General features: G+C 55.1%; 6 protein-coding genes and 1 long non-coding RNA gene across 20 annotated transcripts; all 7 read left to right on the top strand.

Moving 5' to 3' along the window:
• Nucleotides 1-6,925: 6,925 nt before the first annotated feature.
• Nucleotides 6,926-10,647, top strand: LOC135977671 (maestro heat-like repeat-containing protein family member 1). The gene is made up of 5 exons (XM_065578902.1): nucleotides 6,926-7,068; nucleotides 7,491-7,596; nucleotides 7,805-7,900; nucleotides 8,034-8,138; nucleotides 8,575-10,647. The coding sequence occupies exons 2-5, from the start codon at nucleotides 7,495-7,497 to the stop codon at nucleotides 8,800-8,802; spliced, it is 531 nt and encodes a 176-aa protein (XP_065434974.1). The 5' UTR covers nucleotides 6,926-7,068; nucleotides 7,491-7,494; the 3' UTR covers nucleotides 8,803-10,647.
• A 3,811-nt stretch (nucleotides 10,648-14,458) lies between these two features.
• On the top strand, nucleotides 14,459-36,061 carry LOC135977685 (fibrinogen-like protein 1-like protein). 7 transcript variants are annotated; one of them, XM_065578931.1, is made up of 3 exons: nucleotides 14,459-15,537; nucleotides 23,986-24,096; nucleotides 25,465-36,061. In XM_065578931.1, exons 2-3 carry the CDS (start codon nucleotides 24,027-24,029, stop codon nucleotides 26,160-26,162), a joined length of 768 nt encoding a protein of 255 aa, XP_065435003.1. In that variant the 5' UTR covers nucleotides 14,459-15,537; nucleotides 23,986-24,026; the 3' UTR covers nucleotides 26,163-36,061. The 7 variants fall into 7 exon arrangements, with proteins under 7 accessions (XP_065435003.1, XP_065435002.1, XP_065435001.1 ...); XM_065578930.1 differs by lacking the exon at nucleotides 14,459-15,537 and adding an exon at nucleotides 20,580-21,421; XM_065578929.1 differs by lacking the exon at nucleotides 14,459-15,537 and adding an exon at nucleotides 21,989-22,499.
• Nucleotides 36,062-41,968: 5,907 nt separating this feature from the next.
• On the top strand, nucleotides 41,969-47,668 carry LOC135977686 (maestro heat-like repeat-containing protein family member 1). Its single transcript, XM_065578934.1, has 6 exons — nucleotides 41,969-41,988; nucleotides 44,016-44,095; nucleotides 44,518-44,623; nucleotides 44,832-44,927; nucleotides 45,061-45,165; nucleotides 45,602-47,668. Exons 3-6 carry the CDS (start codon nucleotides 44,522-44,524, stop codon nucleotides 45,827-45,829), a joined length of 531 nt encoding a protein of 176 aa, XP_065435006.1. The 5' UTR covers nucleotides 41,969-41,988; nucleotides 44,016-44,095; nucleotides 44,518-44,521; the 3' UTR covers nucleotides 45,830-47,668.
• Nucleotides 47,669-58,091: 10,423 nt separating this feature from the next.
• Nucleotides 58,092-66,362, top strand: LOC135977675 (uncharacterized). Its single transcript, XR_010595107.1, has 2 exons — nucleotides 58,092-59,037; nucleotides 61,731-66,362. It is a non-coding gene; the product is annotated as an uncharacterized LOC135977675 (long non-coding RNA).
• A 7,891-nt stretch (nucleotides 66,363-74,253) lies between these two features.
• On the top strand, nucleotides 74,254-77,970 carry LOC135977674 (maestro heat-like repeat-containing protein family member 1). Its single transcript, XM_065578904.1, has 5 exons — nucleotides 74,254-74,396; nucleotides 74,819-74,924; nucleotides 75,133-75,228; nucleotides 75,362-75,466; nucleotides 75,903-77,970. The coding sequence occupies exons 2-5, from the start codon at nucleotides 74,823-74,825 to the stop codon at nucleotides 76,128-76,130; spliced, it is 531 nt and encodes a 176-aa protein (XP_065434976.1). The 5' UTR covers nucleotides 74,254-74,396; nucleotides 74,819-74,822; the 3' UTR covers nucleotides 76,131-77,970.
• A 3,801-nt stretch (nucleotides 77,971-81,771) lies between these two features.
• Nucleotides 81,772-104,656, top strand: LOC135977668 (fibrinogen-like protein 1-like protein). Of its 8 annotated transcripts, XR_010595103.1 has the most exons (6): nucleotides 81,772-83,446; nucleotides 91,902-92,012; nucleotides 93,381-96,084; nucleotides 100,471-100,566; nucleotides 101,737-101,850; nucleotides 103,378-104,656. XR_010595103.1 is itself a non-coding variant. In XM_065578889.1 (3 exons), exons 1-3 carry the CDS (start codon nucleotides 83,032-83,034, stop codon nucleotides 94,076-94,078), a joined length of 1,224 nt encoding a protein of 407 aa, XP_065434961.1. In that variant the 5' UTR covers nucleotides 81,772-83,031; the 3' UTR covers nucleotides 94,079-97,474. The 8 variants fall into 8 exon arrangements, 6 of the variants coding, with proteins under 6 accessions (XP_065434961.1, XP_065434964.1, XP_065434963.1 ...); XR_010595104.1 differs by lacking the exons at nucleotides 100,471-100,566; nucleotides 101,737-101,850; nucleotides 103,378-104,656 and adding an exon at nucleotides 97,162-97,474; XM_065578889.1 differs by lacking the exons at nucleotides 100,471-100,566; nucleotides 101,737-101,850; nucleotides 103,378-104,656 and having other exon boundaries at nucleotides 93,381-97,474.
• Nucleotides 104,657-105,367: 711 nt separating this feature from the next.
• On the top strand, nucleotides 105,368-109,092 carry LOC135977669 (maestro heat-like repeat-containing protein family member 1). Its single transcript, XM_065578895.1, has 5 exons — nucleotides 105,368-105,510; nucleotides 105,933-106,038; nucleotides 106,247-106,342; nucleotides 106,476-106,580; nucleotides 107,017-109,092. The coding sequence occupies exons 2-5, from the start codon at nucleotides 105,937-105,939 to the stop codon at nucleotides 107,242-107,244; spliced, it is 531 nt and encodes a 176-aa protein (XP_065434967.1). The 5' UTR covers nucleotides 105,368-105,510; nucleotides 105,933-105,936; the 3' UTR covers nucleotides 107,245-109,092.
• Nucleotides 109,093-120,664: the final 11,572 nt, after the last annotated feature.

The following is a 120,664-nucleotide window of genomic DNA, read 5'->3' as shown; positions in this document are numbered from 1 at the left end:
TAGCAGACAAAGGTGTAAGGAGAGCTGGCAAAGCTGATGTTAGAAACATTGACATTGGAAATCCATATAAGTGTAGAAGAGTGACGGAACCAATCGTGCGGGGACGTGGGAATTCACTCTCACCTGGCCTCTGGGGATGGAGGCAGCACGTGGCTGGCACTTCTCGCTCCTGCCGTACGAGGGGCAGGTGCTGCTACCGACTGCTCCCCCTAACCCCCGCCCTGCTGCGCTCTGGGGATGCTGCCCTGCTGTGGAGCTCTCAGGTGTCTTGAACTGGAATTTGTTTGGAGAGAAACTGCTAAGGAGCCTTATCAGCCCCGAGCAGAGAGTACCTGGGAGCCTGCCTGGGTCGGGCGGGTCTGGTACAGCCTCCCCCCAGATAAGGCTCTTCCCTGGACCTGCCACCCATTGGAATCTGGAACGATTCCCTCCGAGGTAACACCCGGGGCAGCCAGGGCAGGGCAGGGCACGGCCTGCTCCCCGGGAGCGTTAGGGCTTTCAGGAGTCAGAGGTGCCAGCAGAGCAGGTTGTACGTTAAAGCAGCGAAGGCAGTTGGGGGGCAGAGGAATTGGGTGCTTTGCCATTGCACTTGATCAGCTCAATTTGAAAATTCTTTCAAAGGAAATCCAGATGTATACATCTGACTGGGGTACATGTACACACGCACACTCACGTGCACACACTCGTGCACATACACGTACACACACATGTACACGTACACATATATATAGACGTACACATACACGCACACACGCTGTCCCTGGAGCGCCCCAGGATTCGACTGACGGGGTGGCTGGCTATTATGGAGGCACAAAGGGGTTGGGAGAAAATAATCAAGAAGAACTTTTGCTGAAAATGCAAACCTAAGCTGGAAATCTGTGCAGGGCTGGGCTCAGCGAAAATGATCTTTTGAGCTGCTCTTATTAACCGTGGTCCTGTACTTCCTGGTTTGCGTCGGACCCAGGCAGGAGACTGGGCTGCTCTCAGCTGTAGAAGCCATTGGAATGACCCAGGTCGGAATGAGCCAGGCCCTCAGAGCCTTCTGCCACCAATCGCCCCAGCAGTCACTGATCCACACCAAACCACGTCCTTCCAGTCAGGCAGTTTCATATGCACACGTCAAACCCTTGGTTTGCCACTCAGACACCACGGTGATGGGCACAGTAAGGACCGAGAGATGCTAAACAGGCAGGCAGACAGACAAGGAAATAGTGGCCCTGCCTACAGGTGTGTGTGTGGTGCAAACGGATGAACACCAGTTGCTGGCTGAAGGCACAACCTTAATTCCCGCATCTCCTGTCTGTCAGCTATCGTTCGCTTGGCAGCCTGAGCTCCGATTTCTAACGCAGCGTTTTGCTCTGGCCTATTGTGGTTCTCATGTCCGGGGGCGCCTTGGCCCCTGGTATCAGGAGCGGTGCTAAGGAGGCTGCTTTTCAAAGGTCCTTAAGTAGGGTTGTCAACTTTCTACTTGCACAAAACCAAACGCCCTTGACCCAACCCCTTTCATGCCCTTCCCCAAGGCCCCACCCCCACTCACTCCAGCCCAGCCCACCTCCCTCAGTCGCTTGCTCTCACACCCTCACTCACTTTCACTGGGCTGGGGCTGGGGGTTGGAGTGCAGGGAGGGGTGAGGGCTCCGGTGGGGATGCGGGCTCTGGGATTGGGCTGGAGATTAGGGGTTTGGGGTGCCAGAGGGGGATCCGGGCTGGGGCAGAGGGTTGGGGTGCGGACTCTGGGGGGAGCTTGGGTGCGGGAGGGGGCTCAGGGCTGGGGTAGGGGATTGGGGTGCGGGTGGGGGTGTGGGGTCTGGGAGGGATTAAGGTACAGGAGGGGGTTCTGACCTGGGGCAGGGGGTTGGGGTGCCAGGTGTGAGGTTTGGGAGGGAATTTGGGTGTGGGAGGGGGTTCCGACCTGGGGCAGGGTTTCTGGGTGCGAGCTCCGGCCAGGCGGCGCTTACCTCAGCCAGCTCCTGGTCAATGGCACACCGGTGCTAATGCAGGCTCCTGACCCCTGCTCTCCCTCCGCTGGCAGGCTCTGAGCAAGGCCTGCCCAGAGAACATGGATGACGAGCTCTCGATCCTGCTGACAGCACCCCCCAGCACAGACAAACTCCAGCACATCTTGGAGGTGAGCAGAATGGGGAGGGGCCGCAGGGGTTTTACCTTAGCCCTGGGGACTCCTAGAAAGAAGAGACTGGAAAATCCATGTTTCTATTGGATCCTTCCGAGTATGCATTCGTGATATAAACTCACTGGGTGACCTTGGGGTAACTCACTTCCCCCTTACGGCATCAGTCTTCTCCACTATCAAATCTACACTGGGGAAGAAGGACAGAAGCCCCGACAATCACCTTCACCTCTGGGTGTCTGGTCCTGGGAGCTGAAACCAACTGGACTATCTGCCCCATCTCCTAAAATGCCCTGTCTTTCCCTCCTAGGGCCTGGTCCTTAGTGCTCAGCCTGGCCCCTTCCCAGCTTGTCCCTGACCTTTAAAGGACTCTCCAAGCCCCTCCCATGCCTGCTTCCTTTGGGGTCTCTCTCCTGGCGGAGCACAGGCTGCCCTTCTATCTCTCAGCAGGCCGGGGTCCTAGTCACAGGCTGCGTCTTGTCACGTGACCCCCACACTTATTCCCTTCACCCTAGGGAGCTGCATCACCTGGGCCAGGTGCAGTTGAGCTCCAACCCCTTTCCTGGCCATCTCACCCAGGGACAGGTTGAAACTGGTAACCTGTGGGTAACAGTAACTGGTTGCTCGCAAAGGTGCTGAAGACACAATGGAAGAGGAAATCCTTTGGCCTGGATTGAAATTATTCCGACTGAAAGTGAATGAGAGAAAATAGGTCCAGAGTTCTCTTCCTAGCAGCAGAAAATGTAGCGATTGATAGAGGTTCAGGTCAGAAAGGACCATTATGTGCATCTAGTCACCCCTCCTGTATAACTCAGGGCCTAGAATGTGACCAAGTGGTTCCTTCAGCCAACCATAGCATGGGACTGAGCCAGAGCATGTCTTTTGGAACGACATCCACATGCAGGAGAGCCAGCTGGCTACCAGAAAATCTCTCTTCTGCAGTGACGTGGGGTTAAGGGACACGGGGGAAAAGACATGGAGGCTGTGACTAAATTTAGAGCAGCAAGGCCAGGAAAACCAGGGTTAGGTCCCAGGCCTGGCTATCAGATCTGCTGTTTTCTATTCCTGGCTTTGGGACCATGAGCGAGTCTCTGCACCGCTGGGTGCCTCGGTTTCCCCAGCTATCAAATGGAGCTAATCAAGGTTTTGTTTCTTCTCCCCATTTTACAGGGTGGGAAAGCGAGACACAGTTGGGACCTGTCTACACTACAGGTCTGTCGTGCGTTTGTAATCTGATGACCCCCACATGTTGTTCAGAGCCTATGGACAGCACAGCTCCTAAAGGTACGTTTGTTCTGTGTTTATCCCCTATGTACCAGCAGGGCTGGACAGCATTTCTCACTGTGATGTGGGGAGCAGGTCCTGGGTACTAAGGGTCTGAAGAAGCTCTCAAGGACTAATTTTTTAAAATAATTGTTATCAATGACTTGGGAGAAAACCATAAAATCACTGCGGATAAGATTGGGGGGTGACAAAATACAGGCAGAGTGGTAATTCCTGATGGGGAGAGGGCAGTGATACAGAGCGATCTGGCTCATTCGGCCAGCTGGACCCATTCAAAGAAAACAAGTTTGAGCAGAGCCCAATGCAAGGTCCTATACGTAGCCACAGGCACGCCGGCCACACCTCCAGAATGGGGACGTGGATCCAGGAAAGCCGTGAGTCTGAAAAGGATTTAGGGGCCAGAGTGGAGAAGCCACTCAACATGAGCTCCCAGTGTGATGCTGTGGTGAACAGGGCTAAAGCCATCATTAGACGTAGGAGCAGAGCCGTGAGCAGGATAGGGAGGTGACACAGCAGCAGTGAGACTGCTATTGGAATACTGCCTCCAGTCTTGGTGTCCTCCTTTGAAAAAGATGGTCCTAGAAATTGGAGTTGGGGCAGCAAAGAGCCACCAAATGTTCTGAGGGCTGGAGAAAAATGCCTTCTAGTGAGCTATTGAAAGAGCTCAACCTGTTTAGCTTATCAAAAGAAGATTGAAAGGGGACTTCACTGAAGTGTTGAAATGCCTTAATGGAGAGAAAATATTGGGTATTAAAGGGCTCTTTAATCGAGCAGAGAAAGGCAGAACAAGACCCAATGGCTGGAAGGTGAAAAGAGACAAATTCCTATGACAAATAAGTCACAAATATTCAACACCAAGGATGATTGAACACAGGAAGAAGCTACCAAGGAAAGTGGTGGATTCTCCATCTCTTGATGTCATTAATAAAGACTAGATGCCTTTCCGGAATGTGTTTGCCCCAAAAGTAGCTATTGTGGTAGACAGGAGGCCTGTGATATGCAGGGGGTTAGATTAGATGCTCTAACTGTCTCTTCTGGCCATAAAGTCTACTCATTTCTGAGAAACCGAGTGTAGCATTGGGAGCAACTCGTGATGTTTTACTGTCTAGCCGGCTTAGTTCCTAGAATGAACACTGAGTGTGGTACAGACTAACACGGCTGTTACTCTGAAAAAAGATCCACAGGGAGTAGCTCAAACCTCCAAAGTGTCTGCCCTGTGGCAGGACATTAGCACTGCAGGGGAGGGGTGGGTGTGGCAGTGACATCACAAAGGCCTTTTGCAGGACCTCCGCCTATTGGCCAAAGGTGCAGGGGAGGTGGTGACCTCACAGAGGGATGCTGACATCAGCCAGGCAGGACAGGGGCGCGGGGCCAGGGAAACCTCAGAGACCCCTGTAGCTTTGCTTCAGCAAGTCTCCTTCTCGAGATCTCTCTTTGAGGTCTGAGAGAGTATTTGGGTTCATGTATGTGAGCACCAGGAGGAACCTCTTTTGAGTTTTCTCCTTTCTTTTTCCTGATTTCACTAGAAAACTGACGTCCCTGTTGAGAAGGTAAGAGCCTCCGAGAGGTTTGGAACCTGTTCAGTCTGCTGCATCTGGCGCCAGCTGAATTTTAGGCATGGAAAACACTAGCTTAAGGTGGCCAAATTTTATTCCCCACCTGGGATTTTGTCCCTTAGACTCTCTGGGGACATTAAGGTTTGTCCTTTTTCTTTTACCTTTTCCTCCATCCCTCCCTCCTTTCTCTTCATCTCTTACTTCTTTTGTCCTTTCCCTCTTCCCCTCCCACCACCAGGAGGGGGGTGTGTGTGTCGTGGGGGGTGCTCTACAACTCCCATTGTGGGAGGTCCACCGAAAAATGTGGGGCTGAAATAGTGCTCAGACAGTGATCCCCAGCGGTGACCTGGGCCATCCTTTGACTCTCTGGTGAGAACCCTCATCCTCCCGCCCCTCGGTCTCTACCCTGATTGGCTGAGCAGGGGGTTATTGACAGGGAGGAGACTCAGGTCCCTGTTGTTTTCTTTTAAGACCAAGTAAATAGTCATAACCAGTCATATGTTCGACAAATTTTGCTGCTTCTCTGCAGTTCATTATTTTCTCTACCATTCCAGTTCTCCTAAAATACTTGCTGAATAATTACTATGAACTCTTGCTGGTCTGGAACTCACTTGAGAGCGCTTTATTCAGGTCATTCAATGTCTGAAATTCAAGATCCGATGGTTAGTTTGAAAATCAGGGCTCTTGGGTCCTATTCCTAACTCTGCCACGGACTGGCTGTGTGACCTAAGACAAGTCAATTCTCCTTTCTCAGCCTTAGCTTCTCCCTCTTTCAAGTAGGGATAACAATCCGCCTCTACCTACCTCCTGGCGGGTGGAGGATGGGGATCTATTGGAGAGTGTCACTAGGAGCAGTGCATAAGATGAGGTGTCCTATCATGTTTACTCAGATCAGATTATGACATAATAGAATGGCTGAAATAGTCTATTTTATTTGTATTTTATTATGTTGCAATTGTTAAGAGCAGCAACTACTTAGCTCAGACTGAAACATCTCATCTAATTTTTGAGATCTAAGTGTCTCTTCTTTGTGTAGCTCAAACCTCCAAAGTGTCTGCCCTGTGGCAGGACATTAGCACTGCAGGGGAGGAGTGGGTGTGGCAGTGACATCACAAAGGCCTTTTGCAGGACCTCCGCCTATTGGTCAAAGGTGCTGGGGAGGTGGTGACCTCACAGAGAGATGCTGACATCAGCCAGGCAGGACAGGGGCGCAGGGCCAGGGAAACCTCAGAGACCCCTGTAGCTTTGCTTCAGCAAGTCTCCTTCTCGAGGTCTCTCTTTGAGGACTGAGAGAGTATTTAGGTTCACGTACATGAGCGCCAGGAGGAACCTCTTTTGAGTTTTCTCTTTTCTTTTTCCTGATTTTACTAGAAAACAGACGTCCCTGTTTAGAAGGTAAGAGCCTCCGAGAGGTTTGGAACCTGTTCAGTCTGATGCATCTGGCGCCAGCTGAATTCTAGGCCTGGAAAACACTAGCTTAAGGTGGTCGAATTTTATTCCCCACCTGGGATTTTGTCCCTTAGAATCACTGGGGACATTAGGGTTTGTCCTTTTTGTTTTACCTTTTCCTCCATCCCTCCCTCCTTTCTCTTCATCTCTTACGTCTTCTGTCCTTTCCTCTGTTCCCCTCCCACCACCAGGAGGACTCTGTGTGTGTGTCGTGGGGGGTGCTCTGCAGTGGGAACAGGGACAATTCTCCAACTTTGGGCAGTCGAGAGCCTGGGTGAGATAAGGGGCGTTAAAACCCTTTGTGAAGGAGAAAGGGGAGTTTCACGGTGTTGAGCACCAAGGAATTCTAAACTTTGCTAAAACATCTAGTCTGCAGAAACCAGAAATGGTCGGGGCGAAGAGACGGGAGAAATTTGGAGAGTGGTCACTATTGGGCAGGAATCGGAGGAGCGGGAGGCAGGTGGGGGGGATCCTGCTGGCTGTGTGGGGCCCTGGCTGTGTAATCTCCTCACTGGGAAGTGTCAGTGAGGCCCGAATCTCACACGCTCCTTTGTCTCCTTTGGGTCTCACAGGAGCTCATTGAGGAGCTGCCTGATAACTCTCCACCCGGCGCCGTCCTCGCTAACTCCCTGATTGCTGTGGGCAACCTCAGGTACCGAGACCCTCCGACCCGGTTCCCCTAACCCCAGTGCTGCTCAGGCCCAGGGCTGGGAGTCACTGCCCCTCCCACTCCCAGGTCACCGCCCAAGGGTGGCTCCTCTGGCAGAGGTGCGGGGAAGGGTCACTCTCTCCTGGCTGGGCTGTTCTTTTCACTCCAGTAACATTGCAACGGCTTTGGGGAGAGGCTCACTCCCAGGATCAGATACAGGAGGGGCAGCAGGGTCCAGGGAACAGGTGCTATTCCTGCCCTGCCACTGTCTTTCTGAGAAACCTTGGCCTTGTCATTCCCTGGCTCGGTGCCTCTGTTTCCATTCTTGCCAGCCTGTGCCTATTTTGCTGCAGTTTCACCTGCGTGTTGGTGCCAGTCCCATCCCCGCACTGCACAGTCTAATATCGGCTCCTCTCTCTTGCCAGCACCATGACGCCTGCCCTGGAGCCAGAGCTGGAGACCCACCTCCTCCGAGCTGCCCTGCACGCCGTCTTCACCCTGGGCATGGAGAAGGACACCACCCAAGTGCAGGTAGATCATGCTAAAGTCATGGATTGAAGAGCCAGCTGTCATCCTGCCATGAATCCTTGCTAATTGCCTGCAGTGGGATGTGAATGAGAGAGGCCAGGATATGTGTTTGGGGTCTCACCAGTGCTTCCCAGAGACCCCACTTCCCATCCTGTGGCAGATGTAGCCCCAGTTTCCCTAACTCTGACCCATGGCTCTCCCTTGCTTTCAGGATCTGCCTAGGGTCTTGCCAGACCTCCTGGACGCCATGCTGGGGAACCTGCTGGCAGAGTCCCCAGACACCGACAGGCTCCAGTACATCTTGGAGGTGAGCCCGATGAGAGGGGTGGGGGCAATTTTACCTTCACTCTTAGATCCATTTTCCAGTCAGTCCTCCTAGCCGGGCCCCCAGTGGGCGTCCTTGGTCAGGGCAGTCAGTGCAATGCCTCCTTTCCCCACAGCACATTAACTACTGGATCGTGTCCAGGGTGCCGCGAGAGAGAGCCAGGGCCGTTAAGAGCAGCACGGCCCTGCTCAGATCCACCATCACCCTCCCTGAGTTTGACGTAAGTGACCTCTGACCCCAGCTTCCTGACTCCAGGGGTAGGTGGGCTGGCTCCGACGGGCTGTAGGATCTGCTGCTGCAGGGGCTGTGGGTTAGGAGTGTTCCTCTTGGGGAGGCAGAGTCAGAGCAGAGAGTGAGCCTGGCTTGAGTCAAGTTCTTCTTGTCCTAGTTAAGTGGTGACTCTGGGCTTTTAAGGGGACTGTGCTCCAGGTTCATGGCTCCCTGTCATCCTGGAGCAGCTGGGGAAGCAAGTTCTCATGGAGGGCCCTGCCCACAGCCCTGTGCTCCAGGCTTCCTTGGGGGCAGAGGAAATTAAGGGTCTGGCTCTAGCATCTCCTGCAGAGGGGCTGAGGGGAAGGAGAGTCCTGGCCCGGGGGGGGACTGGGAGCTGACATGAAAATGCTGATGGAGTCCCCTCTCCCTCTCCCGTCCATTAGAACTCAGCGGAATTCCCCAGGATGGGTCACCACATGGCACAGCTGGCTCTTTCCGTCAGTGACCCAGCCAAGGACATCAGCTGGCAGGCCAGGGAGGGGGTTTACCGGCTCTACCAGCTGCTGCTGCACCAGAGGGGTAAGGAACCCAGCTGGGAAATGGCACCCGCTAGAAGACTGAGACTGGGACCCCAGCCAATTTCTCTCAGACTGACGCCGGCTGGAGGATGAGTCTCTCTATCTCTTTCTGTGTTCCACACCATGCCCTGCAATTCTGTTGGGCCGGGCACGCAGCGAGGACTCTGCCCACTGTGCAGCCACCAATGGGATTGGAAGGACACAAGCCCTGCAACCAGAAGGACAAATGTGTGTGTGTCTCTCTCCCTGTCACCTACTCCCTCCTGGGGGAAACCCAGCAGCTGATGGGGGACAAGGTGAGCAGCTGCATTAGACTCAGGAGATTGGGGCGGGGCCCAGGCCTCATTCCCATCCTGTGGCCATTCGCTGGCCTGGCACAAGGAGCCTGGTGTCGAATGAAAGGGAGAGCAGGTGCTCCTGGGAAGGGAGATGAATTCACCTCCATGAGCAGGAGCGAGCCAGCTTGTCCGCGGAGCAGCTCCACCCAGCTCTTTAGCCAGGCTAATTAATGACAAGCTTTGCCTCATCCCAGACTTACGTTCTTAGGACAGGGTGCTATCGCTCTTGGGAAGGGCAGGAGAGTCCCCCAAGTGCCCCCTGCGAGACTCTCCTGTCCCACAGGGCCGCACCCAATTCCTAGTGGTCTGGTGTCTGTGTCACCCGAGCCACCACCCAGAGTTGCTCCCATCACTGGCAGCCTGGGAGGCCAAGGACTGATGGGTGATGGCGTCTGACCAGGCAGGGCTGAGGCACATGGGCAGGGGACGCTTGTCCTGCTGCTGGCAAGGCTGGACCCGTTCTGGAGAGAACAGGAGGATTCAGTCAGCAGTAGGGTTGCCATGTCTAATAAATAAAAAAAAGAGGACCCTCCACGGGCCCTGGCCCCGCCCATTTCCTCACCCCTAGCCCCGCCCCAACTCCGCTCCTTCCCCGCCCTAACTCCGCTCCCTCCCACTCCCAGCCATGGGGAAAGGGCTGCCCCAGCGCTACCGGCTTCACGGTTTGCCGGGCAGCCCCCAGACCCTGCGCCCCCGGCCGGCGCTTCCCCAGCGCAGCTAGAGCCTTAAAGTCTGAGAGGGGAGGAGCGGAGCAGCTCAGCTGGAGCCCGGGAAGGGAAGTGCCTGGCCCGTTGCTCGGGGTCCGGAGGCGGGGGGGCTGCCCGAAGCCGGTAGCGCTGGCTCGGGCAGCTCGGCTCTTAAAGTCTGAGAGGGAAGGAGCGGAGCAGAGCAGCTGCGGGAGGGGAAGTGCCTGGCCGGCATTTTGCCGGACATGTTTGGCTTTTCGGCAATTCCCCCCAGACGGGGGTTTGATTGCCGAAAAGCAGGACATGTCCGGGAAAAACGTGACGTATGGTAACCCTAGTCAGCAGGGGCTGCCGATCCGTCCCATTCACCAGGGCTGCCATCCTGCGGCTTCAGCATTAGTGGCTGGGGTGACTTGGGGAAAGGTCTCAACCTCCCCACATCCCACTTCACTGCTGCCAGAATCCCTCTTGCCCCCCCGCTCCAGTCCCCTCCCTACCCAACCTGGGTGGGGCTGGAGGAGAGGGGTCTGAGAACTTGAGCTGTGGATTGGAGGTGGAACAGCTGTCAGGGGCACTGAGGGGGAAGTGGCAGGAGCTCCCTGTACAAGGAGGGGGGTTGCCACTGGAGGTCCCTAGGAAGGACAACAAGACTCCATCCTGGGGGTCAGGAGGGGGAATCCATCCCTCAGAGGTGGGCAGGGGCTGGGTGGAAATGCTGCTGGTTCCAGGGGCCGTTAATCCCCCCTGATTCCTCGGAGGCGTCTGAGTCTCAGACAGGTTCTCGTTCCCTTGCAGCAGGAGGACGTCACGGCCAATGTGATGCGCCAGCTCCGTATCATGCGGCACTTGCGCCAGGTGACCGAGGCGCTGCAGGGCCTGTGCCTCTGAGGCCACCGGCAACTCCCGCTCTCTGCTGCAGGTACTGCTCTGGCTCTCTGTAAATGGGGAGCTAGTGGAAGGGGAAATGGAGCCCCCTGGCACTCACAGAAACTCTCTCCCCTCTCTGTGGAGCAGGGTCCTTTCCTCTGCCCCCAAATTCCTTCATCTGGGACAGGAGCTCTTTCCCTCTCACCCATTCCCCTCCCCGCTTTCCTTGATCTACCCCCATCCCATTCCCCCTGCGCCCAGGCAGAGCTCTGCCTGCCCCATATGGTGCAGAAAGGCCTGTGATATGCAGGGGGTTAGATTAGATGCTCTAACTGTCTCTTCTGCCCATAAAGTCTACTCATTTCTGAGAAACTGAGTGTAGCATTGGGAGCAGCGTCACAGCCCTCTTGCTGGGCTAGCGTCCCCCATCCATGGTCGCTCCAGCACCACGGCAGTTTCTCCCTGGTAACTCCGGCCAGGTCACCACCTTTAGTCCACCCTTCTGGGGCCCAGCTTGCCTCACACTAAAAGTCCAAAGGGATCTTTCCACAGACAGAAGTTCTTCTGCCATCGCTGGGGCACTTGCTCAGCCTGTAGCCCCCTTGCTGGGCTTGGGAACCCTCTCCAGGTGCGTGTACGCCGCCTCCTCTGGGGCCGGTAGGGGAACCCAGTCCCACCCTGACATTGATAGCAGCTCAGGGCCCTGGACCCAACAGCTAGGTCTGCACCTTTCTCTTTGCTGCACTTTTCCAACCTCTCTTCTCAAGTTCCCCTCCAGGCTTTCCTTGCTGCTCTGAACTTCCTACCTCGTTCTCAATCCTGTTGCTACCCCAGCTGGGGTGTATCACCACTGAAGTCTGGCTATTTAGGGGGGCGGATATGGTGCCTCTCACTTCGGGCTCATTCTGTAATCCGCTTTCTGTGAGTGCCAGGGGGCTCCATTTCTCCTTCCACTAGCTCCCCATTTACAGAGAGCCAGAGCAGTACCTGCAGCAGGGAGCGGGAGTTGCTGGTGGCCTCAGAGGCACAGGCCCTGCAGCACCTCGGGCACCTGGCGCAAGTGCCGCATGATACGGAGCTGGCGCATCACATTGGCCGTGACGTCCTCCTGCTGCAAGGGAACGAGAACCTGTCTGAGACTCAGACACCTCCGAGGAATCAGGGGGGATTAACGGCCCCTGGAACCAGCAGCATTTCCACCCAGCCCCTGCCCACCTCTGAGGGATGGATTACCCCTCCTGACCCCCAGGATGGAGTCTTGTTGTCCTTCCTAGTGACCTCCAGTGGCAACCCCCCTCCTTGTACGGGGAGCTCCTGCCACCTCCCCCTCAGTGCCCCTGACAGCTGTTCCACCTCCAATCCACAGCTCAAGTTCTCAGACCCCTCTCCTCCAGCCCCACCCAGGTTGGGTAGGGAGGGGACTGTAGCGGGGGGGCAGGAGGGATTCTGGCAGCAGTGAAGTGGGATGTGGGGAGGTTGAGACCTTTCCCCAAGTCACCCCAGCCACTAATGCTGAAGCCGCAGGATGGCAGCCCTGGTGAATGGGACGGATCGGCAGCCCCTGCTGACTGAATCCTCCTGTTCTCTCCAGCAGGGCCGGCTTTAGGAAGGGCGGGGCCCAATTCGAACATTTTTGGCGGGGCCCCAGCAGGGATGACTAACAAAAAAAATAATGTAAAAAAAAGCCTTTCATTTCTTCCATGTATTATTTACTTTTCATAACTATATAAATAATAAAATTATATATTATGTACATTGTATCATATATGCTGTTGATCGGTTATTAATGAGCTCCATTTCACGTGTGTGGGTCCCCGCCATTCCCTGGGGGTGTGCTAGGGTGACCAGATGTCCTGATTTTATAGGGACAGTCCCGATTTTGGGGTCTTTTTCTTATAGGATCCTATTATCCCCCACCCGCTGTCCCGATTTTTGACACTTGCTCTCTGGTCACCCTAGTGGTGTGCACATGTGTGGGTCCCAGCTGCTCCCTGCCCCCCTCATTGAAGCAGGTGTGCAGGGTTACTGCCCTGGGAACTGCAGGGCACCAGTGGACATGGGGCTGGCTGGAGGCAGGGCAGGGGCTCACTGGAGGTAGGGTCTGGCTGCAGGCAGGGCAAGGGGTGCGGGGCTGGCTGGAGACAGGGGTGTGTGGGACTGGCTGGCTTTGCGCAGGGCCGCAGGGGGGTGCGGCAGGAGTTGCCTGGAGACAGGGCAGGGGGTGCGGCAGAGGCTGGCTGTGGGCAGGAGGTGCAGGGCTGGCTGCAAGCAGGGCAGGGGGGCGGGGCTGGAGGTAGGGCAGGGGTGCAGCAGGGGCTGGCTGCGGACAGGGGGTGCAGGGCTGGCTGGAGACGGGGCTGGCTGCGGGCAGAGCAGGGGGTGCGGGGCTGGTGCGGGGACGGGGTGCAGCAGAGGCAGCTGGAGCCCCGGCCCTTTAAATAGCCCCCAAGTCCCCCGCTATCCCAGGGCTCTGGGGGCTATTTAAAGGGCCCAGGGCTCCCCTGCTTCTACCGCCCCTGCCCTTTAAATAGCCGCGGGAGCCCTGGGGAAGCAGCGGGGCTCCAGTGGCTATTTAAAGGGCCAGGGCGGTAGAGGCAACGGGAGCCCCGGACATTTTAAATAGCCCCCAGAGCCCCGCAGCCCTATCCCAGAGCTCCAGCAGTGGGGGTCTGGTGGCAATTTAAAGGGCCTGGGGCTCCGGCCCCTCCTGGGAGCCCTAGGTCCTTTAAATTGCCCCCTGGGGAAGCTGGGCCACCCTGGTACAGCGCACCGGCTCTTGCCGGTACACCGTACCCTGCTGTGACATACCGGGGGGGCGGGAACCCCTCGGGGATGGGGGGGCTGTCACACAGCTGGGCAATTTAACCCGGCTGGGCCGGGGTGACTGTCTCCCTGGAGCTGGGGTCTCAGCCCAGGTGACTCTCTGCCCTTCCCCCCAGTCGTCCCCGGGCGAGGTGGGAGCGCCCCACGTTGCGTTCCAGCCCCACATTCGCACCCACAAGTGCTGGTGGGTTCCAATCCCAGCTGAACATGCCCACTCAGCCCTAGTGCGGAGCAGAAGGGCCCAGCGCTGCCCCACAGACCCTCTGGCTCTCCGAGCCCGCTCTTACCCATCACCGCAGCACGTCTGGCCCAGGCTGAACACTGCTGCTCTGTGCAGAGAGGCTGGCACTTCTCGCTCCTGCCGTACGAGGGGCAGGTGCTGCTACCGACTGCTCCCCCTAACCCGCGCCCTGCTGCGCTCTGGGGATGCTGCCCTGCTGTGGAGCTCTCAGGTGTCTTGAACTGGAATTTGTTTGGAGAGAAACTGCTAAGGAGCCTTATCAGCCCCGAGCAGAGAGTACCTGGGAGCCTGCCTGGGTCGGGGGGGTCTGGTACAGCCTCCCCCCAGATAAGGCTCTTCCCTGGACCTGCCACTCATTGGAATCTAGAACGATTCCCTCCGAGGTAACACCCGGGGCAGCCAGGGCAGGGCAGGGCATGGCCTGCTCCCCAGGAGCATTAGGGCTTTCAGGAGTCAGAGGTGTCAGCGGAGCAGGTTGTGATTGTACGTTAAAGCAGCAAAGAAAGTTGCGGGGGCAGAGGAATTGGGTGCTGTGGCCCACCCATGCCTGGGGCCTATTTGAAAGGCAGCTGTCACACTGTCCCCTTTATCGGGAGTGCCCACTACACCCATCTCATGTAGTCCTCGGCACGAGAAGGGGGAGCATGTTCCCAGCTGAACGGCGTTCGTCCAGGACTCACCAACCTCTATTCCAGGATGGGGGAGTAACCTGAGAGAGAGGTCACCATGTAGCCTGCAATTATCAGTGGCTTCTGGATTCCTCTGGGAAAGGGTTAACCAGGGGCTTAGTTTAGTCCACACTTGGCTTTCTCGGCAGTGCTGGACTCCGGTGGCAGGGAGGGGTCCAGGTCACACCCTTTTACCTGGCAGGGAAAGTGACCTAAAGGTTAGGATGTTCTCACAGGCTATCGTAGTTACTGGGACCTTGGCAGGGAGGATTGGTGGCTTGTGGGGCATCGGATACCTCCCCTCCTCCTAGAGCTGTGCAGTAACCAGAACATTACCCCTGCAAGGAGAGGATTTCGGGGACCCTGGGATCTTGGGAGCCAGGGCCTTCTCTCTGCAGCCTGGAAGCCCAGGCCCCCCATCAGCCTGTCAAGCAGGTGGGCAGGCGGGCGAGCTGGCAGGGAGCCAAGCAGCTTTCCGTGCAAAACCTGCCTGCTTTCTGTCGGAAGGTTTGTCCAAATCGACGTGTTCCCATGAAACGTTTGGATTTTGACAAGCTGGCAATTTCTGATGGAAAAACAGTTCCACTGGCAAATTCTGACCAGCGCCTCTCCTGACCGCATAGCTCCCTGCATCTTTGCTGAGCATGGAAACAGAATGGACTTGACACAGGTGGTTGTGCCCTGGGATGCCATCTCAGGCCAGCTCCCCCAGTGCTCCGGCACTCACATTCTCCTAGTGGTGACGTCTGACCCTGGGGAGATGAAAGGCCTCTGCAGGTTGTTTCCTGCAGTGTGAGCTTTGGCTGCAGGCTTCTGTCCCCAGCCATGGCATTAAGGAATCTGTCTAGCCAGGCTGGGCGTCCTCCCTCATCTGTGGTCAGAGCTCACACGGGCCCTTCCAGTCACAAGGTGGCAGCATCTGGCCCTGGGAAAACAGACATCTGCTGTGTGCTCACCCCAGAGATTTCTTTCTTTCTGCAAACTGAAGAGGCCTCTGTCCTGTAGCCTCAGCAGAGCCCCGGGGCTCTCACACAGAGCTCTGCCCGCAGGCCCAGCCCTGAACATCACGGCGTCAGAGGAGCTTCTCCCACTATCACGGCAGCCCCTCCTGTTGGTGCCCAAAGCCCGGGACTCGCACTCAGCCCCTGAAAGCAGGGCCGGCTCCAGGCACCAGCCGACCAAGCACGTGCTTGGGGCGGCACCTGGTAAGGGGCGGCCAATCTTGGGGTGGTGGGGATTTTTTGGGGGGGGGAGGGAGTTTGGTCGCTGGGGGTGGGGTGGGTTGTTTTTGTTTCGTCGGCTGGGCGTGTAGGTGTCACTGGGGGGTGGGATTCGGCAGCAGTGCTCCGTGGGGGGGGTGGCGGCACGGCAGGGCGCTCCGCGGGGGCGGGGGCGCTGTTTGGCAGCACGGCTCGACGGTGGGGTGTTTGGTGGCGCGGCGCTCAGTGGGAGATATGTGTGGCGGTGGGAGGGTTCAGCAGCACGGCGCGGCGCTCCGCGGGGGGGTGTTCGGTGGCGCTCGGTGGGGGGGTTCGACGGCACGGCATTTGGCGGTGCTCCGTGAGGGGGGGTGTTCGGCTCCGCGGCGCTCCGCGGAGGTGGGGTGGCGTCGCGGTGCTGAGGGCGTGTGTTATGGTGGCGCTATGGAGGGCGGCACTCTTTTTTTTTGCTTGGGGCGGCAAAAAAATTAGAGCCAGCCCTGCCTGAGAGTTGGGAACTTTGCAGCACAGCCCAGCCCCGGCTGCTGGGAGAGGAAGGCCACCCCACCTCCCTGGCTGGGAGAGCTGCCATGATCCCCCCATCTGCCAGTCCCAGTTGTTCCCTATGAATTTAAAGATGCGTTAGGCTCCTTGATTTCCTCGGCAGGAACAATGTTTTCATGAGTGTGTGCGCACGTTCCCCTCCCTGACAAGCATGCAAAGCTGATCCGTCCACGGCCGAGTTCTCAGAACAGTAATGTTCTTCTCTCTCTATTGAGCCCTGATGTATTAGAAGGTAAAACTCCTGTGAAAGGTGCGCTAGTAATGTTCAAAGCCGGCCGGCAATGCAGGTACTGCCACCAGGCTGCACGGTGATTCATCTCAGAGACATCTCATTAATTTAGCAAATACTGCCTGAAAGGAAGAGAGCGCCGGCCACCCAAACTGTTCACACAAATAAAATCCATATCAGACGCCGCTCACCTTTCCGAGGCGGCTTTGCCTTCCCCTCCCCTTTCCTCTGAAATGTGCGTGGATATAGGTGAGTAAGCAAAGGTGCACTCACACACAAACACACAGTGACACATCTATAATCATACAGTGCATCACTCTGTTCCTAGGATCTCAACAAAGTTCACCTCCGCTCATTAAAGGTGACATGCTAAACAATTGGGTTTGAGCTCTTATTTTTTTCTACTTTATGGTGGATAAAGAAAGCATGAAAAGGCTTTTTTTTTTTTTTAATTGTTTCTTTCTTGTTTTTCACTTTAGACATACCCAGTCTTAGCTTCCCTGTTTCTGCTGGTGGGCTCCAGAGGGAGTTTTCTAATGCCTCAAACCAAAGGAGCATGACCACTGAATATTTAGCAAAGAGAGCTTTTCTCCCTACTGTGTGTTCGGCATTTGAGTGAAATGGGTGCCAACCAGAACAACCGACCTCCTCCCCATGCACCTGTTTCAAGCAGCCTGATCAAAACCCCCTTCCTTCCTCCCTTGATCACTCAGGTTTCATATCCTTGGTACTTGTGAGAAAGCTGTGCAAATCTGTGATCACACTGAGTGTACTGTGCACGTCTTAGTATACTTCTCTGTCACCCTGTTTGGACTGTAAGTTCTCTGGGGCACAGACTGTGGGTGATAGTTTTGCTTTTCTGGCACAGTAGGACGCTATAACAAGAGACAGGTTTCAGTGTGGTAGCCATGTTAGTCTGTATCAGCAAAAACAACGAGGCGTCCTTGTGGCACCTTAGAGATTAACAAATATATTTGGGCATAAGCTTTCGTGGGTGTGACGTTATTGATATAATCTGGGACCATATAGATCATTGTTGCAACCAAGGTCCTGTAGTGGCACGCAAATCTTGTATAAAGGGGGTCAAATGGGGTGTCTAAGACAAGGTTATGGTTTACTGGTTATGATTATGCTGTCTATATGTGTGTATCACTTTTGTAGTTGAAGTTATGAATATTGGCTCTATACTGTCTGTATTTCAAACTTATGCTATGCTGCTGGGTGACATCCCAGACAAACTGGTGTTAGCTCTGCCTAGCCTGCTTGATGGCCCATTAAGGACCATCAGCTATACAATGGACCCATTGAGAGAAGGCAGACACGCCTTGTAACTCAGCAAAGTATGCAGGGACTGGCCCATGTGACTCCAGACTCCATTTTGCTGTAATTTTCCACAGTAAGAACAAAGAGGTGTTCTTACACCTGGAAAAGACTATATAAGGCTGATGCCTCATCTCCATCTTGTCTTCAATCCTGCTTCATACCTCTTGAGGAACTTTGCTACAAGCTGAAGCTTTGAACAAAGGACTGAGGACCCATCCCAGCGGGGGATGTATTCCAGAGACTTGATTTGAACCTGCAGTTTATTCCATCGCTGCTGCAAGCCTGAACCAAGAACTTTGCCATTACTGTATGTAATTGATTCCATTTAACCAATTCTAACTCTCATCTCTATCTTTTTCCTTTTATGAATAAACCTTTAGATTTTAGATTCTAAAGGATTGGCAACAGCGTGATTTGTGGGTAAGATCTGATTTGTATATTGACCTGGGTCTGGGGCTTGGTCCTTTGGGATCAGGAGAACCTTTTTCTTTTACTGGGGTATTGTTTTTCATAACCATTTGTCCCCATAACGAGTGGTACTGGTGGTAATACTGGGAAACTGGAGTGTCTAAGGAGATTGCTTGTGAGACTTGCAGTTAGCCAGTGGGGTGAGACTGGAGTCCTCTTAGTCTGGCTGGTTTGGTTTGCCTTAGAGGTGGAGAAAACCCCAGCCTTGGGCTGTAACTGCCCTATTTGAGCAATTTGTCCTGAGTTGGCACTCTCAGTTGGGTTCCGCCAGAACCGCATTGTCACAGTGGGCTAGAACCCACTTCATCAGATGACTTCATTAGACTGACCTCCCACTTGGTAAGACAACTCCCATCTTTTCATGTGCTATGTATATACCTGTTAGTCTCTAAGGTGCCACTAAGGACCATCCCAAACCGCCCCACCATCCGCTCCAATGCAAGGCATTTCTTTACAGCGCCTTCTCTGATATATACACACACAGCAACGTGTGTGTGTGTATTATTAAAAAGCCCTCTTGATCGGGCACACTTCTCACCCTTGGGAGAGGACAAGGGAACAAATACGTGATGGGTGTTAGTCATGTAGCGTAATGCACCACTGGAAGGTGCTGTGATACTGTGGTGGTGAACGTGGTATAATGACCTGCACACAACAGAATAGCACGGGAGTGACACTTGAGGTATGTCTGTACAGCCCCAGCAAAAGTAGGGCCCAGCTGATAATGGTCTTTCAGCACTACCACGAGAGAAATGTTAAATAATAATAAACCGACCTCGTCAACCCAGTAGTTCTGTCGTCACCCATAGAGCCAGCCACGAAAAAAGAAGGGTGGACAAGATCTGCATTTCTAATGTAAAAGCAAATCAAACCCCACAGGGCTTTAAAAACAACTACCCTTTATTCATCAGAAAGAAGCCAAAAGGAACGTGCCCTGTATTTGGTTCCGAGCACAGGTCCCCGTTTGAAGGATGTGCTGACCTCAGGATAGCCGTATAGGTTTGGTTGAGGGCACAGGCCTGGGCGTCAGGACACCTGGGTTCTATTCCTGACCTGCTCTTTAGCTTTGGTCACTTCATTTCTCCGTGCCTCTGTTTCCCCACCCACTTTTTGTCTGTGTAGACTGTAGGCTCTCTGGGGTGGGGCCAATCTCTCATCATGTGTTTGGACAGCGCCTAGCACCAGGGGGCCCTGGTCTCGTTTGTGGCCCCTAAGCCCTACCGAAATGCATTACCTAGGGAGGTGGTGGAGTCTCCTTCCTTGGAGGTTTTTAAGTCCCGGCTTGACAAAGCCCTGGCTGGGATGATTTAGTTGGGAATTGGTCCTGCTTTGAGCAGGGGGTTGGACTAGATGACCTCCTGAGGTCTCTTCCAACCCTGATATTCTATGATTCTACGACTGTCCTCTGCGCACAAACCCTAGCCTCTCCCCTGCCCCCCACATCTCCCTGAGCCTCCCTCCTGCCTCCCTTAGCCTCCTTCCTGTCCCCATCCCCCTGTACCCCCCTCAGCCTCCCTCGGCTCCCCACACCCCGGCCCCCTTAACCTTCCCGCACATTCTTCTGCCCCCTGCCCCCACATGCCCTGCACCTCCCTCAGCCGCTCTTATATCCCACATGATCACCTCCAACCCCCACAGCCTCCCCTCTGCCCCATCCCCATGCCCCCCTCAGCCTTCCCCCTGCCCCCCACACTCCCTGGCCCCCTCAGCCTTCTTCCTGCCCTCCACACCTACTACCCCTGTCAGCGTTCCCCCTGCACACTCTGTCTCCCTTATGCCCATATCCCTCTGTCCCCCTCAGCCTGCCCCCTATCCCTGCCCCCACACCCCCCTGCAACCCGCTCAGCCTTCCCCCCACATCCCCTCACAGTCCCCATGCGCTGTCCAGGCCCTGAACCATGGCCTCAGCCAGTCTGCCTGTGGGCTCGGCTTCAGCCTCCTGGAGCCCAGCGGGAGGTGGCAGCCAGCGTCAGGAGGGCAGCCTGCCTGCCACATGCAGACAGAGCGTGGGGACGGGGCGGCCCTCGCGCAGGCCTCAGCCCCGCTGGCAGCAGTGGGAGATGGCGCCATTTTGATGAAGGGACAATTGGCGCCTTTGGCCACGTTTCCATGGGACAGGTGAGAAGCCCCCGCAATCCCGAGTCACAATCAGAGCGCGAGGGCGGCCGCGCTGCTGCCCCTGTTGTGCATGGGGTCGGCCCAGCACGCCCAGCTGATGGGGGTGATCCTGTCACGGAGTGTGGGGGGACTCAGGGTCCTGCACCCCCGGCTTCCTGCGATTCACCATGACTCTCAGCCAGCCAGTAAAGCAGAAGGTTTATTTAGACGACAGGAACACAGTTCAAGACAGGTCCCGCAGGCACAGAAAACAGGACCCCCTCAGTTAGGTCCATCTTGGGGTCCTCGGGCACCCCAGCCCCTTGGGAGTACAGAGCCCTGTCTGCCTCCCAGCCATTCCACCAGCCAGCTCCTGAAACTCTCCCTTTAGCGACCCCTCCCACAGCCTTTGTTCAGTTTCCCGGGCAAAGGTGTCACCTGGCCTCTAACCCCTTCCTGGGTTCTCATGTTACATGCTCAGGTATTCTCCGGTCAGTCTCCCATCCCCCAATGCAGACTATCCTAGCCACACTCCCCTGCCAGCATTCAAAGACCACAGTAAGAACAGTCCCAGTTCGTCACAGATGCATAGCCAGAATCAGCCAGAATCCACTGGAAGCTGCTTTACCAGGGCAGCCAGACTTATGGGGCCGGCTGCAGCTGGCATTCGGGGTGTGCGGGCGGGAGGGAGGAGGCAGCATGAATTGCATGTGGGAGATTCATTCGTTGTTTGTGTGACAGCACAAACTCCCCCTCATCCCAAAACCTGGTCCCCAAATGAGCAGACTGGAGCACATCACACTAAGCAAACTGGTGCCACGTTCAACAAAATAAACAGGTCCCATCTCGTGTCCTTTGTTGCACATTTCGATGGCCTGGGTGCTCTTTTCCAGAACTATACGGACGTGGAGCTGTTCCCTCTAATGCACCAGTTCCTGCCCCCTGTATCCCAGCCGGAGAGCTGGGACACAGAGAGCAGCTGCCTTGACAGTCGCTGAATGAATCCAGTTTGATCCTCTTCCCTGTGGGACAGATGCAGCAGCAGCGCAGTCTCGCTCCAGCCCATCCCACTCAGGTATCTCCTCACCCGGCCGTGACCTGTCGGGACAATGTCCATAAAGGCATGGAGCCCCGGCTCTGGTTTCTGATGTGGAAGTGGGGGACGCTTCAGGTTGCTAACTCGCCCGCTCAGCTGCAGCGTCGGGATGGGTGAGTTTTATTGAAATGCCCAGTATTTCACACAGCCTGGAGATGTAGGGCCAGAGCCTGGTGGTGGGCACCAGAGCCCCAGGCGGTGTGGGCACGTGGGGGAGGTGCAGTGGCAGGGCATGCTATGTGGCCCCTGTGGGACACCATGTGCCCTGAGTGCCCGGGCACAGGAAGGAACGTGCCCAGACAGATGCAGTAACTACCGCATAGAGAGGGGCAGCCTGCACTCCTCTCAGTGCCGCCCCTCAGCCCGGGCAGGTGCACAAGGGGGAGGGGAGCCCTGGTGCATCCTCTGCTTTCCCGACCCTGCCTGGCCGAGGCACAAGGGATGGGGGCGCAGTGAGGTACATGCTGCTTTTCCTTTGAAACGGAGCAGCATTTCCCCCAGCAAGTGCATGCTGCAGCATGAGCCTGGCTAGCTAGGAGTCTGGCAGTGCCTCCTGGTGGGTAAAGAGTGCCCCCGGGGCCATGGGGTACCAGGAGCCTGGCGGGGATCCCCTGCCCAGCGCTCTGCTGGACCCTAGGCAGGAATCCTCCCGCCCTGCCCCAGGTTCCTTTAGGCATTGGGGCCAAAGCACTTTAGAACACAAAGGAACTAGCATAAACCATGTTTTAAAAATGGGGAAACTGAGGTATGGTGCAGTGTAATGAGTTTTCCAAGGTCACAGGTCGAACTCAGGCCCTCTGTGTCTTAGACTATTAGAGTGTGTGAACGGCTGCTAGCTGGCAGCGTCCCCGCTCCTCTGGGGCGTCAGGAGAAGGGGAGGCGTGTTTTCAAGGATGAGTGACTCCAGATTGGTATTTCACTTCAGTTCCAAACATTGTAGTTCTGGCTTGTCAGACTCACTGAAATCCTTCTCCTTTAAAGCTTTAACCCTTTGCCTGCCATGGGGTTACGCCTCTCTCCTCTCTCTCACAAGGATACCTGAGATTGCTGGCAGCGTGTCACAGTTACTTGGGCTGTGACATTGTCTGAAGAATTTGGGGTCCAGGCAGCTCCAAAAAGAAGGTGTTTCCAATGAAATCTGTCTGGGGATGATGTCTGGGCAAAGTGTTTCCATTGCAACAGTGTGTTTCGGTGTGTCGTTTACACGGTGTTCTCTCTCGCTCTCTCTAATTCATTTGCACGTTTGTATCACGGTCACTTTTGGGGTTAGTTGTGGACTTTCTAACTTTGCAACACCATATGAATACAATGATGGCTGACAGAAAGCACGGTGCCGGACTCCAGTGCGGCTTTAGCCTGTTCTGGTTTGACACACACACACACACACCCTGCCTGCCCCACCCCGCCTCACCCCACAAAAAGCTGCCATTTTGCACCTGTCACGGGCCGGCAGCAGCTATAATCAAACTTGGGACCTCTGGAGCTTCACACGTGAGCCTCTGCTGTAGGGTTCTCAACCTATTTACCATTGGGGGCTGCATATGCCGTGCTCTGCGTTATGTGGGCTGTAGCTACACAAGATGTAATACCAGGGCCAGGATAGATATACCTGGGGGCGGGGCCGGGGGTGAATGAGCCGGTTTCTGTCCAAGAGTCTGGATTGCTCTGGGCTGCTGATCCCGGCAAGGTCATTGTGAATCCCTGCGCTGAGTGCTGAAGGTGGCCTGGGAAAAGCATGTGTGGGGCGGGGGAGGGGTGTCTATGTTAATCCCGGCTGAAATAAATGGCCATGCCCTTGCTAGGGCAGCGCTTACAGTGCACCCCTCAGGGACCCGGCTCCATTTTGAACTCTTTTTTGGCCAGGACTGTGGCCCCTGGCGACTCTGCCCACTTTAAGCCTGGCCTGAGCTGGGCCCACAGAACAGCTGCAGTGTCAGCAGCGTGTCCCCCTCTGGGCTGCTGGGCTGCAGTGCAGGGGGCAGCATGCCTGGCGTGGGGCACACAGCAGCTCTGTGCCCTGGGCCCCTCTCACCTGGCACTCATCTGAGGGGGGCAGAGCCCTGCCGGAGGCTGCCCAGCTGCTGTCTCTGTGTGGGTGAGCGGGCACTGCCCTCCGGCTGGTGGTAGTGACTGTGGACGGGGGGAGCTGGGACAGAGGGAGTTGCTCCGAGCAGCACTCCCCTTGCAGCGGTGCAGCGCGGGGAGAGAGGCGGCAGCTCCTTCCTCACCACAGGGAGCGCTCCAGCCGGCCCTGACCCGCCCGGGACCCGGGAGCCAGGCCATCGGAGCCGCAATCTTTGAATGGTTTTTACCATGCAGCTGGGTCCCAGCTGTGTGCTAATCGGGCCGGCTGCAGAGATGGAGACAGTGGCCGGGCCGGGGGAGAGGTGAATGGTGGGCTTCACCCCGTCTCCAGAGACTTGGGCCCACCCCGCCCATGCTGAGCCCCTTTGAACATGCAGCCATGTCCTGCGGTGCCTACCTGGGAGCTGAGCTCTTCTGAAAATCTGGCCCAGTAGTTGAGCCCTCTGAAAACTCTGGCCTTAGCGTCTAAGGGTAACATTTTCAAGAGTGGCTAAGTCACTTAAGTGCCTAAATCCCAGTGACGTCTAGTGGGATTTAGGCACTTGTGAAACTCTCTCCTGGTCTCATGTCCAGCGGTTTCTGTCCCCTGCAGGGTTCCAGTCCAGCTCTCTCCTGCTTCTGTCTGCGCTGTCCATGATGGTGCTCCTTTGCGTAGCCCCCGTGCAGGGCAACGGGACCCTGGCCCACAAGAAGGTCGAGAGGGGTGAGTAGGGAACCCGTCGGAGAGCTTCTATCATCTGCCATATCCGAGATCGTGGGCCTGATTCTGCTCCTCTCCCCCATGCCGGGGTCACCCCTAGATCCACTTATCCACTGAATGCACCTTCCAGCCCCCCCGCCAGCGCTGGGCCCAAAGAAACGCTGAGTTCTCCGAAGGGATCGCAAGGCCGGTCTGCGCTAGTGAGCCCACTACTCCCATTCGCAGGCCTCCAGCGCCTGGGAATGGGCCCGCCGGGGTGGGGGAGGTGCTGCTCGATTGCCTGTTTGCTTTACACAGCTTCGTTATCCCTTTCTCCGGTAACGGCTGCCAAGCCCCCGGCAGTGACTGAAGAGCGCTGGTGCCAACCGCAGGGCAGCGTGTGAGAACCAGGCACCCCCCCCAAATTGGCTGGGAGTTCTACCCTTCCATCTCACCAACTCCTATACTAGGGCTAGCCCCGGCTAACAGCTGGGGATCTCTCGCTCATGCCTAGAAGCCTTGCCCCCAGAGTCCAGGCAGCAGGGAGAGCCAGTTGCTCCTTGTCAGGGGTTTTCATTCCCTTCTCCCCACACCTCCAGCGGCTCTGGGAGCTGCTCAGGGGCTTGCCCAGGCAGGCCAGGGGCCGAGCCAGCTCCAGAGGTGGCCCTGAGCCCCTGCCCCCGCAGTGCTCAGCAGCTCCTCCCCCTCGGCTCAGCTATGGGGGAGGGGCACACAGGGGGATTGTCTGGGGGGTAGGGGAGCTGGGGGGCTCAGGCTCGAGGGAGGACCCTGGGGAGGGGAGGGGCAGTATAACCACAGTGCTCTCATTCTACCAGGATAGTTCGGGACAATTTCCGCTCCAAAGACAAGCCCCTCGATAGGATGTCTGCAATTTTCAAAGGCACCACAGGGAGTTGGGTGCCTAAATCCCACTGAATTCCAATCACAGTCGGGTGTCAAACTCCCTTAGGCTCTTTGAAAACTCCCATTTAAATTGTCACCGATGGGTTTCATAATTAACATTCGCTGAGATGGATCTGGCAGCGTCTCCCCCACCCTCGCCAAACGATTTCTTCAGCAGTACGGACTCAGGAAGGATACAGAGCCTTGGTTTACAGTTGATTCATCTCTTCAAGGTTTCTTCAAAACCAGCAGAGCAAGAAACTATTCTTATTTTATTTTATTGGTAAAATGAAAGTGTAAGATCTGGAGCGGGATTCTGTGGCCAGGAATGGCCGGGGCGGATTCTGTGGCTGTAGTATTGTGAAATACACAGGACCTGCCTCTAAAAACCCAGCCTCCAGTTACCCCAGGCTGATTTGATCGAGCTAGCTAGCGCTCTCTCCCCCCCTCCCCACCTGCCCCCTTAACCTGATGTTCGTGGCATTTCAGGGTTCCCCAAAGACTGCAGCAACATTCCCAGGGACAGCCCCAGCGGGGTCCAGGTCATCCAGCCAGCAGGCTCTCCCCCTCGAGTGGTGTGGTGTGACATGGACACCGAAGGCAAGGGCTGGACCGTTGTCCAGAGAAATTCTTACAACACAGAGATCACCTGGAAGGAGTCCTGGAGCACCTACAAGTACGGCTTTGGGAACGTGCAGCAGGATTACTGGCTGGGCAATGAGTACCTGTCCCTGCTCACGCGGCAGAACATCTACAAGGTCCGCTTTGTCGTGGAGGACAAATCCAACAACACCCGCTACGCAGAGTACGACATCTTCAGTGTCGAGGATGAGCCCAGCGGGTACCCTCTGAGGCTGGGCAGGTACTCTGGGGACGGCGAGGACTATCTCACCACCTACCACTCCGGCCTGGGGGGCATACACGACAACATGAAGTTCAGCACAAGTGACAAGGATCAGGACCAGACCAGTGGGAACTGCGCAAGTAGCTATGGAGGCTGGTGGTACGACAAGTGTCAGAACGTCCTGCTCAATAGGAAAGGCTACATCTACTGGGCAGGGTTCTGTAAGAGTGGGGAGTGCAAGTCTTCCCTCATCCTGGTTAAGCCAACAGACGTGTGCTGGGTCCGGCAGGAGGAGCCCATCCTCCTTGGGAGCAGCGCCGCTGAGAAGGGGAGACAATATTAGATCAGACACGGCGCGCCATCCCCCACCTAATCAGTGCAGTCCCTGCAATGCCTCCACTCTGCTCACCCCCTTCCCTGTTGGCTTCTGCACGGTAAATCCCCTGGAATAAATGCTGAGAGCTGACCCCGCCGGTGCGTTCGAATGACACAAAGAGTGTGATTGGTGTGTATAACTGGACCCCCACTTCCACTCTGCCTCGCTGGAAGCCATGTCACTCACTACGACTTTAGACCCACATTAACCTCTGCTTCTCCCAGCCCTGCCACTGCCCCTTGGCATTAGTGATCAATGAATCATGACACTGGATTTCTAGCAACTGTCATTGAGCATTTAAATGGGGGATGACTCAAAGCCAGGACTTTACATCTGAATCCTGCATGTATTAGCTGTGGTGAGTTTGGGTTCAAAAACCTGGCCTCTGTGTTTTTAATAAATATGGTTATTACATGAGAAAACATTGCAACAGTAATTAGTTGCTGATAAACCACTGAGATTAGATAGACGTGCAACGAAACCACACAATAAAGATATTGGTGTCCCTCTTCAACCCAAGGGGCTAGTCAAAGTTTGGGGCCCTGGGGATGTTCCAGTGGGGAGCAGAAATTGGCAGTGGAGTCTGGTAATTTTTTGATGTCTTGTTTATTTACAAGGAACATACAGAGTCCTGCTTCTCCAAACACAGCAGGAGCCAACAGCAGGGATTAGCCTCCCTGCTCTCAGCTCCAAGCCTCTTTAGCCAGCACCTGGCCCAAAAGCTCTCTATGCTCCTCCCAAGATGTAGTCCTGGCTGGTCCACTGGCAGGGGTGAAGATGGGGGGGAATGTGAAGGGGCGTTGCCCCCCCCCAAACTGCATCTTTCCATTCCCCTCCTGACCATGGCCCTTCAGTGCATCCCCAGGACACAAGGCCCTGTCCAATTGGCCTTCCTGACAGAACCTGCATGGAGAGCGTGCGTAGGGGGGAGTTTGGGGGGCAGGTTTGGAAAGAGGGATTTTTTCAGGGGGAGGGAAGCTGGGAGCCCTACTGGTGCTGAATTTCCATAGTGCAGAGGTTCAGCTGGGACAGGCGTCCAAACTGTTGGTACTTGTCTCAAGATAAGTAGGATGTGGGTGGTCTGGAAATCTTATCATAGAATATCAGGATTGGAAGGGACCTCAGGAGGTCATCTAGTCCCACCCCCTGCTCAAAGCAGGGCCAATCCCCAGACAGATTTTTGCCCCAGATCCCTAAATGGCTCCCTCAAGGATTCAACTCACAACCCTGGGTTTAGCAGGCCAATGTTCAAACCACTGAGCTATCCCTCTCCCCTTGTAAAGTCAGCCCTTCTCACCAATTACGGACGTATCTGGGTGTGACGTTATTGACATAAACTGGGACCGTATAGATCATTGTTGCAACCAAGGTCCTGTAGTGGCACCCAAATCTGGTATAAAGGGGGTCAAATGGGGTGTCTAGGACAAGGTTATGGTTTGCTGGTTATGATTATGCTGTCTATATGTGTGTATCAGTTTTGTGGTCGAAGTTATGAATATTGGCTCTATACTGTCTGTATGGCAAACTTATGCTATGCTTCTGGGTGACATCCCAGACAAGTTGGTGTTAGCTCTGCCTGGCCTGCTTGATGGCCCATTAAGGACCATCAGCTATACAACTGACCCATGGAGAGAAGGCAGATACGCCTTGTAACTCAGCAAAGTATGCAGGGACTGGCCCATGTGACTCCAGACTCCATTTTGCTGTAATTTTCCATGGTAAGAACAAAGAGGTATTCTGACACCTGGAAAAGACTATATAAGGCGGATGCCTCATCTCCATCTGGTCTTCAATCCTGCTTCATACCTCTGGAGGAACTTTGCTACAAACTGAAGCTCTGAACAAAGGACTGAGGACCCATCCCAGCGGGGGATGTATTCCAGAGACTTGATTTGAACCTGCAGTTTATTCCATCGCTGCTGCAAGCCTGAACCAAGAACTGTGCCATTACTGTATGTAATTGATTCCATTTAACCAATTCTAACTCTCATCTCTATCTTTTTCCTTTTATAAATAAACCTTTAGATTTTAGATTCTAAAGGATTGGCAACAGCGTGATTTGTGGGAAAGATCTGATTTGTATATTGACCTGGGTCTGGGGCTTGGTCCTTTGGGATCAGGAGAACCTTTTTCTTTTACTTGGGTACTGGTTTTCATAACCATTTGTCCCCGTACGAGTGGCACTGGTGGTTATACTGGGAAACTGGAGTGTCTAAGGAGATTGCTTGAGAGACTTGCGGTTAGCCAGTGGGGTGAGACCGAAGTTCCCTTAATCTGGCTGGTTTGGTTTGCCTTAGAGGTGGAAAATACCCCAGCCTTGGGCTGCAACTGCCCTGTTTAAGCAATTTGTCCTGAGTTGGCACTCTCAGTTGGGTTCCGCCAGAACCGCATTGTCACAGTGGCGTAGTCGGCAGGATCCACAGAACCAGGTCAATTAAGCTTTGGGTCAGAACCCCACGCTATCCAAATTTGAATTTTGGAATTGAGAGTTTTGTTGGTTAAAGAGCTGCTGCAATGGCTGAGCAAAGAGCATATGAGGGACTTGGCAAAAAAGCCCTGGAAAATTTGTGTTCAGAAAAGAGGATAAGTTTTAGAAAGAAAGCTACAAATCAAGAACTGAGAAATCTGTTAATAGCCAGTGATCAGGGGGCAAGAGCACAGCCCTTACCTGAGGCTGCAGAAGATGCAGAAAAAATTAGGATGCAAAGGGTGACAAGTAAACTGCAATTTGAGCATGAACAGAAGCTAGCAGATCTTCGATTGCTGGAGAAGCAAAAAATAGCAGAATTAGAGAAGGAGGCTGCTGAGAGAGAGAGAAAGAAGCCGATCAAAGAAAGAAGGAGGCTGATGAGAGAGAAGAGAGAGCGCGTAAGGGGCGTCTAGAGCTGCTCGCTGCTGAGCAGGAGACTCACAGGATGGAACAGGAGACTCACAAGATGGAACAGGAGACGGCCAGACTTCAGCTCCAAGTAATGGAAGAGCGGAGAAAGTCATCCCCACCTGGTACTCCACTTCCCCCCCGCCATGAGAAAAACTGGGAAAGGATGTGTCCCATTTACAATGATACTGAGGATATAGAGATGTTTTTGTCTACCTTTGAACGCCTCTGCAATCTGTACCAGATCCCCGAGGGTCAGCGAATGCCTGTCCTGCTGACCAGACTGACTGGAAAAGCCAGGGAGGTATTCAATGACTTGGGGGAACAAGAAGCCTTAGATTATGAGCGGTTTAAGGATTCTGTGTTAAGGCGGTTCAAGGTTACTCCTGAATCTTACAGAGTTAAGTTTAGAGAGTTTAAAATGTCTAAGGATTGTACTTTTGTAGAATGTGCTCATAAGCTGATGGGTTTTGTTAAAAAGTGGGTTATGGGAGCCAAGGCGCATGGGAGTTTTGAAAAACTGCTGGATTTAATAACTTTGGAACAGTTCTTAGATATTGTGCCTGACAATGTGAGAGCAGCTGTGTGTGACAGGGACCCTGAGTCAGTCCTACGGGCAGCAGAGATTGCGGATGCCCATACCCAAAACAGGGCTCGAGAAGGGTGTAAAACCCCGGGGAAAACTGATCACCATTCTCCCCAGTTCAAGAGGAGGGAAGGATTTAAAAATAAACCTGACTCTTCTAAAGGAGTTCAAGGGGGCCCGGAGGGTAGGAACTCACATCCCAGGACAGAACAGGTTACATGCTATCACTGTGGTATCCTGGGCCACATGAGACCAGACTGCCCGACACTGAAGGGCAGCCCAAAACCAGCAACCCCAAATGCCCTGGCCAATGCTAACCCTGTTGTTGTAAACTCACAGGCAAGCCACACAGAGCCCAGCATTGGTGCCCTGTGTGCAAATGCTGTTTCTGTGGTCTCGGAAGAATTTGACCTTAAAACTCACATTAAAGCTAAATATGGGGGAAATAATGCAGAGTTTATTAGCAGTGCAGAAGTGAATGGAGTGAGGTGTATGGCATGGAGGGACACCGCAGCAGATATTACTCTGGTTAAAGCAAGTCTTGTCAGGAAGGAAGATTATTTGCCAGGTGAAGATGTAACTGTTGTAGCCTTATCTAAGTATTTTGTCAGGGTGCCTTTGGCTAAAATCCACCTGAAATGGAAGGGATTGGAGGGCACCATGGTTGTGGGAGTAAAAGACATAATCCCTAAGGATATTATGATTGGAAATGATATTAAAGCTATGGTCAGTCAAGTTAATACAAACCAAGCACAAGAGAGGATTGATCCTAAGGTTGTGCCTAGGGAGGGTTTCTCCAAAAGTTTGTCTTTGGAAAGTAGCTGTTTGGCTGTGAATGAAGTTTCTGAATGTCTATCTAATGTCTCAGAAGTAAATCTGGAATTAGATCAAGCGAAGGGAGAGGAGAACAAGGAGATTTTGGATGAGCCTAGGCAGTCTTGTGAGCTGATGGCTTTATCTAGTCAGCAGTTTGGGGAGGCAAGGAGAGTGGAAGATGAGTGTCCCTATACCTTACCTGTTTCCTGTGTGGAGAATAGTGACAGTGAAGGAAATGTGCCTGTGTCTGTCAGGGGTATTGACTTGCCTATGGAGGAAGCTACCCCAGTCTCCAAGCAGTTGTCTGTGAACAGCCCGGTGTGCTGGGACAAGGGAAAGGAAATCCCAAGCTGTATGTCTAGTAAAGGGAAATGCGTCACCAACTCTTTTTTGTCTGTGGAGCAGACAGAAGGTGCCTTTTGGCCTGTGATGGTTGAGAGTAATTTAGTTGTCTCAGAGTTGGTTCTGGATTCAACTAAAGCCCAGGAAGGGAATGGTCCTAAGTTTGCATCTGCTGGGGAGAATGGCACCGTAACTAGGTTGCATCCAGTTAGTGTCTTAGCAAAATCCCAGAGATCAGAAGATTCTGGTGCTTGTATTTTGCCTGTTGCTCATGTGTGGTTGGAGAAGGGTGTAACAACTCTGTCTGATCAGGGTGATACCCTAGCCAGGGCACAAGGAGAGCAGAGAGGTAATTTGGTTGTGGTACCTACGGACAGTTTAACAACTTGTAGCAAAAAGGAAAAAATTCCTAAGCTTGTGTGTGGCAAAGAGAAGGGAACTATTTCTAACCTTTTATCTAGGAAGTCTATGGGTTCGCCTGAAAGGGGATTGTGTAGAAATCTGCCTGATGGGCCAAAGGTGATCCTGAATGTAAGTAAGACCCGGATAAAGTCTGTTGTTGCTCAGGAAAGTGTTCCTTTAGAGCAAGCCCTAGGTGAAGAGGGTAAGGGCAGAATTTCTGTGAGGGGTGAATTGCTGCTTAGAAAAGCTCCTGGAGAAAGGAATCCTCATGGTACTCGGTGCAAGCAGTTCCCTGCAACTGAAGGGTGTGAGAGTGATTTAATCAAGGAAGTTTCAGTTCCTAGCAGCAAACAATTGTCTGTTGTGAATGGATCCACTGACTTTCCTTTTAAAAGATCCAGTGTGGGTAGCTTTGAGAAGGTCTCAGAGGAAGTAAAAGTTGTTAAGGAATTGAGGCAGCCCTATAACCAAGTGGCTGGGTGGGGCCAACTTGTTGGGGAGACAATGGTGTTGGAACAGGAATGTCTCCTTTCTAATTCTTTAAATGAGCAGTTTGTGCTTCAGGGTTTGAGGACAGATTTGGTTACTGATGTGTCAGAGCAGAGCAGTTTTATGGCTAAATGCTTGAGGATGCGGGGGAGAGCAAGCAAACTCTCACCCGCAGACTCTTTGGATTTGTGTGGTATCTCTTTAAGACAGAGTCCAGCCTTGGAAATGATAGCAGTTACAAATGTGAAAACTGGTGGACTGGCTCTGGTCCGGGGTAGTGCAAATTACTTGTCTGGCTGGGAGGGGAAGGACTTGCTAATAGCTGTTAGCACAGAGGGCCCACCCCATCAGCCAGTGAATTCTGTTAAGCAAGAGAAATCAGGGTTTGATCCTGCAGGACAAGGAGGAAAGAGAAAACTGAATTTTGCAAAGGGAAGCCACAGGTTAACCCTAAAATGCCCAAACTCCGATGGTATTGAGCCAAAGGTGTGGCATGTCAAAAACGATTGTAGATGGACACTTGCAATAAACTTGTTGTTATTGCTAAATTTTGTAATGAATGTGTTGCTATTGCCACAAACTGTAAAAATGTACAATGTGCCTAATCTTTTGGAGAATCCCTTAAATGTGTTAAAAGGAATACATAAAAACACACGTTATGTTAAAAGGCCTTGCTATATTGATGTTTCACAGTTGATGCCTGTAAACAATATGGGAACTTTTCACAGGGGAAAAGACATTCCAGACCTAATGTGCTGTATGAAAAGGAAGACTGAGGCACACTACCATATTGCTTTCATGGCTAAATGCCAAGATTCCTGTACTATGAAGAACATTAATATCTGCATTTATTTAATGTTAATTGGGTTCCGAACATTTGCCCGAGCTTGTGTGGATAAAGTAACGGTTTCCTTTAGCTCTTGGAAAGATCACATGAGACATACAGGGACGATGCTGCCAGAGCAGATCCAATCCACTATTGTTCTAACTAAGTTTTACCTTGGGTTTGTAAAGAGGTTCAATCATGTGGTTGAACATAATTTTGATAAACCGTTTCTGTTATACACTGGTATGGCTTCTAACCCAATACTAGCTGTAGTGAGACAGAACCCAGGATGGGGAGCTCTTGGGATGCAGTCAGTGATGTTTGTGTCATCCCTTCCTGCATCAATTTTGCGTTGGGGGTGTGACGTTATTGACATAAACTGGGACCGTATAGATCATTGTTGCAACCAAGGTCCTGTAGTGGCACCCAAATCTGGTATAAAGGGGGTCAAATGGGGTGTCTAGGACAAGGTTATGGTTTGCTGGTTATGATTATGCTGTCTATATGTGTGTATCAGTTTTGTGGTCGAAGTTATGAATATTGGCTCTATACTGTCTGTATGGCAAACTTATGCTATGCTTCTGGGTGACATCCCAGACAAGCTGAGATTAGCTCTGCCTAGCCTGCTTGATGGCCCATTAAGGACCATCAGCTATACAATGGACCCATTGAGAGAAGGCAGATACGCCTTGTAACTCAGCAAAGTATGCAGGGACTGGCCCATGTGACTCCAGACTCCATTTTGCTGTAATTTTCCATGGTAAGAACAAAGAGGTATTCTGACACCTGGAAAAGACTATATAAGGCGGATGCCTCATCTCCATCTGGTCTTCAATCCTGCTTCATACCTCTGGAGGAACTTTGCTACAAACTGAAGCTCTGAACAAAGGACTGAGGACCCATCCCAGCGGGGGATGTATTCCAGAGACTTGATTTGAACCTGCAGTTTATTCCATCGCTGCTGCAAGCCTGAACCAAGAACTGTGCCATTACTGTATGTAATTGATTCCATTTAACCAATTCTAACTCTCATCTCTATCTTTTTCCTTTTATAAATAAACCTTTAGATTTTAGATTCTAAAGGATTGGCAACAGCGTGATTTGTGGGAAAGATCTGATTTGTATATTGACCTGGGTCTGGGGCTTGGTCCTTTGGGATCAGGAGAACCTTTTTCTGTTACTTGGGTACTGGTTTTCATAACCATTTGTCCCCGTACGAGTGGCACTGGTGGTTATACTGGGAAACTGGAGTGTCTAAGGAGATTGCTTGAGAGACTTGCGGTTAGCCAGTGGGGTGAGACCGAAGTTCCCTTAATCTGGCTGGTTTGGTTTGCCTTAGAGGTGGAAAATACCCCAGCCTTGGGCTGCAACTGCCCTGTTTAAGCAATTTGTCCTGAGTTGGCACTCTCAGTTGGGTTCCGCCAGAACCGCATTGTCACACTGGGGTTTGGCCTTAATGGAAATCCTGGGAGAAAGCCTCATGCTACTGCTGCTTCTGGGTCCGACGCAAACCAGGAAGTACAGGACCACGGTTAATAAGAGCAGCTCAAAAGATCATTTTCGCTGAGCCCAGCCCTGCACAGATTTCCAGCTTAGGTTTGCATTTTCAGCAAAAGTTCTTCTTGATTATTTTCTCCCAACCCCTTTGTGCCTCTGTAGGGGGCCAGGGTGGCTGCCCTCCGAACCTGAGGGTAAAGGGCCTTTCCCTCAGCCTGAGTGGGCGGGGCCAGCCCAAGCTCGCTCCACCCCCCGGAAGGGGAGGGGTGGAACAGGAAGTATAAAGGGCGGGGCCCTTAGCTCAGTTGGAGCAGCACCAGGGAGGGAGGCAGACGCAGACTGTGGGCTGCTCCCTTCAGACCCTGCTGCCATGCCAGGGGAGGCCCTGGACCAGTGGAGACCTCACCTGGAGGACGGACTGGGGCTGCCAGGACTGCCCGCTGCCGAGTACCCAGAGGAACTGGAGGAGCCGGAGGGGGAGCTGGAGCTGCCAGCAGCCGAGTACCCAGAGGAGCTGGAGGAGCCTGAGCCTGAGCCTGAGCGGGAGCTGGAGCTGCCAGCAGCGGACTGCACCGGCGGGACCAGAGGGATTCGGACGAGCAATTGGGTAGGAAGTAGCCCAGGGACAGAGCTGCGCAGTGGTGAGTCTGTATTGCGGAAGGACGCCGCTGATCCTGTGGCGGGACCCTCGTCCTGCCACTGCCAGGGTCCTGGGCTGGAACGCAGTGGTGTAGGGTGGGCCTGCGTTCCCCTACCCGGCCGAGCCACACCGGGACCTTTGCCGGCGCTCCCCTGCCTGAGGGGCGCGCTACTGACCTTTGCCGGCGCTCCCCTGCCTGAGGGGCGCGCTACTGACCTTTGCCGGCGCTCCCCTGCCTGAGGGGCGCGCTACAGACTCTGGCTGGCGGCCGCCCCGCCGCTAATTCCCCGCTGACGGAGGCGTGACCCAGGCCGGCCAGTGACCTCATAGCTCCCCACCGCCCCCTAACGGGTAGGTGGGTCAACGCAGATCACAGACTCCATAATAGCCAGCCACCCCGTCAGTTGCATCCTGGGGCGCTCCAGGGACAGGGGTGAGGGATAGAGGAGCAGATACACGACACACCTGTCTTCAGTTCCTTTGGGTGGAAGTTCCTGATTGCATGGATGAATCCCGTTCAGATGGGCGGGTTTTGTTTGTCTGTGGTGAGAAGTGGGGCTGTCAGGTCCAGCAGGCAGGTGAGGACAGTGCTGGCGCAACCCATTAGGCAACCTAGTCGGTCGCCTAGGGCGCTAACATTTGGGGGGCGGCGACTGCGGCAGCTGGATCTTCGGCCGTGTGATGTTTTTTATATAATCTGGGACCATATAGAACATGGTTGCAACCAAGGTCCGGTAGTGACACCAAATCTTCTATAAAGGGGGTCAAATGAGGTGTCTAAGACAAGGTTATGGTTTACTAGTTATGATTATGCTGTCTATATGTGTGTATCAATTTTGTAGTTGAAGTTATGAATATTGGCTCTGTACTGTCTGTATTTCAAACTTATGCTATGCTTCTGGGAAACATCCCAGACAAGTTGGTGTTAGCTCTGCCTGGCCTGCTTGATGGCCCATTAAGGACCATCAGCTATACAACTGACCCATGGAGAGAAGGCAGATACGACTTGTAACTCAGTAAAGTATGCAGGAACGTGCCCATGTGACTCCAGACTCCATTTTGCTGTAATTTTCCACAGTAAGAACAAAGAGGTGTTCTTACACCTGGAAAAGACTATAAAAGGGCCGATGCCTCATCTCCATTTTGTCTTCAATCCTGCTTCTTACCTCTGGAGGGACTTTGCTACAAACTGAAGCTCTGAACAAAGGACTGATGACCCATCCCAGCTGGGGATGTTCCAGAGACTTGATTTGAACCTGCAGTTTATTCTATCGCTGCTGCAAGCCTGAACCAAGAACTTTGCCATTACTGTATGTAATTGATTCCATTTAACCAATTCTAACTCTCATCTATATCTTTTCCTTTTATGAATAAACCTTTAGATTCTAAAGGATTGGCAACAGCTTGATTTGTGGGTAAGATCTAATTTGTATATTGACCTGGGTCTGGGGCTTGGTCCTTCGGGATCGAGAGAACCTTTTTTTCCCTTTTACTGGGGTATTGGTTTTCATAACCATTTGTCCCCATATCGAGTGGCACTGGTGGTGATACTGGGAAACTGGAGTGTCTAAGGGAATTGCTTGTGTGACTTGTGGTTAGCCAGTGGGGTGAGACCCAAGACTTCACTGTTTGGCTGGTTTGGTTTGCCTTAGAGGTGGAAAACCCCCAGCCTTGGGCTGTAACTGCCCTGTTTGAGCAATTTGTCCTGAATTGGCACTCTCAGTTGGGTCCCACCAGAACCAGCATCGTTACAGGCCGCCCCGGTCGTCGGCAGTATTTCGGGGGCGAGACTTTCCGCCGCCTCTGTCGGGGGTGGCATTTAGGGGGCGGGACCTTCCGCCGCCTAGGGCGGCAAAAAAGCTGGCGGCTCTCCTGGGTGAGGAGCAGGAGATGAGCGCACGGGGCAGCTGAAAAGGGATGAGCCGGAGTGAAGCTTGAAACACAAATGCAGGGGCCAAGAATCCCAATTCATCCATCCCGGACAGAGGGAGTCAAATACTCGCTGATGGACAATTGGTTCAGATTCTGGGACTGGTTCCTTGTGCAGCAAGTGAAGTTAACTGCACCTCAGAGCCGTGACAGAGCACTGTATAACCAGGGTCTAGTGACTCTCTCACCCTGGGCTCTCCCCAGTATAGACTCTTGTTCACACTAGTCAAATGATCTTCAAATGCTGAGAAGGAGCAGGGAAGAGGCACAGAAACGACTTGTGGCCTGGCCAGCACACCTTCGAGCAGGCAACCCGAGGGGCTGCAGCTAGTCAGCTTGACTAAGCAGTTCTGAGCTCTGTCATTAAGGTCTATAGTCACCCAGCAGGAGGAGGTAGCTGCATTTCAGGTTTTTGCTCTAGCAGACAAAGGTGTAAGGAGAGCTGGCAAAGCTGATGTTAGAAACATTGACATTGGAAATCCATATAAGTGTAGAAGAGTGACGGAACCAATCGTGCGGGGACGTGGGAATTCACTCTCACCTGGCCTCTGGGGATGGAGGCAGCACGTGGCTGGCACTTCTCGCTCCTGCCGTACGAGGGGCAGGTGCTGCTACCGACTGCTCCCCCTAACCCCCGCCCTGCTGCGCTCTGGGGATGCTGCCCTGCTGTGGAGCTCTCAGGTGTCTTGAACTGGAATTTGTTTGGAGAGAAACTGCTAAGGAGCCTTATCAGCCCCGAGCAGAGAGTACCTGGGAGCCTGCCTGGGTCGGGCGGGTCTGGTACAGCCTCCCCCCAGATAAGGCTCTTCCCTGGACCTGCCACCCATTGGAATCTGGAACGATTCCCTCCGAGGTAACACCCGGGGCAGCCAGGGCAGGGCAGGGCACGGCCTGCTCCCCGGGAGCGTTAGGGCTTTCAGGAGTCAGAGGTGCCAGCAGAGCAGGTTGTACGTTAAAGCAGCGAAGGCAGTTGGGGGGCAGAGGAATTGGGTGCTTTGCCATTGCACTTGATCAGCTCAATTTGAAAATTCTTTCAAAGGAAATCCAGATGTATACATCTGACTGGGGTACATGTACACACGCACACTCACGTGCACACACTCGTGCACATACACGTACACACATACATACACACATGTACACATACACATATATAGACGTACACATACACGCACACACGCTGTCCCTGGAGCGCCCCAGGATTCGACTGACGGGGTGGCTGGCTATTATGGAGGCACAAAGGGGTTGGGAGAAAATAATCAAGAAGAAATTTTGCTGAAAATGCAAACCTAAGCTGGAAATCTGTGCAGGGCTGGGCTCAGCGAAAATGATCTTTTGAGCTGCTCTTATTAACCGTGGTCCTGTACTTCCTGGTTTGCGTCGGACCCAGGCAGGAGACTGGGCTGCTCTCAGCTGTAGAAGCCATTGGAATGACCCAGGTCGGAATGAGCCAGGCCCTCAGAGCCTTCTGCCACCAATCGCCCCAGCAGTCACTGATCCACACCAAACCACGTCCTTCCAGTCAGGCAGTTTCATATGCACACGTCAAACCCTTGGTTTGCCACTCAGACACCACGGTGATGGGCACAGTAAGGACCGAGAGATGCTAAACAGGCAGGCAGACAGACAAGGAAATAGTGGCCCTGCCTACAGGTGTGTGTGTGGTGCAAACGGATGAACACCAGTTGCTGGCTGAAGGCACAACCTTAATTCCCGCATCTCCTGTCTGTCAGCTATCGTTCGCTTGGCAGCCTGAGCTCCGATTTCTAACGCAGCGTTTTGCTCTGGCCTATTGTGGTTCTCATGTCCGGGGGCGCCTTGGCCCCTGGTATCAGGAGCGGTGCTAAGGAGGCTGCTTTTCAAAGGTCCTTAAGTAGGGTTGTCAACTTTCTACTTGCACAAAACCAAACGCCCTTGACCCAACCCCTTTCATGCCCTTCCCCAAGGCCCCACCCCCACTCACTCCAGCCCAGCCCACCTCCCTCAGTCGCTTGCTCTCACACCCTCACTCACTTTCACTGGGCTGGGGCTGGGGGTTGGAGTGCAGGGAGGGGTGAGGGCTCCGGTGGGGATGCGGGCTCTGGGATTGGGCTGGAGATTAGGGGTTTGGGGTGCCAGAGGGGGATCCGGGCTGGGGCAGAGGGTTGGGGTGCGGACTCTGGGGGGAGCTTGGGTGCGGGAGGGGGCTCAGGGCTGGGGTAGGGGATTGGGGTGCGGGTGGGGGTGTGGGGTCTGGGAGGGATTAAGGTACAGGAGGGGGTTCTGACCTGGGGTAGGGGGTTGGGGTGCCAGGTGTGAGGTTTGGGAGGGAATTTGGGTGTGGGAGGGGGTTCCGACCTGGGGCAGGGTTTCTGGGTGCGAGCTCCGGCCAGGCGGCGCTTACCTCAGCCAGCTCCTGGTCAATGGCACACCGGTGCTAATGCAGGCTCCTGACCCCTGCTCTCCCTCCGCTGGCAGGCTCTGAGCAAGGCCTGCCCAGAGAACATGGATGACGAGCTCTCGATCCTGCTGACAGCACCCCCCAGCACAGACAAACTCCAGCACATCTTGGAGGTGAGCAGAATGGGGAGGGGCCGCAGGGGTTTTACCTTAGCCCTGGGGACTCCTAGAAAGAAGAGACTGGAAAATCCATGTTTCTATTGGATCCTTCCGAGTATGCATTCGTGATATAAACTCACTGGGTGACCTTGGGGTAACTCACTTCCCCCTTACGGCATCAGTCTTCTCCACTATCAAATCTACACTGGGGAAGAAGGACAGAAGCCCCGACAATCACCTTCACCTCTGGGTGTCTGGTCCTGGGAGCCGAAACCAACTGGACTATCTGCCCCATCTCCTAAAATGCCCTGTCTTTCCCTCCTAGGGCCTGGTCCTTAGTGCTCAGCCTGGCCCCTTCCCAGCTTGTCCCTGACCTTTAAAGGACTCTCCAAGCCCCTCCCATGCCTGCTTCCTTTGGGGTCTCTCTCCTGGCGGAGCACAGGCTGCCCTTCTATCTCTCAGCAGGCCGGGGTCCTAGTCACAGGCTGCGTCTTGTCACGTGACCCCCACACTTATTCCCTTCACCCTAGGGAGCTGCATCACCTGGGCCAGGTGCAGTTGAGCTCCAACCCCTTTCCTGGCCATCTCACCCAGGGACAGGTTGAAACTGGTAACCTGTGGGTAACAGTAACTGGTTGCTCGCAAAGGTGCTGAAGACACAATGGAAGAGGAAATCCTTTGGCCTGGATTGAAATTATTCCGACTGAAAGTGAATGAGAGAAAATAGGTCCAGAGTTCTCTTCCTAGCAGCAGAAAATGTAGCGATTGATAGAGGTTCAGGTCAGAAAGGACCATTATGTGCATCTAGTCACCCCTCCTGTATAACTCAGGGCCTAGAATGTGACCAAGTGGTTCCTTCAGCCAACCATAGCATGGGACTGAGCCAGAGCATGTCTTTTGGAACGACATCCACATGCAGGAGAGCCAGCTGGCTACCAGAAAATCTCTCTTCTGCAGTGACGTGGGGTTAAGGGACACGGGGGAAAAGACATGGAGGCTGTGACTAAATTTAGAGCAGCAAGGCCAGGAAAACCAGGGTTAGGTCCCAGGCCTGGCTATCAGATCTGCTGTTTTCTATTCCTGGCTTTGGGACCATGAGCGAGTCTCTGCACCGCTGGGTGCCTCGGTTTCCCCAGCTATCAAATGGAGCTAATCAAGGTTTTGTTTCTTCTCCCCATTTTACAGGGTGGGAAAGCGAGACACAGTTGGGACCTGTCTACACTACAGGTCTGTCGTGCGTTTGTAATCTGATGACCCCTACATGTTGTTCAGAGCCTATGGACAACACAGCTCCTAAAGGTACGTTTGTTCTGTGTTTATCCCCTATGTACCAGCAGGGCTGGACAGCATTTCTCACTGTGATGTGGGGAGCAGGTCCTGGGTACTAAGGGTCTGAAGAAGCTCTCAAGGACTAATTTTTTAAAATAATTGTTATCAATGACTTGGGAGAAAACCATAAAATCACTGCGGATAAGATTGGGGGGTGACAAAATACAGGCAGAGTGGTAATTCCTGATGGGGAGAGGGCAGTGATACAGAGCGATCTGGCTCATTCGGCCAGCTGGACCCATTCAAAGAAAACAAGTTTGAGCAGAGCCCAATGCAAGGTCCTATACGTAGCCACAAGGCACCCCGGCCACACCTCCAGAATGGGGACGTGGATCCAGGAAAGCCGTGAGTCTGAAAAGGATTTAGGGGCCAGAGTGGAGAAGCCACTCAACATGAGCTCCCAGTGTGATGCTGTGGTGAACAGGGCTAAAGCCATCATTAGACGTAGGAGCAGAGCCGTGAGTAGGATAGGGAGGTGACACAGCAGCAGTGAGACTGCTATTGGAATACTGCCTCCAGTCTTGGTGTCCTCCTTTGAAAAAGATGGTCCTAGAAATTGGAGCTGGGGCAGCAAAGAGCCACCAAATGTTCTGAGGGCTGGAGAAAAATGCCTTCTAGTGAGCTATTGAAAGAGCTCAACCTGTTTAGCTTATCAAAAGAAGATTGAAAGGGGACTTCACTGAAGTGTTGAAATGCCTTAATGGAGAGAAAATATTGGGTATTAAAGGGCTCTTTAATCGAGCAGAGAAAGGCAGAACAAGACCCAATGGCTGGAAGGTGAAAAGAGACAAATTCCTATGACAAATAAGTCACAAATATTCAACACCAAGGATGATTGAACACAGGAAGAAGCTACCAAGGAAAGTGGTGGATTCTCCATCTCTTGATGTCATTAATAAAGACTAGATGCCTTTCCGGAATGTGTTTGCCCCAAAAGTAGCTATTGTGGTAGACAGGAGGCCTGTGATATGCAGGGGGTTAGATTAGATGCTCTAACTGTCTCTTCTGGCCATAAAGTCTACTCATTTCTGAGAAACCGAGTGTAGCATTGGGAGCAACTCGTGATGTTTTACTGTCTAGCCGGCTTAGTTCCTAGAATGAACACTGAGTGTGGTACAGACTAACACGGCTGTTACTCTGAAAAAAGATCCACAGGGAGTAGCTCAAACCTCCAAAGTGTCTGCCCTGTGGCAGGACATTAGCACTGCAGGGGAGGGGTGGGTGTGGCAGTGACATCACAAAGGCCTTTTGCAGGACCTCCGCCTATTGGCCAAAGGTGCAGGGGAGGTGGTGACCTCACAGAGGGATGCTGACATCAGCCAGGCAGGACAGGGGCGCAGGGCCAGGGAAACCTCAGAGACCCCTGTAGCTTTGCTTCAGCAAGTCTCCTTCTCGAGATCTCTCTTTGAGGTCTGAGAGAGTATTTGGGTTCATGTATGTGAGCACCAGGAGGAACCTCTTTTGAGTTTTCTCCTTTCTTTTTCCTGATTTCACTAGAAAACTGACGTCCCTGTTGAGAAGGTAAGAGCCTCCGAGAGGTTTGGAACCTGTTCAGTCTGCTGCATCTGGCGCCAGCTGAATTTTAGGCATGGAAAACACTAGCTTAAGGTGGCCAAATTTTATTCCCCACCTGGGATTTTGTCCCTTAGACTCTCTGGGGACATTAAGGTTTGTCCTTTTTCTTTTACCTTTTCCTCCATCCCTCCCTCCTTTCTCTTAATCTCTTACTTCTTTTGTCCTTTCCCTCTTCCCCTCCCACCACCAGGAGGGGGGTGTGTGTGTCGTGGGGGGTGCTCTACAACTCCCATTGTGGGAGGTCCACCGAAAAATGTGGGGCTGAAATAGTGCTCAGACAGTGATCCCCAGCGGTGACCTGGGCCATCCTTTGACTCTCTGGTGAGAACCCTCATCCTCCCGCCCCTCGGTCTCTACCCTGATTGGCTGAGCAGGGGGTTATTGACAGGGAGGAGACTCAGGTCCCTGTTGTTTTCTTTTAAGACCAAGTAAATAGTCATAACCAGTCATATGTTCGACAAATTTTGCTGCTTCTCTGCAGTTCATTATTTTCTCTACCATTCCAGTTCTCCTAAAATACTTGCTGAATAATTACTATGAACTCTTGCTGGTCTGGAACTCACTTGAGAGCGCTTTATTCAGGTCATTCAATGTCTGAAATTCAAGATCCGATGGTTAGTTTGAAAATCAGGGCTCTTGGGTCCTATTCCTAACTCTGCCACGGACTGGCTGTGTGACCTAAGACAAGTCAATTCTCCTTTCTCAGCCTTAGCTTCTCCCTCTTTCAAGTAGGGATAACAATCCGCCTCTACCTACCTCCTGGCGGGTGGAGGATGGGGATCTATTGGAGAGTGTCACTAGGAGCAGTGCATAAGATGAGGTGTCCTATCATGTTTACTCAGATCAGATTATGACATAATAGAATGGCTGAAATAGTCTATTTTATTTGTATTTTATTATGTTGCAATTGTTAAGAGCAGCAACTACTTAGCTCAGACTGAAACATCTCATCTAATTTTTGAGATCTAAGTGTCTCTTCTTTGTGTAGCTCAAACCTCCAAAGTGTCTGCCCTGTGGCAGGACATTAGCACTGCAGGGGAGGAGTGGGTGTGGCAGTGACATCACAAAGGCCTTTTGCAGGACCTCCGCCTATTGGTCAAAGGTGCTGGGGAGGTGGTGACCTCACAGAGAGATGCTGACATCAGCCAGGCAGGACAGGGGCGCAGGGCCAGGGAAACCTCAGAGACCCCTGTAGCATTGCTTCAGCAAGTCTCCTTCTCGAGGTCTCTCTTTGAGGACTGAGAGAGTATTTAGGTTCACGTACATGAGCGCCAGGAGGAACCTCTTTTGAGTTTTCTCTTTTCTTTTTCCTGATTTTACTAGAAAACAGACGTCCCTGTTTAGAAGGTAAGAGCCTCCGAGAGGTTTGGAACCTGTTCAGTCTGATGCATCTGGCGCCAGCTGAATTCTAGGCCTGGAAAACACTAGCTTAAGGTGGTCAAATTTTATTCCCCACCTGGGATTTTGTCCCTTAGAATCACTGGGGACATTAGGGTTTGTCCTTTTTGTTTTACCTTTTCCTCCATCCCTCCCTCCTTTCTCTTCATCTCTTACGTCTTCTGTCCTTTCCTCTGTTCCCCTCCCACCACCAGGAGGACTCTGTGTGTGTGTCGTGGGGGGTGCTCTGCAGTGGGAACAGGGACAATTCTCCAACTTTGGGCAGTCGAGAGCCTGGGTGAGATAAGGGGCGTTAAAACCCTTTGTGAAGGAGAAAGGGGAGTTTCACGGTGTTGAGCACCAAGGAATTCTAAACTTTGCTAAAACATCTAGTCTGCAGAAACCAGAAATGGTCGGGGCGAAGAGACGGGAGAAATTTGGAGAGTGGTCACTATTGGGCAGGAATCGGAGGAGCGGGAGGCAGGTGGGGGGGATCCTGCTGGCTGTGTGGGGCCCTGGCTGTGTAATCTCCTCACTGGGAAGTGTCAGTGAGGCCCGAATCTCACACGCTCCTTTGTCTCCTTTGGGTCTCACAGGAGCTCATTGAGGAGCTGCCTGATAACTCTCCACCCGGCGCCGTCCTCGCTAACTCCCTGATTGCTGTGGGCAACCTCAGGTACCGAGACCCTCCGACCCGGTTCCCCTAACCCCAGTGCTGCTCAGGCCCAGGGCTGGGAGTCACTGCCCCTCCCACTCCCAGGTCACCGCCCAAGGGTGGCTCCTCTGGCAGAGGTGCGGGGAAGGGTCACTCTCTCCTGGCTGGGCTGTTCTTTTCACTCCAGTAACATTGCAACGGCTTTGGGGAGAGGCTCACTCCCAGGATCAGATACAGGAGGGGCAGCAGGGTCCAGGGAACAGGTGCTATTCCTGCCCTGCCACTGTCTTTCTGAGAAACCTTGGCCTTGTCATTCCCTGGCTCGGTGCCTCTGTTTCCATTCTTGCCAGCCTGTGCCTATTTTGCTGCAGTTTCACCTGCGTGTTGGTGCCAGTCCCATCCCCGCACTGCACAGTCTAATATCGGCTCCTCTCTCTTGCCAGCACCATGACGCCTGCCCTGGAGCCAGAGCTGGAGACCCACCTCCTCCGAGCTGCCCTGCACGCCGTCTTCACCCTGGGCATGGAGAAGGACACCACCCAAGTGCAGGTAGATCATGCTAAAGTCATGGATTGAAGAGCCAGCTGTCATCCTGCCATGAATCCTTGCTAATTGCCTGCAGTGGGATGTGAATGAGAGAGGCCAGGATATGTGTTTGGGGTCTCACCAGTGCTTCCCAGAGACCCCACTTCCCATCCTGTGGCAGATGTAGCCCCAGTTTCCCTAACTCTGACCCATGGCTCTCCCTTGCTTTCAGGATCTGCCTAGGGTCTTGCCAGACCTCCTGGACGCCATGCTGGGGAACCTGCTGGCAGAGTCCCCAGACACCGACAGGCTCCAGTACATCTTGGAGGTGAGCCCGATGAGAGGGGTGGGGGCAATTTTACCTTCACTCTTAGATCCATTTTCCAGTCAGTCCTCCTAGCCGGGCCCCCAGTGGGCGTCCTTGGTCAGGGCAGTCAGTGCAATGCCTCCTTTCCCCACAGCACATTAACTACTGGATCGTGTCCAGGGTGCCGCGAGAGAGAGCCAGGGCCGTTAAGAGCAGCACGGCCCTGCTCAGATCCACCATCACCCTCCCTGAGTTTGACGTAAGTGACCTCTGACCCCAGCTTCCTGACTCCAGGGGTAGGTGGGCTGGCTCCGACGGGCTGTAGGATCTGCTGCTGCAGGGGCTGTGGGTTAGGAGTGTTCCTCTTGGGGAGGCAGAGTCAGAGCAGAGAGTGAGCCTGGCTTGAGTCAAGTTCTTCTTGTCCTAGTTAAGTGGTGACTCTGGGCTTTTAAGGGGACTGTGCTCCAGGTTCATGGCTCCCTGTCATCCTGGAGCAGCTGGGGAAGCAAGTTCTCATGGAGGGCCCTGCCCACAGCCCTGTGCTCCAGGCTTCCTTGGGGGCAGAGGAAATTAAGGGTCTGGCTCTAGCATCTCCTGCAGAGGGGCTGAGGGGAAGGAGAGTCCTGGCCCGGGGGGGGACTGGGAGCTGACATGAAAATGCTGATGGAGTCCCCTCTCCCTCTCCCGTCCATTAGAACTCAGCGGAATTCCCCAGGATGGGTCACCACATGGCACAGCTGGCTCTTTCCGTCAGTGACCCAGCCAAGGACATCAGCTGGCAGGCCAGGGAGGGGGTTTACCGGCTCTACCAGCTGCTGCTGCACCAGAGGGGTAAGGAACCCAGCTGGGAAATGGCACCCGCTAGAAGACTGAGACTGGGACCCCAGCCAATTTCTCTCAGACTGACGCCGGCTGGAGGATGAGTCTCTCTATCTCTTTCTGTGTTCCACACCATGCCCTGCAATTCTGTTGGGCCGGGCACGCAGCGAGGACTCTGCCCACTGTGCAGCCACCAATGGGATTGGAAGGACACAAGCCCTGCAACCAGAAGGACAAATGTGTGTGTGTGTCTCTCTCCCTGTCACCTACTCCCTCCTGGGGGAAACCCAGCAGCTGATGGGGGACAAGGTGAGCAGCTGCATTAGACTCAGGAGATTGGGGCGGGGCCCAGGCCTCATTCCCATCCTGTGGCCATTCGCTGGCCTGGCACAAGGAGCCTGGTGTCGAATGAAAGGGAGAGCAGGTGCTCCTGGGAAGGGAGATGAATTCACCTCCATGAGCAGGAGCGAGCCAGCTTGTCCGCGGAGCAGCTCCACCCAGCTCTTTAGCCAGGCTAATTAATGACAAGCTTTGCCTCATCCCAGACTTACGTTCTTAGGACAGGGTGCTATCGCTCTTGGGAAGGGCAGGAGAGTCCCCCAAGTGCCCCCTGCGAGACTCTCCTGTCCCACAGGGCCGCACCCAATTCCTAGTGGTCTGGTGTCTGTGTCACCCGAGCCACCACCCAGAGTTGCTCCCATCACTGGCAGCCTGGGAGGCCAAGGACTGATGGGTGATGGCGTCTGACCAGGCAGGGCTGAGGCACATGGGCAGGGGACGCTTGTCCTGCTGCTGGCAAGGCTGGACCCGTTCTGGAGAGAACAGGAGGATTCAGTCAGCAGTAGGGTTGCCATGTCTAATAAATAAAAAAAGAGGACCCTCCACGGGCCCTGGCCCCGCCCATTTCCTCACCCCTAGCCCCGCCCCAACTCCGCTCCTTCCCCGCCCTAACTCCGCTCCCTCCCACTCCCAGCCATGGGGAAAGGGCTGCCCCAGCGCTACCGGCTTCACGGTTTGCCGGGCAGCCCCCAGACCCTGCGCCCCCGGCCGGCGCTTCCCCAGCGCAGCTAGAGCCTTAAAGTCTGAGAGGGGAGGAGCGGAGCAGCTCAGCTGGAGCCCGGGAAGGGAAGTGCCTGGCCCGTTGCTCGGGGTCCGGAGGCGGGGGGGCTGCCCGAAGCCGGTAGCGCTGGCTCGGGCAGCTCGGCTCTTAAAGTCTGAGAGGGAAGGAGCGGAGCAGAGCAGCTGCGGGAGGGGAAGTGCCTGGCCGGCATTTTGCCGGACATGTTTGGCTTTTCGGCAATTCCCCCCAGACGGGGGTTTGATTGCCGAAAAGCAGGACATGTCCGGGAAAAACGTGACGTATGGTAACCCTAGTCAGCAGGGGCTGCCGATCCGTCCCATTCACCAGGGCTGCCATCCTGCGGCTTCAGCATTAGTGGCTGGGGTGACTTGGGGAAAGGTCTCAACCTCCCCACATCCCACTTCACTGCTGCCAGAATCCCTCTTGCCCCCCCGCTCCAGTCCCCTCCCTACCCAACCTGGGTGGGGCTGGAGGAGAGGGGTCTGAGAACTTGAGCTGTGGATTGGAGGTGGAACAGCTGTCAGGGGCACTGAGGGGGAAGTGGCAGGAGCTCCCTGTACAAGGAGGGGGGTTGCCACTGGAGGTCCCTAGGAAGGACAACAAGACTCCATCCTGGGGGTCAGGAGGGGGAATCCATCCCTCAGAGGTGGGCAGGGGCTGGGTGGAAATGCTGCTGGTTCCAGGGGCCGTTAATCCCCCCTGATTCCTCGGAGGCGTCTGAGTCTCAGACAGGTTCTCGTTCCCTTGCAGCAGGAGGACGTCACGGCCAATGTGATGCGCCAGCTCCGTATCATGCGGCACTTGCGCCAGGTGACCGAGGCGCTGCAGGGCCTGTGCCTCTGAGGCCACCGGCAACTCCCGCTCTCTGCTGCAGGTACTGCTCTGGCTCTCTGTAAATGGGGAGCTAGTGGAAGGGGAAATGGAGCCCCCTGGCACTCACAGAAACTCTCTCCCCTCTCTGTGGAGCAGGGTCCTTTCCTCTGCCCCCAAATTCCTTCATCTGGGACAGGAGCTCTTTCCCTCTCACCCATTCCCCTCCCCGCTTTCCTTGATCTACCCCCATCCCATTCCCCCTGCGCCCAGGCAGAGCTCTGCCTGCCCCATATGGTGCAGAAAGGCCTGTGATATGCAGGGGGTTAGATTAGATGCTCTAACTGTCTCTTCTGCCCATAAAGTCTACTCATTTCTGAGAAACTGAGTGTAGCATTGGGAGCAGCGTCACAGCCCTCTTGCTGGGCTAGCGTCCCCCATCCATGGTCGCTCCAGCACCACGGCAGTTTCTCCCTGGTAACTCCGGCCAGGTCACCACCTTTAGTCCACCCTTCTGGGGCCCAGCTTGCCTCACACTAAAAGTCCAAAGGGATCTTTCCACAGACAGAAGTTCTTCTGCCATCGCTGGGGCACTTGCTCAGCCTGTAGCCCCCTTGCTGGGCTTGGGAACCCTCTCCAGGTGCGTGTACGCCGCCTCCTCTGGGGCCGGTAGGGGAACCCAGTCCCACCCTGACATTGATAGCAGCTCAGGGCCCTGGACCCAACAGCTAGGTCTGCACCTTTCTCTTTGCTGCACTTTTCCAACCTCTCTTCTCAAGTTCCCCTCCAGGCTTTCCTTGCTGCTCTGAACTTCCTACCTCGTTCTCAATCCTGTTGCTACCCCAGCTGGGGTGTATCACCACTGAAGTCTGGCTATTTAGGGGGGCGGATATGGTGCCTCTCACTTCGGGCTCATTCTGTAATCCGCTTTCTGTGAGTGCCAGGGGGCTCCATTTCTCCTTCCACTAGCTCCCCATTTACAGAGAGCCAGAGCAGTACCTGCAGCAGGGAGCGGGAGTTGCTGGTGGCCTCAGAGGCACAGGCCCTGCAGCACCTCGGGCACCTGGCGCAAGTGCCGCATGATACGGAGCTGGCGCATCACATTGGCCGTGACGTCCTCCTGCTGCAAGGGAACGAGAACCTGTCTGAGACTCAGACACCTCCGAGGAATCAGGGGGGATTAACGGCCCCTGGAACCAGCAGCATTTCCACCCAGCCCCTGCCCACCTCTGAGGGATGGATTACCCCTCCTGACCCCCAGGATGGAGTCTTGTTGTCCTTCCTAGTGACCTCCAGTGGCAACCCCCCTCCTTGTACGGGGAGCTCCTGCCACCTCCCCCTCAGTGCCCCTGACAGCTGTTCCACCTCCAATCCACAGCTCAAGTTCTCAGACCCCTCTCCTCCAGCCCCACCCAGGTTGGGTAGGGAGGGGACTGTAGCGGGGGGGCAGGAGGGATTCTGGCAGCAGTGAAGTGGGATGTGGGGAGGTTGAGACCTTTCCCCAAGTCACCCCAGCCACTAATGCTGAAGCCGCAGGATGGCAGCCCTGGTGAATGGGACGGATCGGCAGCCCCTGCTGACTGAATCCTCCTGTTCTCTCCAGCAGGGCCGGCTTTAGGAAGGGCGGGGCCCAATTCGAACATTTTTGGCGGGGCCCCAGCAGGGATGACTAACAAAAAAAATAATGTAAAAAAAAGCCTTTCATTTCTTCCATGTATTATTTACTTTTCATAACTATATAAATAATAAAATTATATATTATGTACATTGTATCATATATGCTGTTGATCGGTTATTAATGAGCTCCATTTCACGTGTGTGGGTCCCCGCCATTCCCTGGGGGTGTGCTAGGGTGACCAGATGTCCTGATTTTATAGGGACAGTCCCGATTTTGGGGTCTTTTTCTTATAGGATCCTATTATCCCCCACCCGCTGTCCCGATTTTTGACACTTGCTGTCTGGTCACCCTAGTGGTGTGCACATGTGTGGGTCCCAGCTGCTCCCTGCCCCCCTCATTGAAGCAGGTGTGCAGGGTTACTGCCCTGGGAACTGCAGGGCACCAGTGGACATGGGGCTGGCTGGAGGCAGGGCAGGGGCTCACTGGAGGTAGGGTCTGGCTGCAGGCAGGGCAAGGGGTGCGGGGCTGGCTGGAGACAGGGGTGTGTGGGACTGGCTGGCTTTGCGCAGGGCCGCAGGGGGGTGCGGCAGGGGTTGCCTGGAGACAGGGCAGGGGGTGCGGCAGAGGCTGGCTGTGGGCAGGAGGTGCAGGGCTGGCTGCAAGCAGGGCAGGGGGGCGGGGCTGGAGGTAGGGCAGGGGTGCAGCAGGGGCTGGCTGCGGACAGGGGGTGCAGGGCTGGCTGGAGACGGGGCTGGCTGCGGGCAGAGCAGGGGGTGCGGGGCTGGTGCGGGGACGGGGTGCAGCAGAGGCAGCTGGAGCCCCGGCCCTTTAAATAGCCCCCAAGTCCCCCGCTATCCCAGGGCTCTGGGGGCTATTTAAAGGGCCCAGGGCTCCCCTGCTTCTACCGCCCCTGCCCTTTAAATAGCCGCGGGAGCCCTGGGGAAGCAGCGGGGCTCCAGTGGCTATTTAAAGGGCCAGGGCGGTAGAGGCAACGGGAGCCCCGGACTTTTTAAATAGCCCCCAGAGCCCCGCAGCCCTACCCCAGAGCTCCAGCAGTGGGGGTCTGGTGGCAATTTAAAGGGCCTGGGGCTCCGGCCCCTGCTGGGAGCCCTAGGTCCTTTAAATTGCCCCCTGGGGAAGCCGGGCCACCCTGGTACAGCGCACCGGCTCTTGCCGGTACACCGTACCCTGCTGTGACATACCGGGGGGGCGGGAACCCCTCGGGGATGTGGGGGCTGTCACACAGCTGGGCAATTTAACCCGGCTGGGCCGGGGTGACTGTCTCCCTGGAGCTGGGGTCTCAGCCCAGGTGACTCTCTGCCCTTCCCCCCAGTCGTCCCCGGGCGAGGTGGGAGCGCCCCACGTTGCGTTCCAGCCCCACATTCGCACCCACAAGTGCTGGTGGGTTCCAATCCCAGCTGAACATGCCCACTCAGCCCTAGTGCGGAGCAGAAGGGCCCAGCGCTGCCCCACAGACCCTCTGGCTCTCCGAGCCCGCTCTTACCCATCACCGCAGCACGTCTGGCCCAGGCTGAACACTGCTGCTCTGTGCAGAGAGGCTGGCACTTCTCGCTCCTGCCGTACGAGGGGCAGGTGCTGCTACCGACTGCTCCCCCTAACCCGCGCCCTGCTGCGCTCTGGGGATGCTGCCCTGCTGTGGAGCTCTCAGGTGTCTTGAACTGGAATTTGTTTGGAGAGAAACTGCTAAGGAGCCTTATCAGCCCCGAGCAGAGAGTACCTGGGAGCCTGCCTGGGTCGGGGGGGTCTGGTACAGCCTCCCCCCAGATAAGGCTCTTCCCTGGACCTGCCACTCATTGGAATCTAGAACGATTCCCTCCGAGGTAACACCCGGGGCAGCCAGGGCAGGGCAGGGCATGGCCTGCTCCCCAGGAGCATTAGGGCTTTCAGGAGTCAGAGGTGTCAGCGGAGCAGGTTGTGATTGTACGTTAAAGCAGCAAAGAAAGTTGCGGGGGCAGAGGAATTGGGTGCTGTGGCCCACCCATGCCTGGGGCCTATTTGAAAGGCAGCTGTCACACTGTCCCCTTTATCGGGAGTGCCCACTACACCCATCTCATGTAGTCCTCGGCACGAGAAGGGGGAGCATGTTCCCAGCTGAACGGCGTTCGTCCAGGACTCACCAACCTCTATTCCAGGATGGGGGAGTAACCTGAGAGAGAGGTCACCATGTAGCCTGCAATTATCAGTGGCTTCTGGATTCCTCTGGGAAAGGGTTAACCAGGGGCTTAGTTTAGTCCACACTTGGCTTTCTCGGCAGTGCTGGACTCCGGTGGCAGGGAGGGGTCCAGGTCACACCCTTTTACCTGGCAGGGAAAGTGACCTAAAGGTTAGGATGTTCTCACAGGCTATCGTAGTTACTGGGACCTTGGCAGGGAGGATTGGTGGCTTGTGGGGCATCGGATACCTCCCCTCCTCCTAGAGCTGTGCAGTAACCAGAACATTACCCCTGCAAGGAGAGGATTTCGGGGACCCTGGGATCTTGGGAGCCAGGGCCTTCTCTCTGCAGCCTGGAAGCCCAGGCCCCCCATCAGCCTGTCAAGCAGGTGGGCAGGCGGGCGAGCTGGCAGGGAGCCAAGCAGCTTTCCGTGCAAAACCTGCCTGCTTTCTGTCGGAAGGTTTGTCCAAATCGATGTGTTCCCATGAAACGTTTGGATTTTGACAAGCTGGCAATTTCTGATGGAAAAACAGTTCCACTGGCAAATTCTGACCAGCGCCTCTCCTGACCGCATAGCTCCCTGCATCTTTGCTGAGCATGGAAACAGAATGGACTTGACACAGGTGGTTGTGCCCTGGGATGCCATCTCAGGCCAGCTCCCCCAGTGCTCCGGTGCTCACATTCTCCTAGTGGTGACGTCTGACCCTGGGGAGATGAAAGGCCTCTGCAGGTTGTTTCCTGCAGTGTGAGCTTTGGCTGCAGGCTTCTGTCCCCAGCCATGGCATTAAGGAATCTGTCTAGCCAGGCTGGGCGTCCTCCCTCATCTGTGGTCAGAGCTCACACGGGCCCTTCCAGTGACAAGGTGGCAGCATCTGGCCCTGGGAAAACAGACATCTGCTGTGTGCTCACCCCAGAGATTTCTTTCTTTCTGCAAACTGAAGAGGCCTCTGTCCTGTAGCCTCAGCAGAGGCTGGGAGGAGGCCAGCAGGCCCTGTGGCCCCCCGCAGACTGGGGGAGGCCCTGACCAGTAGCTCTAAAGGCCAGAAGACCCCACTGGACAGGTGGGGAACGGGACTGTGACGTTACGTTGCTGTTCCATGGTTCCTTTCTCCTCAGCTGAAGAAGAAACTGAGCCCTGAAGCAAGGCACCAGACTGGCTTGTCCGTGCGGCTGACCCAGTATTCACCAGAGTGGGGAGAAGGAACAGTGAGGCTGGTGGGCTCCTTCTTCTAAAAAGAAAACAAATCAGAGCATGTTTTTACATCCGGCTTTTGACTCCCCGGCCAACGGGTGTGATCATCCCAGGTAGAAAAGTCAGCCTGTAATGCCCGGCTCCTGCTGGCTGCCCCAATGGAGACTCCACTTCCCCTCTCCTCCCCGTAAGGCAGGGGAACTGCCAGCCACTGCCTGGTACTGTCTGCACCCAGCAGCAACACTCGTCTGCCTCCCGCCGCCCTCTCCTCTGCTGAGGTCCCCCGTGCCCTGCCCTGGCACCCTCTCTGCTATGGGGTCAGACACGCGGGGAGAGCAGGGCAGGTCTGTGCCCTCAGCCCCGGGGCTCTCGCACAGAGCTCTGCCCGCAGGCCCAGCCCTGAACATCACGGCGTCAGAGGAGCTTCTCCCACTATCACGGCAGCCCCTCCTGTTGGTGCCCAAAGCCCGGGACTCGCACTCAGCCCCTGAAAGCAGGGCCGGCTCCAGGCACCAGCCGACCAAGCACGTGCTTGGGGCGGCACCTGGTAAGGGGCGGCCAATCTTGGGGTGGTGGGGATTTTTTTGGGGGGGGGAGGGAGTTTGGTCGCTGGGGGTGGGGTGGGTTGTTTTTGTTTCGTCGGCTGGGCGTGTAGGGGGCACTGGGGGGTGGGATTCGGCAGCAGTGCTCCGTGGGGGGGGTGGCGGCACGGCAGGGCGCTCCGCGGGGGCGGGGGCGCTGTTTGGCAGCACGGCTCGGCGGTGGGGTGTTTGGCGGCGCGGCGCTCAGTGGGAGATATGTGTGGCGGTGGGAGGGTTCAGCAGCACGGCGCAGCGCTCCGCGGGGGGGTGTTCGGTGGCGCTCGGTGGGGGGGTTCGACGGCACGGCATTTGGCGGTGCTCCGTGGGGGGGGGTGTTCGGCTCCGCGGCGCTCCGCGGAGGTGGGGTGGCGTCGCGGTGCTGAGGGCGTGTGTTATGGTGGCGCTATGGAGGGCGGCACTCTTTTTTTTTTGCTTGGGGCGGCAAAAAAATTAGAGCCAGCCCTGCCTGAGAGTTGGGAACTTTGCAGCACAGCCCAGCCCCGGCTGCTGGGAGAGGAAGGCCACCCCACCTCCCTGGCTGGGAGAGCTGCCATGATCCCCCCATCTGCCAGCCCCAGTTGTTCCCTATGAATTTAAAGATGCGTTAGGCTCCTTGATTTCCTCGGCAGGAACAATGTTCTCATGAGTGTGTGCGCACGTTCCCCTCCCTGACAAGCATGCAAAGCTGATCCGTCCACGGCCGAGTTCTCAGAACAGTAATGTTCTTCTCTCTCTATTGAGCCCTGATGTATTAGAAGGTAAAACTCCTGTGAAAGGTGCGCTAGTAATGTTCAAAGCCGGCCGGCAATGCAGGTACTGCCACCAGGCTGCACGGTGATTCATCTCAGAGACATCTCATTAATTTAGCAAATACTGCCTGAAAGGAAGAGAGCGCCGGCCACCCAAACTGTTCACACAAATAAAATCCATATCAGACGCCGCTCACCTTTCCGAGGCGGCTTTGCCTTCCCCTCCCCTTTCCTCTGAAATGTGCGTGGATATAGGTGAGTAAGCAAAGGTGCACTCACACACAAACACACAGTGACACATCTATAATCATACAGTGCATCGCTCTGTTCCTAGGATCTCAACAAAGTTCACCTCCGCTCATTAAAGGTGACATGCTAAACAATTGGGTTTGAGCTCTTATTTTTTTCTACTTTATGGTGGATAAAGAAAGCATGAAAAGGCTTTTTTTTTTTTTAATTGTTTCTTTCTTGTTTTTCACTTTAGACATACCCAGTCTTAGCTTCCCTGTTTCTGCTGGTGGGCTCCAGAGGGAGTTTTCTAATGCCTCAAACCAAAGGAGCATGACCACTGAATATTTAGCAAAGAGAGCTTTTCTCCCTACTGTGTGTTCGGCATTTGAGTGAAATGGGTGCCAACCAGAACAACCGACCTCCTCCCCATGCACCTGTTTCAAGCAGCCTGATCAAAACCCCCTTCCTTCCTCCCTTGATCACTCAGGTTTCATATCCTTGGTACTTGTGAGAAAGCTGTGCAAATCTGTGATCACACTGAGTGTACTGTGCACGTCTTAGTATACTTCTCTGTCACCCTGTTTGGACTGTAAGTTCTCTGGGGCACAGACTGTGGGTGATAGTTTTGCTTCTCTGGCACAGTAGGACGCTATAACAAGAGACAGGTTTCAGTGTGGTAGCCATGTTAGTCTGTATCAGCAAAAACAACGAGGAGTCCTTGTGGCACCTTAGAGATTAACAAATATATTTGGGCATAAGCTTTCGTGGGTGTGACGTTATTGATATAATCTGGGACCATATAGATCATTGTTGCAACCAAGGTCCTGTAGTGGCACGCAAATCTTGTATAAAGGGGGTCAAATGGGGTGTCTAAGACAAGGTTATGGTTTACTGGTTATGATTATGCTGTCTATATGTGTGTATCACTTTTGTAGTTGAAGTTATGAATATTGGCTCTATACTGTCTGTATTTCAAACTTATGCTATGCTGCTGGGTGACATCCCAGACAAACTGGTGTTAGCTCTGCCTAGCCTGCTTGATGGCCCATTAAGGACCATCAGCTATACAATGGACCCATTGAGAGAAGGCAGACACGCCTTGTAACTCAGCAAAGTATGCAGGGACTGGCCCATGTGACTCCAGACTCCATTTTGCTGTAATTTTCCACAGTAAGAACAAAGAGGTGTTCTTACACCTGGAAAAGACTATATAAGGCTGATGCCTCATCTCCATCTTGTCTTCAATCCTGCTTCATACCTCTTGAGGAACTTTGCTACAAGCTGAAGCTTTGAACAAAGGACTGAGGACCCATCCCAGCGGGGGATGTATTCCAGAGACTTGATTTGAACCTGCAGTTTATTCCATCGCTGCTGCAAGCCTGAACCAAGAACTTTGCCATTACTGTATGTAATTGATTCCATTTAACCAATTCTAACTCTCATCTCTATCTTTTTCCTTTTATGAATAAACCTTTAGATTTTAGATTCTAAAGGATTGGCAACAGCGTGATTTGTGGGTAAGATCTGATTTGTATATTGACCTGGGTCTGGGGCTTGGTCCTTTGGGATCAGGAGAACCTTTTTCTTTTACTGGGGTATTGGTTTTCATAACCATTTGTCCCCATAACGAGTGGTACTGGTGGTAATACTGGGAAACTGGAGTGTCTAAGGAGATTGCTTGTGAGACTTGCAGTTAGCCAGTGGGGTGAGACTGGAGTCCTCTTAGTCTGGCTGGTTTGGTTTGCCTTAGAGGTGGAGAAAACCCCAGCCTTGGGCTGTAACTGCCCTATTTGAGCAATTTGTCCTGAGTTGGCACTCTCAGTTGGGTTCTGCCAGAACCGCATTGTCACAGTGGGCTAGAACCCACTTCATCAGATGACTTCATTAGACTGACCTCCCACTTGGTAAGACAACTCCCATCTTTTCATGTGCTATGTATATACCTGTTAGTCTCTAAGGTGCCACTAAGGACCATCCCAAACCGCCCCACCATCCGCTCCAATGCAAGGCATTTCTTTACAGCGCCTTCTCTGATATACACACACAGCAACGTGTGTGTGTGTATTATTAAAAAGCCCTCTTGATCGGGCACACTTCTCACCCTTGGGAGAGGACAAGGGAACAAATACGTGATGGGTGTTAGTCATGTAGCGTAATGCACCACTGGAAGGTGCTGTGATACTGTGGTGGTGAACGTGGTATAATGACCTGCACACAACAGAATAGCACGGGAGTGACACTTGAGGTATGTCTGTACAGCCCCAGCAAAAGTAGGGCCCAGCTGATAATGGTCTTTCAGCACTACCACGAGAGAAATGTTAAATAATAATAAACCGACCTCGTCAACCCAGTAGTTCTGTCGTCACCCATAGAGCCAGCCACGAAAAAAGAAGGGTGGACAAGATCTGCATTTCTAATGTAAAAGCAAATCAAACCCCACAGGGCTTTAAAAACAACTACCCTTTATTCATCAGAAAGAAGCCAAAAGGAACGTGCCCTGTATTTGGTTCCGAGCACAGGTCCCCGTTTGAAGGATGTGCTGACCTCAGGATAGCCGTATAGGTTTGGTTGAGGGCACAGGCCTGGGCGTCAGGACACCTGGGTTCTATTCCTGACCTGCTCTTTAGCTTTGGTCACTTCATTTCTCCGTGCCTCTGTTTCCCCACCCACTTTTTGTCTGTGTAGACTGTAGGCTCTCTGGGGTGGGGCCAATCTCTCATCATGTGTTTGGACAGCGCCTAGCACCAGGGGGCCCTGGTCTCGTTTGTGGCCCCTAAGCCCTACCGAAATGCATTACCTAGGGAGGTGGTGGAGTCTCCTTCCTTGGAGGTTTTTAAGTCCCGGCTTGACAAAGCCCTGGCTGGGATGATTTAGTTGGGAATTGGTCCTGCTTTGAGCAGGGGGTTGGACTAGATGACCTCCTGAGGTCTCTTCCAACCCTGATATTCTATGATTCTATGATTCTACGACTGTCCTCTGCGCACAAACCCTAGCCTCTCCCCTGCCCCCCACATCTCCCTGAGCCTCCCTCCTGCCTCCCTTAGCCTCCTTCCTGTCCCCATCCCCCTGTACCCCCCTCAGCCTCCCTCGGCTCCCCACACCCCGGCCCCCTTAACCTTCCCGCACATTCTTCTGCCCCCTGCCCCCACATGCCCTGCACCTCCCTCAGCCGCTCTTATATCCCACATGATCACCTCCAACCCCCACAGCCTCCCCTCTGCCCCATCCCCATGCCCCCCTCAGCCTTCCCCCTGCCCCCCACACTCCCTGGCCCCCTCAGCCTTCTTCCTGCCCTCCACACCTACTACCCCTGTCAGCGTTCCCCCTGCACACTCTGTCTCCCTCATGCCCATATCCCTCTGTCCCCCTCAGCCTGCCCCCTATCCCTGCCCCCACACCCCCCTGCAACCCGCTCAGCCTTCCCCCCACATCCCCTCACAGTCCCCATGCGCTGTCCAGGCCCTGAACCATGGCCTCAGCCAGTCTGCCTGTGGGCTCGGCTTCAGCCTCCTGGAGCCCAGCGGGAGGTGGCAGCCAGCGTCAGGAGGGCAGCCTGCCTGCCACATGCAGACAGAGCGTGGGGACGGGGCGGCCCTCGCGCAGGCCTCAGCCCCGCTGGCAGCAGTGGGAGATGGCGCCATTTTGATGAAGGGACAATTGGCGCCTTTGGCCACGTTTCCATGGGACAGGTGAGAAGCCCCCGCAATCCCGAGTCACAATCAGAGCGCGAGGGCGGCCGCGCTGCTGCCCCTGTTGTGCATGGGGTCGGCCCAGCACGCCCAGCTGATGGGGGTGATCCTGTCACGGAGTGTGGGGGGACTCAGGGTCCTGCACCCCCGGCTTCCTGCGATTCACCATGACTCTCAGCCAGCCAGTAAAGCAGAAGGTTTATTTAGACGACAGGAACACAGTTCAAGACCGGTCCCGCAGGCACAGAAAACAGGACCCCCTCAGTTAGGTCCATCTTGGGGTCCTCGGGCACCCCAGCCCCTTGGGAGTACAGAGCCCTGTCTGCCTCCCAGCCATTCCACCAGCCAGCTCCTGAAACTCTCCCTTTAGCGACCCCTCCCACAGCCTTTGTTCAGTTTCCCGGGCAAAGGTGTCACCTGGCCTCTAACCCCTTCCTGGGTTCTCATGTTACATGCTCAGGTATTCTCCGGTCAGTCTCCCATCCCCCAATGCAGACTATCCTAGCCACACTCCCCTGCCAGCATTCAAAGACCACAGTAAGAACAGTCCCAGTTCGTCACAGATGCATAGCCAGAATCAGCCAGAATCCACTGGAAGCTGCTTTACCAGGGCAGCCAGACTTATGGGGCCGGCTGCAGCTGGCATTCGGGGTGTGCGGGCGGGAGGGAGGAGGCAGCATGAATTGCATGTGGGAGATTCATTCGTTGTTTGTGTGACAGCACAAACTCCCCCTCATCCCAAAACCTGGTCCCCAAATGAGCAGACTGGAGCACATCACACTAAGCAAACTGGTGCCACGTTCAACAAAATAAACAGGTCCCATCTCGTGTCCTTTGTTGCACATTTCGATGGCCTGGGTGCTCTTTTCCAGAACTATACGGACGTGGAGCTGTTCCCTCTAATGCACCAGTTCCTGCCCCCTGTATCCCAGCCGGAGAGCTGGGACACAGAGAGCAGCTGCCTTGACAGTCGCTGAATGAATCCAGTTTGATCCTCTTCCCTGTGGGACAGATGCAGCAGCAGCGCAGTCTCGCTCCAGCCCATCCCACTCAGGTATCTCCTCACCCGGCCGTGACCTGTCGGGACAATGTCCATAAAGGCATGGAGCCCCGGCTCTGGTTTCTGATGTGGAAGTGGGGGACGCTTCAGGTTGCTAACTCGCCCGCTCAGCTGCAGCGTCGGGATGGGTGAGTTTTATTGAAATGCCCAGTATTTCACACAGCCTGGAGATGTAGGGCCAGAGCCTGGTGGTGGGCACCAGAGCCCCAGGCGGTGTGGGCACGTGGGGGAGGTGCAGTGGCAGGGCATGCTATGTGGCCCCTGTGGGACACCATGTGCCCTGAGTGCCCGGGCACAGGAAGGAACGTGCCCAGACAGATGCAGTAACTACCGCATAGAGAGGGGCAGCCTGCACTCCTCTCAGTGCCGCCCCTCAGCCCGGGCAGGTGCACAAGGGGGAGGGGAGCCCTGGTGCATCCTCTGCTTTCCCGACCCTGCCTGGCCGAGGCACAAGGGATGGGGGCGCAGTGAGGTACATGCTGCTTTTCCTTTGAAACGGAGCAGCATTTCCCCCAGCAAGTGCATGCTGCAGCATGAGCCTGGCTAGCTAGGAGTCTGGCAGTGCCTCCTGGTGGGTAAAGAGTGCCCCCGGGGCCATGGGGTACCAGGAGCCTGGCGGGGATCCCCTGCCCAGCGCTCTGCTGGACCCTAGGCAGGAATCCTCCCGCCCTGCCCCAGGTTCCTTTAGGCATTGGGGCCAAAGCACTTTAGAACACAAAGGAACTAGCATAAACCATGTTTTAAAAATGGGGAAACTGAGGTATGGTGCAGTGTAATGAGTTTTCCAAGGTCACAGGTCGAACTCAGGCCCTCTGTGTCTTAGACTATTAGAGTGTGTGAACGGCTGCTAGCTGGCAGCGTCCCCGCTCCTCTGGGGCGTCAGGAGAAGGGGAGGCGTGTTTTCAAGGATGAGTGACTCCAGATTGGTATTTCACTTCAGTTCCAAACATTGTAGTTCTGGCTTGTCAGACTCACTGAAATCCTTCTCCTTTAAAGCTTTAACCCTTTGCCTGCCATGGGGTTACGCTAGGGTGACCAGATGTCCCGATTTTATAGGGACAGTCCCGATTTTTGGGTCTTTTTCTTATATAGGCTCCTATTACCCCCCACCCCGGTCCCGATTTTTCACACTTGCTATCTGGTCACCCTAGGTTACGCCTCTCTCCTCTCTCACAAGGATACCTGAGATTGCTGGCAGTGTGTCACAGTTACTTGGGCTGTGACATTGTCTGAAGAATTTGGGGTCCAGGCAGCTCCAAAAAGAAGGTGTTTCCAATGAAATCTGTCTGGGGATGATGTCTGGGCAAAGTGTTTCCATTGCAACAGTGTGTTTCGGTGTGTCGTTTACACGGTGTTCTCTCTCGCTCTCTCTAATTCATTTGCACGTTTGTATCACGGTCACTTTTGGGGTTAGTTGTGGACTTTCTAACTTTGCAACACCATATGAATACAATGATGGCTGACAGAAAGCACGGTGCCGGACTCCAGTGCGGCTTTAGCCTGTTCTGGTTTGACACACACACACACACACCCTGCCTGCCCCACCCCGCCTCACCCCACAAAAAGCTGCCATTTTGCACCTGTCACGGGTCGGCAGCAGCTATAATCAAACTTGGGACCTCTGGAGCTTCACACGTGAGCCTCTGCTGTAGGGTTCTCAACCTATTTACCATTGGGGGCTGCATATGCCGTGCTCTGCGTTATGTGGGCTGTAGCTACACAAGATGTAATACCAGGGCCGGGATAGATATACCTGGGGGCGGGGCCGGGGGTGAATGAGCCGGTTTCTGTCCAAGAGTCTGGATTGCTCTGGGCTGCTGATCCCGGCAAGGTCATTGTGAATCCCTGCGCTGAGTGCTGAAGGTGGCCTGGGAAAAGCATGTGTGGGGCGGGGGAGGGGTGTCTATGTTAATCCCGGCTGAAATAAATGGCCATGCCCTTGCTAGGGCAGCGCTTACAGTGCACCCCTCAGGGACCCGGCTCCATTTTGAACTCTTTTTTGGCCAGGACTGTGGCCCCTGGCGACTCTGCCCACTTTAAGCCTGGCCTGAGCTGGGCCCACAGAACAGCTGCAGTGTCAGCAGCGTGTCCCCCTCTGGGCTGCTGGGCTGCAGTGCAGGGGGCAGCATGCCTGGCGTGGGGCACACAGCAGCTCTGTGCCCTGGGCCCCTCTCACCTGGCACTCATCTGAGGGGGGCAGAGCCCTGCCGGAGGCTGCCCAGCTGCTGTCTCTGTGTGGGTGAGCGGGCACTGCCCTCCGGCTGGTGGTAGTGACTGTGGACGGGGGGAGCTGGGACAGAGGGAGTTGCTCCGAGCAGCACTCCCCTTGCAGCGGTGCAGCGCGGGGAGAGAGGCGGCAGCTCCTTCCCCACCACAGGGAGCGCTCCAGCCGGCCCTGACCCGCCCGGGACCCGGGAGCCAGGCCATCGGAGCCGCAATCTTTGAATGGTTTTTACCATGCAGCTGGGTCCCAGCTGTGTGCTAATCGGGCCGGCTGCAGAGATGGAGACAGTGGCCGGGCCGGGGGAGAGGTGAATGGTGGGCTTCACCCCGTCTCCAGAGACTTGGGCCCACCCCGCCCATGCTGAGCCCCTTTGAACATGCAGCCATGTCCTGCGGTGCCTACCTGGGAGCTGAGCTCTTCTGAAAATCTGGCCCAGTAGTTGAGCCCTCTGAAAACTCTGGCCTTAGCGTCTAAGGGTAACATTTTCAAGAGTGGCTAAGTCACTTAAGTGCCTAAATCCCAGTGACGTCTAGTGGGATTTAGGCACTTGTGAAACTCTCTCCTGGTCTCATGTCCAGCGGTTTCTGTCCCCTGCAGGGTTCCAGTCCAGCTCTCTCCTGCTTCTGGCAGCGTCTCCCCCACCCTCGCCAAACGATTTCTTCAGCAGTACGGACTCAGGAAGGATACAGAGCCTTGGTTTACAGTTGATTCATCTCTTCAAGGTTTCTTCAAAACCAGCAGAGCAAGAAACTATTCTTATTTTATTTTATTGGTAAAATGAAAGTGTAAGATCTGGAGCGGGATTCTGTGGCCAGGAATGGCCGGGGCGGATTCTGTGGCTGTAGTATTGTGAAATACACAGGACCTGCCTCTAAAAACCCAGCCTCCAGTTACCCCAGGCTGATTTGATCGAGCTAGCTAGCGCTCTCTCCCCCCCTCCCCACCTGCCCCCTTAACCTGATGTTCGTGGCATTTCAGGGTTCCCCAAAGACTGCAGCAACACCGAAGGCAAGGGCTGGACCGTTGTCCAGAGAAATTCTTACAACACAGAGATCACCTGGAAGGAGTCCTGGAGCACCTACAAGTACGGCTTTGGGAACGTGCAGCAGGATTACTGGCTGGGCAACGAGTACCTGTCCCTGCTCACGCGGCAGAACATCTACAAGGTCCGCTTTGTCGTGGAGGACAAATCCAACAACACCCGCTACGCAGAGTACGACATCTTCAGTGTCGAGGTTGAGCCCAGCGGGTACCCTCTGAGGCTGGGCAGGTACTCTGGGGACGGCGAGGACTATCTCACCACCTACCACTCCGGCCTGGGGGGCATACACGACAACATGAAGTTCAGCACAAGTGACAAGGATCAGGACCAGACCAGTGGGAACTGCGCAAGTAGCTATGGAGGCTGGTGGTACGACAAGTGTCAGAACGTCCTGCTCAATAGGAAAGGCTACATCTACTGGGCAGGGTTCTGTAAGAGTGGGGAGTGCAAGTCTTCCCTCATCCTGGTTAAGCCAACAGACGTGTGCTGGGTCCGGCAGGAGGAGCCCATCCTCCTTGGGAGCAGCGCCGCTGAGAAGGGGAGACAATATTAGATCAGACACGGCGCGCCATCCCCCACCTAATCAGTGCAGTCCCTGCAATGCCTCCACTCTGCTCACCCCCTTCCCTGTTGGCTTCTGCACGGTAAATCCCCTGGAATAAATGCTGAGAGCTGACCCCGCCGGTGCGTTCGAATGACACAAAGAGTGTGATTGGTGTGTATAACTGGACCCCCACTTCCACTCTGCCTCGCTGGAAGCCATGTCACTCACTACGACTTTAGACCCACATTAACCTCTGCTTCTCCCAGCCCTGCCACTGCCCCTTGGCATTAGTGATCAATGAATCATGACACTGGATTTCTAGCAACTGTCATTGAGCATTTAAATGGGGGATGACTCAAAGCCAGGACTTTACATCTGAATCCTGCATGTATTAGCTGTGGTGAGTTTGGGTTCAAAAACCTGGCCTCTGTGTTTTTAATAAATATGGTTATTACATGAGAAAACATTGCAACAGTAATTAGTTGCTGATAAACCACTGAGATTAGATAGACGTGCAACGAAACCACACAATAAAGATATTGGTGTCCCTCTTCAACCCAAGGGGCTAGTCAAAGTTTGGGGCCCTGGGGATGTTCCAGTGGGGAGCAGAAATTGGCAGTGGAGTCTGGTAATTTTTTGATGTCTTGTTTATTTACAAGGAACATACAGAGTCCTGCTTCTCCAAACACAGCAGGAGCCAACAGCAGGGATTAGCCTCCCTGCTCTCAGCTCCAAGCCTCTTTAGCCAGCACCTGGCCCAAAAGCTCTCTATGCTCCTCCCAAGATGTAGTCCTGGCTGGTCCACTGGCAGGGGTGAAGATGGGGGGGAATGTGAAGGGGCATTGCCCCCCCCCCAAACTGCATCTTTCCATTCCCCTCCTGACCATGGCCCTTCAGTGCATCCCCAGGACACAAGGCCCTGTCCAATTGGCCTTCCTGACAGAGCCTGCATGGAGAGCGTGCGTAGGGGGGAATTTGGGGGGCAGGTTTGGAAAGAGGGATTTTTTCAGGGGGAGGGAAGCTGGGAACCCTACTGGTGCTGAATTTCCATAGTGCAGAGGTTCAGCTGGGACAGGCGTCCAAACTGTTGGTACTTGTCTCAAGATAAGTAGGATGTGGGTGGTCTGGAAATCTTATCATAGAATATCAGGATTGGAAGGGACCTCAGGAGGTCATCTAGTCCCACCCCCTGCTCAAAGCAGGGCCAATCCCCAGACAGATTTTTGCCCCAGATCCCTAAATGGCTCCCTCAAGGATTCAACTCACAACCCTGGGTTTAGCAGGCCAATGTTCAAACCACTGAGCTATCCCTCTCCCCTTGTAAAGTCAGCCCTTCTCACCAATTACGGACGTATCTGGGGTTTGGCCTTAATGGAAATCCTGGGAGAAAGCCTCATGCTACTGCTGCTTCTGGGTCCGACGCAAACCAGGAAGTACAGGACCACGGTTAATAAGAGCAGCTCAAAAGATCATTTTTGCTGAGCCCAGCCCTGCACAGATTTCCAGCTTAGGTTTGCATTTTCAGCAAAAGTTCTTCTTGATTATTTTCTCCCAACCCCTTTGTGCCTCTGTAGGGGGCCAGGGTGGCTGCCCTCCGAACCTGAGGGTAAAGGGCCTTTCCCTCAGCCTGAGTGGGCGGGGCCAGCCCAAGCTCGCTCCACCCCCCGGAAGGGGAGGGGTGGAACAGGAAGTATAAAGGGCGGGGCCCTTAGCTCAGTTGGAGCAGCACCAGGGAGGGAGGCAGACGCAGACTGTGGGCTGCTCCCTTCAGACCCTGCTGCCACGCCAGGGGAGGCCCTGGACCAGTGGAGACCTCACCTGGAGGACGGACTGGGGCTGCCAGGACTGCCCGCTGCCGAGTACCCAGAGGAACTGGAGGAGCCGGAGGGGGAGCTGGAGCTGCCAGCAGCCGAGTACCCAGAGGAGCTGGAGGAGCCTGAGCCTGAGCCTGAGCGGGAGCTGGAGCTGCCAGCAGCGGACTGCACCGGCGGGACCAGAGGGATTCGGACGAGCAATTGGGTAGGAAGTAGCCCAGGGACAGAGCTGCGCAGTGGTGAGTCTGTATTGCGGAAGGACGCCGCTGATCCTGTGGCGGGACCCTCGTCCTGCCACTGCCAGGGTCCTGGGCTGGAACGCAGTGGTGTAGGGTGGGCCTGCGTTCCCCTACCCGGCCGAGCCACACCGGGACGTTTGCCGGCGCTCCCCTGCCTGAGGGGCGCGCTACTGACGTTTGCCGGCGCTCCCCTGCCTGAGGGGCGCGCTACTGACGTTTGCCGGCGCTCCCCTGCCTGAGGGGCGCGCTACTGACGTTTGCCGGCGCTCCCCTGCCTGAGGGGCGCGCTACTGACGTTTGCCGGCGCTCCCCTGCCTGAGGGGCGCGCTACTGACGTTTGCCGGCGCTCCCCTGCCTGAGGGGCGCGCTACTGACGTTTGCCGGCGCTCCCCTGCCTGAGGGGCGCGCTACTGACCTTTGCCGGCGCTCCCCTGCCTGAGGGGCGCGCTACAGACTCTGGCTGGCGGCCGCCCCGCCGCTAATTCCCCGCTGACGGAGGCGTGACCCAGGCCGGCCAGTGACCTCATAGCTCCCCACCGCCCCCTAACGGGTAGGTGGGTCAACGCAGATCACAGACTCCATAATAGCCAGCCACCCCGTCAGTTGCATCCTGGGGCGCTCCAGGGACAGGGGTGAGGGATAGAGGAGCAGATACACGACACACCTGTCTTCAGTTCCTTTGGGTGGAAGTTCCTGATTGCATGGATGAATCCCGTTCAGATGGGCGGGTTTTGTTTGTCTGTGGTGAGAAGTGGGGCTGTCAGGTCCAGCAGGCAGGTGAGGACAGTGCTGGCGCAACCCATTAGGCAACCTAGTCGGTCGCCTAGGGCGCTAACATTTGGGGGGCGGCGACTGCGGCAGCTGGATCTTCGGCCGTGTGATGTTTTTTATATAATCTGGGACCATATAGAACATGGTTGCAACCAAGGTCCGGTAGTGACACCAAATCTTCTATAAAGGGGGTCAAATGAGGTGTCTAAGACAAGGTTATGGTTTACTAGTTATGATTATGTTGTCTATATGTGTGTATCAATTTTGTAGTTGAAGTTATGAATATTGGCTCTGTACTGTCTGTATTTCAAACTTATGCTATGCTTCTGGGAAACATCCCAGACAAGTTGGTGTTAGCTCTGCCTGGCCTGCTTGATGGCCCATTAAGGACCATCAGCTATACAACTGACCCATGGAGAGAAGGCAGATACGACTTGTAACTCAGTAAAGTATGCAGGAACGTGCCCATGTGACTCCAGACTCCATTTTGCTGTAATTTTCCACAGTAAGAACAAAGAGGTGTTCTTACACCTGGAAAAGACTATAAAAGGGCCGATGCCTCATCTCCATTTTGTCTTCAATCCTGCTTCTTACCTCTGGAGGGACTTTGCTACAAACTGAAGCTCTGAACAAAGGACTGATGACCCATCCCAGCTGGGGATGTTCCAGAGACTTGATTTGAACCTGCAGTTTATTCTATCGCTGCTGCAAGCCTGAACCAAGAACTTTGCCATTACTGTATGTAATTGATTCCATTTAACCAATTCTAACTCTCATCTCTATCTTTTTCCTTTTATGAATAAACCTTTAGATTCTAAAGGATTGGCAACAGCTTGATTTGTGGGTAAGATCTAATTTGTATATTGACCTGGGTCTGGGGCTTGGTCCTTCGGGATCGAGAGAACCTTTTTTTCCCTTTTACTGGGGTATTGGTTTTCATAACCATTTGTCCCCATATCGAGTGGCACTGGTGGTGATACTGGGAAACTGGAGTGTCTAAGGGAATTGCTTGTGTGACTTGTGGTTAGCCAGTGGGGTGAGACCCAAGACTTCACTGTTTGGCTGGTTTGGTTTGCCTTAGAGGTGGAAAACCCCCAGCCTTGGGCTGTAACTGCCCTGTTTGAGCAATTTGTCCTGAATTGGCACTCTCAGTTGGGTCCCACCAGAACCAGCATCGTTACAGGCCGCCCCGGTCGTCGGCAGTATTTCGGGGGCGAGACTTTCCGCCGCCTCTGTCGGGGGTGGCATTTAGGGGGCGGGACCTTCCGCCGCCTAGGGCGGCAAAAAAGCTGGCGGCTCTCCTGGGTGAGGAGCAGGAGATGAGCGCACGGGGCAGCTGAAAAGGGATGAGCCGGAGTGAAGCTTGAAACACAAATGCAGGGGCCAAGAATCCCAATTCATCCATCCCGGACAGAGGGAGTCAAATACTCGCTGATGGACAATTGGTTCAGATTCTGGGACTGGTTCCTTGTGCAGCAAGTGAAGTTAACTGCACCTCAGAGCCGTGACAGAGCACTGTATAACCAGGGTCTAGTGACTCTCTCACCCTGGGCTCTCCCCAGTATAGACTCTTGTTCACACTAGTCAAATGATCTTCAAATGCTGAGAAGGAGCAGGGAAGAGGCACAGAAACGACTTGTGGCCTGGCCAGCACACCTTCGAGCAGGCAACCCGAGGGGCTGCAGCTAGTCAGCTTGACTAAGCAGTTCCGAGCTCTGTCACTAAGGTCTATAGTCACCCAGCAGGAGGAGGTAGCTGCATTTCAGGTTTTTGCTCTAGCAGACAAAGGTGTAAGGAGAGCTGGCAAAGCTGATGTTAGAAACATTGACATTGGAAATCCATATAAGTGTAGAAGAGTGACGGAACCAATCGTGCGGGGACGTGGGAATTCACTCTCACCTGGCCTCTGGGGATGGAGGCAGCACGTGGCTGGCACTTCTCGCTCCTGCCGTACGAGGGGCAGGTGCTGCTACCGACTGCTCCCCCTAACCCCCGCCCTGCTGCGCTCTGGGGATGCTGCCCTGCTGTGGAGCTCTCAGGTGTCTTGAACTGGAATTTGTTTGGAGAGAAACTGCTAAGGAGCCTTATCAGCCCCGAGCAGAGAGTACCTGGGAGCCTGCCTGGGTCGGGCGGGTCTGGTACAGCCTCCCCCCAGATAAGGCTCTTCCCTGGACCTGCCACCCATTGGAATCTGGAACGATTCCCTCCGAGGTAACATCCGGGGCAGCCAGGGCAGGGCAGGGCACGGCCTGCTCCCCGGGAGCGTTAGGGCTTTCAGGAGTCAGAGGTGCCAGCAGAGCAGGTTGTACGTTAAAGCAGCGAAGGCAGTTGGGGGGCAGAGGAATTGGGTGCTTTGCCATTGCACTTGATCAGCTCAATTTGAAAATTCTTTCAAAGGAAATCCAGATGTATACATCTGACTGGGGTACATGTACACACGCACACTCACGTGCACACACTCGTGCACATACACGTACACACATACATACACACATGTACACATACACATATATATAGACGTACACATACACGCACACACGCTGTCCCTGGAGCGCCCCAGGATTCGACTGACGGGGTGGCTGGCTATTATGGAGGCACAAAGGGGTTAGGAGAAAATAATCAAGAAGAACTTTTGCTGAAAATGCAAACCTAAGCTGGAAATCTGTGCAGGGCTGGGCTCAGCGAAAATGATCTTTTGAGCTGCTCTTATTAACCGTGGTCCTGTACTTCCTGGTTTGCGTCGGACCCAGGCAGGAGACTGGGCTGCTCTCAGCTGTAGAAGCCATTGGAATGACCCAGGTCGGAATGAGCCAGGCCCTCAGAGCCTTCTGCCACCAATCGCCCCAGCAGTCACTGATCCACACCAAACCACGTCCTTCCAGTCAGGCAGTTTCATATGCACACGTCAAACCCTTGGTTTGCCACTCAGACACCACGGTGATGGGCACAGTAAGGACCGAGAGATGCTAAACAGGCAGGCAGACAGACAAGGAAATAGTGGCCCTGCCTACAGGTGTGTGTGTGGTGCAAACGGATGAACACCAGTTGCTGGCTGAAGGCACAACCTTAATTCCCGCATCTCCTGTCTGTCAGCTATCGTTCGCTTGGCAGCCTGAGCTCCGATTTCTAACGCAGCGTTTTGCTCTGGCCTATTGTGGTTCTCATGTCCGGGGGCGCCTTGGCCCCTGGTATCAGGAGCGGTGCTAAGGAGGCTGCTTTTCAAAGGTCCTTAAGTAGGGTTGTCAACTTTCTACTTGCACAAAACCAAACGCCCTTGACCCAACCCCTTTCATGCCCTTCCCCAAGGCCCCACCCCCACTCACTCCAGCCCAGCCCACCTCCCTCAGTCGCTTGCTCTCACACCCTCACTCACTTTCACTGGGCTGGGGCTGGGGGTTGGAGTGCAGGGAGGGGTGAGGGCTCCGGTGGGGATGCGGGCTCTGGGATTGGGCTGGAGATTAGGGGTTTGGGGTGCCAGAGGGGGATCCGGGCTGGGGCAGAGGGTTGGGGTGCGGACTCTGGGGGGAGCTTGGGTGCGGGAGGGGGCTCAGGGCTGGGGTAGGGGATTGGGGTGCGGGTGGGGGTGTGGGGTCTGGGAGGGATTAAGGTACAGGAGGGGGTTCTGACCTGGGGCAGGGGGTTGGGGTGCCAGGTGTGAGGTTTGGGAGGGAATTTGGGTGTGGGAGGGGGTTCCGACCTGGGGCAGGGTTTCTGGGTGCGAGCTCCGGCCAGGCGGCGCTTACCTCAGCCAGCTCCTGGTCAATGGCACACCGGTGCTAATGCAGGCTCCTGACCCCTGCTCTCCCTCCGCTGGCAGGCTCTGAGCAAGGCCTGCCCAGAGAACATGGATGACGAGCTCTCGATCCTGCTGACAGCACCCCCCAGCACAGACAAACTCCAGCACATCTTGGAGGTGAGCAGAATGGGGAGGGGCCGCAGGGGTTTTACCTTAGCCCTGGGGACTCCTAGAAAGAAGAGACTGGAAAATCCATGTTTCTATTGGATCCTTCCGAGTATGCATTCGTGATATAAACTCACTGGGTGACCTTGGGGTAACTCACTTCCCCCTTACGGCATCAGTCTTCTCCACTATCAAATCTACACTGGGGAAGAAGGACAGAAGCCCCGACAATCACCTTCACCTCTGGGTGTCTGGTCCTGGGAGCCGAAACCAACTGGACTATCTGCCCCATCTCCTAAAATGCCCTGTCTTTCCCTCCTAGGGCCTGGTCCTTAGTGCTCAGCCTGGCCCCTTCCCAGCTTGTCCCTGACCTTTAAAGGACTCTCCAAGCCCCTCCCATGCCTGCTTCCTTTGGGGTCTCTCTCCTGGCGGAGCACAGGCTGCCCTTCTATCTCTCAGCAGGCCGGGGTCCTAGTCACAGGCTGCGTCTTGTCACGTGACCCCCACACTTATTCCCTTCACCCTAGGGAGCTGCATCACCTGGGCCAGGTGCAGTTGAGCTCCAACCCCTTTCCTGGCCATCTCACCCAGGGACAGGTTGAAACTGGTAACCTGTGGGTAACAGTAACTGGTTGCTCGCAAAGGTGCTGAAGACACAATGGAAGAGGAAATCCTTTGGCCTGGATTGAAATTATTCCGACTGAAAGTGAATGAGAGAAAATAGGTCCAGAGTTCTCTTCCTAGCAGCAGAAAATGTAGCGATTGATAGAGGTTCAGGTCAGAAAGGACCATTATGTGCATCTAGTCACCCCTCCTGTATAACTCAGGGCCTAGAATGTGACCAAGTGGTTCCTTCAGCCAACCATAGCATGGGACTGAGCCAGAGCATGTCTTTTGGAACGACATCCACATGCAGGAGAGCCAGCTGGCTACCAGAAAATCTCTTCTGCAGTGACGTGGGGTTAAGGGACACGGGGGAAAAGACATGGAGGCTGTGACTAAATTTAGAGCAGCAAGGCCAGGAAAACCAGGGTTAGGTCCCAGGCCTGGCTATCAGATCTGCTGTTTTCTATTCCTGGCTTTGGGACCATGAGCGAGTCTCTGCACCGCTGGGTGCCTCGGTTTCCCCAGCTATCAAATGGAGCTAATCAAGGTTTTGTTTCTTCTCCCCATTTTACAGGGTGGGAAAGCGAGACACAGTTGGGACCTGTCTACACTACAGGTCTGTCGTGCGTTTGTAATCTGATGACCCCCACATGTTGTTCAGAGCCTATGGACAGCACAGCTCCTAAAGGTACGTTTGTTCTGTGTTTATCCCCTATGTACCAGCAGGGCTGGACAGCATTTCTCACTGTGATGTGGGGAGCAGGTCCTGGGTACTAAGGGTCTGAAGAAGCTCTCAAGGACTAATTTTTTAAAATAATTGTTATCAATGACTTGGGAGAAAACCATAAAATCACTGCGGATAAGATTGGGGGGTGACAAAATACAGGCAGAGTGGTAATTCCTGATGGGGAGAGGGCAGTGATACAGAGCGATCTGGCTCATTCGGCCAGCTGGACCCATTCAAAGAAAACAAGTTTGAGCAGAGCCCAATGCAAGGTCCTATACGTAGCCACAAGGCACCCCGGCCACACCTCCAGAATGGGGACGTGGATCCAGGAAAGCCGTGAGTCTGAAAAGGATTTAGGGGCCAGAGTGGAGAAGCCACTCAACATGAGCTCCCAGTGTGATGCTGTGGTGAACAGGGCTAAAGCCATCATTAGACGTAGGAGCAGAGCCGTGAGTAGGATAGGGAGGTGACACAGCAGCAGTGAGACTGCTATTGGAATACTGCCTCCAGTCTTGGTGTCCTCCTTTGAAAAAGATGGTCCTAGAAATTGGAGCTGGGGCAGCAAAGAGCCACCAAATGTTCTGAGGGCTGGAGAAAAATGCCTTCTAGTGAGCTATTGAAAGAGCTCAACCTGTTTAGCTTATCAAAAGAAGATTGAAAGGGGACTTCACTGAAGTGTTGAAATGCCTTAATGGAGAGAAAATATTGGGTATTAAAGGGCTCTTTAATCGAGCAGAGAAAGGCAGAACAAGACCCAATGGCTGGAAGGTGAAAAGAGACAAATTCCTATGACAAATAAGTCACAAATATTCAACACCAAGGATGATTGAACACAGGAAGAAGCTACCAAGGAAAGTGGTGGATTCTCCATCTCTTGATGTCATTAATAAAGACTAGATGCCTTTCCGGAATGTGTTTGCCCCAAAAGTAGCTATTGTGGTAGACAGGAGGCCTGTGATATGCAGGGGGTTAGATTAGATGCTCTAACTGTCTCTTCTGGCCATAAAGTCTACTCATTTCTGAGAAACCGAGTGTAGCATTGGGAGCAACTCGTGATGTTTTACTGTCTAGCCGGCTTAGTTCCTAGAATGAACACTGAGTGTGGTACAGACTAACACGGCTGTTACTCTGAAAAAAGATCCACAGGGAGTAGCTCAAACCTCCAAAGTGTCTGCCCTGTGGCAGGACATTAGCACTGCAGGGGAGGGGTGGGTGTGGCAGTGACATCACAAAGGCCTTTTGCAGGACCTCCGCCTATTGGCCAAAGGTGCAGGGGAGGTGGTGACCTCACAGAGGGATGCTGACATCAGCCAGGCAGGACAGGGGCGCAGGGCCAGGGAAACCTCAGAGACCCCTGTAGCTTTGCTTCAGCAAGTCTCCTTCTCGAGATCTCTCTTTGAGGTCTGAGAGAGTATTTGGGTTCATGTATGTGAGCACCAGGAGGAACCTCTTTTGAGTTTTCTCCTTTCTTTTTCCTGATTTCACTAGAAAACTGACGTCCCTGTTGAGAAGGTAAGAGCCTCCGAGAGGTTTGGAACCTGTTCAGTCTGCTGCATCTGGCGCCAGCTGAATTTTAGGCATGGAAAACACTAGCTTAAGGTGGCCAAATTTTATTCCCCACCTGGGATTTTGTCCCTTAGACTCTCTGGGGACATTAAGGTTTGTCCTTTTTCTTTTACCTTTTCCTCCATCCCTCCCTCCTTTCTCTTCATCTCTTACTTCTTTTGTCCTTTCCCTCTTCCCCTCCCACCACCAGGAGGGGGGTGTGTGTGTCGTGGGGGGTGCTCTACAACTCCCATTGTGGGAGGTCCACCGAAAAATGTGGGGCTGAAATAGTGCTCAGACAGTGATCCCCAGCGGTGACCTGGGCCATCCTTTGACTCTCTGGTGAGAACCCTCATCCTCCCGCCCCTCGGTCTCTACCCTGATTGGCTGAGCAGGGGGTTATTGACAGGGAGGAGACTCAGGTCCCTGTTGTTTTCTTTTAAGACCAAGTAAATAGTCATAACCAGTCATATGTTCGACAAATTTTGCTGCTTCTCTGCAGTTCATTATTTTCTCTACCATTCCAGTTCTCCTAAAATACTTGCTGAATAATTACTATGAACTCTTGCTGGTCTGGAACTCACTTGAGAGCGCTTTATTCAGGTCATTCAATGTCTGAAATTCAAGATCCGATGGTTAGTTTGAAAATCAGGGCTCTTGGGTCCTATTCCTAACTCTGCCACGGACTGGCTGTGTGACCTAAGACAAGTCAATTCTCCTTTCTCAGCCTTAGCTTCTCCCTCTTTCAAGTAGGGATAACAATCCGCCTCTACCTACCTCCTGGCGGGTGGAGGATGGGGATCTATTGGAGAGTGTCACTAGGAGCAGTGCATAAGATGAGGTGTCCTATCATGTTTACTCAGATCAGATTATGACATAATAGAATGGCTGAAATAGTCTATTTTATTTGTATTTTATTATGTTGCAATTGTTAAGAGCAGCAACTACTTAGCTCAGACTGAAACATCTCATCTAATTTTTGAGATCTAAGTGTCTCTTCTTTGTGTAGCTCAAACCTCCAAAGTGTCTGCCCTGTGGCAGGACATTAGCACTGCAGGGGAGGAGTGGGTGTGGCAGTGACATCACAAAGGCCTTTTGCAGGACCTCCGCCTATTGGTCAAAGGTGCTGGGGAGGTGGTGACCTCACAGAGAGATGCTGACATCAGCCAGGCAGGACAGGGGCGCAGGGCCAGGGAAACCTCAGAGACCCCTGTAGCTTTGCTTCAGCAAGTCTCCTTCTCGAGGTCTCTCTTTGAGGACTGAGAGAGTATTTAGGTTCACGTACATGAGCGCCAGGAGGAACCTCTTTTGAGTTTTCTCTTTTCTTTTTCCTGATTTTACTAGAAAACAGACGTCCCTGTTTAGAAGGTAAGAGCCTCCGAGAGGTTTGGAACCTGTTCAGTCTGATGCATCTGGCGCCAGCTGAATTCTAGGCCTGGAAAACACTAGCTTAAGGTGGTCGAATTTTATTCCCCACCTGGGATTTTGTCCCTTAGAATCACTGGGGACATTAGGGTTTGTCCTTTTTGTTTTACCTTTTCCTCCATCCCTCCCTCCTTTCTCTTCATCTCTTACGTCTTCTGTCCTTTCCTCTGTTCCCCTCCCACCACCAGGAGGACTCTGTGTGTGTGTCGTGGGGGGTGCTCTGCAGTGGGAACAGGGACAATTCTCCAACTTTGGGCAGTCGAGAGCCTGGGTGAGATAAGGGGCGTTAAAACCCTTTGTGAAGGAGAAAGGGGAGTTTCACGGTGTTGAGCACCAAGGAATTCTAAACTTTGCTAAAACATCTAGTCTGCAGAAACCAGAAATGGTCGGGGCGAAGAGACGGGAGAAATTTGGAGAGTGGTCACTATTGGGCAGGAATCGGAGGAGCGGGAGGCAGGTGGGGGGGATCCTGCTGGCTGTGTGGGGCCCTGGCTGTGTAATCTCCTCACTGGGAAGTGTCAGTGAGGCCCGAATCTCACACGCTCCTTTGTCTCCTTTGGGTCTCACAGGAGCTCATTGAGGAGCTGCCTGATAACTCTCCACCCGGCGCCGTCCTCGCTAACTCCCTGATTGCTGTGGGCAACCTCAGGTACCGAGACCCTCCGACCCGGTTCCCCTAACCCCAGTGCTGCTCAGGCCCAGGGCTGGGAGTCACTGCCCCTCCCACTCCCAGGTCACCGCCCAAGGGTGGCTCCTCTGGCAGAGGTGCGGGGAAGGGTCACTCTCTCCTGGCTGGGCTGTTCTTTTCACTCCAGTAACATTGCAACGGCTTTGGGGAGAGGCTCACTCCCAGGATCAGATACAGGAGGGGCAGCAGGGTCCAGGGAACAGGTGCTATTCCTGCCCTGCCACTGTCTTTCTGAGAAACCTTGGCCTTGTCATTCCCTGGCTCGGTGCCTCTGTTTCCATTCTTGCCAGCCTGTGCCTATTTTGCTGCAGTTTCACCTGCGTGTTGGTGCCAGTCCCATCCCCGCACTGCACAGTCTAATATCGGCTCCTCTCTCTTGCCAGCACCATGACGCCTGCCCTGGAGCCAGAGCTGGAGACCCACCTCCTCCGAGCTGCCCTGCACGCCGTCTTCACCCTGGGCATGGAGAAGGACACCACCCAAGTGCAGGTAGATCATGCTAAAGTCATGGATTGAAGAGCCAGCTGTCATCCTGCCATGAATCCTTGCTAATTGCCTGCAGTGGGATGTGAATGAGAGAGGCCAGGATATGTGTTTGGGGTCTCACCAGTGCTTCCCAGAGACCCCACTTCCCATCCTGTGGCAGATGTAGCCCCAGTTTCCCTAACTCTGACCCATGGCTCTCCCTTGCTTTCAGGATCTGCCTAGGGTCTTGCCAGACCTCCTGGACGCCATGCTGGGGAACCTGCTGGCAGAGTCCCCAGACACCGACAGGCTCCAGTACATCTTGGAGGTGAGCCCGATGAGAGGGGTGGGGGCAATTTTACCTTCACTCTTAGATCCATTTTCCAGTCAGTCCTCCTAGCCGGGCCCCCAGTGGGCGTCCTTGGTCAGGGCAGTCAGTGCAATGCCTCCTTTCCCCACAGCACATTAACTACTGGATCGTGTCCAGGGTGCCGCGAGAGAGAGCCAGGGCCGTTAAGAGCAGCACGGCCCTGCTCAGATCCACCATCACCCTCCCTGAGTTTGACGTAAGTGACCTCTGACCCCAGCTTCCTGACTCCAGGGGTAGGTGGGCTGGCTCCGACGGGCTGTAGGATCTGCTGCTGCAGGGGCTGTGGGTTAGGAGTGTTCCTCTTGGGGAGGCAGAGTCAGAGCAGAGAGTGAGCCTGGCTTGAGTCAAGTTCTTCTTGTCCTAGTTAAGTGGTGACTCTGGGCTTTTAAGGGGACTGTGCTCCAGGTTCATGGCTCCCTGTCATCCTGGAGCAGCTGGGGAAGCAAGTTCTCATGGAGGGCCCTGCCCACAGCCCTGTGCTCCAGGCTTCCTTGGGGGCAGAGGAAATTAAGGGTCTGGCTCTAGCATCTCCTGCAGAGGGGCTGAGGGGAAGGAGAGTCCTGGCCCGGGGGGGGACTGGGAGCTGACATGAAAATGCTGATGGAGTCCCCTCTCCCTCTCCCGTCCATTAGAACTCAGCGGAATTCCCCAGGATGGGTCACCACATGGCACAGCTGGCTCTTTCCGTCAGTGACCCAGCCAAGGACATCAGCTGGCAGGCCAGGGAGGGGGTTTACCGGCTCTACCAGCTGCTGCTGCACCAGAGGGGTAAGGAACCCAGCTGGGAAATGGCACCCGCTAGAAGACTGAGACTGGGACCCCAGCCAATTTCTCTCAGACTGACGCCGGCTGGAGGATGAGTCTCTCTATCTCTTTCTGTGTTCCACACCATGCCCTGCAATTCTGTTGGGCCGGGCACGCAGCGAGGACTCTGCCCACTGTGCAGCCACCAATGGGATTGGAAGGACACAAGCCCTGCAACCAGAAGGACAAATGTGTGTGTGTGTCTCTCTCCCTGTCACCTACTCCCTCCTGGGGGAAACCCAGCAGCTGATGGGGGACAAGGTGAGCAGCTGCATTAGACTCAGGAGATTGGGGCGGGGCCCAGGCCTCATTCCCATCCTGTGGCCATTCGCTGGCCTGGCACAAGGAGCCTGGTGTCGAATGAAAGGGAGAGCAGGTGCTCCTGGGAAGGGAGATGAATTCACCTCCATGAGCAGGAGCGAGCCAGCTTGTCCGCGGAGCAGCTCCACCCAGCTCTTTAGCCAGGCTAATTAATGACAAGCTTTGCCTCATCCCAGACTTACGTTCTTAGGACAGGGTGCTATCGCTCTTGGGAAGGGCAGGAGAGTCCCCCAAGTGCCCCCTGCGAGACTCTCCTGTCCCACAGGGCCGCACCCAATTCCTAGTGGTCTGGTGTCTGTGTCACCCGAGCCACCACCCAGAGTTGCTCCCATCACTGGCAGCCTGGGAGGCCAAGGACTGATGGGTGATGGCGTCTGACCAGGCAGGGCTGAGGCACATGGGCAGGGGACGCTTGTCCTGCTGCTGGCAAGGCTGGACCCGTTCTGGAGAGAACAGGAGGATTCAGTCAGCAGTAGGGTTGCCATGTCTAATAAATAAAAAAAGAGGACCCTCCACGGGCCCTGGCCCCGCCCATTTCCTCACCCCTAGCCCCGCCCCAACTCCGCTCCTTCCCCGCCCTAACTCCGCTCCCTCCCACTCCCAGCCATGGGGAAAGGGCTGCCCCAGCGCTACCGGCTTCACGGTTTGCCGGGCAGCCCCCAGACCCTGCGCCCCCGGCCGGCGCTTCCCCAGCGCAGCTAGAGCCTTAAAGTCTGAGAGGGGAGGAGCGGAGCAGCTCAGCTGGAGCCCGGGAAGGGAAGTGCCTGGCCCGTTGCTCGGGGTCCGGAGGCGGGGGGGCTGCCCGAAGCCGGTAGCGCTGGCTCGGGCAGCTCGGCTCTTAAAGTCTGAGAGGGAAGGAGCGGAGCAGAGCAGCTGCGGGAGGGGAAGTGCCTGGCCGGCATTTTGCCGGACATGTTTGGCTTTTCGGCAATTCCCCCCAGACGGGGGTTTGATTGCCGAAAAGCAGGACATGTCCGGGAAAAACGTGACGTATGGTAACCCTAGTCAGCAGGGGCTGCCGATCCGTCCCATTCACCAGGGCTGCCATCCTGCGGCTTCAGCATTAGTGGCTGGGGTGACTTGGGGAAAGGTCTCAACCTCCCCACATCCCACTTCACTGCTGCCAGAATCCCTCTTGCCCCCCCGCTCCAGTCCCCTCCCTACCCAACCTGGGTGGGGCTGGAGGAGAGGGGTCTGAGAACTTGAGCTGTGGATTGGAGGTGGAACAGCTGTCAGGGGCACTGAGGGGGAAGTGGCAGGAGCTCCCTGTACAAGGAGGGGGGTTGCCACTGGAGGTCCCTAGGAAGGACAACAAGACTCCATCCTGGGGGTCAGGAGGGGGAATCCATCCCTCAGAGGTGGGCAGGGGCTGGGTGGAAATGCTGCTGGTTCCAGGGGCCGTTAATCCCCCCTGATTCCTCGGAGGCGTCTGAGTCTCAGACAGGTTCTCGTTCCCTTGCAGCAGGAGGACGTCACGGCCAATGTGATGCGCCAGCTCCGTATCATGCGGCACTTGCGCCAGGTGACCGAGGCGCTGCAGGGCCTGTGCCTCTGAGGCCACCGGCAACTCCCGCTCTCTGCTGCAGGTACTGCTCTGGCTCTCTGTAAATGGGGAGCTAGTGGAAGGGGAAATGGAGCCCCCTGGCACTCACAGAAACTCTCTCCCCTCTCTGTGGAGCAGGGTCCTTTCCTCTGCCCCCAAATTCCTTCATCTGGGACAGGAGCTCTTTCCCTCTCACCCATTCCCCTCCCCGCTTTCCTTGATCTACCCCCATCCCATTCCCCCTGCGCCCAGGCAGAGCTCTGCCTGCCCCATATGGTGCAGAAAGGCCTGTGATATGCAGGGGGTTAGATTAGATGCTCTAACTGTCTCTTCTGCCCATAAAGTCTACTCATTTCTGAGAAACTGAGTGTAGCATTGGGAGCAGCGTCACAGCCCTCTTGCTGGGCTAGCGTCCCCCATCCATGGTCGCTCCAGCACCACGGCAGTTTCTCCCTGGTAACTCCGGCCAGGTCACCACCTTTAGTCCACCCTTCTGGGGCCCAGCTTGCCTCACACTAAAAGTCCAAAGGGATCTTTCCACAGACAGAAGTTCTTCTGCCATCGCTGGGGCACTTGCTCAGCCTGTAGCCCCCTTGCTGGGCTTGGGAACCCTCTCCAGGTGCGTGTACGCCGCCTCCTCTGGGGCCGGTAGGGGAACCCAGTCCCACCCTGACATTGATAGCAGCTCAGGGCCCTGGACCCAACAGCTAGGTCTGCACCTTTCTCTTTGCTGCACTTTTCCAACCTCTCTTCTCAAGTTCCCCTCCAGGCTTTCCTTGCTGCTCTGAACTTCCTACCTCGTTCTCAATCCTGTTGCTACCCCAGCTGGGGTGTATCACCACTGAAGTCTGGCTATTTAGGGGGGCGGATATGGTGCCTCTCACTTCGGGCTCATTCTGTAATCCGCTTTCTGTGAGTGCCAGGGGGCTCCATTTCTCCTTCCACTAGCTCCCCATTTACAGAGAGCCAGAGCAGTACCCGCAGCAGGGAGTGGGAGTTGCTGGTGGCCTCAGAGGCACAGGCCCTGCAGCACCTCGGGCACCTGGCGCAAGTGCCGCATGATACGGAGCTGGCGCATCACATTGGCCGTGACGTCCTCCTGCTGCAAGGGAACGAGAACCTGTCTGAGACTCAGACACCTCCGAGGAATCAGGGGGGATTAACGGCCCCTGGAACCAGCAGCATTTCCACCCAGCCCCTGCCCACCTCTGAGGGATGGATTACCCCTCCTGACCCCCAGGATGGAGTCTTTTTGTCCTTCCTAGTGACCTCCAGTGGCAACCCCCCTCCTTGTACGGGGAGCTCCTGCCACCTCCCCCTCAGTGCCCCTGACAGCTGTTCCACCTCCAATCCACAGCTCAAGTTCTCAGACCCCTCTCCTCCAGCCCCACCCAGGTTGGGTAGGGAGGGGACTGTAGCGGGGGGGCAGGAGGGATTCTGGCAGCAGTGAAGTGGGATGTGGGGAGGTTGAGACCTTTCCCCAAGTCACCCCAGCCACTAATGCTGAAGCCGCAGGATGGCAGCCCTGGTGAATGGGACGGATCGGCAGCCCCTGCTGACTGAATCCTCCTGTTCTCTCCAGCAGGGCCGGCTTTAGGAAGGGCGGGGCCCAATTCGAACATTTTTGGCGGGGCCCCAGCAGGGATGACTAACAAAAAAAATAATGTAAAAAAAAGCCTTTCATTTCTTCCATGTATTATTTACTTTTCATAACTATATAAATAATAAAATTATATATTATGTACATTGCATCATATATGCTGTTGATCGGTTATTAATGAGCTCCATTTCACGTGTGTGGGTCCCCGCCATTCCCTGGGGGTGTGCTAGGGTGACCAGATGTCCTGATTTTATAGGGACAGTCCCGATTTTGGGGTCTTTTTCTTATAGGATCCTATTATCCCCCACCCGCTGTCCCGATTTTTGACACTTGCTGTCTGGTCACCCTAGTGGTGTGCACATGTGTGGGTCCCAGCTGCTCCCTGCCCCCCTCATTGAAGCAGGTGTGCAGGGTTACTGCCCTGGGAACTGCAGGGCACCAGTGGACATGGGGCTGGCTGGAGGCAGGGCAGGGGCTCACTGGAGGTAGGGTCTGGCTGCAGGCAGGGCAAGGGGTGCGGGGCTGGCTGGAGACGGGTGTGTGGGACTGGCTGGCTTTGCGCAGGGCCGCAGGGGGGTGCGGCAGGGGTTGCCTGGAGACAGGGCAGGGGGTGCGGCAGAGGCTGGCTGTGGGCAGGAGGTGCAGGGCTGGCTGCAAGCAGGGCAGGGGGGCGGGGCTGGAGGTAGGGCAGGGGTGCAGCAGGGGCTGGCTGCGGACAGGGGGTGCAGGGCTGGCTGGAGACGGGGCTGGCTGCGGGCAGAGCAGGGGGTGCGGGGCTGGTGCGGGGACGGGGTGCAGCAGAGGCAGCTGGAGCCCCGGCCCTTTAAATAGCCCCCAAGTCCCCCGCTATCCCAGGGCTCTGGGGGCTATTTAAAGGGCCCAGGGCTCCCCTGCTTCTACCGCCCCTGCCCTTTAAATAGCCGCGGGAGCCCTGGGGAAGCAGCGGGGCTCCAGTGGCTATTTAAAGGGCCAGGGCGGTAGAGGCAACGGGAGCCCCGGACTTTTTAAATAGCCCCCAGAGCCCCGCAGCCCTACCCCAGAGCTCCAGCAGTGGGGGTCTGGTGGCAATTTAAAGGGCCTGGGGCTCCGGCCCCTGCTGGGAGCCCTAGGTCCTTTAAATTGCCCCCTGGGGAAGCCGGGCCACCCTGGTACAGCGCACCGGCTCTTGCCGGTACAACCGTACCCTGCTGTGACATACCGGGGGGGCGGGAACCCCTCGGGGATGTGGGGGCTGTCACACAGCTGGGCAATTTAACCCGGCTGGGCCGGGGTGACTGTCTCCCTGGAGCTGGGGTCTCAGCCCAGGTGACTCTCTGCCCTTCCCCCCAGTCGTCCCCGGGCGAGGTGGGAGCGCCCCACGTTGCGTTCCACCCCCACATTCGCACCCACAAGTGCTGGTGGGTTCCAATCCCAGCTGAACATGCCCACTCAGCCCTAGTGCGGAGCAGAAGGGCCCAGCGCTGCCCCACAGACCCTCTGGCTCTCCGAGCCCGCTCTTACCCATCACCGCAGCACGTCTGGCCCAGGCTGAACACTGCTGCTCTGTGCAGAGAGGCTGGCACTTCTCGCTCCTGCCGTACGAGGGGCAGGTGCTGCTACCGACTGCTCCCCCTAACCCGCGCCCTGCTGCGCTCTGGGGATGCTGCCCTGCTGTGGAGCTCTCAGGTGTCTTGAACTGGAATTTGTTTGGAGAGAAACTGCTAAGGAGCCTTATCAGCCCCGAGCAGAGAGTACCTGGGAGCCTGCCTGGGTCGGGGGGGTCTGGTACAGCCTCCCCCCAGATAAGGCTCTTCCCTGGACCTGCCACTCATTGGAATCTAGAACGATTCCCTCCGAGGTAACACCCGGGGCAGCCAGGGCAGGGCAGGGCATGGCCTGCTCCCCAGGAGCATTAGGGCTTTCAGGAGTCAGAGGTGTCAGCGGAGCAGGTTGTGATTGTACGTTAAAGCAGCAAAGAAAGTTGCGGGGGCAGAGGAATTGGGTGCTGTGGCCCACCCATGCCTGGGGCCTATTTGAAAGGCAGCTGTCACACTGTCCCCTTTATCGGGAGTGCCCACTACACCCATCTCATGTAGTCCTCGGCACGAGAAGGGGGAGCATGTTCCCAGCTGAACGGCGTTCGTCCAGGACTCACCAACCTCTATTCCAGGATGGGGGAGTAACCTGAGAGAGAGGTCACCATGTAGCCTGCAATTATCAGTGGCTTCTGGATTCCTCTGGGAAAGGGTTAACCAGGGGCTTAGTTTAGTCCACACTTGGCTTTCTCGGCAGTGCTGGACTCCGGTGGCAGGGAGGGGTCCAGGTCACACCCTTTTACCTGGCAGGGAAAGTGACCTAAAGGTTAGGATGTTCTCACAGGCTATCGTAGTTACTGGGACCTTGGCAGGGAGGATTGGTGGCTTGTGGGGCATCGGATACCTCCCCTCCTCCTAGAGCTGTGCAGTAACCAGAACATTACCCCTGCAAGGAGAGGATTTCGGGGACCCTGGGATCTTGGGAGCCAGGGCCTTCTCTCTGCAGCCTGGAAGCCCAGGCCCCCCATCAGCCTGTCAAGCAGGTGGGCAGGCGGGCGAGCTGGCAGGGAGCCAAGCAGCTTTCCGTGCAAAACCTGCCTGCTTTCTGTCGGAAGGTTTGTCCAAATCGACGTGTTCCCATGAAACGTTTGGATTTTGACAAGCTGGCAATTTCTGATGGAAAAACAGTTCCACTGGCAAATTCTGACCAGCGCCTCTCCTGACCGCATAGCTCCCTGCATCTTTGCTGAGCATGGAAACAGAATGGACTTGACACAGGTGGTTGTGCCCTGGGATGCCATCTCAGGCCAGCTCCCCCAGTGCTCCGGCGCTCACATTCTCCTAGTGGTGACGTCTGACCCTGGGGAGATGAAAGGCCTCTGCAGGTTGTTTCCTGCAGTGTGAGCTTTGGCTGCAGGCTTCTGTCCCCAGCCATGGCATTAAGGAATCTGTCTAGCCAGGCTGGGCGTCCTCCCTCATCTGTGGTCAGAGCTCACACGGGCCCTTCCAGTGACAAGGTGGCAGCATCTGGCCCTGGGAAAACAGACATCTGCTGTGTGCTCACCCCAGAGATTTCTTTCTTTCTGCAAACTGAAGAGGCCTCTGTCCTGTAGCCTCAGCAGAGGCTGGGAGGAGGCCAGCAGGCCCTGTGGCCCCCCGCAGACTGGGGGAGGCCCTGACCAGTAGCTCTAAAGGCCAGAAGACCCCACTGGACAGGTGGGGAACGGGACTGTGACGTTACGTTGCTGTTCCATGGTTCCTTTCTCCTCAGCTGAAGAAGAAACTGAGCCCTGAAGCAAGGCACCAGACTGGCTTGTCCGTGCGGCTGACCCAGTATTCACCAGAGTGGGGAGAAGGAACAGTGAGGCTGGTGGGCTCCTTCTTCTAAAAAGAAAACAAATCAGAGCATGTTTTTACATCCGGCTTTTGACTCCCCGGCCAACGGGTGTGATCATCCCAGGTAGAAAAGTCAGCCTGTAATGCCCGGCTCCTGCTGGCTGCCCCAATGGAGACTCCACTTCCCCTCTCCTCCCCGTAAGGCAGGGGAACTGCCAGCCACTGCCTGGTACTGTCTGCACCCAGCAGCAACACTCGTCTGCCTCCCGCCGCCCTCTCCTCTGCTGAGGTCCCCCGTGCCCTGCCCTGGCACCCTCTCTGCTATGGGGTCAGACACGCGGGGAGAGCAGGGCAGGTCTGTGCCCTCAGCCCCGGGGCTCTCGCACAGAGCTCTGCCCGCAGGCCCAGCCCTGAACATCACGGCGTCAGAGGAGCTTCTCCCACTATCACGGCAGCCCCTCCTGTTGGTGCCCAAAGCCCGGGACTCGCACTCAGCCCCTGAAAGCAGGGCCGGCTCCAGGCACCAGCCGACCAAGCACGTGCTTGGGGCGGCACCTGGTAAGGGGCGGCCAATCTTGGGGTGGTGGGGATTTTTTTTGGGGGGGAGGGAGTTTGGTCGCTGGGGGTGGGGTGGGTTGTTTTTGTTTCGTCGGCTGGGCGTGTAGGTGTCACTGGGGGGTGGGATTCGGCAGCAGTGCTCCGTGGGGGGGGTGGCGGCACGGCAGGGCGCTCCGCGGGGGCGGGGGCGCTGTTTGGCAGCACGGCTCGGCGGTGGGGTGTTTGGCGGCGCGGCGCTCAGTGGGAGATATGTGTGGCGGTGGGAGGGTTCAGCAGCACGGCGCAGCGCTCCGCGGGGGGGTGTTCGGTGGCGCTCGGTGGGGGGGTTCGACGGCACGGCATTTGGCGGTGCTCCGTGGGGGGGGGTGTTCGGCTCCGCGGCGCTCCGCGGAGGTGGGGTGGCGTCGCGGTGCTGAGGGCGTGTGTTATGGTGGCGCTATGGAGGGCGGCACTCTTTTTTTTTTGCTTGGGGCGGCAAAAAAATTAGAGCCAGCCCTGCCTGAGAGTTGGGAACTTTGCAGCACAGCCCAGCCCCGGCTGCTGGGAGAGGAAGGCCACCCCACCTCCCTGGCTGGGAGAGCTGCCATGATCCCCCCATCTGCCAGCCCCAGTTGTTCCCTATGAATTTAAAGATGCGTTAGGCTCCTTGATTTCCTCGGCAGGAACAATGTTCTCATGAGTGTGTGCGCACGTTCCCCTCCCTGACAAGCATGCAAAGCTGATCCGTCCACGGCCGAGTTCTCAGAACAGTAATGTTCTTCTCTCTCTATTGAGCCCTGATGTATTAGAAGGTAAAACTCCTGTGAAAGGTGCGCTAGTAATGTTCAAAGCCGGCCGGCAATGCAGGTACTGCCACCAGGCTGCACGGTGATTCATCTCAGAGACATCTCATTAATTTAGCAAATACTGCCTGAAAGGAAGAGAGCGCCGGCCACCCAAACTGTTCACACAAATAAAATCCATATCAGACGCCGCTCACCTTTCCGAGGCGGCTTTGCCTTCCCCTCCCCTTTCCTCTGAAATGTGCGTGGATATAGGTGAGTAAGCAAAGGTGCACTCACACACAAACACACAGTGACACATCTATAATCATACAGTGCATCGCTCTGTTCCTAGGATCTCAACAAAGTTCACCTCCGCTCATTAAAGGTGACATGCTAAACAATTGGGTTTGAGCTCTTATTTTTTTCTACTTTATGGTGGATAAAGAAAGCATGAAAAGGCTTTTTTTTTTTTTTAATTGTTTCTTTCTTGTTTTTCACTTTAGACATACCCAGTCTTAGCTTCCCTGTTTCTGCTGGTGGGCTCCAGAGGGAGTTTTCTAATGCCTCAAACCAAAGGAGCATGACCACTGAATATTTAGCAAAGAGAGCTTTTCTCCCTACTGTGTGTTCGGCATTTGAGTGAAATGGGTGCCAACCAGAACAACCGACCTCCTCCCCATGCACCTGTTTCAAGCAGCCTGATCAAAACCCCCTTCCTTCCTCCCTTGATCACTCAGGTTTCATATCCTTGGTACTTGTGAGAAAGCTGTGCAAATCTGTGATCACACTGAGTGTACTGTGCACGTCTTAGTATACTTCTCTGTCACCCTGTTTGGACTGTAAGTTCTCTGGGGCACAGACTGTGGGTGATAGTTTTGCTTCTCTGGCACAGTAGGACGCTATAACAAGAGACAGGTTTCAGTGTGGTAGCCATGTTAGTCTGTATCAGCAAAAACAACGAGGAGTCCTTGTGGCACCTTAGAGATTAACAAATATATTTGGGCATAAGCTTTCGTGGGTGTGACGTTATTGATATAATCTGGGACCATATAGATCATTGTTGCAACCAAGGTCCTGTAGTGGCACGCAAATCTTGTATAAAGGGGGTCAAATGGGGTGTCTAAGACAAGGTTATGGTTTACTGGTTATGATTATGCTGTCTATATGTGTGTATCACTTTTGTAGTTGAAGTTATGAATATTGGCTCTATACTGTCTGTATTTCAAACTTATGCTATGCTGCTGGGTGACATCCCAGACAAACTGGTGTTAGCTCTGCCTAGCCTGCTTGATGGCCCATTAAGGACCATCAGCTATACAATGGACCCATTGAGAGAAGGCAGACACGCCTTGTAACTCAGCAAAGTATGCAGGGACTGGCCCATGTGACTCCAGACTCCATTTTGCTGTAATTTTCCACAGTAAGAACAAAGAGGTGTTCTTACACCTGGAAAAGACTATATAAGGCTGATGCCTCATCTCCATCTTGTCTTCAATCCTGCTTCATACCTCTTGAGGAACTTTGCTACAAGCTGAAGCTTTGAACAAAGGACTGAGGACCCATCCCAGCGGGGGATGTATTCCAGAGACTTGATTTGAACCTGCAGTTTATTCCATCGCTGCTGCAAGCCTGAACCAAGAACTTTGCCATTACTGTATGTAATTGATTCCATTTAACCAATTCTAACTCTCATCTCTATCTTTTTCCTTTTATGAATAAACCTTTAGATTTTAGATTCTAAAGGATTGGCAACAGCGTGATTTGTGGGTAAGATCTGATTTGTATATTGACCTGGGTCTGGGGCTTGGTCCTTTGGGATCAGGAGAACCTTTTTCTTTTACTGGGGTATTGGTTTTCATAACCATTTGTCCCCATAACGAGTGGTACTGGTGGTAATACTGGGAAACTGGAGTGTCTAAGGAGATTGCTTGTGAGACTTGCAGTTAGCCAGTGGGGTGAGACTGGAGTCCTCTTAGTCTGGCTGGTTTGGTTTGCCTTAGAGGTGGAGAAAACCCCAGCCTTGGGCTGTAACTGCCCTATTTGAGCAATTTGTCCTGAGTTGGCACTCTCAGTTGGGTTCTGCCAGAACCGCATTGTCACAGTGGGCTAGAACCCACTTCATCAGATGACTTCATTAGACTGACCTCCCACTTGGTAAGACAACTCCCATCTTTTCATGTGCTATGTATATACCTGTTAGTCTCTAAGGTGCCACTAAGGACCATCCCAAACCGCCCCACCATCCGCTCCAATGCAAGGCATTTCTTTACAGCGCCTTCTCTGATATACACACACAGCAACGTGTGTGTGTGTATTATTAAAAAGCCCTCTTGATCGGGCACACTTCTCACCCTTGGGAGAGGACAAGGGAACAAATACGTGATGGGTGTTAGTCATGTAGCGTAATGCACCACTGGAAGGTGCTGTGATACTGTGGTGGTGAACGTGGTATAATGACCTGCACACAACAGAATAGCACGGGAGTGACACTTGAGGTATGTCTGTACAGCCCCAGCAAAAGTAGGGCCCAGCTGATAATGGTCTTTCAGCACTACCACGAGAGAAATGTTAAATAATAATAAACCGACCTCGTCAACCCAGTAGTTCTGTCGTCACCCATAGAGCCAGCCACGAAAAAAGAAGGGTGGACAAGATCTGCATTTCTAATGTAAAAGCAAATCAAACCCCACAGGGCTTTAAAAACAACTACCCTTTATTCATCAGAAAGAAGCCAAAAGGAACGTGCCCTGTATTTGGTTCCGAGCACAGGTCCCCGTTTGAAGGATGTGCTGACCTCAGGATAGCCGTATAGGTTTGGTTGAGGGCACAGGCCTGGGCGTCAGGACACCTGGGTTCTATTCCTGACCTGCTCTTTAGCTTTGGTCACTTCATTTCTCCGTGCCTCTGTTTCCCCACCCACTTTTTGTCTGTGTAGACTGTAGGCTCTCTGGGGTGGGGCCAATCTCTCATCATGTGTTTGGACAGCGCCTAGCACCAGGGGGCCCTGGTCTCGTTTGTGGCCCCTAAGCCCTACCGAAATGCATTACCTAGGGAGGTGGTGGAGTCTCCTTCCTTGGAGGTTTTTAAGTCCCGGCTTGACAAAGCCCTGGCTGGGATGATTTAGTTGGGAATTGGTCCTGCTTTGAGCAGGGGGTTGGACTAGATGACCTCCTGAGGTCTCTTCCAACCCTGATATTCTATGATTCTATGATTCTACGACTGTCCTCTGCGCACAAACCCTAGCCTCTCCCCTGCCCCCCACATCTCCCTGAGCCTCCCTCCTGCCTCCCTTAGCCTCCTTCCTGTCCCCATCCCCCTGTACCCCCCTCAGCCTCCCTCGGCTCCCCACACCCCGGCCCCCTTAACCTTCCCGCACATTCTTCTGCCCCCTGCCCCCACATGCCCTGCACCTCCCTCAGCCGCTCTTATATCCCACATGATCACCTCCAACCCCCACAGCCTCCCCTCTGCCCCATCCCCATGCCCCCCTCAGCCTTCCCCCTGCCCCCCACACTCCCTGGCCCCCTCAGCCTTCTTCCTGCCCTCCACACCTACTACCCCTGTCAGCGTTCCCCCTGCACACTCTGTCTCCCTCATGCCCATATCCCTCTGTCCCCCTCAGCCTGCCCCCTATCCCTGCCCCCACACCCCCCTGCAACCCGCTCAGCCTTCCCCCCACATCCCCTCACAGTCCCCATGCGCTGTCCAGGCCCTGAACCATGGCCTCAGCCAGTCTGCCTGTGGGCTCGGCTTCAGCCTCCTGGAGCCCAGCGGGAGGTGGCAGCCAGCGTCAGGAGGGCAGCCTGCCTGCCACATGCAGACAGAGCGTGGGGACGGGGCGGCCCTCGCGCAGGCCTCAGCCCCGCTGGCAGCAGTGGGAGATGGCGCCATTTTGATGAAGGGACAATTGGCGCCTTTGGCCACGTTTCCATGGGACAGGTGAGAAGCCCCCGCAATCCCGAGTCACAATCAGAGCGCGAGGGCGGCCGCGCTGCTGCCCCTGTTGTGCATGGGGTCGGCCCAGCACGCCCAGCTGATGGGGGTGATCCTGTCACGGAGTGTGGGGGGACTCAGGGTCCTGCACCCCCGGCTTCCTGCGATTCACCATGACTCTCAGCCAGCCAGTAAAGCAGAAGGTTTATTTAGACGACAGGAACACAGTTCAAGACCGGTCCCGCAGGCACAGAAAACAGGACCCCCTCAGTTAGGTCCATCTTGGGGTCCTCGGGCACCCCAGCCCCTTGGGAGTACAGAGCCCTGTCTGCCTCCCAGCCATTCCACCAGCCAGCTCCTGAAACTCTCCCTTTAGCGACCCCTCCCACAGCCTTTGTTCAGTTTCCCGGGCAAAGGTGTCACCTGGCCTCTAACCCCTTCCTGGGTTCTCATGTTACATGCTCAGGTATTCTCCGGTCAGTCTCCCATCCCCCAATGCAGACTATCCTAGCCACACTCCCCTGCCAGCATTCAAAGACCACAGTAAGAACAGTCCCAGTTCGTCACAGATGCATAGCCAGAATCAGCCAGAATCCACTGGAAGCTGCTTTACCAGGGCAGCCAGACTTATGGGGCCGGCTGCAGCTGGCATTCGGGGTGTGCGGGCGGGAGGGAGGAGGCAGCATGAATTGCATGTGGGAGATTCATTCGTTGTTTGTGTGACAGCACAAACTCCCCCTCATCCCAAAACCTGGTCCCCAAATGAGCAGACTGGAGCACATCACACTAAGCAAACTGGTGCCACGTTCAACAAAATAAACAGGTCCCATCTCGTGTCCTTTGTTGCACATTTCGATGGCCTGGGTGCTCTTTTCCAGAACTATACGGACGTGGAGCTGTTCCCTCTAATGCACCAGTTCCTGCCCCCTGTATCCCAGCCGGAGAGCTGGGACACAGAGAGCAGCTGCCTTGACAGTCGCTGAATGAATCCAGTTTGATCCTCTTCCCTGTGGGACAGATGCAGCAGCAGCGCAGTCTCGCTCCAGCCCATCCCACTCAGGTATCTCCTCACCCGGCCGTGACCTGTCGGGACAATGTCCATAAAGGCATGGAGCCCCGGCTCTGGTTTCTGATGTGGAAGTGGGGGACGCTTCAGGTTGCTAACTCGCCCGCTCAGCTGCAGCGTCGGGATGGGTGAGTTTTATTGAAATGCCCAGTATTTCACACAGCCTGGAGATGTAGGGCCAGAGCCTGGTGGTGGGCACCAGAGCCCCAGGCGGTGTGGGCACGTGGGGGAGGTGCAGTGGCAGGGCATGCTATGTGGCCCCTGTGGGACACCATGTGCCCTGAGTGCCCGGGCACAGGAAGGAACGTGCCCAGACAGATGCAGTAACTACCGCATAGAGAGGGGCAGCCTGCACTCCTCTCAGTGCCGCCCCTCAGCCCGGGCAGGTGCACAAGGGGGAGGGGAGCCCTGGTGCATCCTCTGCTTTCCCGACCCTGCCTGGCCGAGGCACAAGGGATGGGGGCGCAGTGAGGTACATGCTGCTTTTCCTTTGAAACGGAGCAGCATTTCCCCCAGCAAGTGCATGCTGCAGCATGAGCCTGGCTAGCTAGGAGTCTGGCAGTGCCTCCTGGTGGGTAAAGAGTGCCCCCGGGGCCATGGGGTACCAGGAGCCTGGCGGGGATCCCCTGCCCAGCGCTCTGCTGGACCCTAGGCAGGAATCCTCCCGCCCTGCCCCAGGTTCCTTTAGGCATTGGGGCCAAAGCACTTTAGAACACAAAGGAACTAGCATAAACCATGTTTTAAAAATGGGGAAACTGAGGTATGGTGCAGTGTAATGAGTTTTCCAAGGTCACAGGTCGAACTCAGGCCCTCTGTGTCTTAGACTATTAGAGTGTGTGAACGGCTGCTAGCTGGCAGCGTCCCCGCTCCTCTGGGGCGTCAGGAGAAGGGGAGGCGTGTTTTCAAGGATGAGTGACTCCAGATTGGTATTTCACTTCAGTTCCAAACATTGTAGTTCTGGCTTGTCAGACTCACTGAAATCCTTCTCCTTTAAAGCTTTAACCCTTTGCCTGCCATGGGGTTACGCCTCTCTCCTCTCTCTCACAAGGATACCTGAGATTGCTGGCAGCGTGTCACAGTTACTTGGGCTGTGACATTGTCTGAAGAATTTGGGGTCCAGGCAGCTCCAAAAAGAAGGTGTTTCCAATGAAATCTGTCTGGGGATGATGTCTGGGCAAAGTGTTTCCATTGCAACAGTGTGTTTCGGTGTGTCGTTTACACGGTGTTCTCTCTCGCTCTCTCTAATTCATTTGCACGTTTGTATCACGGTCACTTTTGGGGTTAGTTGTGGACTTTCTAACTTTGCAACACCATATGAATACAATGATGGCTGACAGAAAGCACGGTGCCGGACTCCAGTGCGGCTTTAGCCTGTTCTGGTTTGACACACACACACACACACCCTGCCTGCCCCACCCCGCCTCACCCCACAAAAAGCTGCCATTTTGCACCTGTCACGGGTCGGCAGCAGCTATAATCAAACTTGGGACCTCTGGAGCTTCACACGTGAGCCTCTGCTGTAGGGTTCTCAACCTATTTACCATTGGGGGCTGCATATGCCGTGCTCTGCGTTATGTGGGCTGTAGCTACACAAGATGTAATACCAGGGCCGGGATAGATATACCTGGGGGCGGGGCCGGGGGTGAATGAGCCGGTTTCTGTCCAAGAGTCTGGATTGCTCTGGGCTGCTGATCCCGGCAAGGTCATTGTGAATCCCTGCGCTGAGTGCTGAAGGTGGCCTGGGAAAAGCATGTGTGGGGCGGGGGAGGGGTGTCTATGTTAATCCCGGCTGAAATAAATGGCCATGCCCTTGCTAGGGCAGCGCTTACAGTGCACCCCTCAGGGACCCGGCTCCATTTTGAACTCTTTTTTGGCCAGGACTGTGGCCCCTGGCGACTCTGCCCACTTTAAGCCTGGCCTGAGCTGGGCCCACAGAACAGCTGCAGTGTCAGCAGCGTGTCCCCCTCTGGGCTGCTGGGCTGCAGTGCAGGGGGCAGCATGCCTGGCGTGGGGCACACAGCAGCTCTGTGCCCTGGGCCCCTCTCACCTGGCACTCATCTGAGGGGGGCAGAGCCCTGCCGGAGGCTGCCCAGCTGCTGTCTCTGTGTGGGTGAGCGGGCACTGCCCTCCGGCTGGTGGTAGTGACTGTGGACGGGGGGAGCTGGGACAGAGGGAGTTGCTCCGAGCAGCACTCCCCTTGCAGCGGTGCAGCGCGGGGAGAGAGGCGGCAGCTCCTTCCTCACCACAGGGAGCGCTCCAGCCGGCCCTGACCCGCCCGGGACCCGGGAGCCAGGCCATCGGAGCCGCAATCTTTGAATGTTTTTTACCATGCAGCTGGGTCCCAGCTGTGTGCTAATCGGGCCGGCTGCAGAGATGGAGACAGTGGCCGGGCCGGGGGAGAGGTGAATGGTGGGCTTCACCCCGTCTCCAGAGACTTGGGCCCACCCCGCCCATGCTGAGCCCCTTTGAACATGCAGCCATGTCCTGCGGTGCCTACCTGGGAGCTGAGCTCTTCTGAAAATCTGGCCCAGTAGTTGAGCCCTCTGAAAACTCTGGCCTTAGCGTCTAAGGGTAACATTTTCAAGAGTGGCTAAGTCACTTAAGTGCCTAAATCCCAGTGACGTCTAGTGGGATTTAGGCACTTGTGAAACTCTCTCCTGGTCTCATGTCCAGCGGTTTCTGTCCCCTGCAGGGTTCCAGTCCAGCTCTCTCCTGCTTCTGTCTGCGCTGTCCATGATGGTGCTCCTTTGCGTAGCCCCCGTGCAGGGCAACGGGACCCTGGCCCACAAGAAGGTCGAGAGGGGTGAGTAGAGAACCCGTCGGAGAGCTTCTATCATCTGCCATATCCGAGATCGTGGGCCTGATTCTGCTCCTCTCCCCCATGCCGGGGTCACCCCTAGATCCACTTATCCACTGAATGCACCTTCCAGCCCCCCCGCCAGCGCTGGGCCCAAAGAAACGCTGAGTTCTCCGAAGGGATCGCAAGGCCGGTCTGCGCTAGTGAGCCCACTACTCCCATTCGCAGGCCTCCAGCGCCTGGGAATGGGCCCGCCGGGGTGGGGGAGGTGCTGCTCGATTGCCTGTTTGCTTTACACAGCTTCGTTATCCCTTTCTCCGGTAACGGCTGCCAAGCCCCCGGCAGTGACTGAAGAGCGCTGGTGCCAACCGCAGGGCAGCGTGTGAGAACCAGGCACCCCCCCCAAATTGGCTGGGAGTTCTACCCTTCCATCTCACCAACTCCTATACTAGGGCTAGCCCCGGCTAACAGCTGGGGATCTCTCGCTCATGCCTAGAAGCCTTGCCCCCAGAGTCCAGGCAGCAGGGAGAGCCAGTTGCTCCTTGTCAGGGGTTTTCATTCCCTTCTCCCCACACCTCCAGCGGCTCTGGGAGCTGCTCAGGGGCTTGCCCAGGCAGGCCAGGGGCCGAGCCAGCTCCAGAGGTGGCCCTGAGCCCCTGCCCCCGCAGTGCTCAGCAGCTCCTCCCCCTCGGCTCAGCTATGGGGGAGGGGCACACAGGGGGATTGTCTGGGGGGTAGGGGAGCTGGGGGGCTCAGGCTCGAGGGAGGACCCTGGGGAGGGGAGGGGCAGTATAACCACAGTGCTCTCATTCTACCAGGATAGTTCGGGACAATTTCCGCTCCAAAGACAAGCCCCTCGATAGGATGTCTGCAATTTTCAAAGGCACCACAGGGAGTTGGGTGCCTAAATCCCACTGAATTCCAATCACAGTCGGGTGTCAAACTCCCTTAGGCTCTTTGAAAACTCCCATTTAAATTGTCACCGATGGGTTTCATAATTAACATTCGCTGAGATGGATCTGGCAGCGTCTCCCCCACCCTCGCCAAACGATTTCTTCAGCAGTACGGACTCAGGAAGGATACAGAGCCTTGGTTTACAGTTGATTCATCTCTTCAAGGTTTCTTCAAAACCAGCAGAGCAAGAAACTATTCTTATTTTATTTTATTGGTAAAATGAAAGTGTAAGATCTGGAGCGGGATTCTGTGGCCAGGAATGGCCGGGGCGGATTCTGTGGCTGTAGTATTGTGAAATACACAGGACCTGCCTCTAAAAACCCAGCCTCCAGTTACCCCAGGCTGATTTGATCGAGCTAGCTAGCGCTCTCTCCCCCCCTCCCCACCTGCCCCCTTAACCTGATGTTCGTGGCATTTCAGGGTTCCCCAAAGACTGCAGCAACATTCCCAGGGACAGCCCCAGCGGGGTCCAGGTCATCCAGCCAGCAGGCTCTCCCCCTCGAGTGGTGTGGTGTGACATGGACACCGAAGGCAAGGGCTGGACCGTTGTCCAGAGAAATTCTTACAACACAGAGATCACCTGGAAGGAGTCCTGGAGCACCTACAAGTACGGCTTTGGGAACGTGCAGCAGGATTACTGGCTGGGCAACGAGTACCTGTCCCTGCTCACGCGGCAGAACATCTACAAGGTCCGCTTTGTCGTGGAGGACAAATCCAACAACACCCGCTACGCAGAGTACGACATCTTCAGTGTCGAGGTTGAGCCCAGCGGGTACCCTCTGAGGCTGGGCAGGTACTCTGGGGACGGCGAGGACTATCTCACCACCTACCACTCCGGCCTGGGGGGCATACACGACAACATGAAGTTCAGCACAAGTGACAAGGATCAGGACCAGACCAGTGGGAACTGCGCAAGTAGCTATGGAGGCTGGTGGTACGACAAGTGTCAGAACGTCCTGCTCAATAGGAAAGGCTACATCTACTGGGCAGGGTTCTGTAAGAGTGGGGAGTGCAAGTCTTCCCTCATCCTGGTTAAGCCAACAGACGTGTGCTGGGTCCGGCAGGAGGAGCCCATCCTCCTTGGGAGCAGCGCCGCTGAGAAGGGGAGACAATATTAGATCAGACACGGCGCGCCATCCCCCACCTAATCAGTGCAGTCCCTGCAATGCCTCCACTCTGCTCACCCCCTTCCCTGTTGGCTTCTGCACGGTAAATCCCCTGGAATAAATGCTGAGAGCTGACCCCGCCGGTGCGTTCGAATGACACAAAGAGTGTGATTGGTGTGTATAACTGGACCCCCACTTCCACTCTGCCTCGCTGGAAGCCATGTCACTCACTACGACTTTAGACCCACATTAACCTCTGCTTCTCCCAGCCCTGCCACTGCCCCTTGGCATTAGTGATCAATGAATCATGACACTGGATTTCTAGCAACTGTCATTGAGCATTTAAATGGGGGATGACTCAAAGCCAGGACTTTACATCTGAATCCTGCATGTATTAGCTGTGGTGAGTTTGGGTTCAAAAACCTGGCCTCTGTGTTTTTAATAAATATGGTTATTACATGAGAAAACATTGCAACAGTAATTAGTTGCTGATAAACCACTGAGATTAGATAGACGTGCAACGAAACCACACAATAAAGATATTGGTGTCCCTCTTCAACCCAAGGGGCTAGTCAAAGTTTGGGGCCCTGGGGATGTTCCAGTGGGGAGCAGAAATTGGCAGTGGAGTCTGGTAATTTTTTGATGTCTTGTTTATTTACAAGGAACATACAGAGTCCTGCTTCTCCAAACACAGCAGGAGCCAACAGCAGGGATTAGCCTCCCTGCTCTCAGCTCCAAGCCTCTTTAGCCAGCACCTGGCCCAAAAGCTCTCTATGCTCCTCCCAAGATGTAGTCCTGGCTGGTCCACTGGCAGGGGTGAAGATGGGGGGGAATGTGAAGGGGCGTTGCCCCCCCCCAAACTGCATCTTTCCATTCCCCTCCTGACCATGGCCCTTCAGTGCATCCCCAGGACACAAGGCCCTGTCCAATTGGCCTTCCTGACAGAGCCTGCATGGAGAGCGTGCGTAGGGGGGAGTTTGGGGGGCAGGAAGCTGGGAGCCCTACTGGTGTTGAATTTCCATAGTGCAGAGGTTCAGCTGGGACAGGCGTCCAAACTGTTGGTACTTGTCTCAAGATAAGTAGGATGTGGGTGGTCTGGAAATCTTATCATAGAATATCAGGATTGGAAGGGACCTCAGGAGGTCATCTAGTCCCACCCCCTGCTCAAAGCAGGGCCAATCCCCAGACAGATTTTTGCCCCAGATCCCTAAATGGCTCCCTCAAGGATTCAACTCACAACCCTGGGTTTAGCAGGCCAATGTTCAAACCACTGAGCTATCCCTCTCCCCTTGTAAAGTCAGCCCTTCTCAACAATTACGGACGTATCTGGGGTTTGGCCTTAATGGAAATCCTGGGAGAAAGCCTCATGCTACTGCTGCTTCTGGGTCCGACGCAAACCAGGAAGTACAGGACCACGGTTAATAAGAGCAGCTCAAAAGATCATTTTCGCTGAGCCCAGCCCTGCACAGATTTCCAGCTTAGGTTTGCATTTTCAGCAAAAGTTCTTCTTGATTATTTTCTCCCAACCCCTTTGTGCCTCTGTAGGGGGCCAGGGTGGCTGCCCTCCGAACCTGAGGGTAAAGGGCCTTTCCCTCAGCCTGAGTGGGCGGGGCCAGCCCAAGCTCGCTCCACCCCCCGGAAGGGGAGGGGTGGAACAGGAAGTATAAAGGGCGGGGCCCTTAGCTCAGTTGGAGCAGCACCGGGGAGGGAGGCAGACGCAGACTGTGGGCTGCTCCCTTCAGACCCTGCTGCCATGCCAGGGGAGGCCCTGGACCAGTGGAGACCTCACCTGGAGGACGGACTGGGGCTGCCAGGACTGCCTGCTGCCGAGTACCCAGAGGAACTGGAGGAGCCGGAGTGGGAGCTGGAGCTGCCAGCAGCCGAGTACCCAGAGGAGCTGGAGGAGCCTGAGCGGGAGCTGGAGCTGGAGCTGCCAGCAGCGGACTGCACCGGCGGGACCAGAGGGATTCGGACGAGCAATTGGGTAGGAAGTAGCCCAGGGACAGAGCTGCGCAGTGGTGAGTCTGTATTGCGGAAGGACGCCGCTGATCCTGTGGCGGGACCCTCGTCCTGCCACTGCCAGGGTCCTGGGCTGGAACGCAGTGGTGTAGGGTGGGCCTGCGTACCCCTACCCGGCCGAGCCACACCGGGACCTTTGCCGGCGCTCCCCTGCCTGAGGGGCGCGCTACTGACGTTTGCCGGCGCTCCCCTGCCTGAGGGGCGCGCTACTGACCTTTGCCGGCGCTCCCCTGCCTGAGGGGCGCGCTACAGACTCTGGCTGGCGGCCGCCCCGCCGCTAATTCCCCGCTGACGGAGGCGTGACCCAGGCCGGCCAGTGACCTCATAGCTCCCCACCGCCCCCTAACGGGTAGGTGGGTCAACGCAGATCACAGACTCCATAATAGCCAGCCACCCCGTCAGTTGCATCCTGGGGCGCTCCAGGGACAGGGGTGAGGGATAGAGGAGCAGATACACGACACACCTGTCTTCAGTTCCTTTGGGTGGAAGTTCCTGATTGCATGGATGAATCCCGTTCAGATGGGCGGGTTTTGTTTGTCTGTGGTGAGAAGTGGGGCTGTCAGGTCCAGCAGGCAGGTGAGGACAGTGCTGGCGCAACCCATTAGGCAACCTAGTCGGTCGCCTAGGGCGCTAACATTTGGGGGGCGGCGACTGCGGCAGCTGGATCTTCGGCCGTGTGATGTTTTTTATATAATCTGGGACCATATAGAACATGGTTGCAACCAAGGTCCGGTAGTGACACCAAATCTTCTATAAAGGGGGTCAAATGAGGTGTCTAAGACAAGGTTATGGTTTACTAGTTATGATTATGTTGTCTATATGTGTGTATCAATTTTGTAGTTGAAGTTATGAATATTGGCTCTGTACTGTCTGTATTTCAAACTTATGCTATGCTTCTGGGAAACATCCCAGACAAGTTGGTGTTAGCTCTGCCTGGCCTGCTTGATGGCCCATTAAGGACCATCAGCTATACAACTGACCCATGGAGAGAAGGCAGATACGACTTGTAACTCAGTAAAGTATGCAGGAACGTGCCCATGTGACTCCAGACTCCATTTTGCTGTAATTTTCCACAGTAAGAACAAAGAGGTGTTCTTACACCTGGAAAAGACTATAAAAGGGCCGATGCCTCATCTCCATTTTGTCTTCAATCCTGCTTCTTACCTCTGGAGGGACTTTGCTACAAACTGAAGCTCTGAACAAAGGACTGATGACCCATCCCAGCTGGGGATGTTCCAGAGACTTGATTTGAACCTGCAGTTTATTCTATCGCTGCTGCAAGCCTGAACCAAGAACTTTGCCATTACTGTATGTAATTGATTCCATTTAACCAATTCTAACTCTCATCTCTATCTTTTTCCTTTTATGAATAAACCTTTAGATTCTAAAGGATTGGCAACAGCTTGATTTGTGGGTAAGATCTAATTTGTATATTGACCTGGGTCTGGGGCTTGGTCCTTCGGGATCGAGAGAACCTTTTTTTCCCTTTTACTGGGGTATTGGTTTTCATAACCATTTGTCCCCATATCGAGTGGCACTGGTGGTGATACTGGGAAACTGGAGTGTCTAAGGGAATTGCTTGTGTGACTTGTGGTTAGCCAGTGGGGTGAGACCCAAGACTTCACTGTTTGGCTGGTTTGGTTTGCCTTAGAGGTGGAAAACCCCCAGCCTTGGGCTGTAACTGCCCTGTTTGAGCAATTTGTCCTGAATTGGCACTCTCAGTTGGGTCCCACCAGAACCAGCATCGTTACAGGCCGCCCCGGTCGTCGGCAGTATTTCGGGGGCGAGACTTTCCGCCGCCTCTGTCGGGGGTGGCATTTAGGGGGCGGGACCTTCCGCCGCCTAGGGCGGCAAAAAAGCTGGCGGCTCTCCTGGGTGAGGAGCAGGAGATGAGCGCACGGGGCAGCTGAAAAGGGATGAGCCGGAGTGAAGCTTGAAACACAAATGCAGGGGCCAAGAATCCCAATTCATCCATCCCGGACAGAGGGAGTCAAATACTCGCTGATGGACAATTGGTTCAGATTCTGGGACTGGTTCCTTGTGCAGCAAGTGAAGTTAACTGCACCTCAGAGCCGTGACAGAGCACTGTATAACCAGGGTCTAGTGACTCTCTCACCCTGGGCTCTCCCCAGTATAGACTCTTGTTCACACTAGTCAAATGATCTTCAAATGCTGAGAAGGAGCAGGGAAGAGGCACAGAAACGACTTGTGGCCTGGCCAGCACACCTTCGAGCAGGCAACCCGAGGGGCTGCAGCTAGTCAGCTTGACTAAGCAGTTCCGAGCTCTGTCATTAAGGTCTATAGTCACCCAGCAGGAGGAGGTAGCTGCATTTCAGGTTTTTGCTCTAGCAGACAAAGGTGTAAGGAGAGCTGGCAAAGCTGATGTTAGAAACATTGACATTGGAAATCCATATAAGTGTAGAAGAGTGACGGAACCAATCGTGCGGGGACGTGGGAATTCACTCTCACCTGGCCTCTGGGGATGGAGGCAGCACGTGGCTGGCACTTCTCGCTCCTGCCGTACGAGGGGCAGGTGCTGCTACCGACTGCTCCCCCTAACCCCCGCCCTGCTGCGCTCTGGGGATGCTGCCCTGCTGTGGAGCTCTCAGGTGTCTTGAACTGGAATTTGTTTGGAGAGAAACTGCTAAGGAGCCTTATCAGCCCCGAGCAGAGAGTACCTGGGAGCCTGCCTGGGTCGGGCGGGTCTGGTACAGCCTCCCCCCAGATAAGGCTCTTCCCTGGACCTGCCACCCATTGGAATCTGGAACGATTCCCTCCGAGGTAACACCCGGGGCAGCCAGGGCAGGGCAGGGCACGGCCTGCTCCCCGGGAGCGTTAGGGCTTTCAGGAGTCAGAGGTGCCAGCAGAGCAGGTTGTACGTTAAAGCAGCGAAGGCAGTTGGGGGGCAGAGGAATTGGGTGCTTTGCCATTGCACTTGATCAGCTCAATTTGAAAATTCTTTCAAAGGAAATCCAGATGTATACATCTGACTGGGGTACATGTACACACGCACACTCACGTGCACACACTCGTGCACATACACGTACACACATACATACACACATGTACACATACACATATATAGACGTACACATACACGCACACACGCTGTCCCTGGAGCGCCCCAGGATTCGACTGACGGGGTGGCTGGCTATTATGGAGGCACAAAGGGGTTGGGAGAAAATAATCAAGAAGAAATTTTGCTGAAAATGCAAACCTAAGCTGGAAATCTGTGCAGGGCTGGGCTCAGCGAAAATGATCTTTTGAGCTGCTCTTATTAACCGTGGTCCTGTACTTCCTGGTTTGCGTCGGACCCAGGCAGGAGACTGGGCTGCTCTCAGCTGTAGAAGCCATTGGAATGACCCAGGTCGGAATGAGCCAGGCCCTCAGAGCCTTCTGCCACCAATCGCCCCAGCAGTCACTGATCCACACCAAACCACGTCCTTCCAGTCAGGCAGTTTCATATGCACACGTCAAACCCTTGGTTTGCCACTCAGACACCACGGTGATGGGCACAGTAAGGACCGAGAGATGCTAAACAGGCAGGCAGACAGACAAGGAAATAGTGGCCCTGCCTACAGGTGTGTGTGTGGTGCAAACGGATGAACACCAGTTGCTGGCTGAAGGCACAACCTTAATTCCCGCATCTCCTGTCTGTCAGCTATCGTTCGCTTGGCAGCCTGAGCTCCGATTTCTAACGCAGCGTTTTGCTCTGGCCTATTGTGGTTCTCATGTCCGGGGGCGCCTTGGCCCCTGGTATCAGGAGCGGTGCTAAGGAGGCTGCTTTTCAAAGGTCCTTAAGTAGGGTTGTCAACTTTCTACTTGCACAAAACCAAACGCCCTTGACCCAACCCCTTTCATGCCCTTCCCCAAGGCCCCACCCCCACTCACTCCAGCCCAGCCCACCTCCCTCAGTCGCTTGCTCTCACACCCTCACTCACTTTCACTGGGCTGGGGCTGGGGGTTGGAGTGCAGGGAGGGGTGAGGGCTCCGGTGGGGATGTGGGCTCTGGGATTGGGCTGGAGATTAGGGGTTTGGGGTGCCAGAGGGGGATCCGGGCTGGGGCAGAGGGTTGGGGTGCGGACTCTGGGGGGAGCTTGGGTGCGGGAGGGGGCTCAGGGCTGGGGTAGGGGATTGGGGTGCGGGTGGGGGTGTGGGGTCTGGGAGGGATTAAGGTACAGGAGGGGGTTCTGACCTGGGGCAGGGGGTTGGGGTGCCAGGTGTGAGGTTTGGGAGGGAATTTGGGTGTGGGAGGGGGTTCCGACCTGGGGCAGGGTTTCTGGGTGCGAGCTCCGGCCAGGCGGCGCTTACCTCAGCCAGCTCCTGGTCAATGGCACACCGGTGCTAATGCAGGCTCCTGACCCCTGCTCTCCCTCCGCTGGCAGGCTCTGAGCAAGGCCTGCCCAGAGAACATGGATGACGAGCTCTCGATCCTGCTGACAGCACCCCCCAGCACAGACAAACTCCAGCACATCTTGGAGGTGAGCAGAATGGGGAGGGGCCGCAGGGGTTTTACCTTAGCCCTGGGGACTCCTAGAAAGAAGAGACTGGAAAATCCATGTTTCTATTGGATCCTTCCGAGTATGCATTCGTGATATAAACTCACTGGGTGACCTTGGGGTAACTCACTTCCCCCTTACGGCATCAGTCTTCTCCACTATCAAATCTACACTGGGGAAGAAGGACAGAAGCCCCGACAATCACCTTCACCTCTGGGTGTCTGGTCCTGGGAGCCGAAACCAACTGGACTATCTGCCCCATCTCCTAAAATGCCCTGTCTTTCCCTCCTAGGGCCTGGTCCTTAGTGCTCAGCCTGGCCCCTTCCCAGCTTGTCCCTGACCTTTAAAGGACTCTCCAAGCCCCTCCCATGCCTGCTTCCTTTGGGGTCTCTCTCCTGGCGGAGCACAGGCTGCCCTTCTATCTCTCAGCAGGCCGGGGTCCTAGTCACAGGCTGCGTCTTGTCACGTGACCCCCACACTTATTCCCTTCACCCTAGGGAGCTGCATCACCTGGGCCAGGTGCAGTTGAGCTCCAACCCCTTTCCTGGCCATCTCACCCAGGGACAGGTTGAAACTGGTAACCTGTGGGTAACAGTAACTGGTTGCTCGCAAAGGTGCTGAAGACACAATGGAAGAGGAAATCCTTTGGCCTGGATTGAAATTATTCCGACTGAAAGTGAATGAGAGAAAATAGGTCCAGAGTTCTCTTCCTAGCAGCAGAAAATGTAGCGATTGATAGAGGTTCAGGTCAGAAAGGACCATTATGTGCATCTAGTCACCCCTCCTGTATAACTCAGGGCCTAGAATGTGACCAAGTGGTTCCTTCAGCCAACCATAGCATGGGACTGAGCCAGAGCATGTCTTTTGGAACGACATCCACATGCAGGAGAGCCAGCTGGCTACCAGAAAATCTCTCTTCTGCAGTGACGTGGGGTTAAGGGACACGGGGGAAAAGACATGGAGGCTGTGACTAAATTTAGAGCAGCAAGGCCAGGAAAACCAGGGTTAGGTCCCAGGCCTGGCTATCAGATCTGCTGTTTTCTATTCCTGGCTTTGGGACCATGAGCGAGTCTCTGCACCGCTGGGTGCCTCGGTTTCCCCAGCTATCAAATGGAGCTAATCAAGGTTTTGTTTCTTCTCCCCATTTTACAGGGTGGGAAAGCGAGACACAGTTGGGACCTGTCTACACTACAGGTCTGTCGTGCGTTTGTAATCTGATGACCCCCACATGTTGTTCAGAGCCTATGGACAGCACAGCTCCTAAAGGTACGTTTGTTCTGTGTTTATCCCCTATGTACCAGCAGGGCTGGACAGCATTTCTCACTGTGATGTGGGGAGCAGGTCCTGGGTACTAAGGGTCTGAAGAAGCTCTCAAGGACTAATTTTTTAAAATAATTGTTATCAATGACTTGGGAGAAAACCATAAAATCACTGCGGATAAGATTGGGGGGTGACAAAATACAGGCAGAGTGGTAATTCCTGATGGGGAGAGGGCAGTGATACAGAGCGATCTGGCTCATTCGGCCAGCTGGACCCATTCAAAGAAAACAAGTTTGAGCAGAGCCCAATGCAAGGTCCTATACGTAGCCACAAGGCACCCCGGCCACACCTCCAGAATGGGGACGTGGATCCAGGAAAGCCGTGAGTCTGAAAAGGATTTAGGGGCCAGAGTGGAGAAGCCACTCAACATGAGCTCCCAGTGTGATGCTGTGGTGAACAGGGCTAAAGCCATCATTAGACGTAGGAGCAGAGCCGTGAGTAGGATAGGGAGGTGACACAGCAGCAGTGAGACTGCTATTGGAATACTGCCTCCAGTCTTGGTGTCCTCCTTTGAAAAAGATGGTCCTAGAAATTGGAGCTGGGGCAGCAAAGAGCCACCAAATGTTCTGAGGGCTGGAGAAAAATGCCTTCTAGTGAGCTATTGAAAGAGCTCAACCTGTTTAGCTTATCAAAAGAAGATTGAAAGGGGACTTCACTGAAGTGTTGAAATGCCTTAATGGAGAGAAAATATTGGGTATTAAAGGGCTCTTTAATCGAGCAGAGAAAGGCAGAACAAGACCCAATGGCTGGAAGGTGAAAAGAGACAAATTCCTATGACAAATAAGTCACAAATATTCAACACCAAGGATGATTGAACACAGGAAGAAGCTACCAAGGAAAGTGGTGGATTCTCCATCTCTTGATGTCATTAATAAAGACTAGATGCCTTTCCGGAATGTGTTTGCCCCAAAAGTAGCTATTGTGGTAGACAGGAGGCCTGTGATATGCAGGGGGTTAGATTAGATGCTCTAACTGTCTCTTCTGGCCATAAAGTCTACTCATTTCTGAGAAACCGAGTGTAGCATTGGGAGCAACTCGTGATGTTTTACTGTCTAGCCGGCTTAGTTCCTAGAATGAACACTGAGTGTGGTACAGACTAACACGGCTGTTACTCTGAAAAAAGATCCACAGGGAGTAGCTCAAACCTCCAAAGTGTCTGCCCTGTGGCAGGACATTAGCACTGCAGGGGAGGGGTGGGTGTGGCAGTGACATCACAAAGGCCTTTTGCAGGACCTCCGCCTATTGGCCAAAGGTGCAGGGGAGGTGGTGACCTCACAGAGGGATGCTGACATCAGCCAGGCAGGACAGGGGCGCAGGGCCAGGGAAACCTCAGAGACCCCTGTAGCTTTGCTTCAGCAAGTCTCCTTCTCGAGATCTCTCTTTGAGGTCTGAGAGAGTATTTGGGTTCATGTATGTGAGCACCAGGAGGAACCTCTTTTGAGTTTTCTCCTTTCTTTTTCCTGATTTCACTAGAAAACTGACGTCCCTGTTGAGAAGGTAAGAGCCTCCGAGAGGTTTGGAACCTGTTCAGTCTGCTGCATCTGGCGCCAGCTGAATTTTAGGCATGGAAAACACTAGCTTAAGGTGGCCAAATTTTATTCCCCACCTGGGATTTTGTCCCTTAGACTCTCTGGGGACATTAAGGTTTGTCCTTTTTCTTTTACCTTTTCCTCCATCCCTCCCTCCTTTCTCTTCATCTCTTACTTCTTTTGTCCTTTCCCTCTTCCCCTCCCACCACCAGGAGGGGGGTGTGTGTGTCGTGGGGGGTGCTCTACAACTCCCATTGTGGGAGGTCCACCGAAAAATGTGGGGCTGAAATAGTGCTCAGACAGTGATCCCCAGCGGTGACCTGGGCCATCCTTTGACTCTCTGGTGAGAACCCTCATCCTCCCGCCCCTCGGTCTCTACCCTGATTGGCTGAGCAGGGGGTTATTGACAGGGAGGAGACTCAGGTCCCTGTTGTTTTCTTTTAAGACCAAGTAAATAGTCATAACCAGTCATATGTTCGACAAATTTTGCTGCTTCTCTGCAGTTCATTATTTTCTCTACCATTCCAGTTCTCCTAAAATACTTGCTGAATAATTACTATGAACTCTTGCTGGTCTGGAACTCACTTGAGAGCGCTTTATTCAGGTCATTCAATGTCTGAAATTCAAGATCCGATGGTTAGTTTGAAAATCAGGGCTCTTGGGTCCTATTCCTAACTCTGCCACGGACTGGCTGTGTGACCTAAGACAAGTCAATTCTCCTTTCTCAGCCTTAGCTTCTCCCTCTTTCAAGTAGGGATAACAATCCGCCTCTACCTACCTCCTGGCGGGTGGAGGATGGGGATCTATTGGAGAGTGTCACTAGGAGCAGTGCATAAGATGAGGTGTCCTATCATGTTTACTCAGATCAGATTATGACATAATAGAATGGCTGAAATAGTCTATTTTATTTGTATTTTATTATGTTGCAATTGTTAAGAGCAGCAACTACTTAGCTCAGACTGAAACATCTCATCTAATTTTTGAGATCTAAGTGTCTCTTCTTTGTGTAGCTCAAACCTCCAAAGTGTCTGCCCTGTGGCAGGACATTAGCACTGCAGGGGAGGAGTGGGTGTGGCAGTGACATCACAAAGGCCTTTTGCAGGACCTCCACCTATTGGTCAAAGGTGCTGGGGAGGTGGTGACCTCACAGAGAGATGCTGACATCAGCCAGGCAGGACAGGGGCGCAGGGCCAGGGAAACCTCAGAGACCCCTGTAGCTTTGCTTCAGCAAGTCTCCTTCTCGAGGTCTCTCTTTGAGGACTGAGAGAGTATTTAGGTTCACGTACATGAGCGCCAGGAGGAACCTCTTTTGAGTTTTCTCTTTTCTTTTTCCTGATTTTACTAGAAAACAGACGTCCCTGTTTAGAAGGTAAGAGCCTCCGAGAGGTTTGGAACCTGTTCAGTCTGATGCATCTGGCGCCAGCTGAATTCTAGGCCTGGAAAACACTAGCTTAAGGTGGTCGAATTTTATTCCCCACCTGGGATTTTGTCCCTTAGAATCACTGGGGACATTAGGGTTTGTCCTTTTTCTTTTACCTTTTCCTCCATCCCTCCCTCCTTTCTCTTCATCTCTTACGTCTTCTGTCCTTTCCTCTGTTCCCCTCCCACCACCAGGAGGACTCTGTGTGTGTGTGTCGTGGGGGGTGCTCTGCAGTGGGAACAGGGACAATTCTCCAACTTTGGGCAGTCGAGAGCCTGGGTGAGATAAGGGGCGTTAAAACCCTTTGTGAAGGAGAAAGGGGAGTTTCACGGTGTTGAGCACCAAGGAATTCTAAACTTTGCTAAAACATCTAGTCTGCAGAAACCAGAAATGGTCGGGGCGAAGAGACGGGAGAAATTCGGAGAGTGGTCACTATTGGGCAGGAATCGGAGGAGCGGGAGGCAGGTGGGGGGGATCCTGCTGGCTGTGTGGGGCCCTGGCTGTGTAATCTCCTCACTGGGAAGTGTCAGTGAGGCCCGAATCTCACACGCTCCTTTGTCTCCTTTGGGTCTCACAGGAGCTCATTGAGGAGCTGCCTGATAACTCTCCACCCGGCGCCGTCCTCGCTAACTCCCTGATTGCTGTGGGCAACCTCAGGTACCGAGACCCTCCGACCCGGTTCCCCTAACCCCAGTGCTGCTCAGGCCCAGGGCTGGGAGTCACTGCCCCTCCCACTCCCAAGTCACCGCCCAAGGGTGGCTCCTCTGGCAGAGGTGCGGGGAAGGGTCACTCTCTCCTGGCTGGGCTGTTCTTTTCACTCCAGTAACATTGCAACGGCTTTGGGGAGAGGCTCACTCCCAGGATCAGATACAGGAGGGGCAGCAGGGTCCAGGGAACAGGTGCTATTCCTGCCCTGCCACTGTCTTTCTGAGAAACCTTGGCCTTGTCATTCCCTGGCTCGGTGCCTCTGTTTCCATTCTTGCCAGCCTGTGCCTATTTTGCTGCAGTTTCACCTGCGTGTTGGTGCCAGTCCCATCCCCGCACTGCACAGTCTAATATCGGCTCCTCTCTCTTGCCAGCACCATGACGCCTGCCCTGGAGCCAGAGCTGGAGACCCACCTCCTCCGAGCTGCCCTGCACGCCGTCTTCACCCTGGGCATGGAGAAGGACACCACCCAAGTGCAGGTAGATCATGCTAAAGTCATGGATTGAAGAGCCAGCTGTCATCCTGCCATGAATCCTTGCTAATTGCCTGCAGTGGGATGTGAATGAGAGAGGCCAGGATATGTGTTTGGGGTCTCACCAGTGCTTCCCAGAGACCCCACTTCCCATCCTGTGGCAGATGTAGCCCCAGTTTCCCTAACTCTGACCCATGGCTCTCCCTTGCTTTCAGGATCTGCCTAGGGTCTTGCCAGACCTCCTGGACGCCATGCTGGGGAACCTGCTGGCAGAGTCCCCAGACACCGACAGGCTCCAGTACATCTTGGAGGTGAGCCCGATGAGAGGGGTGGGGGCAATTTTACCTTCACTCTTAGATCCATTTTCCAGTCAGTCCTCCTAGCCGGGCCCCCAGTGGGCGTCCTTGGTCAGGGCAGTCAGTGCAATGCCTCCTTTCCCCACAGCACATTAACTACTGGATCGTGTCCAGGGTGCCGCGAGAGAGAGCCAGGGCCGTTAAGAGCAGCACGGCCCTGCTCAGATCCACCATCACCCTCCCTGAGTTTGACGTAAGTGACCTCTGACCCCAGCTTCCTGACTCCAGGGGTAGGTGGGCTGGCTCCGACGGGCTGTAGGATCTGCTGCTGCAGGGGCTGTGGGTTAGGAGTGTTCCTCTTGGGGAGGCAGAGTCAGAGCAGAGAGTGAGCCTGGCTTGAGTCAAGTTCTTCTTGTCCTAGTTAAGTGGTGACTCTGGGCTTTTAAGGGGACTGTGCTCCAGGTTCATGGCTCCCTGTCATCCTGGAGCAGCTGGGGAAGCAAGTTCTCATGGAGGGCCCTGCCCACAGCCCTGTGCTCCAGGCTTCCTTGGGGGCAGAGGAAATTAAGGGTCTGGCTCTAGCAGCTCCTGCAGAGGGGCTGAGGGGAAGGAGAGTCCTGGCCCGGGGGGGGACTGGGAGCTGACATGAAAATGCTGATGGAGTCCCCTCTCCCTCTCCCGTCCATTAGAACTCAGCGGAATTCCCCAGGATGGGTCACCACATGGCACAGCTGGCTCTTTCCGTCAGTGACCCAGCCAAGGACATCAGCTGGCAGGCCAGGGAGGGGGTTTACCGGCTCTACCAGCTGCTGCTGCACCAGAGGGGTAAGGAACCCAGCTGGGAAATGGCACCCGCTAGAAGACTGAGACTGGGACCCCAGCCAATTTCTCTCAGACTGACGCCGGCTGGAGGATGAGTCTCTCTATCTCTTTCTGTGTTCCACACCATGCCCTGCAATTCTGTTGGGCCGGGCACGCAGCGAGGACTCTGCCCACTGTGCAGCCACCAATGGGATTGGAAGGACACAAGCCCTGCAACCAGAAGGACAAATGTGTGTGTGTGTGTCTCTCTCCCTGTCACCTACTCCCTCCTGGGGGAAACCCAGCAGCTGATGGGGGACAAGGTGAGCAGCTGCATTAGACTCAGGAGATTGGGGCGGGGCCCAGGCCTCATTCCCATCCTGTGGCCATTCGCTGGCCTGGCACAAGGAGCCTGGTGTCGAATGAAAGGGAGAGCAGGTGCTCCTGGGAAGGGAGATGAATTCACCTCCATGAGCAGGAGCGAGCCAGCTTGTCCGCGGAGCAGCTCCACCCAGCTCTTTAGCCAGGCTAATTAATGACAAGCTTTGCCTCATCCCAGACTTACGTTCTTAGGACAGGGTGCTATCGCTCTTGGGAAGGGCAGGAGAGTCCCCCAAGTGCCCCCTGCGAGACTCTCCTGTCCCATAGGGCCGCACCCAATTCCTAGTGGTCTGGTGTCTGTGTCACCCGAGCCACCACCCAGAGTTGCTCCCATCACTGGCAGCCTGGGAGGCCAAGGACTGATGGGTGATGGCGTCTGACCAGGCAGGGCTGAGGCACATGGGCAGGGGACGCTTGTCCTGCTGCTGGCAAGGCTGGACCCGTTCTGGAGAGAACAGGAGGATTCAGTCAGCAGTAGGGTTGCCATGTCTAATAAATAAAAAAAGAGGACCCTCCACGGGCCCTGGCCCCGCCCATTTCCTCACCCCTAGCCCCGCCCCAACTCCGCTCCTTCCCCGCCCTAACTCCGCTCCCTCCCACTCCCAGCCATGGGGAAAGGGCTGCCCCAGCGCTACCGGCTTCACGGTTTGCCGGGCAGCCCCCAGACCCTGCGCCCCCGGCCGGCGCTTCCCCAGCGCAGCTAGAGCCTTAAAGTCTGAGAGGGGAGGAGCGGAGCAGCTCAGCTGGAGCCCGGGAAGGGAAGTGCCTGGCCCGTTGCTCGGGGTCCGGAGGCGGGGGGGCTGCCCGAAGCCGGTAGCGCTGGCTCGGGCAGCTCGGCTCTTAAAGTCTGAGAGGGAAGGAGCGGAGCAGAGCAGCTGCGGGAGGGGAAGTGCCTGGCCGGCATTTTGCCGGACATGTTTGGCTTTTCGGCAATTCCCCCCAGACGGGGGTTTGATTGCCGAAAAGCAGGACATGTCCGGGAAAAACGTGACGTATGGTAACCCTAGTCAGCAGGGGCTGCCGATCCGTCCCATTCACCAGGGCTGCCATCCTGCGGCTTCAGCATTAGTGGCTGGGGTGACTTGGGGAAAGGTCTCAACCTCCCCACATCCCACTTCACTGCTGCCAGAATCCCTCTTGCCCCCCCGCTCCAGTCCCCTCCCTACCCAACCTGGGTGGGGCTGGAGGAGAGGGGTCTGAGAACTTGAGCTGTGGATTGGAGGTGGAACAGCTGTCAGGGGCACTGAGGGGGAAGTGGCAGGAGCTCCCTGTACAAGGAGGGGGGTTGCCACTGGAGGTCCCTAGGAAGGACAACAAGACTCCATCCTGGGGGTCAGGAGGGGGAATCCATCCCTCAGAGGTGGGCAGGGGCTGGGTGGAAATGCTGCTGGTTCCAGGGGCCGTTAATCCCCCCTGATTCCTCGGAGGCGTCTGAGTCTCAGACAGGTTCTCGTTCCCTTGCAGCAGGAGGACGTCACGGCCAATGTGATGCGCCAGCTCCGTATCATGCGGCACTTGCGCCAGGTGACCGAGGCGCTGCAGGGCCTGTGCCTCTGAGGCCACCGGCAACTCCCGCTCTCTGCTGCAGGTACTGCTCTGGCTCTCTGTAAATGGGGAGCTAGTGGAAGGGGAAATGGAGCCCCCTGGCACTCACAGAAACTCTCTCCCCTCTCTGTGGAGCAGGGTCCTTTCCTCTGCCCCCAAATTCCTTCATCTGGGACAGGAGCTCTTTCCCTCTCACCCATTCCCCTCCCCGCTTTCCTTGATCTACCCCCATCCCATTCCCCCTGCGCCCAGGCAGAGCTCTGCCTGCCCCATATGGTGCAGAAAGGCCTGTGATATGCAGGGGGTTAGATTAGATGCTCTAACTGTCTCTTCTGCCCATAAAGTCTACTCATTTCTGAGAAACTGAGTGTAGCATTGGGAGCAGCGTCACAGCCCTCTTGCTGGGCTAGCGTCCCCCATCCATGGTCGCTCCAGCACCACGGCAGTTTCTCCCTGGTAACTCCGGCCAGGTCACCACCTTTAGTCCACCCTTCTGGGGCCCAGCTTGCCTCACACTAAAAGTCCAAAGGGATCTTTCCACAGACAGAAGTCCTTCTGCCATCGCTGGGGCACTTGCTCAGCCTGTAGCCCCCTTGCTGGGCTTGGGAACCCTCTCCAGGTGCGTGTACGCCGCCTCCTCTGGGGCCGGTAGGGGAACCCAGTCCCACCCTGACATTGATAGCAGCTCAGGGCCCTGGACCCAACAGCTAGGTCTGCACCTTTCTCTTTGCTGCACTTTTCCAACCTCTCTTCTCAAGTTCCCCTCCAGGCTTTCCTTGCTGCTCTGAACTTCCTACCTCGTTCTCAATCCTGTTGCTACCCCAGCTGGGGTGTATCACCACTGAAGTCTGGCTATTTAGGGGGGCGGATATGGTGCCTCTCACTTCGGGCTCATTCTGTAATCAGCTTTCTGTGAGTGCCAGGGGGCTCCATTTCTCCTTCCACTAGCTCCCCATTTACAGAGAGCCAGAGCAGTACCCGCAGCAGGGAGCGGGAGTTGCTGGTGGCCTCAGAGGCACAGGCCCTGCAGCACCTCGGGCACCTGGCGCAAGTGCCGCATGATACGGAGCTGGCGCATCACATTGGCCGTGACGTCCTCCTGCTGCAAGGGAACGAGAACCTGTCTGAGACTCAGACACCTCCGAGGAATCAGGGGGGATTAACGGCCCCTGGAACCAGCAGCATTTCCACCCAGCCCCTGCCCACCTCTGAGGCATGGATTACCCCTCCTGACCCCCAGGATGGAGTCTTGTTGTCCTTCCTAGTGACCTCCAGTGGCAACCCCCCTCCTTGTACGGGGAGCTCCTGCCACCTCCCCCTCAGTGCCCCTGACAGCTGTTCCACCTCCAATCCACAGCTCAAGTTCTCAGACCCCTCTCCTCCAGCCCCACCCAGGTTGGGTAGGGAGGGGACTGTAGCGGGGGGGCAGGAGGGATTCTGGCAGCAGTGAAGTGGGATGTGGGGAGGTTGAGACCTTTCCCCAAGTCACCCCAGCCACTAATGCTGAAGCCGCAGGATGGCAGCCCTGGTGAATGGGACGGATCGGCAGCCCCTGCTGACTGAATCCTCCTGTTCTCTCCAGCAGGGCCGGCTTTAGGAAGGGCGGGGCCCAATTCGAACATTTTTGGCGGGGCCCCAGCAGGGATGACTAACAAAAAAAATAATGTAAAAAAAAGCCTTTCATTTCTTCCATGTATTATTTACTTTTCATAACTATATAAATAATAAAATTATATATTATGTACATTGCATCATATATGCTGTTGATCGGTTATTAATGAGCTCCATTTCACGTGTGTGGGTCCCCGCCATTCCCTGGGGGTGTGCTAGGGTGACCAGATGTCCTGATTTTATAGGGACAGTCCCGATTTTGGGGTCTTTTTCTTATAGGATCCTATTATCCCCCACCCGCTGTCCCGATTTTTGACACTTGCTGTCTGGTCACCCTAGTGGTGTGCACATGTGTGGGTCCCAGCTGCTCCCTGCCCCCCTCATTGAAGCAGGTGTGCAGGGTTACTGCCCTGGGAACTGCAGGGCACCAGTGGACATGGGGCTGGCTGGAGGCAGGGCAGGGGCTCACTGGAGGTAGGGTCTGGCTGCAGGCAGGGCAAGGGGTGCGGGGCTGGCTGGAGACGGGTGTGTGGGACTGGCTGGCTTTGCGCAGGGCCGCAGGGGGGTGCGGCAGGGGTTGCCTGGAGACAGGGCAGGGGGTGCGGCAGAGGCTGGCTGTGGGCAGGAGGTGCAGGGCTGGCTGGAGACGGGGCTGGCTGCGGGCAGAGCAGGGGGTGCGGGGCTGGTGCGGGGACGGGGTGCAGCAGAGGCAGCTGGAGCCCCGGCCCTTTAAATAGCCCCCAAGTCCCCCGCTATCCCAGGGCTCTGGGGGCTATTTAAAGGGCCCAGGGCTCCCCTGCTTCTACCGCCCCTGCCCTTTAAATAGCCGCGGGAGCCCTGGGGAAGCAGCGGGGCTCCAGTGGCTATTTAAAGGGCCAGGGCGGTAGAGGCAACGGGAGCCCCGGACTTTTTAAATAGCCCCCAGAGCCCCGCAGCCCTATCCCAGAGCTCCAGCAGTGGGGGTCTGGTGGCAATTTAAAGGGCCTGGGGCTCCGGCCCCTGCTGGGAGCCCTAGGTCCTTTAAATTGCCCCCTGGGGAAGCTGGGCCACCCTGGTACAGCGCACCGGCTCTTGCCGGTACACCGTACCCTGCTGTGACATACCGGGGGGGCGGGAACCCCTCGGGGATGGGGGGGCTGTCACACAGCTGGGCAATTTAACCCGGCTGGGCCGGGGTGACTGTCTCCCTGGAGCTGGGGTCTCAGCCCAGGTGACTCTCTGCCCTTCCCCCCAGTCGTCCCCGGGCGAGGTGGGAGCGCCCCACGTTGCGTTCCAGCCCCACATTCGCACCCACAAGTGCTGGTGGGTTCCAATCCCAGCTGAACATGCCCACTCAGCCCTAGTGCGGAGCAGAAGGGCCCAGCGCTGCCCCACAGACCCTCTGGCTCTCCGAGCCCGCTCTTACCCATCACCGCAGCACGTCTGGCCCAGGCTGAACACTGCTGCTCTGTGCAGAGAGGCTGGCACTTCTCGCTCCTGCCGTACGAGGGGCAGGTGCTGCTACCGACTGCTCCCCCTAACCCGCGTCCTGCTGCGCTCTGGGGATGCTGCCCTGCTGTGGAGCTCTCAGGTGTCTTGAACTGGAATTTGTTTGGAGAGAAACTGCTAAGGAGCCTTATCAGCCCCGAGCAGAGAGTACCTGGGAGCCTGCCTGGGTCGGGGGGGGTCTGGTACAGCCTCCCCCCAGATAAGGCTCTTCCCTGGACCTGCCACTCATTGGAATCTAGAACGATTCCCTCCGAGGTAACACCCGGGGCAGCCAGGGCAGGGCAGGGCATGGCCTGCTCCCCAGGAGCATTAGGGCTTTCAGGAGTCAGAGGTGTCAGCGGAGCAGGTTGTGATTGTACGTTAAAGCAGCAAAGAAAGTTGCGGGGGCAGAGGAATTGGGTGCTGTGGCCCACCCATGCCTGGGGCCTATTTGAAAGGCAGCTGTCACACTGTCCCCTTTATCGGGAGTGCCCACTACACCCATCTCATGTAGTCCTCGGCACGAGAAGGGGGAGCATGTTCCCAGCTGAACGGCGTTCGTCCAGGACTCACCAACCTCTATTCCAGGATGGGGGAGTAACCTGAGAGAGAGGTCACCATGTAGCCTGCAATTATCAGTGGCTTCTGGATTCCTCTGGGAAAGGGTTAACCAGGGGCTTAGTTTAGTCCACACTTGGCTTTCTCGGCAGTGCTGGACTCCGGTGGCAGGGAGGGGTCCAGGTCACACCCTTTTACCTGGCAGGGAAAGTGACCTAAAGGTTAGGATGTTCTCACAGGCTATCGTAGTTACTGGGACCTTGGCAGGGAGGATTGGTGGCTTGTGGGGCATCGGATACCTCCCCTCCTCCTAGAGCTGTGCAGTAACCAGAACATTACCCCTGCAAGGAGAGGATTTCGGGGACCCTGGGATCTTGGGAGCCAGGGCCTTCTCTCTGCAGCCTGGAAGCCCAGGCCCCCCATCAGCCTGTCAAGCAGGTGGGCAGGCGGGCGAGCTGGCAGGGAGCCAAGCAGCTTTCCGTGCAAAACCTGCCTGCTTTCTGTCGGAAGGTTTGTCCAAATCGACGTGTTCCCATGAAACGTTTGGATTTTGACAAGCTGGCAATTTCTGATGGAAAAACAGTTCCACTGGCAAATTCTGACCAGCGCCTCTCCTGACCGCATAGCTCCCTGCATCTTTGCTGAGCATGGAAACAGAATGGACTTGACACAGGTGGTTGTGCCCTGGGATGCCATCTCAGGCCAGCTCCCCCAGTGCTCCGGCACTCACATTCTCCTAGTGGTGACGTCTGACCCTGGGGAGATGAAAGGCCTCTGCAGGTTGTTTCCTGCAGTGTGAGCTTTGGCTGCAGGCTTCTGTCCCCAGCCATGGCATTAAGGAATCTGTCTAGCCAGGCTGGGCGTCCTCCCTCATCTGTGGTCAGAGCTCACACGGGCCCTTCCAGTGACAAGGTGGCAGCATCTGGCCCTGGGAAAACAGACATCTGCTGTGTGCTCACCCCAGAGATTTCTTTCTTTCTGCAAACTGAAGAGGCCTCTGTCCTGTAGCCTCAGCAGAGGCTGGGAGGAGGCCAGCAGGCCCTGTGGCCCCCCGCAGACTGGGGGAGGCCCTGACCAGTAGCTCTAAAGGCCAGAAGACCCCACTGGACAGGTGGGGAACGGGACTGTGACGTTACGTTGCTGTTCCATGGTTCCTTTCTCCTCAGCTGAAGAAGAAACTGAGCCCTGAAGCAAGGCACCAGACTGGCTTGTCCGTGCGGCTGACCCAGTATTCACCAGAGTGGGGAGAAGGAACAGTGAGGCTGGTGGGCTCCTTCTTCTAAAAAGAAAACAAATCAGAGCATGTTTTTACATCCGGCTTTTGACTCCCCGGCCAACGGGTGTAATCATCCCAGGTAGAAAAGTCAGCCTGTAATGCCCGGCTCCTGCTGGCTGCCCCAATGGAGACTCCACTTCCCCTCTCCTCCCCGTAAAGCAGGGGAACTGCCAGCCACTGCCTGGTACTGTCTGCACCCAGCAGCAACACTCGTCTGCCTCCCGCCGCCCTCTCCTCTGCTGAGGTCCCCCGTGCCCTGCCCTGGCACCCTCTCTGCTATGGGGTCAGACACGCGGGGAGAGCAGGGCAGGTCTGTGCCCTCAGCCCCGGGGCTCTCGCACAGAGCTCTGCCCGCAGGCCCAGCCCTGAACATCACGGCGTCAGAGGAGCTTCTCCCACTATCACGGCAGCCCCTCCTGTTGGTGCCCAAAGCCCGGGACTCGCACTCAGCCCCTGAAAGCAGGGCCGGCTCCAGGCACCAGCCGACCAAGCACGTGCTTGGGGCGGCACCTGGTAAGGGGCGGCCAATCTTGGGGTGGTGGGGATTTTTTTTGGGGGGGAGGGAGTTTGGTCGCTGGGGGTGGGGTGGGTTGTTTTTGTTTCGTCGGCTGGGCGTGTAGGTGTCACTGGGGGGTGGGATTCGGCAGCAGTGCTCCGTGGGGGGGGTGGCGGCACGGCAGGGCGCTCCGCGGGGGCGGGGGCACTGTTTGGCAGCACGGCTCGGCGGTGGGGTGTTTGGTGGCGCGGCGCTCAGTGGGAGATATGTGTGGCGGTGGGAGGGTTCAGCAGCACGGCGCGGCGCTCCGCGGGGGGGTGTTCGGTGGCGCTCGGTGGGGGGGTTCGACGGCACGGCATTTGGCGGTGCTCCGTGAGGGGGAGTGTTAGGCTCCGCGGCGCTCCGCGGAGGTGGGGTGGCGTCGCGGTGCTGAGGGCGTGTGTTATGGTGGCGCTATGGAGGGCGGCACTGATGTATTAGAAGGTAAAACTCCTGTGAAAGGTGCGCTAGTAATGTTCAAAGCCGGCCGGCAATGCAGGTACTGCCACCAGGCTGCACGGTGATTCATCTCAGAGACATCTCATTAATTTAGCAAATACTGCCTGAAAGGAAGAGAGCGCCGGCCACCCAAACTGTTCACACAAATAAAATCCATATCAGACGCCGCTCACCTTTCCGAGGCGGCTTTGCCTTCCCCTCCCCTCTCCTCTGAAATGTGCGTGGATATAGGTGAGTAAGCAAAGGTGCACTCACACACAAACACACAGTGACACATCTATAATCATACAGTGCATCACTCTGTTCCTAGGATCTCAACAAAGTTCACCTCCGCTCATTAAAGGTGACATGCTAAACAATTGGGTTTGAGCTCTTATTTTTTTCTACTTTATGGTGGATAAAGAAAGCATGAAAAGGCTTTTTTTTTTTAAATTGTTTCTTTCTTGTTTTTCACTTTAGACATACCCAGTCTTAGCTTCCCTGTTTCTGCTGGTGGGCTCCAGAGGGAGTTTTCTAATGCCTCAAACCAAAGGAGCATGACCACTGAATATTTAGCAAAGAGAGCTTTTCTCCCTACTGTGTGTTCGGCATTTGAGTGAAATGGGTGCCAACCAGAACAACCGACCTCCTCCCCATGCACCTGTTTCAAGCAGCCTGATCAAAACCCCCTTCCTTCCTCCCTTGATCACTCAGGTTTCATATCCTTGGTACTTGTGAGAAAGCTGTGCAAATCTGTGATCACACTGAGTGTACTGTGCACGTCTTAGTATACTTCTCTGTCACCCTGTTTGGACTGTAAGTTCTCTGGGGCACAGACTGTGGGTGATAGTTTTGCTTCTCTGGCACAGTAGGATGCTATAGCAAGAGACAGGTTTCAGTGTGGTAGCCATGTTAGTCTGTATCAGCAAAAACAACGAGGAGTCCTTGTGGCACCTTAGAGATTAACAAATATATTTGGGCATAAGCTTTCGTGGGTGTGACGTTATTGATATAATCTGGGACCATATAGATCATTGTTGCAACCAAGGTCCTGTAGTGGCACGCAAATCTTGTATAAAGGGGGTCAAATGGGGTGTCTAAGACAAGGTTATGGTTTACTGGTTATGATTATGCTGTCTATATGTGTGTATCACTTTTGTAGTTGAAGTTATGAATATTGGCTCTATACTGTCTGTATTTCAAACTTATGCTATGCTGCTGGGTGACATCCCAGACAAACTGGTGTTAGCTCTGCCTAGCCTGCTTGATGGCCCATTAAGGACCATCAGCTATACAATGGACCCATTGAGAGAAGGCAGACACGCCTTGTAACTCAGCAAAGTATGCAGGGACTGGCCCATGTGACTCCAGACTCCATTTTGCTGTAATTTTCCACAGTAAGAACAAAGAGGTGTTCTTACACCTGGAAAAGACTATATAAGGCTGATGCCTCATCTCCATCTTGTCTTCAATCCTGCTTCATACCTCTTGAGGAACTTTGCTACAAGCTGAAGCTTTGAACAAAGGACTGAGGACCCATCCCAGCGGGGGATGTATTCCAGAGACTTGATTTGAACCTGCAGTTTATTCCATCGCTGCTGCAAGCCTGAACCAAGAACTTTGCCATTACTGTATGTAATTGATTCCATTTAACCAATTCTAACTCTCATCTCTATCTTTTTCCTTTTATGAATAAACCTTTAGATTTTAGATTCTAAAGGATTGGCAACAGCGTGATTTGTGGGTAAGATCTGATTTGTATATTGACCTGGGTCTGGGGCTTGGTCCTTTGGGATCAGGAGAACCTTTTTCTTTTACTGGGGTATTGGTTTTCATAACCATTTGTCCCCATAACGAGTGGTACTGGTGGTAATACTGGGAAACTGGAGTGTCTAAGGAGATTGCTTGTGAGACTTGCAGTTAGCCAGTGGGGTGAGACTGGAGTCCTCTTAGTCTGGCTGGTTTGGTTTGCCTTAGAGGTGGAGAAAACCCCAGCCTTGGGCTGTAACTGCCCTATTTGAGCAATTTGTCCTGAGTTGGCACTCTCAGTTGGGTTCCGCCAGAACCGCATTGTCACAGTGGGCTAGAACCCACTTCATCAGATGACTTCATTAGACTGACCTCCCACTTGGTAAGACAACTCCCATCTTTTCATGTGCTATGTATATACCTGTTAGTCTCTAAGGTGCCACTAAGGACCATCCCAAACCGCCCCACCATCCGCTCCAATGCAAGGCATTTCTTTACAGCGCCTTCTCTGATATACACACACAGCAACGTGTGTGTGTGTATTATTAAAAAGCCCTCTTGATCGGGCACACTTCTCACCCTTGGGAGAGGACAAGGGAACAAATACGTGATGGGTGTTAGTCATGTAGCGTAATGCACCACTGGAAGGTGCTGTGATACTGTGGTGGTGAACGTGGTATAATGACCTGCACACAACAGAATAGCACGGGAGTGACACTTGAGGTATGTCTGTACAGCCCCAGCAAAAGTAGGGCCCAGCTGATAATGGTCTTTCAGCACTACCACGAGAGAAATGTTAAATAATAATAAACCGACCTCGTCAACCCAGTAGTTCTGTCGTCACCCATAGAGCCAGCCACGAAAAAAGAAGGGTGGACAAGATCTGCATTTCTAATGTAAAAGCAAATCAAACCCCACAGGGCTTTAAAAACAACTACCCTTTATTCATCAGAAAGAAGCCAAAAGGAACGTGCCCTGTATTTGGTTCCGAGCACAGGTCCCCGTTTGAAGGATGTGCTGACCTCAGGATAGCCGTATAGGTTTGGTTGAGGGCACAGGCCTGGGCGTCAGGACACCTGGGTTCTATTCCTGACCTGCTCTTTAGCTTTGGTCACTTCATTTCTCCGTGCCTCTGTTTCCCCACCCACTTTTTGTCTGTGTAGACTGTAGGCTCTCTGGGGTGGGGCCAATCTCTCATCATGTGTTTGGACAGCGCCTAGCACCAGGGGGCCCTGGTCTCGTTTGTGGCCCCTAAGCCCTACCGAAATGCATTACCTAGGGAGGTGGTGGAGTCTCCTTCCTTGGAGGTTTTTAAGTCCCGGCTTGACAAAGCCCTGGCTGGGATGATTTAGTTGGGAATTGGTCCTGCTTTGAGCAGGGGGTTGGACTAGATGACCTCCTGAGGTCTCTTCCAACCCTGATATTCTATGATTCTATGATTCTACGACTGTCCTCTGCGCACAAACCCTAGCCTCTCCCCTGCCCCCCACATCTCCCTGAGCCTCCCTCCTGCCTCCCTTAGCCTCCTTCCTGTCCCCATCCCCCTGTACCCCCCTCAGCCTCCCTCGGCTCCCCACACCCCGGCCCCCTTAACCTTCCCGCACATTCTTCTGCCCCCTGCCCCCACATGCCCTGCACCTCCCTCAGCCGCTCTTATATCCCACATGATCACCTCCAACCCCCACAGCCTCCCCTCTGCCCCATCCCCATGCCCCCCTCAGCCTTCCCCCTGCCCCCCACACTCCCTGGCCCCCTCAGCCTTCTTCCTGCCCTCCACACCTACTACCCCTGTCAGCGTTCCCCCTGCACACTCTGTCTCCCTCATGCCCATATCCCTCTGTCCCCCTCAGCCTGCCCCCTATCCCTGCCCCCACACCCCCCTGCAACCCGCTCAGCCTTCCCCCCACATCCCCTCACAGTCCCCATGCGCTGTCCAGGCCCTGAACCATGGCCTCAGCCAGTCTGCCTGTGGGCTCGGCTTCAGCCTCCTGGAGCCCAGCGGGAGGTGGCAGCCAGCGTCAGGAGGGCAGCCTGCCTGCCACATGCAGACAGAGCGTGGGGACGGGGCGGCCCTCGCGCAGGCCTCAGCCCCGCTGGCAGCAGTGGGAGATGGCGCCATTTTGATGAAGGGACAATTGGCGCCTTTGGCCACATTTCCATGGGACAGGTGAGAAGCCCCCGCAATCCCGAGTCACAATCAGAGCGCGAGGGCGGCCGCGCTGCTGCCCCTGTTGTGCATGGGGTCGGCCCAGCACGCCCAGCTGATGGGGGTGATCCTGTCACGGAGTGTGGGGGGACTCAGGGTCCTGCACCCCCGGCTTCCTGCGATTCACCATGACTCTCAGCCAGCCAGTAAAGCAGAAGGTTTATTTAGACGACAGGAACACAGTTCAAGACAGGTCCCGCAGGCACAGAAAACAGGACCCCCTCAGTTAGGTCCATCTTGGGGTCCTCGGGCACCCCAGCCCCTTGGGAGTACAGAGCCCTGTCTGCCTCCCAGCCATTCCACCAGCCAGCTCCTGAAACTCTCCCTTTAGCGACCCCTCCCACAGCCTTTGTTCAGTTTCCCGGGCAAAGGTGTCACCTGGCCTCTAACCCCTTCCTGGGTTCTCATGTTACATGCTCAGGTATTCTCCGGTCAGTCTCCCATCCCCCAATGCAGACTATCCTAGCCACACTCCCCTGCCAGCATTCAAAGACCACAGTAAGAACAGTCCCAGTTCGTCACAGATGCATAGCCAGAATCAGCCAGAATCCACTGGAAGCTGCTTTACCAGGGCAGCCAGACTTATGGGGCCGGCTGCAGCTGGCATTCGGGGTGTGCGGGCGGGAGGGAGGAGGCAGCATGAATTGCATGTGGGAGATTCATTCGTTGTTTGTGTGACAGCACAAACTCCCCCTCATCCCAAAACCTGGTCCCCAAATGAGCAGACTGGAGCACATCACACTAAGCAAACTGGTGCCACGTTCAACAAAATAAACAGGTCCCATCTCGTGTCCTTTGTTGCACATTTCGATGGCCTGGGTGCTCTTTTCCAGAACTATACGGACGTGGAGCTGTTCCCTCTAATGCACCAGTTCCTGCCCCCTGTATCCCAGCCGGAGAGCTGGGACACAGAGAGCAGCTGCCTTGACAGTCGCTGAATGAATCCAGTTTGATCCTCTTCCCTGTGGGACAGATGCAGCAGCAGCGCAGTCTCGCTCCAGCCCATCCCACTCAGGTATCTCCTCACCCGGCCGTGACCTGTCGGGACAATGTCCATAAAGGCATGGAGCCCCGGCTCTGGTTTCTGATGTGGAAGTGGGGGACGCTTCAGGTTGCTAACTCGCCCACTCAGCTGCAGCGTCGGGATGGGTGAGTTTTATTGAAATGCCCAGTATTTCACACAGCCTGGAGATGTAGGGCCAGAGCCTGGTGGTGGGCACCAGAGCCCCAGGCGGTGTGGGCACGTGGGGGAGGTGCAGTGGCAGGGCATGCTATGTGGCCCCTGTGGGACACCATGTGCCCTGAGTGCCCGGGCACAGGAAGGAACGTGCCCAGACAGATGCAGTAACTACCGCATAGAGAGGGGCAGCCTGCACTCCTCTCAGTGCCGCCCTTCAGCCCGGGCAGGTGCACAAGGGGGAGGGGAGCCCTGGTGCATCCTCTGCTTTCCCGACCCTGCCTGGCCGAGGCACAAGGGATGGGGGCGCAGTGAGGTACATGCTGCTTTTCCTTTGAAACGGAGCAGCATTTCCCCCAGCAAGTGCATGCTGCAGCATGAGCCTGGCTAGCTAGGAGTCTGGCAGTGCCTCCTGGTGGGTAAAGAGTGCCCCCGGGGCCATGGGGTACCAGGAGCCTGGCGGGGATCCCCTGCCCAGCGCTCTGCTGGACCCTAGGCAGGAATCCTCCCGCCCTGCCCCAGGTTCCTTTAGGCATTGGGGCCAAAGCACTTTAGAACACAAAGGAACTAGCATAAACCATGTTTTAAAAATG

This window comes from Chrysemys picta, unplaced genomic scaffold (assembly GCF_011386835.1).
Source record: "Chrysemys picta bellii isolate R12L10 unplaced genomic scaffold, ASM1138683v2 scaf9, whole genome shotgun sequence".
Classification (NCBI taxonomy): domain Eukaryota; kingdom Metazoa; phylum Chordata; order Testudines; family Emydidae; genus Chrysemys; species Chrysemys picta.
Note: the sequence above shows the minus strand (reverse complement) of the source record. Positions and strands in the feature narration are given on the sequence as shown.

What these genes read in the sequence shown, in the direction of transcription:
- LOC135977671 (XM_065578902.1), top strand. Translation starts at nt 7,495, where the DNA reads ATGACGCCTGCCCTGGAGCCAGAGCTGGAGACCCACCTCCTCCGAGCT. An exon ending in AGGACACCACCCAAGTGCAG is followed by an intron (nt 7,597 to 7,804) that starts GTAGATCATGCT and finishes CCTTGCTTTCAG; the next exon opens with GATCTGCCTAGGGTCTTGCC. An exon ending in GGCTCCAGTACATCTTGGAG is followed by an intron (nt 7,901 to 8,033) that starts GTGAGCCCGATG and finishes CTTTCCCCACAG; the next exon opens with CACATTAACTACTGGATCGT.
- LOC135977685 (XM_065578927.1), top strand. Translation starts at nt 22,608, where the DNA reads ATGAATACAATGATGGCTGACAGAAAGCACGGTGCCGGACTCCAGTGC. An exon ending in TTCACACGTGAGCCTCTGCT is followed by an intron (nt 22,813 to 23,985) that starts GTAGGGTTCTCA and finishes TGTCCCCTGCAG; the next exon opens with GGTTCCAGTCCAGCTCTCTC. An exon ending in CCACAAGAAGGTCGAGAGGG is followed by an intron (nt 24,097 to 25,464) that starts GTGAGTAGGGAA and finishes GTGGCATTTCAG; the next exon opens with GGTTCCCCAAAGACTGCAGC.
- LOC135977686 (XM_065578934.1), top strand. Translation starts at nt 44,522, where the DNA reads ATGACGCCTGCCCTGGAGCCAGAGCTGGAGACCCACCTCCTCCGAGCT. An exon ending in GGCTCCAGTACATCTTGGAG is followed by an intron (nt 44,928 to 45,060) that starts GTGAGCCCGATG and finishes CTTTCCCCACAG; the next exon opens with CACATTAACTACTGGATCGT. An exon ending in TCACCCTCCCTGAGTTTGAC is followed by an intron (nt 45,166 to 45,601) that starts GTAAGTGACCTC and finishes CCCGTCCATTAG; the next exon opens with AACTCAGCGGAATTCCCCAG.
- LOC135977674 (XM_065578904.1), top strand. Translation starts at nt 74,823, where the DNA reads ATGACGCCTGCCCTGGAGCCAGAGCTGGAGACCCACCTCCTCCGAGCT. An exon ending in AGGACACCACCCAAGTGCAG is followed by an intron (nt 74,925 to 75,132) that starts GTAGATCATGCT and finishes CCTTGCTTTCAG; the next exon opens with GATCTGCCTAGGGTCTTGCC. An exon ending in GGCTCCAGTACATCTTGGAG is followed by an intron (nt 75,229 to 75,361) that starts GTGAGCCCGATG and finishes CTTTCCCCACAG; the next exon opens with CACATTAACTACTGGATCGT.
- LOC135977668 (XM_065578889.1), top strand. Translation starts at nt 83,032, where the DNA reads ATGCCCGGCTCCTGCTGGCTGCCCCAATGGAGACTCCACTTCCCCTCT. An exon ending in CGTGCTTGGGGCGGCACCTG is followed by an intron (nt 83,447 to 91,901) that starts GTAAGGGGCGGC and finishes TGTCCCCTGCAG; the next exon opens with GGTTCCAGTCCAGCTCTCTC. An exon ending in CCACAAGAAGGTCGAGAGGG is followed by an intron (nt 92,013 to 93,380) that starts GTGAGTAGAGAA and finishes GTGGCATTTCAG; the next exon opens with GGTTCCCCAAAGACTGCAGC.
- LOC135977669 (XM_065578895.1), top strand. Translation starts at nt 105,937, where the DNA reads ATGACGCCTGCCCTGGAGCCAGAGCTGGAGACCCACCTCCTCCGAGCT. An exon ending in AGGACACCACCCAAGTGCAG is followed by an intron (nt 106,039 to 106,246) that starts GTAGATCATGCT and finishes CCTTGCTTTCAG; the next exon opens with GATCTGCCTAGGGTCTTGCC. An exon ending in TCACCCTCCCTGAGTTTGAC is followed by an intron (nt 106,581 to 107,016) that starts GTAAGTGACCTC and finishes CCCGTCCATTAG; the next exon opens with AACTCAGCGGAATTCCCCAG.